Consider the following 131,109-nt stretch of genomic DNA (forward strand, 5'->3'; position numbering starts at 1 on the left):
GAAAATCCAACGTTACAGAAGTACCAAGGATTTTCGGCAGGACAAGTAGAAAGAGTCTTAGGCAACCTAGGACTTAGACAAAGAAGACATCATTTGATTTACAAAGTATCCAGAAGGGAAATGACAATCCCTATGGAGTTAACAAGTAATCAAATAGAGATGCAGTTAATTCCTTTTGAAGAAATAAGAGAGGAATTGCAAAAGATGAAAAGTGAGGTAGCAAGGACGATGTCTTGGATTCATATTGGAGCAATCCAAATAATGATTAAGGCAACTTTTAAGGAAATAATAGATTCACCCATAGATATCATAGTATGTGATAAAATAATGGGGAATATTCAAGATGCTGTACTGGGTACTATCTCAGGAAATCTTTGTGCAGGAAAAATTATAGGAGTTATTTATCCAAGAATAGCCTACAATTTAGCTGACAGGGACTTTAGTCGAGCCTTGATGTTGCATCAAAACTTCAAGGAAAAAAGACTAATGAAGGAAGATAATAGACCATATTCTATTACATATCAAATTTCATATGCTCTTTCTAATACTCATCATTCTGAATTATTTATTAGAAATGAGTTCATTGAAATTCCAGAGATCTTTGGGAAAGTTGCTCAAACAATATACCCGGAAAGAATCGAGTTTCCTTTAACTCAGGAAACAGACATCCAAATTCAAGACATGTTAGTTCTATATAGAGACCTTAAAATAGAACCCCGAAGATTATCTTTCCAAGAAAACCGAATGACAAGTAGGAGATGGGACAAATCTCCTATTCAATAAATTCCGCCAGAAGAAAAAGAGTTTTCTATAATAGAAAAAATTAGATCTCCAGAAGGATGGAAAGAAGTGAAAATAGTATTCGAAATTACAAATCATCGGAACCAGTTCCCTTGTAACTCGATTTACTATTTGGAACAACATGAAAAAGGAACTTACCAAGGAGTGATAAATATTGGAGAATTGGAAGTTCAAATCTGGAGAATTCCAGGAAAAGAAGTGGATCAGCTCATTCTTGGTCTAGAGTTCTTGGAGGATCACAAACCATGAAAACGCCTTTAAAAGGGAATAGAGTTCATGGCAAAAGAAAAGACTTTGAGGATTCAATAAGAATTCTACAAGATGAAAAACCAAGAGAATCGGATAAGGGAAAATCTCTTAATCAAATTCGAGAACTCTGTTCACAAACAGAGAAAGAATCAACTTTTGAGATTAGTAAATCATGAGCATGATTTACTAGAATGCATTGAAGAAGTAGAAAAGAGTTACAATACTCTACCTACTGAGGCCTTAGAAGTATTAAGGCAAAATAGTCTTAATCGGATTACTGAGTTACAATGCAGTTTACTAAAAATGGCAGGACCATTTAGTAATCCCTTTAAGTAAAATGACAACAAGTCCTTTCTCCATCTATATTTCAATTGGGATGTTATACGAACAATATAAGGCTGAATACTTTGCAGCTTATATTGACTCGGGAGCAGGAATTTGTACAGCAAAAAGAGGAGTCTTTCCTGAAGAATGTGAAGAGGACTTGCCAAAAATTGTTGGACGAGATTTCTCTCGAATAATTTTAATTTTTTGCAAAGGAATAAAACAAGCAGAAATCCTTGTCAGAGGAGCAGGTCAAACACCTTGGTACAAGGTAAAGACACCACCAATCTATTTCCATGATACATGAGCTGATATCCTGTTAGGAAATAACTTCTTACAAATGTTTAAGAAGTACACACAAGACAATGAGTCAAGAAGACTTATGTTCACTACAATTTGTGATCATAAAATTATCGTTCAAAGACTCAAGGTTGCTTTTTATCGACAATTGCCGATAATATTTTGCAGCCAGCGTGGTGATAAAGGACAACTTTTTCACCCAAAAATGAAAGATCCAAGAAGGTTTGGAGAAATCATGTTGAAAATAACAACAGAACAAAAACTCCAAACATAGGATATGGAGCTTCTCAAGGTAACTCTAAATCACAGAGATATAGAATTAGAAAATAAGGTATCCCTTGAGATGTCAAAAAGAGACTCAAAGAAAGTTATAATGAGCATCCTTTGACATGGTGAGATAAAAATCAACTCAAAGTCAGCCTTAGTCTAAAGGAAGGCAAAGAGTATGAATTCGTCAGATATAAGCCTATCCCGATGAACATAACAGATCAAAGGGATATGAGAATGATTATCAAGGAACATTTGGACCTTGATCTAATCAAAGAAGGAGTTTTATCATATAGCAGCCCAGGTTTTCTGGTCAAAAATCATGGTGAAATAAAAAGAGGGAAACCCAGGTTAGTTATTAACTACCAAGGTATTAATAAAATCCTGGAGTTTGATGAGTACTTCATACCTAGTAGAGAACACCTAATTAGCTGTGTACGAAATGCTAGAGTGTTCTCAAAATTTGATTGTAAGTCTGGATTTTACCAGATTCGAATGAAAGAAGGCAGTAAGAAATTCACAGCCTTCTCTACTCCACAAGGACACTATATTTGGAAAGTTATGTCTATGGGATTGGCCAATGCACCCCAAATATTTCAAAGAAATATGGATAATTTTTTTAAAGATTATTTTAACTTTATGTTTGTTTATATTGATGATATTCTTATAGCATCAAAAAACATAGACGAACATGTTAAACACTTAAAGATTTTCTCTAAAATTTGTAAACAAGAATTACTGGTTTTATCTGAAAAGAAAGCAGTCATAGCAACAAGGAAAATTGAATTCCTTGGTATTGAGATTGATGAAACTGAAATAATTCTACAACCCTATATTGTGGAAAAGGTAAAGAATTTTTCAGATAAACTCAAAGATGTAAAACAACTCCAGAGTTTTCTAAGAGTAGTTAATTTTGCAGGGATGTTCATAAACAACCTAGCAATGTACAGAAAGGTATTCAGTCCTTTGTTAAAAAAGGATGCCAGGTTTATATGGACCGATGACCATACTAAAAGGGTAAACCAATTAAAGGAGATATGTAAGAATCTCTCCAAAATGACTATACCCGTAGATGAAGATGATCTGGTATTATTCACGGATGCCAGTGACGAATGGTGGGCTGCAGTCCTTACCAAGATTACCCCGGATGGAGAAATACCATGCAGATACTGTAGTGGTCTTTTTTCAGAATCTGAGATCATCAGATGGCATATCAACGAGAAGGAATTTTATGCAGTTAAAAGGGCTTTTGAAAAATGGCCATTATTTTTACTTGCTAAAAAATTCACGCTGAAGGTTGATAACACCCAGGTAAAAGTTTTCTTAAGAAATAAGACTGAATCCAAACCTGAGAAAGCTAGGTTATTAAGATGGCAAGCATTATGTCAAAATTATATTTTTGATATTGTTATTATTAAATCTCATGAAAATATTCTTGCTGATTTCTTAACAAGAGATGGAAGGCAGTGACGTGGATTCCATCATGAAAATGCAGAGGCATCTCAGGGAACACCTTTGGTTGCTTCAAACTGAGTTCAATCAGTTAGTCATTAATGCTGAAATGGTTGTCAGGTTACAGCAAGCTGATCGGATCAAATTATCTAATCGTATTACTGGATGTATGCAGGAAATGATAAAATCATTGGTTTTACAAGAAGAAAAAATACAGCCACTGGTTGTAGAACAAAAGGTTGAGGATTTCAAAACCCAAGAAACAAGTGATAATCTATCATCAGCTTTTGATGAATTGGATGAAGCAACAATTGATGAGAAAAACTCATCAAGTCAACCCTCCGCCTCTGGGGTAAAAGAGGAAGAGATCAATCTTAGGCCCAACACTGACAAGGGTAAATCTAAGATTGATACTAATTCAGCTATTATTTCTCCATTCCAGGTTTATCAACAGAAGTGGGAGAAATTATAGACAAGGAGTGAAATCAATCCGAACACTTGCAGGGTTGATGTTGCAGGAATATATCCAAGGGTTTGGCTAAAAAACAATGTCAATCATAAGGATGTAAAGCTCTGGTATGAATTTGGGGCTTTGGCCTCAGTTTATACAACGTCGCCAAGTCTCCCGGAGATATCACAGTTACCAAAATGGATCCAGGAAGCAGTTCAAGAAACATGGGCAAATAATGATCATTTGTCCAGAGGAGATGTGCTAGAATTATATTTCTTTAGTGCAGCTCCAGAACCAATAGGAAAAGGATTTCGAACCCTTTCATTTCATCAAGCTAAGGAGACCTGATATGACGAGCCATAAATTTATCAAGGATCCTAAAGCTGAAGAAATACCCTTGGTGTCCACTTTTGGAGAAAATGAAATCTCAATCAGAAGGGCATGGGGTATTTGGGTCTGTCTCACCGAGATGGAAAAAGTCAAATTTCCGTTCAAATTCTACCAGAATTCTGTGAATGGATCGTTCCTGTTAAAAACAATAACAGGAAAAACTACGGCTTTCGCGGAAAAACTCTTCGAAAAGAAGAGAAACGTTTTGTGGAAAAACAAGCTGCCGGGGAGTAAAGAAACTCGCCGAAAATTTTGTAACATGGCTCACATAGGAAGATGGTCAGAGGTTATCTGCCCAGAATGTCCTGATCAGAAGGAGCCAGAGTTCGGAAAAACATTCAGACCCCGAACGGATCGAAAAGATTTTTTCGAGACAAGCAAAGGTGGACAGGAACCACCAAAGATGCGTTTTTTCAGGGGACCACTGCAAAAGCAGAAGATGCCCCGACAAGAATAAAGAAGACATGTGAGGAGGATAGATCCAAAAGAAAAAGGACGACATGTGACTCCTCCACCAACAAACGATGTCATCAATAATGACATAACAGGACAAGATGGATAACGAGTGATTCATCCACTAGCTAAATATGCCATTAATAATGGCATAGAAGGACAAGACAAACAACTGTAAGATTCCCTGAAGTTTCTCGGTGAAACGAGTGGAACCTCATCTATAAATACAAGCGTTTAAGGAAGCTGAAGATATAGATCATTCCCTTCAGTTTTCTTACAAATAAATTGTTGTAATATTTCTCTTTCTAAGATTGTAATAAGTTTTCTTTTTATGTATTTCAAGAAAAAAGCTACTATGAGTAGCTAAACAAGTTGTCTTCTCCTCTTCAAAGGAGTTGATTTATGTAATAATATTATGTCTGAATAATTTTTCTAAAGTCTCTTGTTCTTTCATGCTCATATTTTATAATTAAATTCATATATCATACGCCTTAAGGTAGAAAACGAATTAAGGTTGTGCTGGGTGTCGTTGAAGGAGCTTGTGCAGAAACCATCTGTTGCGACTGCGTGATTGGAGTGTTAGGAGCACTTCGTAAAACTCGGTAGGTATGACCCGACGACACTATGGTCAAAGAGATTTTTGAATTTAATTCATCTTACGGAAGCATGTTGGAATCTAATCCAGAGTATATCGGCTGGAAACCTTGCGTAACCGATAGATCTGCTTGGCCTAAACTGGTTCGATAGGTAAAACAATGCCACGTACAAAGGATTAAATGTTAAACACTTTGTTAAGACAAATTTGGGGACCACTAGGGAGTTGAAACAAAAAAATTTGAGTGTAGGGAGTTAAGAGAAAGAAATGTTTGAGTTTGGGGATTTTAAAATAATTTGCCCATTAATTGATCTACTTAACAAAATAAAATAATATCTATATATACATGTATATATTATTATATTACTAATAAAATAATGCACGCAATAACAAAAAACATAGAAATTACATTTTAGATGAGACAAGTTATATTTAATGGGGGAGTGCACAATAACAATCAACGTGATTTTATAAGAAAAGTTATATTTTAGAAGAAATAAGTTATATTTAGTTAGTGGGGAGTGGATAGTTAGCTTACATGTGGAAAAAAAAAAAGAGAAAAGAGGGGTAAAGTGAGAAAGAAAAGATGGTGTCCTCAAGAAACGGTTTTTCTATCATGCTCAAATATTATAAAATAGTAGAGAATAGTAGATATTATATTTATATTTATATTTGTATTATATTTATATTTACTATATACTGTGGTATGTTACTTAGTGAGATTAATTATACATAGATAAATAATACTAAGACTATTAAACTACTTTTATAGGATGTTAAATAATGATAGATAAACAATCGCATGTTTACTTTGACGGATCAATTAGTGATTGATATTATGATTAAGTGACGAGTTAAAATTTTGACTTTTACTTATAATATATAATCTTATTTTTAGTTTGTATTTGTAAAATTGAGATTGTGATTTTTATTGAAAATATACATTATTATTAATTCACATGTAAATTATTTTAATTGACCCAAATTATTTAGTATAAATATTAATTATTTAAAAAAAACTATAAATTGAGTTAAAAAAAAAGTTGTCCATGAATAAGGATAAAATCCAATGAAATGTATTAATCATATCTTAAATTATTATAATTTTTATTCATATTTTATAATTTTTTTAAAAAAAATTCATATATTAAAATAAAATGAAATGTATTAAACATATCTTCAAGTATTTGAAATTTATATTCATGTTTTATAATTTTTTTAAATGGGGTTTTCATATATTTTTTTTTTTGAAGTAAAGAATATTGATGTAATTTTTTTCAATTAAAAACATAATTTGTTAAAAATGATTATTTATCACATCATTTATTTGTGACAAATCAATAAGATTTTAATTTTAAATTAGGTAAATAAGGATGAACTTTATGAGTTAATATTGGCCCTAAAAAAGCAAGTAAACATGAGATTGATAAGATTATTAATATAAGGACATTGATATTTACACTCCACTTTTTGTTAAATGAACTTCATATTTAATTCTTATAACATAAATTGTCAATGATACCCTTGCATGATTATTATATTTCAAGTATATATATTAATGATGGAATCATGGAAGTTCAAGTACAATATATGTTTCTCGTTTAAAAATTAAAAAAATTAAATTACCATAATTTTCTATCATGTAACTTAAAAATATAAATACATTTTTTAATTTTAATATTTCATAATATTTTTATATTTTATCCCAAATCTTTAACAGAGTGTGCAAATTATAGTTAGTTGTTTTTATAAATACTTAAAATTTTAGGAGTAAAAACTGTGGAGTAAAATAAAACTTTAATTAAAATATGAAATTAAAATTTTTTATTTTAATATTAGTTTAATTTTTTTGGCAAAATTTATAGCGATAAACTCTATAATTTTAATAAAATATATTGTGATACTATTCATTTGACATGATCATTTTTTATTGGAAAAAATATTTGCACAAAATATATTAACTATTCAGATAAATTTTTATTTAGTTTTAAAATATAAATTTATTTTATAATATAACCTGTGATTACTTGAAAATTTTATTTTTTTAAAATTTAGAATAAAAATATTATTGTGGATACGATATTAAAGTATGGGAATGAAATATAACTTGATTGGAAAAACTTAAAATAAGAAAAATATTAAAATTAAAAAAGTAACAAATCGGTAAAAAAAAAAAAAACCAAAACAAATTCAAAATTAACAATGGTTTAATGAATTATGTAAATTTTTTTCTAATTTTTTAGATATTTTTATGCAAATTTTTTAAGTAACTTATTTTAAGAATTAAGATAATCAGTAAATTTACTCAAAATAGAATAATAAATGAAAGGGTATCATTGTCATTATATACAATAAAAATTAAAGATGGATTTTATTTAACAAAAATTGGAGTGTAAATATCAATCCCCTTAATATAATCTTATACTTATCATAGCAAGTAAACGCAGCCTATATATAAAACAAGGTCACTTTAGTGGTCTATTGGCATGCTTACTTTTAATTTTTTTCATAAAAAAACCCCACAAAATTATCAAATTGCAAAAAAATATTTAAATAAAATACTTGAAAAAAAAATTTATATTATATATACACAAAACATAATATTTGTATATAATATTACACACGCAATTCGTGTGCGGTGCGCCTAGTATTATATTATGTAATAAAATATATAAGATAATATTTTTTAAAAAAACGACTAACATGTAATTGGGTTTTAAAACGAATCATAACATTGACGGATCTACAAAGTACAAACAGATTTTTTGATGCGATTTTGTTAAGCTTTCAATTTAAAAATTACCATGAGACAATCAGATATTTGTAACGATAAGATTAGTGAGGGGACTTCGAGGATATCCTCTGCAGTTTTCAAGTTTCATGATTGGGCCACGTTCAATTTTCATATGGTCTCACGGAAAAATTGTGGGTCCAATATGAAAATTTATAGTGACCCTGCATTGAATCACATACTACCTGAAAACTATAGCATGCATTAATCTTAATTAAAATATAAACACTTAACAGAGTAAAACGTGCGAAAACATAACCATAATTTACATAACAGACTTAGTACAAAGCCTAATTCAGTAGTGATACAACCATATCGAAATAACTTAAAGTAAACATTATACAGCTATATCGAATCCTGTTGTATAAAAGGCGACATACCCCGTGGAATGGGGTGTTCAAAATAATAACTAGGACGTGAGCGATTAACGCCCAGTACATAAACATGAGTAAATATATGTATATGTTGCATGCAATCGTGATAACTAGTAACGAGTCATCTAACAAGTCATGCTCAGTACATGCATCACATGAGTGTTGTAAACTCGCAGATCAACCTCTGGGTACAACCACACTCGTTTAATACACCGGAGTAATCAGACATACATGTCCCCACCGTCGCGGTACTCCCAGTGACAGACAATATACAAGTATAGAGCTGAGCGGCTCTATAATCAAGATATATCAAGGTAAAGGCTCAACGTGTATGTGCACATAACATATGAATATGAAAAGCGGTAAAACATATATCATGCCACATAATAATGCCAAGAAAATGCAACATATAAACATATATACTCGCTGGCAATCTCATTCAATGTGTACGTACCTCTAGGCTAGTTTCAGTCTTAGTAGGACCTAGGTTCCAAACTAATATTCAAAAGTTCATTGTATCACTACACAAGTTCTATAAGCCTTAACTAAACTAATAAGTACTCCCAAAACTTAATAAGGTTCCCGGACCATACCTTCGTCCGTTGTAAGCCCTTTGGAATCGCTCGTTCTGGAGGACTATAACAACACCTTTGTTATTCCAGAATCTCTCTATTAACTGATAAGGCCCTCAAATGTATACCTCACACTATATATAACTGAAGAAAGAAAACTCGGAATTCTTATTTCAAAATGAATTATGAAGACCCCTATTTATAGGCCAAAGTTCGGCCAAGTTCGGAGCTTTCGAACTCGGGTTCGGAGCGTCCGATCCAACTCAATGCTTGCTTGTGTGACACGTTGGGTTAGGAGCATCCGAAGTCAGGATCGGACCATCTGAACTGCTCTATGTCCGACACTTGTCAAAACTCAAGGCTGTCATTGTGCATTGTTGGCTGAAGGAGTTCGGACCATTCGAACAGGGTTCGGATCGTCCGATCGTGCCTTAACTCCGAAGTAAATACGCTCATCATCGGAGCTTCCGATTCACAGGGTTCGGGTCGTCCGATCCTGACCAAACTTAGGAAGTTCAATTCTTGCTTGTAAAGCCCAATTCAGACTTTGAATTGGATAAATACTAACCCTTAATCATGTTTAACGTATTATTATCTTAAAATGAAATCTGGGTTACTACAAAATTGATCGAACAAGGCCATGGAAATACAGAGTGGGTATTACCTATTCTTTGGGGTAGAAAGACCTCATCGGTAGATGAATGATCAATTACGGTGCGATCTTTCATTTCAAAAAAATGAGGAAATAAAAAATGTATGTAATATGTTCGAGTGTGTTTCTATCCATATATTATATTAACCAGTACTCGGATGCATGTTTTGTGTATTTGTATATTATATTTTTTAACAAACAAAAATGGTGAAATAAAAAAAATACAAAAATAACTTCGTATATAAATATCAATCAAATGACAAAAAAAAATAGATGTGACATTTCCGTAATTAAATATCTATCAAAAGACAAAAAGTAGGTGGACATATCAATGCACCAAAATTTTCCTTCTAGCTTAATATAGTATTAAATTAAATTATAGTAAGTTTGTCAATTGAATGATGGATCATAGACCATGACAGTAAAATATCTCAAATTTAATAATATAATATATATAATAAATAAACTCACAAAATTAAATATTGATTAACAAATATAATATAGGAATATTTCATGCTACGTATGAGGGCACTAACCCATTATAGATCTAAGGGTGATCATTCATCAATACATGCGAAGTCTACTAAAAAATAGTGGACTCCACGTGTATTAATAAATATCAACCGTTAGATGTATGTCAAGGATAAGGTAGCATCTAACTAACCCAAAAATATATATGATATGATTTTTTGACAAATATGTAAATTTTATAATATTCGATCGAACACAATTAAGCTATGTAGTTAACTGGTGGGAATTTATTTACAAGACTAGAAATTAGAGCAAGCGTGTTACCGGACTGGTGAGATTACGGGTGACATCTCATCAATATAAAAAATTAATAGAATAATATATCCTTGAATTTTTAAAATTTTGGCTCACATGCCCCGTATGCAATTAAGAATATATTTGATTATCAAATGATTTTCATACCCTTAATTTAAAAGGTAATATTTTGGAGTTTAGGGTTCACATAATCCAAGGCTAGTTTAGATTGATTCAGGTTTTTTTTGGGGAAAGTTACGATTGGTTCTCGATGTCAATTGATATTTGATACTACGAAGTATGGTTTTATAGATATGTGGTCAGAATACCCAGATCAGAGCTAAATAGTCTATCAAAAAATGTGGAAGTGAAGAGGAGGCGACCGGTTGGGAATGTGTTCAAGATATACTTCGAGCTTCTTTGCAATTTTGTTGTCATTGGAGATCTTAGGTCACAAGGAATCTGATTATATGTTTAATTTAAAGTTTTGAACGAAAACAGAAAGTGAAATCAAACTAAATGGTCGCATTTAAGACTTAGGGTTCATGATTGGGGTTCTGGTTTTGAGATCGATTTACGCATTTTTTTCACAGTACCAGAGCAATTGTTTGGGGAGTTTCGAATATGGATGTGGGACTCACACTTACCGATAGTTGCTCGGTGGTGACATCGCCATAAAATAGTTGGACAAGTTTCGATCGGTTCGGAGTGGATTCGATCTAGATTTCAAAATTCTTTGCAATTTTGGTGTCAGTGGCAAGCTTAGACCACGAAGATTCCAAATAGGTGGTCATTTTAAGGTTTTGAATGCAAAATCGTTGGTCAAATCGAAAGATAAAGTATAACTAGGGTTTTGTGAATTTGAGGGTTCATGTTCGATCTCATTTGCCCATTTTTGTTAGCCAAATCCAAATAAGTTGTTCGAGGGTTAATGAGAGGAATGTTCGACTACTTGTTCCACGATGGAAATCAATGACTAATCTCTAGATGTTTAAGCCTGAGCCTTGACCTTGTGGTGGTAAATAATGAAGAAAAATAAGGAAGGAGGACAACAATTAAGGAAAATCATGTGCAAAACTCACATTGTAGTGGTGTTGAGACTAGTATTTTTCATAAAGAGATTTGCGACAATTAAGATTTTCAAAAAAGTGTCGGATGACATTAGCCATTGAGATTACCTCGGGTCGTCACTGTAATGCCCTTGATTTAAATATTGTCCACGTTGTGCCGACACGGGTCTTTTCCAATGTGCTTATATTCTCACTCGTGTGCATTTTCTTTTCAGAAGCTTATCATATAAGAATTCCAAATTAAAACATGCTTGATTTATAGTAATTCGGGGATGGGTGGTAAAAGACTCATTGGGAAGTTTCTCAATTTGTATATGAATGAAGACATATGTACGTTGGAAAGACTCGTGTTAGTAAAGTGAGGATAGTTGTCGAATATTGGACATTACACTTGGTATCAGAGCGGACCTCTCCTAATATGATGTGGTTCGTGAACTAACCAAGGGGAAGTTTGTGGGCATGCGACGCCTGAATTCGAAGAGGACGGGGAGTGATCGCTTCCCTGGTTCCAAGAGGTTGCACAGAAAAATATTTGCTCCTATTAGGCTTGTAAGCAAAGAGAAACATAAATGAACCGATTTCATATCGAAATCACAGAGATTCCAAGATTGTGATGGTATGAGAATGTACAGTTGAGTAAGACTTTAAAATATTTGATATGTAACACTTATACATATCAACAAGGTGCATATTTATTTCGAAAGCGTGTCACATAAGAACTCCAAAGTTAAGCATATTTTATTCTAAATAATTTTGGGATGGTTAACCGAACAAATCTCATATGGTGCATAATAGTGAGGATACAAGCACATCCGAAAGATCAATTTGGTATAGTGAACATTCCTCAAATGCGAGACATTACCGCCGGAATGATAATTTTAATGAGTTTTGAATTCATCCAAATATCTCCCCAAAGTCAATATTTCTAACCCAATAAAAAGTTTCTTTCATCGGCGTGTAACATTGAATTAATAAATCCAAACAAAGCAAAGAATTTGAACTTCATCATTTCAAATCTATTATCCTAATTTAATATTCCCTCCGTCTCAATTATATAGTCCACGTTTCCTTTTTTGTTTGTCCCAAATATATAGTCATATACAATATTTAATAATATTTTTTTACACTCTTTTACTAACATGCCCCTATTAACTACACATTGAAAATTGTTCAATCATTTTTTAATACATCAAATAGGGATAAAATAGGGAGTTTGTATAAAATTCATTTTTCCAATAATTTTTTCTTAATCTGTGGGAAAAAAATAGGACTATGTATTTGAAACGGGGGGAGTATAAGGTTTTGATCGAACAAAGAAAGCCTAAACAAACTCAAGCCTCATATCTTCATCTAAAACTAATGCCAATGCACGTATTATGTGCTTGTATGGCTTGAATGATTATTTAAATATGATAATTTCGTTATTTAAAATTAATGAAATTTGATGTTATTTTTTTATCTAATAATCATAAACTTAAGCATGTAATTAACTTAATCAGAAAAAATACATCGAAAAATTACTGAAGATTTTAAAAATAAAAAATCATACAATCCGATCAATAAAACATAAAACATAAATATGCATACTCAACTGAATATCTCAATTAATATTTACGTACTTCAAGTCTAGAAGTACAATAACAATATCATTATAACTCATCTAGGAGCCTTATATAGATAAATGGTTACTCACAATAACTGCTAGGAATCCAAATCTATTACAATGTCCTTCGATAGTCCTTTGATGTTGGGAGTCCACAACTCGAGTACAACTTCGCCACGATCTTAGTCAGGGGCGGAGCCAGGATTCAAAACTACCTGAGACTGGCTCCGCCACGTGTCAGTAATAATTAATATGAATATTCGATTAAAACCAAATCAAACTTTTTAACATTGAATTATAAACAAAAAACCAAATATTCTGAACTTTACTGCAAAACAGAACAAACCAAACCGAACATAGAGATTTTTTTTAAAAAAAAATCAAGTTTTAATTTAAAAATGTAATATAAAAGCTGAATTAAATAGATTTAAATTTTTATTTATTAAACAATATTTTTTCAAATGTAGTTCTATTGCCTCCTAATAAACTTTATTATAAAATTTAATATTTTAAATTCTTTTTATACAATTCAGTTTGTCGGTTAATTTAGTTCGCTTGGTTATTTCGATTGAAACAAATAATTCGCTCACCACTAGATTATAATTGATGTATGATATTTTGGTTAAAAATAACTTAATATTTTTTTTATTTTCTTCATTTCCTAAGTTACCGCACCGTAAATCTAATCATCCCAAAAATTTCAACACTGAATTATTTTCTAAATCTCATAATTATTCATTTTTTGGTTCTAATTTTAAATCAAAAATATCAATACAAGCCTAATAATACTCGCAACATTAAAAATTTTCAACTATTTTAACCAATTGATTAATTTTCTCAAAATTTGCATCTATAGATTTTTACGATAAAAATTCAAACTCGAAATTCATATTTCATATACGTCATTAGTCAAAATCATTGCAATTCAAATAATATCGACTAAATATTCAACATAATGTTAGAGCTGTCGAGTTTTACCTCAAAGTCGTATACTTTTTAAACTTACGATAACAAATCAAATAATAGAAGAGAATGAAATGTGATTTGTGAAGTTTTTTTCTATTTTTAAATTTTTTAGATGAGGCTGAATTTTGGGAAAAAAAAAATATGGGGCTGAAAAAAAAAATTAAAAATAATAAATTTTTTTTTCCCAAAAATAGATGGGTTTGGATCCCACCCTAACCCATTGGGTGGCTCCGCCCCTTATCTCAGTAGCACCTTGCTATAGCTCGACTCTCGATAATACGACTAGAAACACTAAAAAATACACTAGAATCAAGAGGAACAGATACCAAAATGTGAAATCCGATGGCATATTTATAAACAATGATCGGACGATTCAATCTGTAGTTCGGAAGATCTGACTCAACATGCAAAGACGTGTCAACAACGTTTTTTGACACCTAAGTTGACATTTGTATTCAGAAGGTCCGAACTCACCTTCGGAAGATCTGATCTTATGCGATTTCATGCACTATTGACACCTCATTGATTTGACTAGTCATGCAATTTCGGAAGGTCCGATATGCCCTTTCAAGGGCGGATCCAGGATCGTAATTTGGGGGGAGGGGGGGGGGCATGTACTAAGTGACGACAATATGCGGCGGTGACGTAGCTACATACTTGTGAGATGTGCTTTAATTTCTTAAAAATTTGTATTTGGTTTATATAATAAAGTTTAAAAAAAATTATGACCACATAGATGTGATATTACTAGCGAAATTAAATTTTAACTTAATAAAAACTTTAATTTTTCGGGTCATTTTGCGCTTTACTTTTAAATTTTTATTTAAATTCCAGAAATATTTTTTTTTTTACTAATTTTATAGATCTTTTTCAATACAAAAAAATAAGTGAAAATAAAATCAATAAAAGTAAGTTTAGATTCATGAAAGATGCTCATGCATAATATCATAATAATACATAAAAAGACAAAAGTTTCGTCAACTGAAAAATTTGATTTAGATTGAAATTTGTCAAATTAAAATAAAGTATAAGATGAGTTTATTAAGCGTAATAAAAACAAACACAAAGACTCATTAATAATAGATATTGAAATTTGTATAAATCAAAAAAGTATTAAAACCTACTCAGTCCAACAAGTAAAAAAATAACAATAAAAACACGTATATGAAAAGAAAAAATAAAAAAAATTGTTAATGAGCTACATAAGCCCAACTAAAATTTTTTAAAACAAGTAAAAAATTTAAAAAAATAAAAAAAATTTGTTAATGGGCTAATTTAACCCAACTAAAAAATTCAATAAACAATTAATTGGGGACTTATAGATTCGAACCGTGCTCCCTTCCTCTACACAAAGGATTGTTTTACTAGCTAGGCCAAGTGTATATTTAATATCATTTTACTAATTTATATATATATATATATACACTAAAAATAAAAAAATTTGGGGGGGCCTGTGGTCGGCGTAACAATAATGACATTTGTCGATATGCCACGGCTTGTTTACATCCGCCCCTGTGCCCTTTGATACGTCCAATCTAGGTTCAGTACGTCCAAATTAAATTATTGGTTTCGAACGTTTAATGACATCGATTAACTTAATTAATGACATCTTAATTATGTTTTAACATTTTAATTACGTAAAACAGTAGTTGGGTCATTGCATTCTGATATACCTCAATAAAATGATCTCCTTGGACGAGCTGAAGAAACTCCTCCAAATAAGAGATGAACTGCTGCTGACCTGAAACCACTAACAAGAATGTTAAGGGGGGCCGGAAGGTGTTCCGGCATATCCCCTCCGACGCTCAAGTCAGATGTTAGGATAGCGAAAATATAGAGAGTGGTGTGTGCCCACGAGTGAAGAATTAGGATGCAAATAATGAAAATGAACCTGGTATTTATAGGAGAGAGCTCCGGATTTAACGCTTACCTTCCTTATCAAGAATCCGCGAATCCCGGGATCACAATCCCGAATATTTAGGCTGAGATCTCGCCCGAATCTTGTCTGACAAAGGAAATAACAAACATTTAATCTGAGCTGAACTGTTATCATGAGGACGCTATACTACCTGGGGTCATATGGAAAAGGGATGAGTGATCTATTGCTGAACCCCTGAACTCAACCCGAGCACTGATCCTAACATCTTAGCTAGCTCATCAAGGTTGTCCAACCCCTCTACCGAGCTAACTCCCTACTGACATCGGGGCTGAGATGAATTCCAGAGCTCCCAACCTAAGATGGAGATGATGGTGGAGGAGTTTGAAGGAGGTCCTGAGCTCCCGAGCTGAGCTCCCGAGCCGAACTGGATGATGTTGTGGAGGAGCTTGACTGAGCTCCCGAGCTCCCGAGCTGGGTGATGGTGGTGGAGGAGTTTGACGGATCTCCCGAGCCGACCTCCTGGACCATCCTGTCTATCTAAGGATTGATCTTTATCTTAGGGTCGTCTTTAAGCTGAGGTGATTTCCTCATCGGGGTATCATATTCCATGCCACCATTTTGAAGAACTTCATGCTAAGTATGTTTATTTATTTATTTTCCTTTTATTTCTCCAATTCTGTTTTAGTGCTCTAATTCAATTTTCAGTGCCCTAATTTCGTGCCTAATTTTCGCGCGACCAACACACATTCACACCCTTAACACTATTTCAAATTTCAGTGCCCTAATTTTTTTTTAATACAAATTATATCGAATCTTGAAATTACATCATATTACAACACTAAATAGTGAAATTTGCTCACACAATTGACGGAACTTGAGTATGGACACGAGACGTGCTTGTCTCGAACAAAAAAAATATCTAAATCTACATAAAAAAATTAGGAAATCTACCCGCAGTCAGCGAAAATCGAACCTGAGACCTCGTGGTCTCAGGGTCTCAGTCTTAACCACTAGGCCAAGATCTCATTGGCAGTGCCCTAATTCTGTTGTTGGGCGTGCCATTTGCATTTCTCGATGTCCGTAATTTTGCTCACTCATTTTTTGACTTATATCATCTTAAGTTGTTCGTTTAGCACTCTTTGACTCGAGTATAAATAATCCATACATAACTTATCATATTCAATCACTCGTTTTCTCATCATATTATTTATCTATATATTAATTATTTATTTTGCATCAATCAAATCATTAATTATTTATCTTATATCAATCAAATCATTAAATTTAAATTACTATATTACCCCTATAAATAATATTATTCATATTTTATTTATTATTTAAAAGGATAAAACAGTAATTTATCATTCTTATATAAAATTTAATCAATCAAATCAAAATCAAATAAACTATAATTTATCAATCAAATTAATTAATTTATTAACTATCATTTTTATTTATTTTTTATTACATTTTATCATTTATCCAGATCTTATTTATCTTATCACACGAACCAAACAGTGCCATAAAAAAAGGGAGTTTGGTCCGTAAATTTTTTTCACTCATTTTTTGACTGAACCCAGTTTATTTTTTTGATAAAAAAGAGTTTTGGTAAAAAAAATAAAAGAAAGAAGGAAAGGGGGTTTGGTTCGTAAATTTTGCTCACTCATTTTTCGACTGAACTCAGTTTATTTATTGATAAAAAGAGTGTGGTAAAAAAAAAAAAAAAAATAGGGAAAGAAAGGGAGTCTGGTTCCATTTTCGTTATTGTTTTGTTCTTTCGATGGAGTACTTTTGTGTAGTTTGATTAGATCAATTATTTTGATTTTAATGAAAGTTTTGAATGAGTCCGTTAATTCCTATACTTTTTTTTTGAGCCAGATTAATTCCTATAATTTAAGGCTCAGTTTGGTACGGATGATGAGATAAATAATATATATACATAAGTAATGTAATGTAATAAAAAATAAATAAGAAAGAATAGTGAATATTTGATTTGATTTGATTGATAGATTATAGTTTATTTGATTTGATTGATTAAATTTTATATAAAAATGGTAAATTACCATATTATCTTTTTAATAATAAAAAAATATAAATAATATTATTTATAAGGGGTAATATAGTAATTCTAATTCAATGATTTGATTGATGTAAGATAAATAATTAATGATTTGATTGATGTAAATTTATAATTAATTAATAAATAAATAATATGACGAAAAGAACGTGTGATTAGACATGATAATTTTATACATAAATTATTAATAATGGTACCAAACGAAGTCTAACATGAGACGATGAGTTTGAAACATGAATAAAAATAGAGTACCAAATCGAGTTAATTGGAAAACGAATCAAATCAGCAACGAATCCTAAAATAAGGCACTAAATTGGTTGGTTTATTATTATTACTAGTGATCCGAAGTACGCGTGCTTTTAGATTATTATTTTTTAAATAAAATTTGTTTTTTTATTTTTGGTTTAGGAGAAAAGAACGTTAGTTTGGAAAACATGTGTCTCTGCAAGAGACGTGAGATGAAATTAAAATTATGGAAGTTATCAAAATGTTATTTTGACTTGCCTTCAGAAAAAATGGAAAGCTGTGCATATAACTGTAGGGTAAAATGAAAAGGAAAATTGGTGTCATCTTGACACACAAAAAATAGTTATTAATGAGTGCCCACCACTTCTGATTTGGGCTTCCCAAGCCTACAGCTATAGTTTTTTGCTTTTAAAAAAGCTCTAATTTTAACTAAAAAAATACTTATTTAAGCACTTTTTTAGTCGACCAAACACCTTGTTAATTATAAGTGTTTTTTTTTTTGCTTGCTTTTGAAACCAAACGCCCCTGCAACTAGGGATGACAATTTCCTTCGAACCCGATGGGGAATCCGATATCCGACCCGAATGGAGGAGGGTATGGAGGCTAGGGATGACAATGAGTCGGGTATGGGTATGATATCGCATCTCCATCCCCATACCCATTTATTAAATTCATCCTCATACCCATACCCATACCCATACCCATCGGGTATTGAATTTCATCCCCATCCCCATATCCGTCGGAGGATCGGATATCCATACCCTACCCATATACTCATTTATCATATCTACTCCATACAAATATATTTTTTCAAATTTGAATTATTTTGATAAAACTATACTTATTTACTATATTTTTATACCAAAATTTTTAAGAGAACAATAGAAAAAATGAAACATAGTAGAAAATATACAACCTAAAAATTATACTCCCTCCATCCCAATTATAGTGTCCACATTTTCTTTTTTGTTTGTTCCAAATATATAGTCATATATCATATTTAGTAATATTTTTTTACACTTCTTTACTAATATACCGCTATTAACTACACTTTGAAAATTGTGCAATCATTTTTAATACATTAAATAGGGATAAAATAGGAAGTTTATATAAAATTTACTTTTCCAATAAATTTTTCTTAATTCGTGTGAAAACTAAAACAAGACAACATATATGGGACGGAGGGAGTATAAAAAATAAAACTCCTACAAATTACATTAGATTTATACGAATAATTTTCATTGTTCCATCCAACTAACATAATTCAACAAAAAAATTAAATTAGCATTTAATTAATATAAATCAATATGCGTATATATATATATATATAAATATAATCGGATATCGGGTCGGGTATGGGTAAGATATTACTACATCCTCCTTCATACCCATATACGAGTTTTCCATACCCATTTATTTAATCGGGTCCAAAACACGCCTCCATACCCTCCTCTATTCGGGTCAGATATCGGATTCTCCATCGGGTTCGGAGGAAATTGTCATCCCTAATGGAGGCGTGTTTTGGACCCGATTAAATAAATGAGTAAATGGGTATGGGGATCTCGTATATGGGTATGGAGGAGGATGTAGTAATATCCTACCCATACCCGACCCGATACTATATTTATATATATATATATATACGCATATTGATTTATATTAATTAAATGCTAATTTAATTTTTTTGTTGAATTATGTTAGTTGGATGGAACAATGAAAATTATTCGTATAAATCTAATGTAATTTGTAGGAGTTTTATTTTTTATACTCCCTCCATCCCATATATGTTGTCTTGTTTTAGTTTTCACACGAATTAAGAAAAATTTATTGGGAAAGTAAATTTTATATAAACTTTCTATTTTATCCCTATTTAATATATTAAAAAATGATTGCACAATTTTTAAAGTGTAGTTAATAGCGGTATATTAGTAAAGAAGTGTAAAAAAGTATTACTAAATATGATATATGACTATATATTTGGGACAAACAAAAAAGAAAATGTGGACACTATAATTGGGACGGAGGGAGTATAATTTTAGGTTGTAGATTTTCTTCTATGTTTAATTTTTTCTATTGTTCTCTTAAAAATTTTGGTATAAAAATCTAGTAAATAAGTATAGTTTTATCAAAATAATTCAAATTTGAAAAAATGTATTTTTATGGAGTAGATATGATAAATGGGTATATGAGTAGAGTATAGATATCCGATCCTTCGAAGAATATGGAGATGGAGATAAAATTCAATACCCGATGGGTATGGGTATGGGTACGGGTACGAGTACGAGTACGAGTACGAGGATGAATTTAATAAATGGGTTCCGACGGATATGAAGATGGGATGAAATTCAATATCCGATGGGTATGAGTATGAAGATAAATTTAATAAATGAATATGGGATGCAGATATGATATCCTTTTCATACCCGACCCATTGCCATCCATACCTGCAACACATTCATCAACCGAAGATTGGGTAAAAGAGCAAGCCTTTAAATTTTCTGTGGCTAAAGCTGAGGATTTGGAGATCGAGACTCTGTTAAATCTGTATAATGATTTTTTTTCTTTCTGTAATTGCTTACGAATTGGCGTCTTCAAATTACTTCTGTGTTTCTGCTCTTTGTTCATGGATTGTTTTAGTAAATAAAAAATAAATACGTCAATTGTTTGATACTTTGATATAATGCTCATGTCGGTAGTCAGTGAACTGGGGTTTGAGGGGTTTTTTTTTTGTGTGTGTGGGTGGTTTTTCCGTTATTTGGCTCAAGTATCACCTGTGTGTTTATGCTCTTTGCTTCGTTTTATCAGTAAGAATTTGAAGATATTCAAATGTTTTTATTGATGCTATATAGTCTATGCGATGGGGATTTTGAGGATCGTGGGGAAATTTCATGGACTTGGTCACACCGAAGCAAGAAGCAATGCCATTGATTCTGTTTCTTACCTTCAAAAGAGAGTTTTCTCAGACGGTTCTAGCAGAATCAACGCCGAAGATCGAATCTTGCCAGTCTTGATCGTGGGTGCCGGCCCTGTGGGCCTTGTTCTCTCAATTCTTCTTACGAAATTAGGTACTCCGAAGTCCCATCTCCATTACACGAATTGTTTGATTTTATCTTCAATTTGTTCTGAGGATTATGAAATTTGAATCTCAGTTGCCTTTTCCAATCAAATTTCCACCCTTTTAAGACAAGTGTTTTGAGTAATTAATGAGCTTTTTCGAATGACTCTCTAGCATGTAAATAATTTCCAACGGGTTGAGAATTATTCTAAACATATTTCTTACCCTTTTACCAGCTCTATGATGTTCGTGGTTCTAAATTGTGGGTACTATGAGTCAATGGTTTTATATATTTCTCTGAAACGGAAAGTTTGTGTTTAATCTGGCATTTATCAATTTTTTTTTTAAAGATGGAAATTGCAGTTTAAATTTTTTTTTGCATAATGGTGTTCTTCAGGAGTAAAATGTGCAGTTCTGGAGAAAAGCAAGGATTTCTCGAGACACCCTCAAGCTCACTTCATCAACAACCGATCCATGGAGGTTTTCTCATATTTCTTTTGTTTGTCTGACCTTGTTGATGTAACGTGGAATTTATTGAAAGATGTTGAGGATTCCGAATGACGAATGTAATGCAAAGCTTTTGTTTTGAGTAGATTGTTTATGACAGGTGTTCCGGAAATTAAACGGTCTGGCTGATGTGATTTCAAGGTCTCAACCTCCTGTGGATTCATGGAGAAAGTTCGTGTACTGCACTTCTTTAACTGGTCGAATACTGGGTTCTGTCGATCATTTGCAACCTCAAGGTACGAGTTGAGTTTTCTTTTCAAGACGAGTGATTGTGAGAACATTTTGTATGCGTGCAACATGTCGTTGATTTTATACATATCATTTTCAAGTTGAAGTTTTACTCTAAGCATTTAGATATCGTGTATTTGTGGGAATCAAAATCTATGTTATAAATCTCAAAGAAATGGGATATCATAAAAATCCATGATTCTAGGGCACAGGATGTAAATTTGACCCCTCACTCAGTTTTCCTTTATTTTCTTTTCTACAACTTGAATTTTCTGTAATTTTGGACCTTGCTATCTTGTTGCGTCATAAAATTCCTTTGGTTACATTGAATATAGCCAAAAACTCCATAAGATATGTTTATCAGTAGTCTTTTGAGTTTGTCTAAATGTTGTTCAATATGAAGATTTTGACAGGACTGTCAGCCCAGTTTCTGTTGCGCACTTTTCCCAGTATAAACTCACAAAGTTGCTAATTGAGCAGCTTGAGGACATTGGTTTTCATATTCGAAGTGAAGGGTCAATGATGCCTGATGAATGCAAGACTGCCGAGCATGAGATATTATTGGGGCATGAGTGCACAGCTATCAACGTCACTGATCACCATGTCATCGTGACAGCATCTTTGATCAGGGAAGGAAAACCTGTAGAGAAAGATTTCCAATGTAATTTCCTTGTTGGCACAGACGGTGCTGGAAGTACGGTGAGAAAACTCATGGGGTTAGGCATGAAGGGTGAGAAGGATTTGCAGAAGCTTGTCAGCGTGCATTTTATGAGCCAGGAACTCGGGCAATTTTTGATAAGCGAGAGACCTGGCATGCTGTTTTTTGTTTTCAATCCTGAAGCCATAGGTGTTATCGTCGCTCATGATTTGCTGAAAGGGGAGTTCGTGCTGCAGGTGGAGTAAGTTCCAACATGAGTTGGGAGCTGTATGTTGATGCTTTTAGTCTACGATGCTGTTTTTCCTGCTTGACACTTAGAATCTGGCATTTTGATGTTGCAGGTACCTTTTTACCCACCTCAGCAGAAATTTGAAGATTTCAGCTCCATGGTACTTTATTTCACAAGCTTGAAACCTCTAACGTGGTTATCTATCATTATGAAATTCCTTAGGTTGACACCACGGTTACTCATTTTTTTTCTCTAGTCACTCATTGTTATTCTTATTTAAAAAATATACTTGTGTCAGATGTGTGAAAGATTAGTATTTAAGTTGGTTGGTCGAGAGCTTGCAGACGTAAGGGTGTTGGATGTAAAGCCATGGGTAATGCATGCTGAAGTTGCAGAGAAATTCTTAGCTTGCAACAACCACGTGATACTTGCAGGTGATGCAGCTCATCGCTTCCCTCCTGCTGGTGGTTTTGGTGAGTATTCTTTTTATATTTTAGGAATGTGCCATTATGTTAAATTGCAACATTATGTTCACCATGAAGAACTAAAAATCGTTAACGGAAATATTCAGGTATGAATACTGGCATACAGGATGCTCATAATCTTGCATGGAAGTTGGCTTCTGTACTCAAGGGAATCACACCACCATCATTTCTTTCCACTTATGAGATGGAACGTAGGCAGGTATGACTTGTGTGATTTGGATTACACTGGCATCTCACTTCAATATTTGCTGTTTAGAACTATGACCACTATATTATGGGAATTTCTAAAATGACAGATTGCTACCTATAATACGGCATTAAGTGTTGAAAACTTTAAAGCAGCAATGGCTGTACCTGCTGCTCTTGGTCTTGATCCAAGTATTGCTAATTCAGGTATATTAATGCAGTTGAAGTGTGAATTTTTGCTTGTATTAACGTGTAACTCAATTATTTTTCATTTATTTGCAGTACATCGAACCATAAATGACACCTTAGGTTCCATCTTGCCTTCTGATCTACAAAGAACAGTTTTGGATGGAATTTTTAGTTTAGGCCGTTTGCAGCTTTCGGATTCTCTTCTGAATGACAATAACCTGCTTGGATCGTCACGGCTTTCTAAACTGAGACAGATATTCGAAGAAGGAAAAAGCCTTCAACTTCAGTTCCCATCCGAGGATATCGGTTTCAGGTCAACTTATTTCTGGTTTCGTATGCTAAGAATTCTGAATTTGCCTCTGATTTTATGAATATTTCCCCTAGAATATTCATTTTCTCGTACCTTTCATCTGGCGGTTCTCGACGTCCAGTCTAACTTGAAATTATTAATTTTAGGTATACTAAAGGTGCACTGAAGTCCGACAATGATAATCTAACAAGCGCACCAGAACCACCATCGGGACGTAGGAGGGACTATATTCCGTCTACTGATCCTGGATCAAGACTGCCTCATATGAAGATTAAGCTACTTTCGGAACCGCTATCTAAGGATGTTTTCTCTTCCCTTGACCTTGTATCTGTCGACAACCTTGAGTTTCTTCTTATTATAGCGCCAACCAAGGAGTCCTATGATCTTGCGAAAGCTGCTTTTAAGGTAGCTGAGGAGCTCAAGGTTCCACTTAAAGTATGCATTGTGTGGCAAGAACAAGACAAGGGTGAAAATGGCAGTAGTGAAGCAGCACTTTTACCTTGGACAAATTTTATTGACGTGATTGAAGTTAAGAGTTCCCAAACATCGGAATCGTGGTGGGATTTCTGTCAAATGACCAAAAGTGGAGCCATTTTAGTGAGGCCAGATGAACACATCGCTTGGCGGACAAAGTCGAGAATCAAGAATGATCCTTTTTTGGTGATCAAAACAGTTTTTTGTTCTGTACTCGGATTAGATTCCAACAGCATTTAATACCGTTTACATTCCAAGATTTATAGGTGTTATTACAACAACGTAGTAACGTGTTCACAATTCACTCACAAAATCACACCCTTTCACTCACAACTTTCTTTTTCTTTCTTTTTTAACATGAAACAACTACAAATGTTGATATTCACAATTCACAGATCAACAAATTTAGTCATTAAACTGATTCTTCTTCAAGTATAACAGTGGAGGATGTGTTACAAAAAATGACATCTATTGACTAAGCCACCGTCTTCGAAATTTGGAATTGAAATCTGTGCTCTGATCTGTGGAGTATTCATCAATGAAACTGGTAATCGGTAAAATGCGGGTGCCTAGCAAATTGAGCCAAAGATCAAATGGATTATGGTTGCTGTAACAACTCCCAACAGTGCACCAGCAGCAACCTGAGGTAAGAAAAAAATCCCATACGCTCAGACACAAAGGCATTAAATCCGGGGAACAACAGTAGACGCTTATCCAGAAATTTTACTGGAAAAAGTTGATTAAATATATTTATTAATGGAAATTTAATTCTGGAAGCATAATAGCATAAAATTGAACCTGAAAAGGAGTATGGCCAAGAAGTTCACGCAGAGGTCTGCTCTCAGCAAGAGGATGCTCATCTGGAAGTTCACATACTATCTGATTCAGAACCTGAAATTTCAAGTCATACCATTATAAGAACTAAGGAACAGCATATGTGTCACTCATTCAATTCCCAGTTCTATATATTTACTCCGACCGATTTCTAGAAATACACACAGACCTCAGCTTGACGTCCAGCATGTAATCTGACACCGGTTGCATCATACATTACCTGTCAAGTTGAAGAAGGAGTAGATTTTTTATATCAGTAGATTCGATGGAGGCGCACAAGCACTAGTCCTCCCTCGTCTTAAATCTAACAAGGAAAGAATTGAAAGAGAACATACCACACAAGCCAAGGTCAATGCAATTGCAAACGGTGATCCCAGAAAGCCATCTTGCAAACCAACAGCCATTGCAAGAGCAGTCACTGTGGCTGAATGGGAAGATGGCATACCACCAGATCCCACGAGTTGCCTTATGTCCCAACGGTTTTCCTTATACCTGCAGGATTATCATGTTTAACGACTTCCAAGAATCACATTAACAGATTTCAAAAAAAAAAAAAAAAGAATCACATTAACATATCCCATCATAAATCTGTATTTATTTGATCTTTGCAGCATTGAATATTCACGGGATTCTGTCATTTTTCTCAAATGTTCTTGTGCATGAGTGAGTGAAGATATCAATGAGTAATAAATCATCAAATTTTGAATTTATTCGACTCCTTTTTCTTCACCACATGATCTGCTTCACGCGAAACCAGATCACCACCAAGTGAAGAAAGATAATGATTTCAAGATTTCTTGAATCAAACAAAAACCAATTGAGTGAAAAATCAGAGAGCTAGTCTACAGAAGGATTAACAACTACAGAAACAGTTCCAAGATTTCTTGAATTAAACAGAACACTGACACCCAGAGACCTAATATGCTATCTAAAACGAACGAAAGCTTTACCATAGTAACACGAACTTCAATCCCTGGGCAATGACAAATGCAAGAAAGGCAGAAATTATCGCGTAGTTGGTGAAAAAGGCGGCCGGATCATTCGACGTTGGCGCCGCTGTCACCGACGATGCCCCCGTTGAACCTTGCATCAACCCCACGGTTGATCCTCCCATTTCATCCACAACCAATTTTTCCCTTCCTTTTTCTTCTCGCGATCTGTAAAATCCACTAGTTTATATCATATTTTTTCTGGGTTCCAACTATATTCTCTTTGTTATCACTCTTCAATTCAAACCAAGATTCTGGTCTCATGCACGTACTTGGTTTTCCTGCACAGAGAGAGCAGAAATGAGAAGCAAACAGTGAGCGTACGTGATTCAACTAACAAATGGTCAGCGAAATGTTTTCGTTATTATAAAATTTTTTGAAGTGAATATGCCATTTATAGTTGATCATGGTGCCTGGAATATACTCTCCCTCTCCGTATGGTCATTTTCCAAATTAATAATTAACATTGATGCTTGTTTCGACTCTTGGATTATCTACTAGAATTCTGTGGAACCCATGTGTAAATAAATAATAATCAAAATTTTATATTCATTGCGTACAAGAAAACTTTGAAGGACTGGGGTATTTTGGGCCAAAAAAAGGGTAAAACAGCTCCTTAATCTCATCTTTTTTTTCTTTGGTTGATCAGTTCAGATAATGTATTCATCTCATGCGCATAGCTTTGAATTAAATTAAATCTAAGCAACTTGCAACCAAAGATCTCGACTAGGGATATAAATGTACCAAACTGAGTTGAATATCGGCAAAAATTTAAGTCTAGAATTATGCTCCAATTAAGTATATTTGAATTTGAGCTCAATTGGAAGATCGAAAATTTACTTTGCTCGAGTTTGATCAAGTCGAAATGATGTTCAAGTTCGAATTCGGCTCTAAATGTCCAAACCTATCCATAAGCTATTCGAACTATTGTTTGAACATTAAAGCATGATAATGAAGGTTTGGAAATCGAAATGTTCAAAAGACTCCAAAAACTCGCTGAGTAGCTTACAAACGATTGAACAAAATACTTTTTGCTCGAAATAAAGTTTTCGAGTTCGAATTTGATAACTTTGGATACAAATAACCAACTTGAAAAGCGTGAACGTCCCTACTCGTGACCCATTATTACAATTATGTAAATAAAACTCTTGATCCAACGCATGATCATAATTCTATATTCTTAGATCATAGGGTCTTGTACCTACTAGAAAAGGCATTCACCAGCCACTCCAATTATCAGATGGAACAAGAACATAAAATTAAGAGCTACTTACAGTCAAAACGAGTGACAGAGCTAAAGAGTACTCTTGTTTCCTGGGATAAATTTTCTGTTTTTTTTTTAAAAAAAAACCAAAGAAAAAACCGTCGTCGCCATGGGGTTCACGATCTCATTGTTTGAGTTCATTCAAGCTCTATCCAAAATGGACAGTGGTTTCTCAAAACGACCGGTTTGCTATCGCTTTGACATTCTTCCTAAGTTTCTCATACTGCACTGTGCAGTTACTCCAAAAATTGTATATGGAGGGCAATACTACAGAGTAATTTATCAGCTTGAACACAGATCTGAGACTAAACTAGGTCTAAAGGCTCTCCCAAGATATCCATGACATTACAGCAGGCTGCTTTTCATAAGGTCTCTAAGATGTACTGAATTCATGATGGCATCTTGTCCCTCATCGGGTTAAAGGAAAAGCATAGAGTCCTTTGCAAGTATACACAATCAAGTGATCAACCCCTTCAGCATCTTGATTTTATCATTTTCGTACACTGAAAACAGATACGCGGTTGTTACAAGCTGGGCTCAATGCGTAGTATCTCACTTGTGAGGACCTGTGTGGAAAGAATGATGTATACTAATGTGAATCAACCAGACATCCCAAAACTGCATAGATCTGCTCGGTTCTAGGATGAGATTTATCGGCACAATAAAATTGATGAACTTGGTTTTTAACCACTATCCAACTGCAACCACGCGCCTTGTAAGCATAGTCCTGAGGTATATTTTTCCCTTCCTGCATCTCATCCCATTCTTCCATTCCCTGATACAAATTAGCCAAGATTGCACTATGACCGAAATTCTTGGGATTGATCTCAACCAGTTTCTTCACTGCATAGTCAGCCAAGTCCACACGTCTATGAATCTTAGAACCATTAAGCAACGCACCCCAGACAACCTCATCAGGTGGAATCCTCATCCCCTCCACCACTTGCATAGCTTCCTCTAACCGACCTACTCGACATAGAAGATCAATCAAGCACCCGTAATGCTCAATTTGAGGCTCAATTCCATATTCATGAACCATCATATCATAATAATATCGCCCCTCAACAACCAACCCACCGTGACTACAAGCATTTAACAACCCAATAAATGTTACTCCATCCGGTTTTACATCATCTGTCCTTCGCAGCATCTCTTGAAAAATGCTAACCGATTCCTCACTTTGCCCATGTAGCCCACAACAATTAATCAAAGAATTCCAAGACATCAAATTTGTTTCTTTGGTATTATCAAAAACCATTCTAGCCTTCCCATAAGTCCCACATTTTCCATACATATCAATCAAACCATTTGTGACAAATAAATCCAAACTCAGTCCATTCCGACATACATATCCATGAATGCACTTCCCCAAATGCAGCAACCCGGCATGCCCAGAAGCTGACAGCACAGACACTACTGTAATTTCATTAGGCCTGTTTCTTCCAAATCTCTCCTCAACAATCATCCTCCTGAAAAATCCAATAGCCTCCGAAAACAACCCGTTCTGCACGCAACCTGCAATTATACTATTCCAAAAGGGCGTATCTCTAATACCCTCAGGCACCTCATCAAACAACAAAACCGCATTCCCCACCAGTCCCACTCTCGTGTACCCCGAAATCATTGCAGTCCACGACAACACACTCCTATTCGACATTTCATCGAACACCTTCCTCGCCGCACCAACATCAACGCAATACCTCGAGTAGGCATCCAAAACCGCCGTCTGCACAGCTGGGTTTCCACCATAACCGGATTTCACCACCTGGGCTTGCACCAAATCCGTCCCATACCTCTTCAAAACACCTGGATACGACTTCAAGATAATGGAGAACACGAAATCGTTGGGCTTTGACCTGTTTTCACGCAGCATGTGACGGTAAAGGAGCACTGCGGACGCATGATCCGAAGACGTTGCATAGGCGGTGATCATGGCGGCATACATGTAAATATTAGGGGAGTTGAATTTATCGAACAGCAGGCGAGCATACCCAAGATTGGAGAGATGAAGTGTGCAGAAGCGGATGAGTTTGAACGCGTAGAAATGCGTCTGGCCATGACCGAGAACGATGAGATGAGCTTGGAGCTGTTTGAGGTGATTGAGGTTACTGCACTTGTCGAGGATTGATAATACATGCTTGTTTGTTGAGGGAGAAAAGGAAAGCATGTGAAGAAGAACATATGAATATGAATATGATTCATATGAACACCACCACAAAGTAACTGTGTATCAAGCAAACCATTTACAGTAAAAAAATTTAGATTTACTTTCTCCTTTTTTTTTAAAATTAAAAATAAAAATAATATAATTTATCGATTATATAAGGTTTTTTTTAGCAAATCGAATATATTAGTTATAAAATATTTATAGTTATTTCCTCTTCAATTATATATAACTATTATAATTTTATAAATTTATTATTAATTTTGTATTAACATTTATTAGAATGATTTTTATTAAAATTGATTAAGTTACTCACTGAAGTAACCGTACACACTCAAATAAATATTTTAATTTTGCTTTTTATTTACATTTTTTGATAAATAACAGATAAAATAGAATTTGAAAAAGATCAAATAGATGTGAATGATCCAAATCAGACATCGAAATATCTTGCACCTAATTATGCCTTTAATTTATTAGTTTTCATACAAAATGTCCAAGACTATTTTGTCATGCCTCTAGAATTTTGTCTCCTCCACTTGAACTATTTGTCTATATTAGGATTTATCATTTTTTTGTTACTTTCTCAAAATTGACGACAAAAATCCTTAAAATATTTATTAGCCATTTGATAATGCAAAATCCCTTTATTTAAATATTTATTTTATGTTAGTTTATATTACTATTTAATTAAATTTTACATATTTTTAATTAATCTGATGAAATTCATAATAAAATAACAATAATAGCCATTAATTTTTTTAAAAAAAAATGCTATAAGAAAATTTACTTTTATTATCCTAAAATAATTTTATTTTTAAATATATGTTAAAATTAGTTTGAAATAACAAAAATTATCAAGTTGAGATAAATATTTCATCTATGACCCGTGTGAAAAGAAACTGGTTTTTTTGACAGTGACAAGACCCCAGAAATCCAATTGAAATATCGAAGGTATATTTTAATTGCAACATCATCAATTACCACCAACAATTAAAAATAAACATCTGAATGCAATTTCCTTAAGGCATCAGAAGAAATTTTTTTACCACAAAACCAAATACTAACAAACAAGAATATTGCAATTCCCCCTATTATGATCAGCCTAATAATAGAATCAGAACTTTACAAGAATAATCAAATCTCTAAGTGGGAAGTGTGTATATTTTTCTTACAAAACAATTGGAACCAACAAAAAAGCCTGAAAATGATAGTGGAAACACACAGCAATGCCACACACTGCTGGAGAATCCTACATGATTGTGCAATTACACTTGGACTCCAGCTTTGGAGGCTTCGTGCTGTCGCACTTATATGGAGATTTAACTACGTGTGGACTGAACTTCTCTTCGGTTTCAGCAGCATCTACGGAAGCAGGTTTTGAGTCGGTTTCCAACTTCTTCTGTCGAGTTTTCTGGGATCTGGAATTACGTTTCCCTGTGTTTCTTGACCGGATTTCCGGTCTGTCTGAATTGGATTTGGCAACAAATGGGACCGTCGGTTGTAGAACTGGTTCCACTCGTGGTGTTTCTTTATCTATTGCTATGTTCACAGCTTCATACGCGAGATTGTGGACAATGGAGCTGCAGAAGAGGATTGCATCTGTTGCTTCTTCTAGAGTCAGGCTTCGGGACTTTGTTCCGCCGGAGTCTTCCACCATGATAGTTGATTCTTCTACAATTAGTAAATGAAAGTTTCAAGAATTAGAGGAGAATAAGCTTAGGACATAATAACAAGACAAGATCATCAAGTACGGGGAAGGAAGAACAAAGAATAAGAAGCTCGAGCATAGGAAAGGGTAAAATTAAGAGAACCAGAAACACAAACGTTCGGATCCTGCTGCACATACCAGGGGCACCACGGGCTGAATCTGAAATATCAAATTCTTCAAAAGTTGTAACACCATTTTGCGCCGCCGAATCAGGGGGCTCCAGTAATTCATCTGTGTGGGAATCAATGGAATCTACATCAGAATGAGAATCAGCAGAAACAGTATCAGCATTCTCCGTTTCCATTTCTGATTTAGTATCCAACGAGCTTGGATTGTGAGCTTCTTCAACATCCACTACTACAGGACACGAACTTTGCATCTCATCTTCCCCATGACCAAAGGGCTGCGAATGTGCAGATAGCGTATCTGCATCCATTGAATTATTAGAATCAGAAGTTGAAACTGGCAAAGCTGAAACATCTTCAGAGTGGACATTCATGAGATGGTCAGTTAATTCAGCAGCAGACTTAAAGATATTGCTTTCAGAATCCATATATTCAGAAGCCAGAGATTGTTCACTTGGATCTACACATTTCGCGGCCCCGATACTATCTTCGTGGCAACTTGGTGCTGCACTTTGGACCTGGAAGCAATGACTTGAAGCACCAGACAAAGATGAGGCGGATCGTTTGTGCATTGTAGGCATGTCAAGCATCCAATTTTCTGCATCTGATTTTCGACCACTTGATTGCCTTTGAACCCGAGTTTCTATTTTTCTAGAATAGCCCAGATCAACAGAAGATGATACAGATGCACTGCTGTGCCCAATGGAGCTTCTTATGCTATTCATAGAGTCCCTCGTATAGGAGAAATCATCATAGCAGGTGGTACTTGCCGTAAAACTCCTGCTTTGGACAATGGGTCCCCTGCTGCTACTTGATTTCTTCAGCAGCAAAGAAATGCCCGCACCTTCGGAAACTTCCACCCTTGAATTTAAATTGGCCACGCCATGCTGCAACTGCTGGTGCCCAAAGTCACCATACAGCTGATGAATAATCTCTTGATCGGTGGCAGAAGTCAGTATCCCTTCCTCAATGAGAAGTTCTGCAGGATTCTGACTCGGCTCGCTGTATGAATCTTGACACTCGACAGCAACCTCATCAAGATAATCTATCACCATGTCACCAGAACAGGTAGTTTTCAATGGTTCTGGAGTAGACTGGTCCAAAATCTCAAGCGAATTATGCCTTGTATTTATTTCCAAATTCGCACACTTAGCACAAAATTGTAAGTATTCTTCCATCACAACTTCATCTGAAGGAAACTTGAGGCCACATTTCGAGCATGTTACCATATCTGCTGGGTCATCACCATTTGAATAATCATTCATAGCTGCAGCCTCGTCAAGTTGGCTATTTCTGTCAGTAACACCCGATTGAGAATTTACAACGGAGGGGCCATCAATTTCGCGATGCTTACTAAGAGTGGTTTCTTTCATGATCTTGCTCTCAAAATCTTCATTCAAAGCATCAGCTTGATCCATTGAAAATATTTCACCCTGCAAATTAAGATATTGTACTTTCACACTTGACTGTGTCAAATCTTCCTGGTTCAGCTCAATTTCTCTTGTATCAAGTGCTCCACTCGTTCCTTGGTCAGAACTGGCATTGCTGCTAGTTGTGATTGAAGAATTTCGGGATGTCAGAGATCGATGATGCACACTTGCAAAAGTTGAACTGGGGACACTGGACAAGAGGGGTCTAAACATATTTTGAGGGCCCTTCTTCTCCTGCATACAATTACATGAAAAAAATGTCACCATGCGAAATCACTTAAAAGATACAGTAACAAATCAAGCTTCAGGAAATGACGTGGCTGTATCATATTTGATCTGTTGGGAAACCATAATAGAGACCAAGACGTGGTCCACAGTCCAGAATAGGCAATATTTAATAATCTCAAGTCACTCCACTTTTTATTACAATCTTTCTACTCTACTCATCCCGAAATTAGTTTAAGTATTCTTCAAATTGTAATTTCATCATGCACAAACTATCACCACTACTCTCTCTGTGTACAAACGCGAAGATGTATTTCCTTGTTTGATGATGATTATGAAGAAACTCATCGACCGTGTTTTGAACTTCGATGGTTACAATCATTTTCTGTAAGGTGAAGGCCAGAAATAGACACCATCCAGAAAATCTGAGAAATCTGGTAAATAGCGCCAAAAAACATCAGCATTCTAGGATTAACCACAATGTTGCACTTCCGCTATGCATGGTATAGATGGATACAACTGCATAACCTAAAGCTTGTGCACATGAAAAATAGACACACGCATACAAGATATATCGAGGGGAAAAAAAGTAATTAAATTTTCAATTAAGAGACATGGTTGGTCACTTAACATAGCAAAAGTCATTGTTGGACTGCATTTTGAACTAAGCAGAAGTAAACAAATATCAGACAACTGAAACGGTAAGACATTATGATCCATGCCCAAGAAAACAAAGGGAAAATTAATACAGAAGTTGCCTAACCATTTGTCGGAGCGCCAAGTCGAAGGATCTTTTGGGAGCAGAGCTTGACAAAATTTTAGATGGTTTCTTGGAATATCCAGCAGTCTTCATATTTGGGGGAGTCCCTATGCTTCTTGGAGCTGAACGGTCTGAGCTGCTGATTAGAAAGGATTGTGGCGAGTCAGCGTCATCATCACCAGATGATGCAATCGAAGCTTTGCATTGGACACTAAATGGATCCCTATCATGACTGTGTGAGGAACTGACACTTCTAGAAGCGGTTGGAGACATGGACTGTCTTCCAGATCTGGAGCTGTTCCTTGATGCCGGAGAAGACCCTCGAACATATGATGCAGGTCTATCAGCCAGCGAGGTACGAAGATTAGGTGGGGCCTCTAAAGAAAATCCAGGGATGTTAGATTGCCATGCGTGTATTTTTGGGGAAGCAGAGTTCCCCCGACTCGTCTTGATGGGGGAGGCACCTCTAACTCCTGATGGGACGACGGCGCTGACTGAACCGGTGCTCATCCTCCTTGGGGTAGGTGTACTAGACCGCAGAGCAGGTTTTGGTTTACTCGGTGGGGGCGACAGCCTTCTTGAAGCAGAAGGCTGTCGCAAAGTAGGCGGTGGGCTTGAGTGTGTAGCCGAAAGCGGCCTACTTCTTGATTGCAGTGAATTATTACTCGACCGAGGAGATGGGCTCAAGCGTTGAGGACTTGCACTACCTCTACTATTCCTGTAACCCTTCTCTGTCTGCAGTTAAACACATATATAAACAATTTCAGATGACCATAAAAAATGAGACAACAAGTCATATCTTAATCAAGTCTTCTTGTAAGATCTTACCGGGGATGATAGCGGGACTGGAATAGGTTGACTCCTTGACCTTCCCCTAGGTGCAAGATTAATTGGTGGTGCATCATCATCCAAAGAAGTAAAAAGAGGAGTTTCAGGAGGCGTTATCAACCTGCAACATGTTACGAATGACACGGTAAGGAACACAAGAAAAATGAAATACTGCCAGTTACCATTTTATGCAATAAAGCAATAAGAAACAAAGTAAATAAATCTGCAAGGAAGCAATCACTGATGGGTTTTATTTTTGCCCGAAGTTCAATATAACTTGGATAGAATCATCAGAAAAATGTTAATGCATAAACTAGTTCTTTTTATACCAACAAAATTCAAACAAATGAAAGAAAAGAAAATCATGAACGAAATAACAAAAAGGAAAGAACCAAACCAATCATAGTCGTTTTTATCTCCCTCTGCGTTGAGCAGGTCACTACTCTCACCCCTTGCAGGAATCGAGATTCCAAGCTTGTAATCCGGGAAGTGCCTAAACTTTGTAGCTGCCAAATGCCATAGCCAAAAAAACAAAACAAAAAAAAAACAAAACAAAAAAAAAACAAAAGACAAAAAAAAATAGAGCAACATTTGTCAATTGCCAGCAAGACTAAGCAAGTAAATAAAAAAAAAAACACAAGGCACAATATTCGCTAAATACCAAAGCCATAAATGCAGATAATCTGAAAGCAGATCAAGGGCGTATGAACTCACAGAATATGTCATCAAAGTCGTCATTCGACTGAAGCAAGAAATTTTCCTTTTCTTTGCTCCTCAATTCGTTGAACAGAGCAAGATCATCGTCATCTCGATAGTGAATCCCGCTCTCGAGACTACGCCCTCTCTTGTGATTCTCTACCCTCATTTCCCTTCGAGGGAAAACCCTCACAGCAGGCGATGGAGGCATTAATTCGAAACCCTCACCTTAAATTCAGCCTATAGTTTACCAGTCAAAACCTTTCAGAAAAAACAAGAATCCTAACTCAAACAGCAAATCATTGAAATCACGCAATTCGATCCAGCATCTCCGTGAAGAAAATCCAACCCAACACTTATCCTCTACAACACCTGATAAGAATTAAATCCCACTTCACATTCGATATATCGAAGAAAAATGTCATCTTTTTACCCATTTGCACCAATAGCATGTAACTCTGTATTTCTTCTGCAGCTCAACGACACCCACTTCAAATAACACCTAAACTACCAAAATCTATTAAAAAAATCCCAGACCAAATTCAGAATCCACTTCGGAATCAGCACTCCAAACCCACTATAACTTACAACCACAGCAAACACTTTTAACGCAGGCAGCAAAATTCAGCAGCTCCAAAGAGTAAAGCAAGCTCAAGAACAAGCACAAAAATGTCATTCCACAACACCCACTTCAAGACTCACAGCTTTACTCAAAAACCCTCGAGTCCTTTTAACATTACACGCCCCACAGGTGATCTGGATCTGAACGGAGGCGAGCAGATCAAGAGAAATCCAGGATCAGGTAAAACTGTAGAAAGAAAACCTAGAAAAGACGGATGAAAAGATGAATAAAGGGCCTAATTATTGTTCACGTGAGAGGTAGATTGCAAGGAGAGAAAGCGAAATGTGCAGCAGGCAGTAGCACCACCACCACAGCAGCGGCAAAGCTAAAAAGAAAGGAAAAAAAGAAATGGCAAATGAAATTCGTAAACAATAAAAAAAAATGAAGTGATTAACGATAATAATTGTGGAAAACAAGGTGTAAACAGTGTTATCTGGCATTGTTTTTCGCTTTATTTTACTACCTTCTATAGTCTTGTTACTCTCTCTCTCTCTGGGTCAGCTTTGATTCTCCATTTTCTTTTGTTTCTTTTTCTGCAGTCACCACATTTTCCTTCTCTTTATTCCTTCCTCTCTTTTACTTCTTGTTGTTATTATTATTATTGTTATTATTATTATTACACTTTATTTTTTGTTTTCCACTTCTCTTTAGTTTTACTCTTAAATTAAATGAAAAATAAAAGGAGGGTAGTGTAATAATTATAATGGTGACATAAATGAGTGGTTTGGGACATAATTCATGGTTTTGTGGGTGGCATATGCTTGGTGTTCAGAGTAGGGGTCGGAAAATCAATGTTCTAAAAAGCGTGAAAAACGTTGTTTAAGCGCGATTAAGCGTGAAACATGAGTAAAAAGTTTCGCTTTGAGCAAAAGCGTGAAAAAATGGTCAACCATATTAAGTGAAAAAAAACGTGAAAACGCGAAAAAAAACGTAAAAAACATATTTTTTGTAAAAAAAAAATATTTAAGTTCAATTTTTAGTTTTTAATATTTTAAATGATAAATATTTAATGATATAAGTTTTTTTTCATAAATGCATCAAAATTAAATTTGCTACGATATTTCCTTTGCACCAAACCTAGCCTAACACAAATATTTTATTCCAGATAATTTGTTATTTTGAGACTTAAGTTTTTTATAATTTTAAAATTTATGTATTTATACTTAAAATTTTTAAGTTTTTATGTTATTTATTCTATTAATTAAATTATATAATTAAAATTATACAAAAAATCAAAAACATTTTTTCACGCTTAAGTTTGTTCTAAACTCGCTTAAGTTTGTGAAGTGAAGCATGATCGTGACGTTTCGCGCTTTTTAAAACCTTGCGAAAAACTAGGTTGTCATTCAAGGGGCAGCTATTTGTCTTAAAAACACTATGAAGTTTATATATTTATTTGGATCACTTATGAAAAATATTTATCTTAATTTTAAAAATAATTTTTATAAAAATACGTGAGACCAAACTGCACTGTTAATCGAGTTTGTGTCCGCCGTTCTGTGTTAGACTTCCCAGATGGGGCACTCTACTTGTTCATTCATTGGTGTAAAAGGGTGTGTTAGATGTCTCACGTCAACTCGTTTAAACCATTGAAATAAACAATATCTATTTTTTTGGTGGATTTAAGCTCAAATCCATAAACTTGATCGTATCCGAAATAAATGTCCGACTTAATCGACTCAAAATTCGAATTTTCAGTAATGAGAAAATCTAGACGAACAAAATACTGAATATGACATGTAAGTTATTTTTTCAAACAAATATTTTGTAATATAACATCCTTCCTCCATAATTCAAGTAAATGAAATCGATTTTAATTTAAATCTTTTTTTTAATGTGGGCATTTATCCACATGATTGATCTCATCGTTGATCGGAGTATTTAATAATTTGATCAATTAATATGCCAAGAGAGAATGAATAACATAAAAAGAAACTATTGAAAATGTGTTTAGTTTTGGTATAGATGGTAAATCTTTCACGTTTGCTTCTGTTTGTGGCAATGTTTTCATAACCGAACCGGTAATCGAACCGATTTACCTTAAAAAAACGGTCCAACCGGTCGGACCGTTTTAACCGGACGGTCGAACCGGAAAACCGTTTATATAATATAATATAATTAATAATATATTTTAAATTTTTAAAACCTAAAAGATGTATATAAATAGAAAAATATATAGATTTATCATAGTTTGAAAACTAAATAATCATGTATATATTAAAAATATTAATTTTTTTTAGTTATATATTTTTTAAAAATTAATTAATTAATTAAAAAATCTAATATTACTAAAATAATATTTTTAATGAAATACAAATTCCAAATAATGTTGTATATATATATTAAAATATTAATTTAAGGTTTTAAAATTAAAAATATATTTTTTCAAAAAAAATAAAAAAAAATCGAAAAACCGGTTGAACCGGTTCTTGGCCGGTTCTAGGCCGGTTTTTTGACCGGTTCGAAGCCGGTTCAACCGATTCTTGGCCGGTTCTGACCGTAAAAACGGTTTTTATGAGCAATCCGGACCGGACCAGTGACCGGTTCCCGGTCGAACCGGTTGAACCGGCCGGTCCAGTTTGGTTTTGAAAACATGGGTTTGTGGTAAACAACATTGTCAAAAAATTTCGATGTATTCTTGCCTTGAGAATATGTTGCAAATTTCCCTTCATGTTAGGAAATTCCGTGGGGGTGTTGCCATTCTTGCTTGATATATATTAATAAAATTTTAATCACAAATACATATTCACTTTATTTCCAAATATATGAAATAAATAATTAAACTATTTGTTTGACCTCGCGTATGGCTATATTTATATTCATATTATAAGATCGAGATTCTTGAAATAACTACCTCAATCTTCGATATCATACCAATTTTTTCTTCTAATAATTTTCTCACTTAATAAATAATATTGGTATGTACATACAGACACGTTGTGTGTGTAAACCTAATAAATGAATATCATATATTGTTGTAGAAATTATCAATGAGAGATCAATCAAATAAAACTGACATGTATTGAAAAAAATTGTGTTGAACATGCATTTAGCAATTAAATTTGATAGAGTAGTTGAGGAAGACAATACTGGAATTGTGGAAATGAGGTTAGCGGCAAATGTTTTTGGAATCGGACCGAACCGGCCGGTTCTTCGGTCCGGAACAACTCCAAGAACCGGAAAACCGGTCCAACTGGTCAGAACCGATCAAGAACCGGTTGGATTGACCAAGAATCGGAAAACCGGTTCAATCGGTTTTTCGAATTTTTTATTTTTTAAAAAAAATTTAAAATTTTTTATTTTTAAAACTTTAAATTTAATATTTATATATATATACATTATTATTTAGAATTTTTACTTCATTAAAAAAATTATTTTAATAATTATTGATTTTTTAAATTAAATAATTTATTATTTAAATAATTTATAAATATAATTGATATTTTGAATATATTTACATATTTATTTAGCTTTTAAACTATGTTAAATATTTTTTTTTGTCTATTTATATAATTTTGGAGTTTTTAAAATTCAAAATATATTATTCATTATATTAAATTATATAAACGATTTTTCGGTTCGACCGCTCGGTTAAAACGGTCCGACCGATTGGACCGTTTTTTTTAGGTAAACCGGTCCGGTTATGAAAACACTGGTTAGCGGGAACCTAGATTAACTTGTTGAGAATTAGATAACAAAATTATAGTACAACATCGAATAGTATTTCACCGTATTATTTATATGAGGATTATATTTGTAAGTTCACATCAAAATACCAAATTATTTTTCTAACATACTCTTATATTATTAAAAATTAATAGTTATTAAAATATAGTCCATGTATATACATAGTATACCAAAATTTACTAATACTAATATGTTAATCACGACATTAAAAGCTTCAGCCCTTTTTATTTTTGGTGAAACTTTATTCTTATCAAACTACATAAGCAACGATCCTTCAAACAAAAGGTCGAAAACATTAAAGAAAATAAAGAAAGAACCAAATTCATACAAAAATGCACTATATAGAATACGAGCATGCTTTTGCTTCAAGGATAATAACTTTGTCTTATACACAGACCTAATTCAACTATTTGAATTAATTTCTACATACACCAACCAATACCATGCATTTGAATTTAATATTTTATTATCATGGAACCATAAAAAAAAAAAAAAAAAAAACCAATGTCAAATTTGGTGATAATTATTTTAATTGCCTTATCAAGATTTTTGTTTTCCCAAGTGGTTGCAGCAATTATTATATTTGATTGAAGGGAGAGAAAGCTCTTTCATACTTTTAAAACTTTTCAATTTTATTCATAAACAAATAAAGATTTCGAATTTTTTTTTTATATATAAAAAGAATATGATTCCTTAACTTATTGGTGTAATGGACCACATAGCCAACAACTAGAGAACGTTTTATAATTATACCGCTGTGACAGCACACTCAATTCCTCCCTATTATATATATATATATATATATATATATATATATAATATCTATAGTAAAAAATATTTTTTTATATATAAAATATAATATTTTTTATGAGTCGAATCAAATTAGAAATCTATCTCCACAAGCTGACTCGTGAAACTGCTTGTTGTATACACATGTGTGTGTGTGTTTATGTATATAGGTGTGTGTGTGTGAGTTAGGCAAAACACACATACTATAAATTTTAATCTCTTAATTTAAAAAGATAATTATCATTACATATCTTTGTCACATATGCGAAACTATCAATCATGTCGTTTTAATTGGTTGGTGTGTGGATGAAAGCTAGGTCATAATAATGATCAGATCAGTAGGCTTTCTCCTTCAAGTTAAATTTAACAAAATTAATCATTGCTTGTCGTTGAAAATTTCAATTAAGAACTCTAATCGGTATTGATAATGATTAAGACTATATAATAGCGAGTGAAAAATGTATTATATTATACAAAACGTTAGATTCAGTGATATAATTGATAATATGATATTTACTCTGAAATATATATGATTCAACGATATGATATACATATACGTAATATATTTTATTTTGCACGTATACCATAAGTTATAACTATTAGTCATTGTATATGATTTTTATACTCTCATATAATTTAATTATTTGATTAAATAATAATTATTTTTTTTAAAAAAAAACATCCATAGAAAATGGGAAAAACGTTTAAACTTTGATTACTTAAAGATAAAACTGAAAATTTTAATAAACTTTGAAATCATATCGACCCAATAAAGTGATTATTCTGATGTGTTTGGCTATCATATAATAGTGAGATAATGATGCTACTTTGATTATACTTTGATACGATTTTGATATGTTGTCCATCCATCGGAAAAATGATTATCTATTGTGGAAAGAGAAATAACAGTAGTATTGTGCATTGAAATAGACATGATTTGCAATATTTCATGTGTGTAATTAATTAATAAATTATTATTTAATCATGTAATATGTAATGACCCAACCCGAAATCACTAACTAATCAGACATTAAACATGCAATTAAGTCTTAAATCGAAATTAACAAATCCAACGGAAACTTAAACCATAACTACATCATGCACCGGCAGAACAACCCGGTTAAATAAAATATTATACATCCCCATCGAACGAAAAGTACTAAAGTCCAATCTAACAATCTGAACAGAAATAAGACCACCAAGCAACCATTGCAGCTCAACGACCGCTGCCACCGAGTCCGTCCAACCTAAATCATGCCCCATTGAATAGGGTGTCCAACACAAAACACTTGGACGTGAACATAAAACGCTCAGTACAGAAGTACGAATATACATATACCATGCATGCATATGCAATATGTCGGGTCGCATCAGGAGGTGGCTCCCATACCATAAAACTTGTGGATATAACCGGATCCAAATCCATGGAAATCCATCAACTAAATTACGGGGCTAAGCGACCCCTACTACAGACTATGCAAATCAAGACATAAAACTCAACGTGTACATACACACAACATAATATCAATGCACATAATAACGTCACACAAAACATGCAAACATAATACATGTATATTCAACCTGGTATCTAGGATAATACGTCTGTACCTCTGTTGAGAAAACTCAAGCATCCTAGCAATTCTAGCACTCCAGGTACTCAAAGTTATATCTGCGTCCGTTGTCAGCCCGCTGATGGCGACTGCCTCAAAACTTAGGCACAACTCCGATGTTATCCCCCGAAGCGCTCCGCCACTCCCGACTTTCTAATATGACGCCTAAAAACCCCAAAAGACTAACTAAAAAGAAGAGAGCAAAGTTTGGAAGGTGCAATTGGAAATAAATTGGGCACCCCTATATATAGATAACGATCGGAACTTCTGATCCCTCCTTCCGAACTCCCTCCGCCAACCACATGTCTAACTTCTAGAGGACGCTTGCCGACAGTAAATCGGAGCCTCCGATCTGAGTTCTGAGCTTTTATGATTTATATGAAAATTCTAGCATATTTTAATTTGAGACGAAGATAATAAAAACATATAAAAAAAGAAAAACACACGTAAAGTTGATTTGTGAAACAAAACTCCACGAAAAATATTATTTATGTTCAAAATAGAATTTACAATGATTTATAAGAAAATATAATTTATATATATATATATATATATATATTAATTTGTGTTAAATATATTATTTTTATTACAAAAATATTATTCTGCATTGTACCGATCAATTATCATTGAAAAATAAATAAGAAAAGCCCTAATTGGCCCATTGGGACGTAGTATGCCCCCGCCTTCTACGCTAGGCTAGCAAGCGGTGGCGATTCAATGTGGTCGGTGTTCCGCCGCCGCGTTCTGTCATCTGCATCAATTTCTATCACTCATCGGTGTGAAAACCTAGCTTCTTCTTCAATCTTCTCTCGTCAATTCGAATTCTCCACCATTTCACATGACGACGCAGATTTTATTGCAAAGAGGAAGGAATTGTTAAGCTTGGAAGAGGTTGAAAAAATCCTCAATGACGTCGGAGCCGACGATGTTAGGGTTATTCCAGCTCCCAAACGCTGTGAGTTTACAGATTACATGGTGATCGCCACTGGTCGGTCTCCTTGGCACGTTCGCAACATCTCTCAGGCCCTCATTTACAAGGCGGGTTTTTGTTCCCCATTCCTATAGGAATATGTTTTATTAGTTCATCGACTTTCACCATATTTATTCACAGACTGTACTCTGTCTGTGTGTCTGTGTGTGTGGATATTGCGTGTCCGTTGGTAAAGGATTAGCTTCTTATGCTCTCAGATGGCGTGAGGATGGATTCATAGTATCAAAATGTGTGCACTGAATTGCAAGGACATACTCAAATCATTTCAATTATTTATAAAACCGCTTTAGATATGTTATTGCCTTAAATGTCAGTGAAATTAGAGTTGTAAGACTGAGTGGCTGTGGATTTATTGATGTACAAAGTACAAACTCAAATCTTTTAAACCATATTATAGCTGACACTCCATGGTTCAATTATTGCTACATAGCCAATTATTGATCCCCAAAAATTTAAATTTTATGCCCAAATTTATTACTCAGGAGTGCCTGCATGTCTCCTCATTCTGTATTATATTAGCTTTGCATAAAAGTAATTGTTGTCATTTTGTTTTGTGAAAGGACTGTTTTTAGAGGTTTATGCATGATATAAGTCGGGACGGTGTTTGAATCTTCCTCGAACCTCGAAAGCAATCCCACGTCAGCTTATCGACTGGATTTAGTTTATCTTAGTCGATAGATGTAGCTTCAGATATTACAGGTTGACATTTGATTTACTCATGTTTATTTTGTTAAATCTTAGTCGATAGATGTAGCTTCAGATATTACAGGTTGACATTCGATTTACTCATACTTATTTTGTTAAAATGAGCAGGTTAAGCAAAAGCAGAGAGGAGCAAGTAGGATGTTGCTGCCTACTGTGGTAGGGCAAGAAGGGGGGAAGTGGATCGCAATTGACTCTGGTACCCATTTTTTGCTTCTTCAGTATGTTCGTTTCTAAACAATTGAATCACTAGTCTAGATGATCTATATTGGTGCAAATGCTGGCAAGTCCTATGAGACTCATGCACTAGTCTACAATGACGTAAATGCTTACAAGATGATTTGGAAAAAAACCTTTGCTAACAATGTTGACAAATAATGCATTCGATTCAATTGAATTGCCTTATCCCTGACTCTCAAGCCCCTTAAAAGCATAACATTTTCTTTCTTATGTATCATCTTAACCACATCCAACTCTATGAAGTTCATAGGACAAACCAATAAAATAAATAGAAGTGTGTTTAGAAGTTGATTAGAAAGGGGATGGCATTTTGGTGCAGTTAATTAGTGATTTACATTTCAACCCCTAGTGATCACATCACTTCTGATAAATGATAGGCAAATTGATCGTGCATGCTGTTGATGAGAAAGCAAGAGCTTATTACAACTTTGAGGGGCTTTGGACCTCAGATAAATCGAATGCAGAACAAATTCAGGTATACTACAAATCTAATATTACCTGAGGCATTAACTCGCTTTCGTACAATGTATCAACAACTTTTGTCACATTTCAAAGTTCAAAACTTCAAAAATAAAAAGAAAAAGGTATAACTCGAGATTGCAGTCATTTCATTTTTCTGCTTGAGGCATGCGTGCTTCAATATTGCAATATTTGAATAATTACAGGATTTGGAGAAGGCTTTTGTCAAAGTTCGCAGAAAGAATAACTCCAAGAAACCGTCACAACCACGACGCATATAGTTGTCTAGGGTGATGCCTTTAACCACCATGCGTATTTCAAGAAATGGAAAATCATGATCCATTTGTGTATCTTGTATGCTTCAAGGATGCTAAATCGCCAATGCATGTCTGAAATTTCATGTTTCTACTGCTGCTTATTGATGTCTGATTATATTCGCAACAACTTCGTATATCCAATTGTTCAACAACAAATTTGAGCCTCTAAGAAATTCTCCCATGTAAAACTGGATTATAATCCAATTAGATTCCAGGCATACTTGAACGTAAAATTTTTATACTTTTGGTAATTGACATACGTAGCTTTCGTGATTGTTATTTAAAGAAAGAGATGTTAATATCTCTATAGGTACTTGATTGGGATTGTCACTTGACTAAACAAGGATTCCTTAAATTACGTGATGTGAATGGTCCATCAATAATTGGTCCCAGATCAGAAATTAAAATATTCAACCCCCATAGACAATCTCTCTATGATCTATCCGAATTCTTTAATTTATGGTTGCCGTAATCATACCCACCACGCAAACTTAGCTAATTCTAGGAATTCAAATTTCAAACCGAAGCCTCTTCTTTCTTTCTTTCCGGAGAAGTTAATGAAGAAACTATAAAAAATTGAAACGTAGGAGATTATTATCTGAGATGGGTTTTCTTAAGAGGACTCCGTCTTATATTTGATTAAGCCGTCAAGAATAATAAAATCGATCCAAATCTCTACTTTCTGATTTTGTATCGAGTCAGCAAAACTATCCCATCAGTTATGAAATGGTCATTATCTTGTTAAAGATTTGCATTTGGCCCTAAATCTATGATACCATGTTAATGATAATGGACTTGAACCTAATTCAACCCTAAAAGCTATATATAGAACTTCCAATAACTCTTTTTAAGTTTCAACCGATATGAGACATCTTAACATACATACACATATTTAATTGATTAAAAATCTATCCATTTACTAATTTTCAATCAATTTAGTGAAATCTTGATTGATTTATTTTTTTAAAAAAATACTCTCAAATCATAATTTTCTTTTAATCTCATCTCAAACTTATCTCCAACAATATTTCATCACTTATATATTATTGTTTATCATATTTTATCTATTTTTTTAGAATTTTTAAATTACTTTTTTTTAACCTTAATAAAAAAATATCTATGCATATGTACTTGTCGTGAAAAGGGTTTTAAAATTAAAATTCCAAGTATATTATCCACCGACAAAAGTCTTCAATCTACAAGCAAATTGGTCGAAACATTATTGTTCGACGACGATGTACTACTTATTTGAGAGCTGAAACTAGAAAACTATAGATTTTTTGTTAAATAAAAAAATTTTCTAAATTTTTTTATTATTATTACGATCTTCAAGGTTGCTTCAAAGACCTTAATAAAGTAGGTGTAAAACCAGAATATTCCACCAGCACAAAGGTTTTCGTGAAATAATGGATGTGACACGTGCATGTGTTTTGCCTTTTGACGTCATTAATTAAAGAAAGAAAGGCCTTAAACTCGTTAATCCCCTCACATCCAAAATAGAATAATATCCCAAATATTACCATCAATTCACACAACATTGGTGGGGAATTCAATCCCTAATTCTCCTTCCAAAAAAAAAGAAAAAGAAAAAGAAGCGAGATTTCTTGTGATTTGCATCTTTCGCAAGAAATATTCGAAAAACCTTTCGTTTTTCTGCAATGGAAATCCCGAAATTCTTTACTTCATCTCTTCCCGTATTCGTTTCATGGTTCATACTGGCCTATTTGTTTGGATATTTCATCATCTTCAAGAAGTGGGGCAAACTGTACAGGGCCGAAGCTTCAAGCTGTCTCATGTCTCTTGCTCATGGCAACCTTGCATTTGTTTTCTCCATATTCTCCATCTTACAATCTCCAAACAGCTCAACCCGACTCGATTTCGCCTCCCGAAACACCGCCTTTCAAAACTTGGTACTCGAATACAGCATATCTTATTTCTTACTGGACCTTTTGCACTACATGGTTTTGGTCCCTGGTGATGTCCTATTCATCGCACACCATGTAGCAACACTATATGTCTTGATGACATGTCGGTACGTGTTCGGAGTTGGGGCGGTGGCGATTCTTGGGATGTTGGTTCTTGCTGAGGCTACAACTACGTGCCAGAACACATGGAGCCTAGCTAGATATCGCAAGGACGATTCGACCAAGGCTGCTGCTGTGCTTGAGTTCTTGTCGCCGATTTTTTATGCGTACTACAGTGTGGTGAGGGGGATTCTTGGACCACTGCTGGCGTACAAGATAGGATTGTTTTTCACCAGTGGTTTAGGTGATGGTGTGTTACCTGCTTGGGCTTGGATTTCTTGGATTTTCGTCATAGGAACAGCAATTGGGGTCAGCGTTTTGTGGGTTCTGAATCTGTGGATTGACTTCTATAGGGAGAGAGTCCATGAAAACACAAAGAAATTGAGTTGAGACATTCCATAAAAATGTGTAAGTTAATTAGTTGCTAGCTAACTAGTGCTATACTTTGTTTCTAGGTATCTTTTACTCCATTATTCTGAATCGTTCTTGAACATTGGCTGCTGAGAATGTGGTTGTCAAAAGTATATCATGCTCTTTACATTAGCTCACTTGCATTTAATCAATGTTCTAAAACCATTGCCTAGGGCTTATTTGACATATTTGTCTACCAATTCGTATCGAATGAAGAGGGATAATATGACATTGATTGAGTTTGAATGAAAAATTATTGGAAAAATATAGAGAACAAAAAGAATTAGTTATCTAGGCTAAAGAACACCTCGTTTAATTAGGTCAGCAATTGATTTACAAAGTAACAATCACTCTATATTACACTTTAAAAACATGACAATAAAGATATTTTACCGTACTAGTCACATCTCCTCATATTACAGAGTATTGAAAGAGCACATTCCAATCCAAGATTTTCCAGCAAATCATCATATGGCAAGATTTTGATGCAAGGTGCCAAGAGCATCAGCTTCAATCCCTCAGAAAGAAGTTTCAGATTTGTTTTGAGGTTGTATTCAGTATGCAATTATGGTATGAAAGCTTAGATATTCTGTAAGATAGCTATCCATGGTTCTGCTACCGGTCAAGGGACTAAATGCGAAAAATTGAAGCACTTGATGAATCAGGGTTCCCTTTATAGTTAATTTCTGCAAAGAAACCTCCTCCTTCGCCTCTGGCCAATCTCCCTGGATTAACACAAATACACTTGATTTGGCTTTCTCCTTCAATTCTTTCCTCAAGGGAGAGCACCTGTGCTCAAGAAAAATGGATTTCATTTTAGGTTGGAAACTCACCTACAATAATCCAGTGACTCCTGTCTGGAGAAGTTGTGAAACTATTTTTATTCCCTGTGATTAATAAAATTGTATGGAGAAGATGGTTCTTAACCTTCACAAAATGAGCCAAATCCGAAGGTAAAATGAGTATATCAGGGACTGATGATAAATGGAGAGCTTCATTTGCGAGGGAATAATCCAATGGTACATCTTCTGCCGGTGGATATAGAGGATAGAAGCTGCTTCCGATAACATATAGAAATGAATCACACGGCAATTTATAAAGGAGAAAACAAAGGAAACAATCATAAGCATTGATAATTAAATCACCTGCATTGGTTGATAACATGCTTTGCTAAATTAGTCATGCGATGCTTGGACCCACTTGGATTTCGATAGATTTCCTCAGCACTAAGGTGCTTTAGTATGTCAACATTGCAGCAAGCAACTTTCACCTGTAGAACAAAACAATTAATGAAAGAAAATCTTTGGCAGGCAGATCACTTCCTCTTGTTCAAAAATTCTGTTTGGCAGTTGGAATCACTTCCTCTAGCACAAAAAATTCTTATTTTATGTTGGTGAAAAAAGGAGGCTAAAGAAAATTTGCTAGTATTCAGAAAATCGAACGTGAAATTGAATGGTTGGTGGTAAAGTTTACCGAATGCCAAACTAGGTGCTTCTCAAAGCTTTGGTAATTTTTTTTCTCTGGAGGAAGCACTTTTTTGGGAATTTTTTTTCCTTATTAAGCATGTTTTTTCATCTATTGTTTCATTCCCCGAACTTCAGGAAATATGTGTTTCTAAGAAATAGTAACAAAAACATCAATCACGTCCCCTTAATTAAGATTGTCATTGTCACCTCATTTGCAGAGAAAGTCCCTGGGTTAGGCATGCTGTGTATCTGTTTCACCAAAAATGTCAAGTCTATCAGTCATTTGATGTTATAAAATAGAATCATTTCTCGCAGAGCGTATTTTTCACCTGATGATTGAAATCAGTTGGGTGAATATCAAAAGCAGGCTGTCAAAACAACATAGATCATATTTTATGTTATAGTGAGAACTATCTGAATAAAAGAAAAATCAACATGCTGAGAAGAAACCACAACTTACCTGTGGGAAAACAAAGTCATGATTAGCATCCCGGATGGATGGTATGAGAATCACACGTACCGCAGAACCCATGTATTCAACATAGTCTTGTAGCTTCAAAAGATAAAGAAAACAATGGTATCAGAAAGATGAATTAACCAATTCATTAGAGCTTTCCCCTTCCAACTACCTTTCCAAGGATTTCAACCCGAAACATTTCATCAAATGTGCAATTCACATATCCTTTCTTAAGCTCTGGATGATCAGAATCGACAAAAGGCCCTAGCTGTCAAAGACAAACACAGGGCTGAAGATTTTCATCCCTCGTCACCAAGGACAAAAATCGAAAGCAAATGCTACATGCGGAAGGGAGGTCCTCACCAGGATAAGCAATTGAGGCTGCTTCCGGCGTGCATACGCTAGCAGCTCAACTAAGGGCTCAAATAATAAATTATCACTTGTTGTAAAAGGACCTGCTGCAACAATCTGTTTCGAGATTCAAGTGATTAACGAACTGCATTTAGGATCTCAAGGTTTTAAAAACTAGAAATCACAACCAAAAAGAGAGGCCCCATAATATAATATCCTAAACAAGAAGTTCAATTTCATACCTAGTTCTGTAATTTATACGTGCAATACAGCATGATGATCCATTCCCAGGAAGCCATTTCAATTTTATAATTTATAAAAAAGAAAAGCAATCACATCCGTCAAAGGGCCAAAATATTCTCTACTACCTTATAATGCTATTTTTATAACATTCAAAAGAGAGAACAATCTCAGTTCCTTGAGGATTCTGTGATTTAACTTATTTAGTCCACTTACATTAAACATGAAGAGAACATAATATAAGCAAATCACGAGTGCATTTTTATAAACTAAGAAATTGGAAGTTCTGAATATTGTGCCAGACCTAAAAAATACAAGCTAATCGAAGTTCTAGATGATAATCAGTTCCATACCAACTGAACATACTGATTCTTCCTCATTATATAACGAAGAAACATTCACATACCAATGACAGCTCGGGCACATCTAGAGAGCAATTTGTCGTCTGAAGATTCTGATCTATGGCTTGTCTTTTAGAAGGATGGTCCTCACTAGAATCAACAGACAAGGGGACATAATCAATAATCTTTGACGCAATAAGGCAATGTCCACTAGGATTGAGGCCTTCAACACCCACAACCTGTATTTGTCAGTTTAAAAAAGTGACTCTTATCCTGCACAACTAATTGCAGATTAAAAAAGGATTTTCTCAAGAAAAGTAACCTAACCTGTCCTGGGAAAACAGAGAACTGGTTTAACTTTTGCAAATCAAGACGAACACGCTGTCCTCCGGAATGCTCAACACTGTTAATAACACAAACCAGGAATAATGGTATGAATAACTGCCTAGACTTTTGTTAATGGATGGTAATAGATGCATTACTAAAAATATTGAGGCATTATCAAAACTTGATGGAGCAGTGTCACTCTCAAGTGTGGAAAAGCGTGATAAGCATCTTGGAACTAATAAATTTGTAACCAACAGTCAGTCAAACACCATGACCTAGTCATACAGATAAACTAATCATGTTATCCACCCAGTGAACGCAGTGAAACTGGTACTGGAAATGCATTGTTGAATTTTGAAACACAAGAGTTCTTTCTGCCAGCTGAAATGCCAATGCAATCTATTTATGCGACAAAAAATTGGCAGAGAACTTAAATGAATTATATCAAGGACAACAACATATAACCTGCTTTGCAGCAAAACAGGCTTCTCCTTCAGGCGGCCTTCTTCCTCACAACAGATCATGCCGACAGCAAATATACTTTTCTGAAATAGCACGACTCATTGGATGTTAGGATAGAATATTTTTGTGAAGATAATGCGATTGTCATTGTATAATAGCTGCAGGAGATCATTTCTTAAGTTTAATAGCTTCTTGATTCCTTAAAACTTTGCATATGTTAACAATAGGATGAGAACACAGTCCTCAGCAATACGGAACTGAATTACCTGGGAAGCAATGGAAGGGTCAACTGTTTCATCACATATTCCACCAGAGACATACGATGTTGCTTGCTTTTTAATGCGATTTTCCAGAAAATTGAACTGAATCACCAAAAACAAGTTTGGGAGCTTTTCTGGCATAGAAAGGTTGGCATACTGCAGTTCTAGGAAAAAAATTACCTTGTCATCAATTCTATCATACATGAACCTGCAACCTGGCTTGGGTTGAGAACTAATAATGTGCATGGTACACTTTTGGTTTGGCTGAACTCTCTTGATAATGTCATCCTCAGTATTTGTATGATCTTCTTCAATCGTAACAATTTGCTTACTGTGATTCTCATTAAGTGAGGATTGGATTGCAAACTTGCTCTTTCTTTGCCCAAAAGGTGTCACTGAATCTGGAGGTTTTCCAGAAGCAAATTTGCTTCCATTTGTTTTTTCTGTCGAATCAGATGGTTTCTTACTCGCAGACGTGGGTTTACTGGTGGGGGTATCCAATATGTCTTCTTTTACTTCTTGATATTCATCATCCAATATCCTATTTCATATGAAACTTTTATTCAATAATTTTATATACGACACAGAAATTTGTGACAAACGAATATCATTGTCAAATTACCAGTTGTGGTAAGGGTTTGTCTCACATCTATTAAGTACAGAATCACTCACAGGGGAAGATGAACCGGAAATGATTTTGGGTGGTGAAATATCCAAAATGGGATGGAAGATTCTATTAAATGAATTCCTAGCCAAAGCATGAAAGGGAAATGCATCGGAGCAAGCAATACCTCTATAGTCTTTAAAGCTCAGAAGTTTACATCAAATAAGTTAAATGCATATTAACAAATGACAAACAAGTGTTTGTGACAACAAATAGGTAATAATGACCCTTGAGAATGTAAAAGCACTCACATGGCAACGTCATCGGAGTAGAAATGCAATCCAGACTCTTTTTCTGTGACTTTATTCAGCTGTTCACTTTGCAGTTGCTCTAAAAATGCACCCATATGAGAGCTTCGAACTGTTAATTCCAATCCCCTGAGTAGACAGTAAGCAAAAAAACGAACTCATACCCCTTTGCTATTAATTTTAGGCAAAAATTTACACCCTCCACCGCAAAAGAAGTGATTGAAACTTTCCTCGGGTTCATAATTTCAACCTATCCCGATTGCTTCATGGTAATTGCAACACTTCAGATACTTCATGACTTGACTAAATAAACACATATAATCTACTCAAATTGCAGATGGAACTTGTGTCACTTCCAGATTGCAAAACCAAATTAAAAATGAAAGGAAGCATACATTCAACCACCTCAGAAGTTATTCCAATCCTGTATTTTGCGTGAGATAGAATACAAAAGAACTATTTTTTCTCCAAACTCTAACCTGTTGAGAGAATAAACATCCCAGCTGGAGACGATATCTGAAGCACTGAGTTTGTAATTGATGCAAAACGACAGACCTGAAAGTTCAACGAAATTATACTCCCCCACAATAATTGGGCGATTACAAATTGCACAAAAGAAAAAAAAAAAAACATCTTACATTTCCGAAGAATCTCTTCCTCTTCGTCAAAATCGAACCCATTCTTCGTGAATTCCGCTTTGATCTCCTCGTCCATTTTCGTAATCCAGAGCTTGGATGAGGGTTTAGCCGTCCCCTTTCAGGTGATGTGGGGGAACGTAAAGTTGGCGGGAAATATTGGCGGGTTTCATCGTCAGCCCACGTTTTTGTGGGCTGCTTCTTAGGTCGGCCCAACTTGTCAAGGAATTGATCCATTTTTTTAAGAAGGGTTCCGTTCCCAAAATATTGTCCGGTTGCCTATCTAACATAATAACGTTATTTGATTTTTTTAATAAAAAAAACATTTGGTTTTTAAATATATATAAATTAATTAAAATATATTTCGAGGGTTTGAAAATTTCTTTTTCGGTGCAATTAGCCGCGAAAACGACCTTGTATTTGAAACAAGAATTAAACTTACGTGTTATTTATACGACCATTGGTTGAGATAATATTCATTTATTGGATGAATAAGGCATCATTTCAACCATATTCACATAGTCACATAGGTGTCTACAATCAAGGGCCGAGCTAGCTCATGTCAACATATATATACATATATGTATATATAATTATAAATTTTTAGTTCTAAATTTTACTTATTATTATTGCCCTAGTTTATTAAATTGGACTAAAAAATAAGAATTTTTTTTTTTACTTTTTATAATTTTTACATCCAAGTTTAGGTTCAAATTTTAAATTTTTATATGTTATTATTATCAAAATATACAGTTTATAATGTTTGTATAGTGCTTTCTTCTCACGAGTCACAAAATGACATATGCTTTGATTAACACATTCCAATTCGCGTTACATATTTTTTGATCATCATATTCTTTACAAAACCCATAATTTCACCAAATTTTATGTTTTTTTTTTCAATGTTCATCGACCATTCAATTATTTTTAAAATTTTGTGCCCTTTTGGTGACCGAGAATCAATCCATGTTTTTTTTTTGGAATGTAGAGTATATAATTTTTTTTCAAAGTTTATTTTGATTGTGGGTTTTCTATGTGTTGTTCTTCTTCAATATTTCAGTGTTATTACAAAAACTAACCGTTGCTTCTGATCGTGTGTATCTTGTGTTCAAACCTCGTGACACATTATTTTGGTTGTCGATTAACCAGTGATTTTTTTTACTTTATTAATTATATTATATCGTCGCTTACACTGAACCAAGATCCTAGCTCCGCCCTGTCTACAATAGGTGTTTATTCATATCAAACTTGAGATATGTCCTATTGTTAAGAAATGGACTTTGATCTAACTCAAACCCCAAAAGTTAGCTCAACGGGGAAGGTTTCTCAAGTGTATATATTAAATTCTCAGTATATTTATCCAACCGTTATAAGCCACAACTAACACACAAACAACACAATTAACACACTCAGAAATGAAACGATAGCACACCAACACACCCCTCTTCATTCCTGGAGCATAGAGACATTAATGGATGCACACCAACAACACTTTAAGAGCCCGTTTGAGAACGGTAGATAATTTAGAAAAATTATTATTTTTTTAAAAAAGCACTTTTGTGATTATTTTAGTGTTTGGATGAGCTTCTAAGTGCTTTAAAAGCACTTAATTAAGCTATAATTGGAGCTTTTTTAGAAACCCAAAAATGTGGATTTTTTTAAGTGCTTTTATAATTTTTATTTCTACTATTAACCTAAACATCCAAATATTTCAGCCGGCACAAAAAATTTCTTCTACTAATCTCCCGATCAAAAGCGCCAAGGAAAAAACAAGGTAAATTATATACTTCAATTTTTTTTTTATATTCATTCATTCGAATTGTTGTTTTCGTTTTGATGTTTCTTGGATTTTGTGAGTTTTTTAAATCACTATTGTATTGCTTCCATGGTATCTGTTTGCCCAATTTTGAAGAATTATGCGCCAACTCTTTCGATTTGTTGGATTTTTGTAGCTCATATTGGTGGAAATATAAATGCATGAGAAATTTATGTTTCGTTTTGTTTTTCTTTAATATTCAATGGATGTCGACTTGTTACTCCTCGGATATCAATGACAATGCTGCTCAGGCTTGGATACTGAATTCAAAATATGTCCACAAAATATGCCCACATTTTCTCTGGGTACTCAATTCAAAATTATAGTGACATGTTTTGCTTTGCACAATTTCATAAGGCGATACGATGTAACTGTAGATATCCTTGAACAACTCGAAAACATTGATGATTTACAAGAAATTGAGCAAGATGGTGAAAATGATTATGTTGATGATGGAGGTACAAGATGACAAGAGCCCACGCAGAAAAACATTAGGCAGATGAAAGAAGTTAGAGATGAAATAAGAAATTCTTTATAATCAATGAAATATTGACATATATCATTGTTGTTATGTTTTTCAAGATTTTCAATCTTTATGAATAATTGTTATGATTTATCGATTTATTTTGTGATTCTTAATTTTCTTATATGAATTTAATATAAATATATATATTAGTAAAAAAGCTCTACAAATAGTATTCATACAAATACATTCATGAATTAAATAAGTGCTTTTCATTTATTTATTTAAACACAAAAAGTCAAAAATACTACAAATTTTATTTAAAAAAACATTTTTAAAAGTCAACTTTAAATTTTTTTTTTAAAAATAAAAATCTACTGTTCTCAAACGGGCTCTCACACCAACACACTCAGGAATGAAACGATAACACACCAACACACCCCTCTTCATTATTGGAGCATTGAGACATTAACGGGTGGTCCATAGCGTTGAGACATTAACGAGTGACCCAACTATAGGCAATCCAACATGGGCTTTGATACCATGATAATAAAGGACTTGAACCTAACTCAACCCCTAAAAGCTAGCTCATGAAGGGAAGATGATTGTCCAAGTCTATATGTTAAAATCTCAAGATATTTACCCAACTGATATGAGACACAATTAACACACCAACAGAGAAGAACTTAAAAAAGTTTTGATAATATTTAATTTATGATTTTGTTTACCACAATTTGCTAAATTGGGTTCACCGTGGATCAATTCATGTTTTATGGTAGCTCAAACTTAATGAGGTTAAAATAGACAGGAAAATCAAGATTTAATTAAACAAATGAAGGGAATAAGTACAAGTTAAACACTTAAACATCACAATTTATTCTAAAATAAAAAAATCTATGTTCCATGACTACAAACTACTAAGGCTGTGTTTACTCAGTGATATTAATTATATATAGATAAATAATACTAAGACTATTAAACTAATTTTATAGGATGTTGAATAATGATGGATAAGCAATCACATGTTTAATTTGATGGATCAATTTTGTGATTGATATTATGATTAAGTGACGAGTTACGATTCATTTGCTTATAATATATAATCTTATTTTTAGTTTTTACTTGTAAAATTGAGATTGTGATTTTTATTAAAGAATGTAAGTTATTATTAATTCACATGTAAATTATTTTAATTGACCAAAATTATTGAGTATAAATATTATTTATTTTTTAAAACAAAAATTAATAAATTTAGTTAAATAATTTTTTCCATGAATAAGAATAAAATCCAATGAAATGTATTTATTAACCATATCTTAAATTATTTGAATTTTTATTCATGTTTTATAATTTTTAAATGGATCTTTCATATATTAAAATAAAAATAAAATGAAATGTATTAATATATCTTAAAGTAGTGGGGTTTTCCATATATTATTTTTTGGGAAGTAAAGGATATTACTGTAATTTTTTTTGATTGAAAACATAATTGATAATTAGTTAAAAATGATTATTTATCATACGATTTATTTTTGATAAATCATCAAGGTTTAAAGTTTAAATTAGATAAATATGGATGAGTTTTATTAGTTAATACGGACCCTAAAAAATCAAGTAAACATGAGATTGATAAGATATAATCTTATCTTATCATAACAAGTAAACACACCCTAAACATAAAACTAACATTAATATCCAGGATCCAAAAACCAACAAAATTTTAAAAAAAACTAACATTATTCATTAATATTCAACGTACTACATATGGTTTATAAATTAAATCCCAAATGTCTATAAAAATACCAAATCCCATCAACGATATGAAATATTTACAAGAATGACTTCGAATCCTTCATGTCGAAATAAAATATTTATTGGTAGAATTTATAGTTCTTGGCCGATAAAATGATGTTCCTCATTCCTCCAATGGGTGCTACTATCATCAATGCAACCCCGAGAATGATGCATATCTGAAAAAAAAAAAAAGAATTATAAAAAATTAAGCATTTATTCCTTAAATAATAACATTAAAAATGACAATGTGTTGGAAATGAATGATTTTTATGAGATTTGGAATTACAAATAACATTTTAATGTTTGATAAAAAAATAATAGTAAAGGTACAACACACTCTAAATATTTTATAAACTTACCCAATTAGTACACCACGACAAGCTGAAGATTCTGGGTTTTCGGATAGCGAGCCAGATAATGCAAGGCAACTAAAAAAAAGACGAAAAAAAATTAATAATTAATAACAAGGAAAAAGTAAGAAAATATGTATTCAGATTATGGAATTAAAGTTGTTTTTCCTTTCGGGGAAATCAAGAATTGTAGGTGAACTCACGAAGTACGTTGTTGGTGCCAAAGCAAATCCACCAAAGAATCCAAGAAGGCCACCGAAGAAGGGGAATGTCATGCCAATGAACATGGTGAAGACTACAATATTGGAAACAAAAACGGTGATAAATATCTTTTTGATCAGGCTCGTCTAAAAAGGCGTTCACAAGAAATCAAACTATTGATCATTAGATAAAAGAACTTAAATTATTCTTACCAACATATAAAGTACGAGTGGTGAAACGGAGCTTAAATGAAGGAGCAAATTTCAATTTCTTGACCAAGAAAGTCTCCATCATGTCAAAAACAGGCATGGCGTAAATCTACAACCAAATGCAACTCACCAAAAGTTAGATTTAGGAACCATATGAATTCGAAAATCTTTCAATGAACGATTTTCGACGAAATATGTAATTATTTTCATCCGACCTGATAACTTCCAATAACGTGTATCAAGACGAACATGTTGGCCATAGCGACGAGCCAATTTGGTTTCTCTAGTGTAATCAAAATGTTGTCATCGACAGAGTTACCGAACACGTAGTAACCAACAAAGGAAACGGGGAAATAGCACAACGCGACGATGATGTACGCGAAAATGACACCCTTCCACATTGGTTTCTTGGATGGTTTATCTGGTGTTGAAGGGATCGTCGCCTGAATTTCCAACACGACATTGTGGCCAGCATATGCGAAGGCAACATCTCCCAATGCATTGAAGAAGTTAAACGTGGTATCGGTCGGGGTCGTGCCCGAAGGGTTGTAGCTTACATCCTTCTGCACACCCTTAGAAAGTGAGGCTGTCCACGCAATGGTCGAGTAACTGTCCAAGAAACAAGTAAGCTTTTAACAATCTTATAAACTGAATCCATGCACATTAATACGCTAACAACGGAAACAGCTGACGTGACATCTTATGCATTCAATAGTTGAATCTCACATCATCAGCCGATACTCTCTCTCTATATATATATATATTGACGTTTTGTTACCTGAGAGACATTACAGCAGCAGCAAGGGAGACAACAGAAATGGAGTTGAAGTTGGGGAGATGAGACAGCACAAAATGAATGGATGCAAACATCATTATGAAATAAGTGAGCTTGATATCCGTGGCGTTGGGCCAGACGGTGTGGTGGAACTTTTTAAGCGACTTCCCTCCCGTCACCATGTAAATGATACATGTACTAACCTCGACCACAAGCTGCTGAGGCACCACAATGTATAGCCCGAGTTTCTCGCCGAATGCGTGCTGTCCCAACTCGTGGTACCTGTCGAACCTCTTCCCGGGCACCATCTCGTGCATTTCCACCATCTGCCACAACGTGTATAAGGTAATGATCCATGATAACACCATCACTGTTATTCCAGGTCCCCTGAGAAAAACAACACGAAAAAAAAAATCATGAACAATATGACATGTCGAGCTAGGCATCTGGGGACATACGTTACGATTGTCCACATTGAATAATAAAACTAACAAAAAGTGAGTTATAAATCCTTAAGATAAAGCCCGTTTGGAAACAGTAGACATTTTAAGAAAAACACTTATTTTTTTAAAAAAATGTTTTTTTAAAAAAGTTATGTATTTGATTACGATAGACATTTTTAAAAAAATAAAGTATTTTAGCTTTTTGCGAAGAACGACACGACATGTCGAGCTAGACCTCTCTAGCTTTGGGGACATTGTTACAATTGTCCCACATTGAATAATAAAACTAACAAATAGTGAGTTATAAATACTTGAGGTAACCCCGTCCAAGATTACCTCTAAGTGTTTATAACTAACATTGGTGCACTCGTTGGGAGTCGGCGTAGATCTAGGAAAAGGCTATCATCGGAACATGCTTACCATCCCATGTGTGACATAGCATACGGAAGGCTGAGCACACCGGCGCCGACCATGGCCGTGACATTGTGGAAAGTGGAGTACCACCATTTGGCGTTACGCGAAGAAGTGATGGGGAGCCAGTCGTCGATGGCCTTCTCCCGCTCCGTCTTGGCATCGTCCCGTGGTTCTACAGAAGGTGCCATTGTCTCTCCCTCTCTTTTTCTTGATTGATTTGTTTTTTCAAAATGAAAAAACAGTAAAGAGTTTTTTCAAAAGAGGGGATGGGAATGATCTTCCTTTCTCTTGTTTGTTCAGACCACAGAACGATGGAGAATCTTGTTTCTTTTGCATCAAAGGATTTATAGTGTAGGTTTCTTGGGATGTGATGGATGTCCTATGGTTTCTCTGTGGGGATTAAATGGAGACCTGTGGGAGTGTGGGTGGAATGCCAACTTTGGTGGAGACCAATTTGAGGACGATATCATTTGTTTGGTTAGCAGAAATTAAGGATTCCTTCTATAGTGTGCAAGGAATGTGTGTGAATCTTGGTGGAGATTCCAATTGTGATTTGACCAAATCAATGAAGGGGAAAAAATACTTGGAATTAATTGCTCCAATTATGTGTGTTTATTAAATACGGAAACGGAATTAATTTCTGTTTACGTTGCAACAAACTGTGAGACAAAACTGTAATAGTGTGTAAAATCAAGATCACAGTTCCATTTTATGTCGGATCCGGATCCTCTGTGGAGAAATAAACATCACAAGATACTGTGCATTAAATAGTACTAGTATTTCACCTGTGCGATGCACAGAGTGTTATTTTAATGTATTTTTTTTGAAAAATTTAATAAATATGATTGTTTGAATAAATAATTAAAATACAAATAAATTAAGGTTGAATTGGATTAGATGATTTAAAATCTATCTATCAATATAAATGTGTCTTCATTGTTGAGATAACTTTATAAAAATAAAATAAAATTTATCTTCATATTTATTACACTACAATTGAGGTGATCACAACGAATTTCAAATTCTTAGAGTATTGGAATCAATTTAAATTCATTATGGTTGGAGGGGTGTTTGACGGAGTATATAAGTTTTATAAATTTCTTTGAAAAACTATTAGAAAACAATTTTAAACAGTTGAATCCTTGAGATAAGCTATTTAACATCCTTTAAGATGTTTATATATAAAAAAGTTTTTACACCCCTATTTTTTAAAAAAATGCCTTATTTTAATATTTTACTTCTTCATATTAACTTTGTATATTTAAAATTTTATTATTTCCTAAATAATTTATTTATCGAATAATTATAAATTTGATGTATGCAATATTTGTATTCTATACAAAAACAAAATATAAATTTTTTAAATTTTAAAAATTTTAAATTTGAAATAGCAAAATAGAAAAAAATAAAATATAAAAATAAATAAAATAAAATATAGATACATAATATTTGGATAAGATAAGTTACATTAAAATCTGTAAAATTAGTATAAAATGTTCTTTATATCAATAAAAATTAATATATAAATTATATAAAATTAAATAAACAAAAACAATTATAAGTATGATAATAAAAAAATTTTAAAACTAAATTTTATATTTATCTATATTTTAAAAAATTTTAGATCAACAATTATATTACTTAAATCATATATTATATTTTCTTGAATATCCTATGTTATCTCTGTCTATATTTTTGAATTCAATAATATCTTATTTGAATTTTTAATTTGATCATAATAATATCTTCACTATTTTCAAAAATTATTTTTCGGTTAAAATATATATATATATATATATATAATTTTTTAGATAAAATAATATTATCTTTTTTTTAATATTCAATGTTATGTTTATTTATAATTTAAATTCGATCACATATTATTGTATTTTTAAATTTAATGATAATTGTTTACTATTTTTCGAAAACATTTTTGAACGGAAAAGTTTCATGTTTCTATTCTTAGTACATTTTTATGCATATATATATATATATATGTATAGTTTAACTTCAATCGTATTTTTATCTACATTCTAAAATTTTATATTAAATAATATATCGCTCGTAACATCATCGTTTTTTGAATATTTGTTGCGTATATCTATATATGCATATAGAAAATCAATCATCCTATTAAAAGTAAATTTAAATTTTACTTGATAAAAAAAGACTATTTAAATTTTTACAATCTTATTTTTATGTATATTTAAAATTTTTGAATTAAATAGCATATCACTAATAATATTATTATTTTTTTGAATATTTGTTTACCGTTATATATATATATAAAATAAACAAAACACCTTTAAATTAAATTTTGTTTCATAATGAAAAATATTTTAAAAAAACTCTATCGTATTTTTATAAAAAAAATTAAATGTTGTAAAAAGATTATTTTGCTTTGTGTTTTTAATTCAATCATATTTTTTTATTTATATTTTCAAAACTTTATTTTAACTATTTGTAGCTGAGTTTTATGTTTTTATATATAAAAATGTTAAAGGTATTGCAAATATCATGTACAATGATATTTATAACAATAATATCCTGATATTTTGATATTTTATCGCGATATTTTGTATTTAATTTATCATGATATTTTGATATATTAAACTCTTTTATTTATTTTTTGGCTTTTAAAATTTGATCTATAAATTTTGTTGTATTAGGAAAAACAACCAAAGATAAAAGCAAAAATTAAATAGTATTTTTATCAATATTTTAAAATTTTAGATCAAATATTTTATCGTTTATAATATCATCTTATTTTTTGAATATTCAATATTATCTCTATCTATAATTCTGAATAAAATAATATATTATTTGTATTTTTTAATTTTATGATATTTTTTTATTTTTGAAAATGTCTTTCGGGCGAGAAAATTTGTTTTATTTCTATTTATGAGACTTTTTGTTTATATATATATAGATATAGATATAGATATATAGATATGTAGATATAGATTTTTATCTATATTCTAAAATTTTTAGATTCTATAAGTCTATTATGCCTAATATCATTTTTTAAATATGTGACACGTATATGTATATATGCAAAACAATCACCCTATTAACCAAAAACTAAAATTTTTTTTTATCATGAGAATATTATTTTAATTTTTGTTTAAATTCAACCCATATTTTTATATATATTTTAAATAAAAATTATGTTTTCATCATAAAAAATTTATTTTAAATTTTTATAAATTTAATCGCATTTTTACATGTGTTTTAAAATATTTAGATAAAAATCTCTATCATTTATTCATAATATAATCTTTTTTTTGAATCTATCTTTATCTGTGTATTTAAATTAAATATTATTTTTATTTGTATTTTTTAATACATTTACTACTTTTGAAATGAAACTTTAGGCGGGAAAAGCTCACTTTTCTTATTTTAGTATACTTTTCTGTTTTTTATATATATTAGTATTAGTATTCCACTTGTGCGATGCACAGAGTATTATAATTATTGGTAATAATTAGTAAATATGAATGCTTGAATAAATAATTCAAATATAAATAAATTAAGGTTGTGTTCAGATAAAAATATTTGAAATCTATGGATTTTAATGTATTTTCAATATTATTTAGATAACTACAAATAAATCAAATTCATCTTGATATTTATTTACACTACTACACTTGAGCTAATTAAAACAGATTTCAAATCCATAGAATCTTGGAATCAATTTAAATTCATTGTGGCTAGAGGATATGTAGGCAAGCTTATAAGATCTTTAAATTTGGTTCACAATTGAGCTAATCTCAAATAATTTCAAATATTTAGACTATTGCAATCGATTTCATCGTGTCTAGAGGGTGCTTATAAACTGTCGAAATAAACTGTTTGACATCTATTAAAATGTTTTTTTAAAAGTTGTTTCATCCTTAATTTTTTAGAAATATCTTATTTTATATATTTGACTTTCTCATGTTATCCTTACATATTTTGTTAAATAACCTCCACCCATTTTTCACATCAATCAAAATTTTCACATTTTAAAATTCAAAATTTTCAAACTCTTATACTTCGTAACTCTAGATATAGCTATGTAGATTTTTTCATAAATGCTTATAAGTTCTTGTTAGTCGTATTTTTACAATTCTAAAAGTTTTAGATCAAATAGTTCATCTCCATTTGGTTCGAGTATTAATAATCTACATGTAAAATTATCTTGTCTAATCTCACGTTCTTCTTATCATATTATTTATCCATCTATTAATTATAATTTTACTTCAATCAAACCATTAATTATTTATTTTAATCAATAAAATCATTATATTTAAATTAATATATTACCCTTGCTAAATAATATTATTCATATTTTATTTATTGTTATAAGAACCTAATGGTAATTTATCATTTTTACATAAAATTTAATCAATTAAATCAAATAAACTATAATCTATCAATCAAATCAAATATTATATTCACTATCATTTTTTATTTATTTTTCATTGCATTACATTATATTACTTATCTATATATTATTTATCTTATCACTCGTACCAAATAAAGCCTTATAATATTATCTTATTATTTTAAATATTCAATATTATCTTTATCTATAATTTTAAATTGAATAACGTATTATTTGTATTTTTTAAATTTATGATATCTTTACTATTTTTAGAAATGTCTTTTGGGCGGGAAAATTTTTTTACTTCTATTTTAGGTGACTTTCTTGTTTTTATATATATATATATATATAAATATATATAGAATATAGATATCGCAATATAATCTATGAAAAGATTAAACAATTTAAAAAATCTAAGTTCGACATGATCTTGAAAAAGATTTCTACTGTATTTTGTTAAAATTTTCAAATTTTAAATTATCTTGTCAAAGGGATTTTTTATTTTTTTTAAATATTGATATTTTTTGGGCCTTATCGTGTAATTTTTTATTTATATCTGTCAATAATGGATGAATCTAATTTTATCTAATAATACAGTAATAATATGAATCTGCTGCTTTTTTAAATCCATAATTTAAATATTTTGTTTTTTCGGAACTTCTTTTCTTTTAAATATTTTTTCATATGTGCCATTGGATGTTTAACATCATCTAGATGTAATGAATCTACTGTTTTTCTTCTTTTTAAATCCATAATTTAAATATATTGTTTTTTTGGAACTTCTTTTCTTTTAAATATTTTTCTATATCTACCGTTAGATATTTAACATTAATATAATATTTAATGAATATGCTTTACCGGGATGAATTCAACATTATCCGTTAATATAATATTTAAATGAATCTATTGTTTTTTTTAAATTCATTAATTAAATTTATTGTTATCTACGAATGACTTATCTTATTTTTAACGGCAAAAATTTTGATTCATTGTTATTTCATAATATTTTATGCATTAAGGGTTAAGATATTTACAATACAAAGATTATGCAATTTTCTATATTTAGTAATGGGCTTTGGGCGGGAAAATGCTGAAATCACAGGATTAAATAAATAAATAAATAATTAATTACACATGAAATATTGAAATCATGCCTATTTCAATGCACAATATCCTATGATGTTTTTCTCTCCACAGTAGAGGATCTTTTTCCTTTTATGTCATTAAGATGATTTTTCCTCCATACAAGATGCTTAGGCACCGTTTGGTTTAAAGTACGGTATAAGTAATATATAGATAAGTAGTATAATATAATAAAAAATAAAATAGAAATGATAGTTAAAATTGTATTGGATTTGATTGATAGATTATGGTTTATTTGATTTGATTGATTAAATTTTATATAAAAATGTTAAATGACTATTTTGTTCTTTTAACAATAAATAAAATAAAAATTATATTATTTATAAGAGGTAATATAGTAATTTGAATTCAATGATTTGATTGATGTGAGATAAATAATTAATGATTTGATTGATGTAAAATAAATAGTTAATATATAGATAAATAATATGATGAAAAGACGTGAAATGAGATGAGTTATACATATATTAGTAATACCGGAACAGAACGGTGCCTTATAATATGACGAAAACGTCTCCAAATTAAAAATAGAACGATTTTTGTTTTGTAATAAAAGTACTTCAAATTACAAATACCGAAGAACAAAACATGCCTTGGAATTTTCTGAAATTGAAGAACGAAATGGTATTCACCAATAAGAATAATTGATGAAAATGTATGTATTTTTTTCGAGTTTATTTATATTTATAACATTACAAGGGTTAGATGGGACTTTCTGCAAATTGTTGTGTTTCTTTGGATGAAATTCAATATGATCCGTCAGATTTCATTTCATCTGATGTGTCACAATAATTGGATCATGTCATTTTGGCGAAATTAAATATAGCTATATTCAGATCAACGATCCAAAGCGCGTCCCTATTAGATGATCGCATCCACTCGACGCACCCCTCAGATTAGATCCGTTGAATTTGATCTAGCAGCTCAAATTACATCCCTTGTGATGGAGCACAACTGTTCCATGCACCCGATCACCATCCAATGGTCATGATAGCAACCATAATGCACCCCTTTCGATCTCACGCATCCAATCACTGAGGATTGGAGGCACAAATACATCTAGGAAAATTTCAACTTACCCCATGGGACATGTGTATGTATTTTATTTGTTCAAATCATGTGGACCTCATATAATTCAATGAAACCCACATGATTTGAATCAACCAGTTATTGCCACCTACCCCATGAGATAATACCCATAGGGTAGGATCTAACCTACCCACAAATACTATGTTTTTATGGGTTTTGTTCATGCCACCCGCAGGGTAGTATCCTGCGGATGACGTGGGTTGAGTAGATGCTACCCGCAGGACACTACCCTGCGGGTGACGTGCAACTCCATGATTGATCAAAATCAATGAGTCTCATGTGGGGACCACTAATTTTGACCAATCATGATCCGCCACGCTACCCCCAAAACACTACCCTGAGGGTAGCATCGAACTAACCGTTTTTATGACATTTCTACGTTTAAAGAAAAAACAAAACAAAACAAAATAAAATGGACATTCCATTAGATAACAATATATTCCATGTGATGCGAAAAAGTGGACACTTAGAAATTGGTCCGAACCTTAGAAAGTAATGAATCTGTGTCTTTGATAGGGACCAATCTCCTCTAGCTTTAATTCACAGGATACGGTCTCCAAATATATGCACAACAAAAGAGAAACACGAAATATACATTCAGGGTCATGTATAGTCCAGGTTCCTAGCAGAACTATCGAAAAATTCACACACACTCGCGCGAAATCTAACTCACTGCACAACTAAGGTTTCTTGGTTCTGACTTTTCCTCGGCGGAGAGCTCATCAACTTCTCTGCAGCCAGGCCTTGAGCGCCGAAACACAGGTAATTGTTCAGCAGTCTGGAGTTTAAAGACTTGTGTTTACGCCTCATTTTCGCTTTTTCTATGTTTGGGGATTGGTTTGAGCTCGATGGACCTGCACTTGCGCTGTCAACATTTACAACCTTCCTTGCATCAGCAATTGACCAAGACGACTCAGAGTAGGTGCTCGAGGGGGACCCCAAGTTCGACTTTGGCAGCATTTGCAGCACGCCGTGTGACAGCCCTGCGGCATATTTGTTCTTTGTGGACGGGCTGGGAAGATTACCTTGTACAGACATTATCCTTTTGTTGTTCGGAAAAGAGGAAAACCGTGAAAATTGATTCCTTAGTGGGATAGGGCTATTGCTGAAACTGGAATGCCTTCTGTCTGATACGACGGAATCGGTGTCTCCCAAGTGGGAAGTATCTGTATTTGAGGTTCTTTCTCTCTTTGTAGGCCAACGGAGCAGCATCTTGAAACGATTTGCCGCGTTGCTTAGAGAAGAACCAGACCTCCTATGTTTACCAGATTGCTCTATTTCACCTGAGTAACCGTGCTCCGTGCCTGTCAAATCGCCACTCAGGAGACAAGCGTCTTCAACACCAGAGTGTAAGAATATTTCTGCATCAGGGATTTTGAAAACTGTCCCTGGACTACCTCCAATACCATGCAATCTCAAATGGGAAACAATGGCTTTTCTTGTGATTCTATCTTGACAATTCGAAATCCCTCCGGCTGATATCAACCGTTTGATCAGAATCTCAGAAGACGCTGATCTTGGCCGTTGCTTGAGGATATCCAAAGGTGTGTTCCCATCAGCATCGCGAAGATTAAGGTTTATGTAAGGAACCGCCATGAGAAGCTCGACTATATCATACTGGATGTTCTCGATGACAGCCATGTGAAGAACCGTTCTGCCATCTTTGTTCTTAACATTGATTGTGTCCTCAAGATCCACAAGTTTTCCAGACACCAACTGCTTCATCAGTTCAATTTGCCGGTCAAGTCTCCGAAAAGTCGGGGTTCTAAAACCAGCAACAGCCATGTGAAGAAAAGTATCTCCATAATTGTTTGTTATTGAGGTAGAAGAAGGGGATGCGGATACAAGAATCTCGATGACAGCTAGGTGACCTAGGTACGCAGCCACGTTTAAAGCTGTGTTACCTCGATTGTCAACCGAGTTAATGATGTCGTATGAGGATGTTAAAAACTTAACCACCTGCATATTGGCGAGAAAAAGAGTTGAAATCCAGTGCCACAATTGAATGTCCCACAAAAGAAATGGATCGAAATAGAACTCAACATGAGAGCATACACTACTCTATGTGATGCAGTCCATTCACTAAAGCAAACCTGATTATAATAACTGGGAATGAAACTCAAGCACCATCTTCCCACATTATCAATTGGCAAACACCGCCAACAATTTTAAACATGCATATGCCTCAAACAACCAGAGGCTTCATATTTCTTAATTCTTAGCATATTTATGCAAGTGGATTCAAGAACTTGGCTCCATAATATATACCATTAAACACCAAAAAATGAAAACTAAGAGAGTTGCTGCATCTTTATGATAGAATGAACTAAAGACAGCAATTCACTAAGAAGTTCAAGAAAGTGCGTGAACAAAAGCAACTCACCTCAACCTGCCCTCTACCGGAGGCCGAATGCAAAACAGTAGATCCCTGAGCATCCCTATAACTCAAAATATCACATCCATCCGTCAAAAGATCCCTCAACATCTCAACATTGCCACCTCTTGCAGCGGCATGAACCGCTCTATTCACCATTTCGGAACGAAAAACCAGAGAAATTTCCCTTTTTTGCCCCTTCGGGGAGAGTAGCGCATACTCAAACAACATCCTGAAAACCTCGGAGCTCTTGCTCCTCGCCGCAGCGTAGAGGATATCAGTAACCCCATATTCCCCTTCTCCAAACACCAAAATGGGGTCCCTATCCAACAATTCCTTCACAAAAATCACATCCCCCGCTGAAGCAGCAGTGTACAAAAGCCAACCACCATACCCAGCCCTGATCAACGAATTGTGCCCTTTGTCTATTTCACATTCTTCAAGAAGTTTTTGGGCAACTTGGGACCTACATTTGGCTACATCATTAAACTTTTCCTCATCGTCCCACACGGTTTCGAGCCTCCGGATTCTTGGGAGAGAGGTTAATTTAATGAGAAGGTTTGGGTCAATGTAGAGAAGCTCTCTAACTAGATCATAATGTCCATTTGCAGCTGCCCAATCAATAGGGGAAGCAAACCACCATTGGTCTCCAGTGCTTTCCCATCTTAAAGGAAAGAAATTAGAAGACATTGGCCAAGAGAAATTGGCACAAAATTCTCGAATTCCAACACAAATTACACAAAAGAAAAAAATATATATAGCCACGAAATCACTAGCATACAAAAAATGATACTTTTGGAGAATAAAAAGAGAATTGAGAAAATTTATATTAGTAAAGTGGAATCAGCCAAAAACAGCTCCAAAAGCGAGCATAAACCAAAAAAAAAATAGCACAGAAAGTAAGGGTTTGTGGGATCGAGATTTTTCTAAGTCCAAAGAAGGTTCTTTTATGTAAGGGAACTGATCAATAGAAGCACAAACAACCATAAGAACCCAAATCAAGAAAAGGGATTTCTCAAAATTTACAGAGCAGAGGAAGGAACAGAGAAGAGAGACTAAACACCGCTAATTATGGGAAACATGACAGAATTTGGAAGAATTCTATAGAATTGTGACTGTTTGAAGATGATAATACGAGGAAAAGAAAAGACCACACGTTTATATAAAAGTATAATATAGCTGGCTATTTTTGTGTGGACACCATAATTACTGCTCAAAATTCCAATCAAGAAATCTTACAGACTTTCTTGGATTTCGCTACTCACGACAGGACAATAACTGGGTTTTTCGTGTGGTGACCAAAAATAGTACCCCAAATTCCAAAGTAGAAATCTTGATACCGCTCTTGGATTCTCCAGATTGCCAGTGAAAGGCTGTACAAAAAAAAATGGATAGAATTCAGCAGTACGACGTAAGTGGTGGACTCTGTAAATATAAACTTTGCCAGGTTCAGACCATCTGTCATTCGATTCACATGGGAAAAAGTTTGAAACTTAGCATAACCGATGTGATCTTGGAATTATTACTGATATTTTTTCACTAAATAAATTGGCGAATAGGAAAATTATGTTCAAAGGCCCTTTTTCCCTGCTTTTGTATTTTTTTAAATATGTAATATACTGTTAATAATAGTGGTATACAGTATACTAACCACATGGTTAATTTACTATATTATGATAAAATGTTTATTTATATTTTATTTTTCACTCTAGCCACTTCAATTTTTTTAAGGAAAAATTATTTATTTATTTTTTTAAAAAAATTGTCCACTCTTTAATTTTTTTACAGAACGGTGTATAACGATCCTCTGATATAGATTAATTGTTTGACTTTTGACTTTGTTTAAACTTTATACGTTGAAAATATGAGATTTGATTCATAACATTTTTATGTTCTCTGTATCATGGATGTTTCATAATTTGCAATCAAATGAGAGAAATCTGTCATAAATGAAATGCTATTTACTTCTACCTCTTGGGAAATTTTCTTTAATATTGGTACTGTTTCCATTTTGAATCGAGGATTTTAATATTGATGTAATGAACTTCTTGATGGGGTCAATAAGAAGTGATATCGGATTCTGTTTTTTTTTAAAAAAATAATGATAATTTAGAACTATTTTTGAAAAAAAAAAAACCTTGTGTTGTGATATTTAATTTTATTTATTTTTTAAATAATAAGAACGAAATATTTGGGAAAGACGCGGAAACCCAGGTTTGCACCAAGTCCACTGTAGAATAAAAATCACATTAAAATTTTTTTTAGTAGGTTGACTCCATATTTTAGAGAGGATTTAAATAAAATAATATAATGATGCTAATGATTTTGTATCCAATCCTTTTTTATTCTAGATATTAGTATACTTAATTGTGAATATCACCTATATTTATTGCATTAAATAATTTGTCAAATTGATTATTCAGGTTTCGTTTGGACATCTATTTCAAAAATATTTTTAGTGTTTTATAAATGAAAAAAAACTTAAATTATGTGTTTAGATAAAATTTTTGTAAAATATTTTTAAAAAGTGTTATCCAAGTATAGTTTTTAAAAAATGTTTGATAGATATTTTTAGAATTGAACTATGGAAGATATAGATAAACAACATTAATTTTGAATGTTAAAATATTTTTATAGAATAGTTGTTCAAACACATTATTTTTAAAACAACTTTTAAAATATTTTATAATTTTTTTTAAAAAAAACAATTTTATAAAAATATTTTATAAGTACATGTACAAACGAAAAATGTGTACGTATATTAGAGTGAAACCATCGCAATATTTTTTTTTTGTGACGTGGGAACCCGCGGCCGAAAATGAACTCCAAACCTCAGGCCAAAAGTTCACATACTCCACCAACTTCGACACCCCCTTATGGGCGAAACCATAGCAATATTTTCCTCTTTATTTGGTGCACGTTATATAGCAAACTAATAATATATACACACACGTATGTTGCTCTAAATATATAGATTTATCTACTTTTCATACAGATTAAAAATAAAAAAAATTGTATGAAAATTGGGACAGAAGGATTATATAAATTCAATCATTTAATTTATTAATTTTGGGTTTTTAAAGTGACAACTAAAAGTGCGAAAGTGTTAGCCTAATTATTGATGCTCTTTAATAATCTCACGAGATGATTGTTCCCTACGGCAGAGGATAAATAGGAAAAGGACAATTGGGCAGTAAAAACCAAAAGAAAAATCAAGGAAAAGTGATATGGGTTCCCCAAAGTATTTTTCATTAAAAATTGGTGGCTTGGTAAAATCATATTCTTTAAATGGTGGCTTAATATATTTATAGTTAAGAAAACCATATTCATTTTTCTAAAAATTCCCATAAAAGTAAAATATTTTTACTTAAATATAGATAACTTGTCTGTATTTAACTCGAACCAAAAAACCTTCAACTTTAACCCGATTGTTGGGTTGAGTTCATTTTTGATACCGCTATCTATCAACACATGTGCACCAACTGAAAAAATAATAAATCACACGTATATTAATAAATATCCACACTCAGATGCACTTTAGAACCGTGACTATAAAAATATCATTCACTTACCAAGTACTAGTCATCGTAATAAAAAACATGTTATTTTGCGGGTCACGAAGCCGATAATAATGACTTAACTAATAAAGAAAGGATTTAGTGCTCGCCATGGGCAAACGATGCACACATTGATTGTAACAAGATGTTACAAGAAATTATGGCAATGATGTGATCCAACAAACTGGGCCAACCAAAGTTGTTGTCTATTTATTTTGTACAAATATGTGATGTTTGGAAGGTAATGAATTGGCTCAAGAATCCCATGAATTATTCATAAATCTCCACATCAAGGATGCCTAGGCTAAGACCTTATCCAAAAACATTTTATCCAAGAAAAATCGGGTTTTTACATTCGCACATGTATCTAATGTATTTGACAATTATCTTCCTTTTATTATATACAGGGGAAGCAATTAGCTAGTTAGCCAGCGTCACATCGCTACAGACCTAAGGTCATCTCCAATCCATTGCACTATTTTAGCGTAAGTTTTGCATCAAAATAGTGTAATTTTTGCATCAAACACAAAACTAATCTCCAATCCATCTACTTCAAATTTTATTCTAAAAAAAATATTCCCATAATATTCTCTACTTTTTTTTAATTTATCTACAATATTTAATTTCACAAAAATACAAATACAAATCAATATATTAATATAATGTTTAATTAGTTGACTATTATTTAAATTATTTTAAATAAATAATATAAAATAAAATAAATATATTTTAATAATAATATTTAGCATAATTACCGAGCATTTGCTTTGTTTTTAAAAAAATTTGGAAAATAATAATAATAAATATATTGGGCAATTTGCTAAAAAATCCCCAAATGCAAACATGTTTTGCTTTGGAGTCCCTAGTCATAAAATGTGGTACAAAAAAATACAAGATATGATACAAAATCATACAAGATGTGGTACAAATTAACAAAAAATGTGGTACAAAAAAATGGCTAGGGAGTGTTGAGCAAAACATGTTTGGATTGGGGATTTTTGAGCAATTTGCACATATATTAAACGTATTTAAAAATATAAATTAATTTCTGAAGTTAATATCCGTATTTAAAAACATATTAAACTGCTTATTTTAATGTTAATTATTAATTAATTGTTTAAAAGATATAAATGGGAAAATTTTGGGAAAATACCCACTCAGAAACATTTATATGTGTTCCCTCCCCATGTCAGAGTTTTTTTATTTAAAGTCCCTGATAGTACAAAATTGTTTTTTTTACTCCCTGTCCATGATATTTAACATATTTTTAATTGTTTTAATTAATTAAATATAATCATCCTCTCACTCCATCCACACGCTCAACCCTTACTCACTTTCTCCCCCAATTCACACGCATCAAACCCCAATCCCTAATGAAGAAACCCTCCCTGCAATTCTGATTCAACCATAGGCGAGAAGAATCATCAAGAACTTTTCGAATTCGAATCGGTAGCACAAATGAGGGAAAAGACAGTGAAGGATAAACTGACAAAAGCTCCAGCGAAGAATAAATCTATTGCAGCGGCAACGAAGAAGAGAAACAACAAAGGTATGAGCAAATAACCTTTTTAGGTTTTAAAATGTTCTTATAAAATCGAAATTTATTTTTAGGAATGATTTTCTTGTTCTCTTAAACTTCGCCTGTTTTGAAATTCTCGTCCCCTAAATCCTCTACCATCTCGTTATTTCCTTCCCTGATTTCGTAGGTTGTGTGCATTATGACAAAATAATGTTTTATTAATTTATCAATTTTTTTTCATAATTATTGAACGCAAGCACTCTCATGATTTTGAAGTCATTTATCATATTTTTAGGATTTTTTCTTTGCTGTTATTTCAATATAACTATAAATGTTGATGAAATTTAGAATTTAGTTATAGTGCAATATTCTAAGTTGGTTCTTCTAATCTTTGTCTGTTATAATTTGATTCTTGTTTTTTGGTGTTTATCTTGATTTTTTTGTATGACTGTGTTTGGTTTTGATTCTAGACATAATTGTAGAAGATGAAGCAGAGCAAAAAAATGGGAAGAGATTTTTTTCAAGATGCTCTCCCTCTTATTTTAAAAGTGTGATGAGGAAGTTGAAGTCGATCCTAGGCGAGCAGCAAAAGAGTCGTATAGATGATACTCTTTTTGGTAAATGGATTGATATGCCTGTCCTTGCAATCAGTAGTGGCAGGATTGATTATCTACTCGACAAATTTCAGGTGGATTCATGTTGTTTTATTGTTGGTGATGATATAAGGATCCCTTTCCGTTCAGCAGAGTTCTCTATTGTGCTTGGTCTGCAGCATAGTGGCCAACCCGTGGACTTGGACCTAAAAATGGATTCCAGATTTTTAGAACGTCATTTTGCCGAAAAAGTCATCAATGCCAATCGGGCAGCCATTAAGAAAAAACTTCTTTTACTTGCAAGAAGTAACAATGAGAGTGCAATTGAAGATTTTGTTAGATTTTTTATTTTGTTGATCTTTAACTGCATAATATTTCCCACCGGTAATTATATCACGCCTAGCTTTATATTTCCTTATCTCGATGATCTTACCACCTTTTTTAAACATGCTTGGGGAGATGCTGCATTCCGATTTTTGCACCGAGAAATGCGTCATCTCGGAAGCAAACTTTATGTTGATGGATGCATGGTTGGATTAATGGTCAGTATATAGTTTTAGTAATAATGATATTATTATATTGTCAATAATTTTAATTTTTTTGGGGGTTCAGGCTTGGATGTATGAGACCGTCTCAACTTTAGGAGTACGTCACAGTTTAAATATTTACCCTCGGTTGTTTCGGTGGGGTAAAAGCAAGATCCCATTGACGGCTGCTGGTGCTGAATCATCATTGAGATGCATAGATACAACCCAAGTAGTTCCTATTTGCTTTTGATTTATATTAAAGTATTTGCGTAAAATTTATCGTTGGTTTGATTGAAATTTTTTTTATTTTGATTTTTATAATAATATTTTTGGGCTCAAATAAGACTCATAAAATAATTTGGATAGAAAGTTGTCATCTCGTCCGTCCACGGTCCCGTCTACGCGATCAAATAATTAAAATGCCATAAATCATAAAAATCACTAATTATGGGTTAAGTGCTTGAAAATAAATTAAATCATGCACAAATAATTCACATAATTATTTAACCCATAAATCACAAATTTAAATTATTTAAATATCCTAATTATGCATGCGGATTTACGTATTTAAAATACCGGGTGTTACAGTATTAATGTATATTCTTGAGTAACAAGTTCACAAGACTTATATTAGGTTTTTTTTGCGCTTAGCTTGAACTTCCAGATATTTTGTTTCATTGAAATTATGGTTTCATCGTCATTCAATCCGTGGAAATTACTCAAAAAAATACCATTTTATTTAATCTTACTTTGTCAACGTAAATTAAAATTTTCAAATATTTATTGCAGAATATTCGAATTATCATATAAGATTATAAAGATCTTAGGTTGTGTTTGAATGGAAGAATTTAATTTGAGGTAGACGGATTTGATCTGTGGACAGATTTGAAATTATACTCATCTTCGATAAATCTCAAATACATCATATCATTATTGCATTTACATAAGTTAATAGATGATTGAATTTGAAATGTATCCAACAAAAATTCATCAAAGCAACCAAATGACTTTGAAATACATAGCTTCAAGTTCTTCCGTAGAAGCTAAATATGAGGTTGTGTTTGAATCGATGCATTTGAAAACCATGTATTTCGATTATAATTTATTGTTTACAATAATATTATAGATCAAATTTTAAATTTTCATCTTAATCATTTATACATCAATAATTTAAAAGTAGAATGTATTTCAAATGACACTCTTAGGTCATCTACAACTCAAAATAGAGATCCGTAATCTCTATTTTCAAAAAAACTTTACAATCCATATCCTCTAAATATTACCAAATACTCAATTTTTTCATTTTTTTTTTTACAAAAACACACATAATATTGTCTATTTTTTGTGTAAAAAAATATCACATATTTATCAAGTTAAATTAAGTCGATAATAATGGAGAGTGCATATAGAATAGGGCTGGAGAGGGAAATCCTTCATTATAATTGAGAAATCCTTCATTATAGAGGAGGGTTAGAGATGCTCTTATCAAGTGATCTTGAAAATAGTTGAAATACATTCTACATAGCATGAAATTGTATATAAACATGTAAGAGATAAATTTGAAGTTTATGGTTTTACTCTCTAAATAACAAAAATACATTTGTAATCAATGTTTGGATTTAACTTAAATTATAAAAAAATTTGGTAAAAATTAGTGTTTTCAAGTATCACACGAACGCCCAAGTCAAATATGATAACCAAAAAATAAAAAATAAAAAACTAAGACCCAACTTTGACAAGTTAAAAAACAAAAATAGAAAATAAAACAACTTATAAGAAAAATTTGACAATTTACCCATTTATATAAGCGTGAAACTAAATTATATTAGACTGAAAAAAATGTTTATCAACAAAATTCAAAAACGATAGTGTGAAAAATTAATCCCTCACGCCACTTTGAATATTCTTCAAATATAAAGTTTACGCTGTCCTTTTCCTCCATTGCCACCAACTATTTTGTAACTTATATAATACCGGTAACATTTTATATAGCTATAAATTTTCAGCGTGCAAGCCAATTCCAATTATTTGCGGTCATCTGATACCAAGATCCCAAATTTATGATCATGTGTTCGAGACCAAGTGTAACACAACTATTTAGAACATCAATATGACAATCAATTGCATGTAGAGAGGGAAAAGGGACACAACAACAACAAAGTCCATCGGAGTTCAAAGAAATCATGCATCAATGGCATAGAGTCTACATGAAGAACAATGCATAAATAAAAAAGCTTTGTTTATTTCTCTACAAATCTAAGTAAACCTCCTCTTACCAGACCAGACTCTATATACATTTGAAGGTCGGCCTATATATGTCACACCATTCGTCTTATTGATGTCATATCAAGAACTCATAGTACGTTACAAACAAAGCATCCGGGGAATCTTTGGGGAGGTTTCGAATGTAAAGGTAGAAACGTCTCAAGTCTTCCATGGAAACCGATTCAGGGTCGATGACATCATCCTCGCAGGTTAGAACCCATAAGTCGCGTGACTCGACTCTTCTGAGACTGCCACGGCAAAATGGGCAGGATTCAGATCTTGTGTTCCTAACCATATTCAGAATGACACAAGAATATTGAGACGAATCAGCAGACTTCATCACAAGAAATGGGAACATATTTTTTGTAATGAGAGAGTTACCAGTCACGATAGCAGTTAATGCACATAGTGTGGCAGCAATTAGGCAAGACGATTTTGGTGCAAGGCTCTAAGCATATCCCACACTCATCGTCTCTCTCCGCATCAAAGTCAAGGAATCCACCATCTCCTATCATTCTTTTCTTTCCAGTGTTTTTTAGAGCCAATATGTTCTCATTGTCAATACCAGCCAGCTCAACCAAGTCGTGATGGAGCCGCTGAAGTGATGGCAATATAATAGCTGAAAATTTGCAATATTTCAGCACCAATACAATTATTTTAAGGTATGAGATTGAGGAGAAGTTCTTGTGTTTGGAAGTGAAAAAACACAAATATCAACAGACCATAAAAGTCTTTGACGGATGCTTTCCTTCCCTGTGTCGATATTGGTCTCCCATCTGTATACACCTGCAAAAAACAAGAAGAATGTGGAAAACTGGCATACCATTATTGTTAAGAATAGTCAACCAAAGTCCCACATTGGATGACCAAAAAAGTCCCACATTGAAAGTTTAAGTAAAAAGATCATGGATTAAAATATGGAATGATATCTCCATTGGTATGAGGCCTTTTGGGTGGGTTCCCAAAATCAAAATCATGAGGGCTTGTGCCCAAAGTGGACAATATCATACCATTTCGGAGATATCCGGATTCCATGGACTTAACAAATGGCGCCGTTTGTGAGAACCAAGTCATGGTCTAATAAAAACAAATGTTGGGTGGAATCCTCGAAAACTTAAGGAGAAGAAGTTTGAGGCCCCGATTAAAGATCCGTGAAAAAGCTCTCGAGGAACGCTCCCGGAAATTCATGTAAGGCGTGTGCTGCAACGCATTGAAGAGGGGCCTGGTGGAACTTCGTTTGAGGGGAGGATTGTTAAGAATAGTCAACCAAAGTCCCACATTGGATGACAAAAAAAGTCCCACATTGAAAGTTTAAGTAAAAAGATCATGGATTAAAATATGGAATGATATCTCCATTGGTATGAACCCTTTTAAGTGGGTTCCCAAAATCAAAACCATGAGGGCTTGTGCCCAAAGTGGACAATATCATACGATTCCGGAGATATCCGGATTCCATGGACTTAACAATTATGATTCAGTGTTTTATTTACAGTTAAAATAAAACAGCCGACCCACAAGATGTACCTTGTAAACAAGAACCTGAAACAGGTTCAAGTATGAGGTCAAGAAACAAGTACAAGAACAGTCCATCCATTGGAAAAAATAGAGGAGGGGAGCCAGGTCATTGTAGACCAATTTCATCTGAAGTCGCGCACCTCCCTTAGCTTTTGGAATCGCTGCAGCCCTAGAACCATAAGGAAAAAAGTCATGTAAATTCATCAACTCCGGAAATGGAATTTATTATTATACCTAATGTCAGCCTACTGAAAAACAAAAGTAGAATCGACAAGAATAGATAAATCAATGTCTCTACATCACACCAATAATAGTATTAATTGGACCAAACACAATTCAAGTGAGCTAAATTTGCTTCAGATGCCCCATCTCATCCCTCCACATTTCTAGTCACTCGTCGGACTCGAACTGCCACTCTTTCTGAGGCACTTTCCAAAGTACATTCTACTATCAAATTCAAGATAACGAAGATGCCAATACTTGGTGTACGAAGCCAGTTTTAGCCCCGACAAAATGGACAGAGATGAAAATATTCTGATCTCAGGATCATCATTATTAAGATTCCTTGCATTTTCTTTTCCAAGTCGATTGGAATCCCTTGGCCCGATCATTACTTGAATTTTAAGATCATTACTCACCACACCCATGCGGTTTTGATGAATTATCTGTGATATCTTTCTTGTGTCAAAATATTAGAACCATCCCAAAAATGACCATACTGCCCATCAAAAAACAAGAAACAGAGGACACATACTGGTGACTTCAACAAAAAAATGTCATACTATGCATCACACAACGGATTACACCAAACAAAATTAGTCATCGCTTCTTATTTTTTTTAATCCCTCTACATCAACATTTTCCATGACTCCAACAAACTATCACCCTACTGTTCCATTGGACTAAACAAGAGCAGCATTAGTGTATTAGTATAAGACCATGGCATTAACTGCATAATTAGGCAACAAACCAAGGGGACAAGAAGATCACTCTCGACTAAACCATCATCAAGTCACAACCCGTAAGCAACTCGTGGTACCATAACTCTTGTGTTGCTCGAACTGCTACGATAATCTGTTAGGTAGATTCTCGTGTGCGCTCCATTGCTAAGGGGTGTCAATAGGCAGGCAGGGTGGGTCTACTTCTGCCTGATATACTTATATACCAATGGATAGGATAATACCTAAACCATTTAAAACCAACAACAAACAGATACCGAAAATTTCATGTAAAAACTCAGGAATCTCTTTACAAACCATCCTATCAACCAGCAACCAGAGGAATTTATACAACCTAATAAGCAGAAATCATTGATTGTACCAAGAAATAAAAAAAAATCAAAAAATTGCCATAAAAAGAGGCACCAAACACAAAGTCGCATTAGAATTTGCAGGCCTATAATTTTCTCCTCAGGTTTATTTCATCCACTAATTCAGAATACAATTATTTTTACCACAAACCACACCATAAAGAGAAAACACGGGTGCACATAAATTTAAAGTGGATACACAAAAAACCCAGATGAAAAAGAAGCTTACAGAGCATTTGCATGCTGAATATCAGCTTCCAAAACCTTCAAAGAGTCTTTATATGTTCCAGTCCTCAGCTGATGATAATACATCATCTCCATACCTCTTCTACCTCTCAAACTTCTACTACTTCTTCTTCTTCTTTCCTGGTTTTCGCTCGGTTTATAGAAGAAAAAAGCTTTCTTTTTTACAGGAATAGCCTAAAAGACAGAAAAGGAGCTATTTTTAGACAAGTAAAGATGAACCCTCCAAGGTGCCAGAAACAAACAGCCTAATCTTCTGTGAGAGAGCCAAATTTCATTACAGGACAACAAATTGCTTAGGGGAGAAAGTCCCTTTCTTTGGTTATTCTTCTTGTGCTTTTATTTCAAGACTCATTAATTTATCTGCTCCATTTTTTAATGAAGAAAAAGTGGTGGGTTTTGAGCCTGATAGTCTAGGTTCTTGTTGGTTCAGAACACAAAAATTAATGATGCCAGAGGAATTCATGTTTTTTTTATATAACAATCATTAAAGTTAGGTTTGGTATCCCGAAAAGAAATGGGCAAGAAAGAAAGAGAGTTGGGTTTTGTTTGTTACAAAAGAAAAAAAAAATGATGCCAGGCTTTTATCATTTCTTGCCCTTTCTACTTGCTTTTCAACCTCAACATGAATAAAGAAATGTATACGTGTGTATATATATATATATATATACATATATAAATGAGGCTAAATTTATTTTAGATCGTGTTTGAGAGATCTTCTAAAAACATTTCTCAGTTTTTCTACAACAAAATTTTGAAATTTTGTAAAATTTTATTAAAAAAAACTAAAAAGTACTTTCTAGAAGCTTTTCTAAACACTACCTTATATTGAATGATAAAAATTGCTAAAAATATGTGTTCCAAAAATAAGTTAAACATCACATAAATAAAAAACTTTTATGAGATATGAGACGATCTCGCTAGTCAATTTTATGAGACTGGTATTCTATTCGATCCGATTTATGAAAAAATATTGCGCATTATATCTAAAGTAGTGATTTTCATCGTAAATATGAGGAACGTCGACTCGTCTTATGGATAAATCACATGATAGTTGTTCATTTATAAATGGATATTTGTATTATATATATTTATGACAATTGTTTAATGATATTTTGAGAAATGTCAATGGATTGTTTGAGAAATAAGGAACAAAAATAATGTAAATGGATTCTTTATCTTCATTATTAATCTTTGTTCAAAACGAGATTCTACTCATAAGATTAACAAAAGCATTCATCCTCATTATTTAATTTAATGTTTATATGATTAGATTTAGTATTCTAATGCTAACAGCTGTTGTCGACTGCCTTATTTGACAACAACTATTTTATTTAAAATAACATATTGAAAGTTGAAATACGAAAATTAATTGTTAGGATTACGCAGTATTTGTTCAACTAATTAGGTGTTTTTTTGATTGATTATGTAGATCATATATATTTATCTTGTAATAATCATGTAAACGTTTATATTTTGAAATATTAAATAAATTTTGCTTCATATAGCAATGGAAAACAATATATTTATAGTGTTTTGGGGGTGTACACGGTATAATATAATCATCTATAATAATCGAAGTTAGTCAATGGACCTAAATGTGTTTGTTTTGAGGGGGGAAAAAAAAAAGCTCAACCTCGTGTATTTGAAATATATTGCGAGGGCTATTATTATTATTATTATTATTATTATTATTATTATTATTATTATTATTATCATTTAATAAAGTGAGAGGGTGTTATAGTAATTATCTTTTGTTATTTTTATGTGAACTTTCAAAAATAACCCTATCTAATAAATAAATAAATAAACTATTTTGCAATTTCAATTTATTTTCATACAATTTTCTCACAATTTCATACTTCATGTTTGACATATTTTAATTTAAAAATTCAAAAATTAACTCTCACATATATTACATACTTGAGATTGGTTTGTTAATTTTTTAAAAAAAAATTAACAACTTTTATCATAAGTTATTTTTTAATATGATAATTTGATAAACACGCAATGCAAGACATTAGTTATTATTTAAATGGTAGATCCTCTTTTAAAAATTTCTCTAAACGAGCGAGTTGAAACCTAGTCACAATTTAACAAACTCGAACTTTAATTTCATTCAAGTTCTGCCTAAAACTCTTAAATGAAATTAAAAGTTTGGTATTATGAACTGGTGGACATATTGCAAAACTTACGTGGCTTTGTAAATTAGGTGATAATGATAGTTAAATGTCTCACGTTACTTGGATAAAATTTGTGACAGTTGTATATAGATTTGGACAATAATCTTTTTTTTTAACTAAATTTTTGGATTGAGTTAAATTTAAATTAATATTGTTTTAATAAAAATAAATATGTGAGAAATTTATTGATTTTTATAAATAATTAATCGTATGGAGTTAATGGATGAAATTTGTTTTTATTTTATGATAAAATTATTATTTTTTATGGTGGCGAATCATATCTGATAGGCGCATTAACGCATGCGAGGAAAGCAACAATCCTTTAATATTGTCCACAAATTCCAAGTTTGGGTTTTGCAAACGAGTCCTTTCTCTAGTTTTATTTTCGATTGAGAGTACCAAGGGTTCAAATTGATATATTTCTTTTTGAAAGCATGCAATTATTTAGTGTTAGTATATTGTCAAGCATGGAGGAGGAATTGTGAAAGCAACAACAAATTTGAAATAAAAATATTAATATCTTACTTCAATAATGTATTGGGGGAAGACTCGTATTTGAATGAAGAGAGAAACAAAAAATTGTAATGAAATTCATTCGCATGTGTCATGTGCGTAAATTCGAAAAATCATGGGATGAAAGTGATATTAATGAGAAATTAGGTGGGGCACACCATTATATGATGGAGCCCACAAAGCATTACGAGTGGCCAAGATTCGATTATCTTGGAGGATGCTGGATATCGCTTCAGTTCCATAAATTTTTCGGCTTCTTTTTCGTACTCATGACAAGTGATTTTGGACAAGCAGATTCCTTTCTCTTGTACACCGATGAATTCATGTTAGTATAAGAACAATGTCATGATATTAAATTCAATGATTTAAAATTAATTTAGATACGAGATGTTCATATAAGGATTCAAGATTAATTTGGACATGTAGAATCAATAAAAATTTATGGGCACACATAACCAAAATAAATTTTAACATTTGGATGTAATACGACGGTGATATCATTATCTTATTATTTCATCATTCGGTCCGCACAATCTTTATTTCAACATAAACATGAGCCTCATATGATTTTACGTAGAGTTCACTGATTCAAGTTTACACCTGATGATGAAATATAGTATTTGTCTTTTAGGACATACTAACTATTAAGAAAGGACAATGAGTCAAGTTAAACTCTGACACCGTGTAAAACCTATCCTATTTGAGATAGGTTAAACTCGATCAATGCGGTGCAAGACGGGACTGATCCGAATCAACAGTTTCAATGGCGGTCTAGGACACGTGGATTTGGGTGGAGGCGCCTCGGATCCTCCCTGTACATATATGTATTTTATATATGTATATATATATATATAAATTTTCAAATAATATAAACATGTATGCATGTATATATTATTAATTTATTTAAGTTTTTTTAATTATATGTATATCGAGTCATGTGTCTAATCCGAAATGATCCCGTCGGATTTTAAGACGAGGCAGGTGTAGGTCTTAATTTTTTTTCATGGGGCAGATCTCGGGTTTGATTGAATCCATATCGAACTTATCTCGTTGTCATCTCTATACATACTTATAGTTCATAGTTATATTATCAAATACAAGTTTTAGGCTTTTAGCACTTGATATATACCACCTATATACAAGTTAAGCAATTTTGCGTTAAATAATTTGATGTGAAAAATCTAAAAATTATATTATAGTAAAAAAAATAACATCGATTTTTTAATATATGATCATTTAAAAACATTATATATATATATATATATATATATATATATATATATAAGGTAACGAAATATTTTATTGTAATATAGTCAATGTTCTAAAAAGTGGTAGGCAGACGATCATCCATCGCGTAGCGCCTAGACACTTAGGCGGCCGCTTAAGAGGGGTCTAGACGGTTTTTTTAGCCTAAATATCTAATTATTCTAGTTCGATCCATCTTAATATTTCTTCAATAATTCTTCTTTATCTAATTTAATTACCTGCCTAAGAGGTATTTTTTCAAGTCTAAATATCTAATTATTCTTGTTCATCTTAATATTTTTCTAATAATTCATCGTTATCGAATTCAACTCGAAATACATGACATATTTCTCGTTTTCATCCGATACAAATTGATGGAAAAATATGTCAAATAATTTTTTTTTAAAAAAAATTTAAATTAAAAAATATATAAAATATTATATGTTAATCTAGGCCGGCGTCTAGGCAGCGATTAGACGGTCTAGGCGGCCAATTAATATAATAACTCTCAGAAATTTCAACTGTCGAAAATTGAGGCGGTGGACAACCGCCTAATGCCTAGGCGACCACCGTCTTTAAGAACACTGAATATATAGTAGTTATAGATGAGATAAAATTGTTAAAATACTTTCTGGATTTATTTATACCTTATATATACTTTTTTTTTTGTACCTTATACTTTTATTTATACCTTGTACTTTTCTAACACCATAATATAATGGAAACAAGTCAATAACAATAATGATGATGATGATAATTAATCATATGATTATGAAGAAGCCAATTCTGAATTCTATTGGTGGAGCTAAGTCTCACTCGAGATACGCAAAGACTATTAATTTAAGGCTCACTACCGTAAGATTGTTGAAAATTATTAATATTAAAGCAATTGGAGGAGTCCATAAAAAATTATAGACCAATCAATTTCTCGGTTATCCTCTCCCAAACCTGTGATCTGTATTTTCCGCCTCGAAATCAGATATGTTTTTTTTTTTTGAGAGTGAAATCAGATATGTTAAAATGGATTAAATCCTCCTTTCATATAAAATAAGGGTTATGTTGTATGTACACTAAAAATTATACGTTGAATTACACAGATTAATTCATGTTGTCATTCGAGTGCTTACCCGAAGAGCAATCGAACGGTGGCAGATTAATTACAGATCAATTGATTTGATCTGCAAATTGATCTGCCACCATTGATGTTGGCAGACGGACAACATCGACACATCCGAATTACAAATCATGTCTTTTTACGGTTTGTTATACAAACAAGTTGTGTGATGTCTTTTTACAGATTTTTTTTATTATTGAAATAAAATTAAAAACAACGCAAAAAATTTACCGTTTTCATACACAAACATCAAAGAGCACTCCTATTTTGACAAATAAGAAGTTCAATTTTTTTTTTTGTCAATTAATCAAAACTAAAATATTCCTTAATTCGATGACTTTCTCTCATTACAAATACAAAAACGGTATCATCAGTTGACATTAATATCAAAAACTTGTGCAACATTAGTCGCCTTGGGTACGCTAATATACAGCACGCCATCCTTAACCTCCGCCTTAATTTTCTCGAACAGGACATTGTCCGGCAAAGCAATTCTGCTACTGTACCTTCCGAAGCTCTTCGCGGCCCACTCCTCGCCGTCTCCGGCCCGTTTCTCGGCTTGAACAACCAGCATTTTGTCCTCCACCCAAACCTTAACATCCTGTTTGGTCATGCCGGGCATGTCGAATCTCATCTTGTACTCCGTCTCCGCTTCCTTGATATCCCACGGAGTCCTCCCCCGGCCGCCGGTGCTTTCCGGCCATTTACGACCGCCGTAGCCGAAAGGGTACTCTTCCATCATTATGTCCATCGTATCCATCATCTGCTGCATTGTTCTTGCTGACGGGAACCTGTCCCACAAACCTGGAAGATATATACAAAGAAAAAACGAAACATGGGAAATGAATTCAGGTTGTGCTTTGATGAAAGTATTTCAAATCAATGGATTTCGATTATCATTTCAGTGTTAACAATTAAACATACATGAATTTTAAATTCATAACTTAGTTATTTATATGTTAGTTAGATGGATTAAAATAGTTTTCACGTGACCATTTTATTGAATGAACTTTATTCAAATTATCATCAATTCCTATGTAAACATAAAAGAATTGGATTTGATGTTTACAATGTTCCTTCACAAAAATACATTTGAATTTCATGGCTTTGAAATACTTTCATTCAAGCGTAACCTCAAACATTTGGATGCATGGAGATTTCTATCTTTATATATAATAATATCTTACCAATGGGAGCTGCAACAGGAGCTGATCTTTTGTTGGGCTGTTGCCTTTGTTGCTTGTTGACTCTTTCCAAGTGACCGAGATCGTCGATTCCTTGGGACGCCATGGATTTGATGATGATAGCTTTTCTTCCGCAAGAAACTGAGGCAATATTATTCATCGATCTGGGATTTGAGTTTAATGAAAAGCGGAAGCTTTGTGTGGACATAATGGGAGTGGAGACTGAAGTGCTTGTTAAGCAGCGAGACATGTTTGATTTATGTATCTGGATATGCTGATTGTACGAGGAATGAAAGGGTACTGAAGTTGAGAGGATTTAAAGGGAAAGAAGAGACAATTCTGGAAGAATCAAATACAGCGTTTGCTTGTGAGTTTCTAGATTTCCCCAGAAGCTTTGGGTTCTCACCAGTATTGTCTAGTGGTAGCGTCGGGTTCAAAGAAATCATTACATTAATCAAAACTTTTATTACAAATAGGCTTTGATTTTTTTAAACTGTTATTATTATTATTATTATTTTTTAGAAATTTGTGTGTGTGAGTGATAGAGGTATCAAAACGAAATAACCGGTTAACGGAACCCATCCCACCTATTTTATACGGCAGAACGGGCCAACTTGATGGATCTAACTCATTTTGTTACTTATAGTGGGGAATATATAATTCTTCAATCTAATATTTTTAGTATATAGGGAAAAAGATATCAATTTTCGCAATACAAGTTTCAAGGGTGACACGAACATTTAAATACATCGGGAGTTTTCCTTTCAGCACATTGTTTTGCGAACATCTTTTACAAAAAAAACCGAAAATTCTACTCTCAGTGTGCACCATCACATTTCAATATGTTGCATTTTAAAAAAATATTTCACATATTCCAGTAGACCCCAAAAATTCTAGATGGATTCTCTTAAAATCGATAGCACCTTAAATTAAATAATTTATTTATGCGTATATAAATTTAACATAAAGTTCAAATAGATAATAATGTTTTGTTTGGATATGTATTTTAATTTTAATTTTTTAGTGTTTTATGAGCACGAAAGCATATGTTTTAAACAAGTTTTTTGTAAAATATTTTTGAAAATATATTTTAAAAAATGTTCTCCACGTGTATATTTTAAAGAACCATTAAGAAGTTTTTATATTGGACAATCATCATGATAATCAAAACAACAATATTTTTAAATGTAATTTTTTTTATAGAATAGTTGTCTAAACATGTATTTATTCTTGAAACAACTTTTAAAACATTTTTTAATTTTTTTAAAAAAAATACTTTTATAAAAACGTTTTATAAGTCATTGTCCAAATAAAGTTATTTATTTATTTTTTTTATGTAAAATATAATTTTGTGGTAATAGTCTTTTAGGCACCGTTTAGTTTGATTGATAGGATAAGTAATCCATAGATAAGTAATATTATGTAAATTAAAAAAAATAGTTAATACATTATTTGATTTAGTGGATAGATTATAATTTATTTGATTTAATTGATGTAAAATTATTAATTAATAAATAGATAAATAATATGACGAAAATAAGACGAAATTAATTGAGATAAGTTATACATAGATTAATAATACATCAAACCAAACAATGTCTTACATTCTAATTCTAAATATAACGTGCAAGATTAAGGGAGGAACACGGGGAGAAATTTCTGTGACTTGAAAATTTTCATGTTGTGAGTCTCACATGTATTGATAACTATCACATCTCATATTAAATTCCTACAAAATTTACATTTTATTTTAGCCGTGATTATTAAAATAAAACTTGAATATATTGAATCCAACATCATACTTTTCTGCTACAAAACCACTGAAAATTTCACAATTTTCTGAGATAGAGAAATCTATGAACAGATAAAGATTGCTTACAAAAATGAATGCTGGTAAATATTCTCGTATTCATCAGCGGGTTAGCTTCAGCTTTTCACCCTGATCATAAATCTTTGACGTAGGAGCATTAGAAGACAACAGAATCAAATCGAATACGTCACTGGAAATCGATGTAAAACTTGTTTTATCCCAAAAAACATCAGGTTCACCTCGATTTTTCTTTATTATCTTCCTCTGCTGATTCAGTACCCGAGTTCAAGAATGTCATCTTCCCGAAAGATTCCCTAGCATCGCCAAACAAGTCCTTCACTTTATCGAAAACTGTTTTGAGTTCAGCCTGAGATGGGAGCTGAGAAAATTGAACGAAAAGGCCCCAAAAGTTATTGGAACTCAGCAAAGAAAAATGGAAAGAAAAAGTCAAGTGCAATTCCAAAGCAAGGAAATATTAAATGTCAACCTCTTAAGAGCACATAACTTAGATTATTCAATATCCAAAGTATTACCTCAATCACATCGTTTGCAGCAAGTGCAGCACTCAAATTGTTATTTTCCTGCATGATAGATATAGGGAACAACATTAGAAAATGAAAAGGAGATGGTGATGAGTGTACTTCCGTATTTTCTGTGTTATCGGCAAGAAACTAAAATGCAAAAGAAAGTGAAGGGTAAAAGGCATTACGACGAGCTTGTAGCCATATTTAAAGTCAGTAGCAGATCGCAACACGCGAAACTGTTTCACAGCCATCTTCTGCATCTCCTTCTCATCCTGTTTCAATATGTGAACGTTTAAGATTCAATAAAGATGTATGGTGTGGTTTCCACTGCTAAGAGGTAAACTATAGAAAAAGTTGAACAAATTCGGCATATAAGCTGCTTCTTCCCACCTTTATAGATACCATCCTTAGGTGACTCACCATCTTTTTCACAAACAGGTGAAATGATTTCAGAAATAAGGTAGATTCATATTCTAAGATTGTCATGGTGCCAAATAAAACAAAGACAGAAAAGTCTGCCATTTAATTTTCATTACCATATTCTGAGAAATCTATCAGACTGGAAAACACTGTCATACAGTTCTTACCGGCCCCCTCGTACCTTAGATGCTGGTATCTCCCAAAAGTAGTGGGAAACAGAAAAAAAAAACATTTAGAAAAGGAAGACAATAGATCGTCGAGCTGGTTGAAGCACTTAACAATTAAAACCATCACAATTTTACACCACCAAATTTTCACGAAAGAAAATAATACTTGCTCGAAATTAACTAAAATTTCAAAAGAAGATAGAACCAACTTTCCTCATCCTGGAGGATCATCAATATGTCAAGTGGAGTCTAGATCAAATATATGAAAGCCATAACAGCAGTAGGAAACTCACTTTATAAATGACTGCTGCAAGGTTCCTGGCTAGAGTATCTTTGTATATATATTTCCCCACAAAGGTGTCCTTTGCAGCAACAATAACTTTTGCAGTTGTGCCTCCTGATACAATATTGAGCGGATACCAAAGGTAAACCTGACCAGAAGAAAGCTCCCAACAGTAAAAATCTTTGCAACCCATGAACCAAAAGCGCGTAGCAATCGAGCTGCTTTGTTAGATACAATACAAAAGGATATCAAGAACTCTACCTTTGCGCGCTTCATTTTCATAAAATGCTACCGGCTACATAAGTCAAACTAACTGTGTCTTCAAGACGTAAAAGTAACTATTGCAAAGAAAGAGGTAATCAGAAGGCACCTAGAAAGAAATATCTCATTGTTTTTGCATACAATATTCGGGATTACTTGATTTCAGAAAGTGATAATGGACAGTGGACTAATTGGTTAGCCACACCAATGATTCAATGCTACAAGCCAATGCAAGATAATGCAGAGCCACAACTCATCAATAACCAAAGTTTAAACACTAATTCCTCGTAAGACCAGCAAAGCAATTATTCAAGAAAAATCGTGTGATCAAATTTCAAAGAGAAAATAAAGACAAGTTGGTTGAAAAAGAAAAAAAAAACACCATTACCCAAATCAAAGGATTAGGAGGAAAAAAATAAAAATCCCAACTTCGGAAAAACTGATTGAAGCAAAAGATCCAAAATTTACCAAATACGATAGCCCAGAAACAGGTAAAAACAAAGAATTTAAAGAACCTTGAATCGCAACACTTGAGTGTAAAAGAAAGATATGCGGAACAGAACTAACATTGGCCATACGAATGAAAATAACAAATTTCGGGTTTCCATCATCTTCAAGCTTTGGCAAAGGGGGAGGAGGTTTCCTCTGGTACTGTCTCCCAGCCATTCCTTTCTTGCCTTTAGCTCGTATCAGCAATGACAGTTGCTTTTGCTGGAAGGGTTTCTGGGCGGTATTTCTTTTCGTAGAAAACACAGTGTGTTTGATGAGTGATTCGTCGTGTGTTCTTCCTCCATTTGATGTTAAGGGTAGTTTCACAAGTTGATTCAAAGACATGCCCGCCTCCATTGTTAATCTGCTGACAGCTTAGAGGAAGTGAATTGATTCTTGATTTGGTGGGTGGGGACGTGCGTATGGGATCGTTTTGGCTCCATCTTATCCACGAAACTACGACTATTCTGTATGATATTTTATTTTCTTTGTTTATTTCTTGGGCTACTTATCGTTTCTCGGTATTCTTATTCTCCTTGCTGAAATAAATGGAACTTTGCAGTTATATATAGTACTAATACTAAAACCTTGTGCAATTTTATCACTTCTTGGGCTCGGGCTATGCTACACCGGTTGATCTTCACCCGGTGCAGCATCTGCCCTTGATTGGGCACCCGGGCCCACCCAATCAAGGGCAGATGCTGCACCGGGTGAAGATCACTCAGTGCATCATAGTATATCCTCACTTTTTGGGCATGGCAGGAAGACGTAATACTGAGTATCTACTTGGTTTGAGGTGAGTTATGTTACACAAAGATTTCTACTACTTGGTTTGGGGTGAGTTATGTTACGCAAAGATTTTTACTTTTGATATGTTTGTATAAAATGTTTGCACGAACATCTCATTATAAAATAAAAAAAATACTAATAGACAACATATTTTTTTGTTTTCAAATAGGATATCCATATAACATCTTATAATAAAACAAAATCGAGGGTAATACTCTCAGTGTAACATAAACTCACTTTCGATTTCAGTTTGATGTTACTTGAGAAGTTCTCACACTACAATGGAAGGTGATAGCTGTCCTTAGGACCGTGATAGCTGAATTCATATCACAAAACTGGCAGTAACCGTGAGTTTCGAAATTTATTCAACTATTTTGCAAGCTGCCAAGCCATATGTTGCCCAAATCCAACTTATGTTTTATCCGAGCGGAATCAATGTATTTCATTGTCCAACTCATTTAAGCTTGTGTTTTTTCAGCACTTCAATCCCTCGAAACTGCTGAATTCAGTATCGACAATAACCACATAGAAAAGATAAAATATATGACTATTTCCCTTGTTTATGTACAAATGAATAAATCTCGATGTTCAAAAGAATAAAAACAATGTTGTTCATCTTTAACCAGCGGTAATGTATTTCTTGCAATCTCGAAATGAAGAAACTTTGCACAAAAAATTCTGACATCCATATCCTCTAGCCACTGCACCAGAATTTGAGTTCATGCGACGCTCTTGAGACTTCGGCTCCCTGGTGTTTGTTTTCTCTCGAAATTGCAAGAGAAAATAGTTAAGGTGGCTTGTTGTATGTTCATGGCGGCATTTTTACAATCCATTGCAACCGTATCCCCTTTTAGTTTACTCAGTATGAAAACTCGTAGCCTCTCAGAGAGATGTACTTCTTGGCCCATATAGCGATGTCCTCAGAGCAGGCCTGTGATTGGGGGGTTTTGAGGAGTACCTCAAGGGTTGCAAATTCATGAATGGCGTCTTTGTAATCAAGAAGAGGGGCATCCACATTGACCTTCCGCAGTGCCTCCGAGTATGCAATGGCTCGATCACGCATCAAATCGTGTTCAGCAACCACAGTGAGCGTTGGGGGCATGTACTTCAGAGGCACCCCTCCTGCAGGCACGAGAGGGTTGGCAGCAGGGTGGTCCAAATTAAACTCTTCCTCTGGCAGGAAGAGTTTCCATGCAAGAAGTGACATAAATTTGTCGTACAGATAGGAATTACTTAGTTTGATCTCGGAACGAGTCGGACTGCTTCCAATGAAGAAAGGGTACATGAGGACTTGAGCTACCACTCTTACAGGATCTAAAAGCTTGCCTGCCTTGACTGAATATTGTGAAACATAATTAGCAATATTGGCACCGCAGCTGACTCCAAGAAGAACACATCTGTTTCAAGGTCGCAAAGAATTACTTCACAAGATCAATACTCACAACAAAAGACAAAGGCTTTCATGATACAAGAGGATAAAATTTATGATTTAGCGAAGGTAAAGAACCGTAAAGAACAGATGCTGCTACAGGAAAACAGATGATGAAACTCTAAGGACAGAAGAGTAAAAGCACATGCAACGGACCTACAGAATCTAATCATATCGATTTCAATGCAACGTTTCTACAAAGGACTCGCTCAGTTTTTTCACCATTGCTCATCATCATGCCTTTTCTCATGCAAGTATTTTTTTCTTTCAGAAAAGACAGGTCAGATAAAAAGGAGCAGGGAAAATAAAAATAAAAAAACACTTTGCAAAAAGAAATAACATTAAACGTGTAGAACTGAAAGATGATTCTTAAGTCGTGAACTTCGACTGCTTCTGTGGTTCTAAAGCCAAACTACACTAAGCATTCAAATCAATCAACATGAACAGGACGTCACAGTTCAGTTCTAACTTGTAAATCAAAATTTCCAAGATCTAAAACTCCATCTCCATAAACCAAAAACAACTGTTTACAAATTCAGCATTCATAAAGGCAGCTCGATACAATAATCAAATAACATACCTAGACAGATCTCCATGAGCAGCCAGCCAGGGCTCAACCATAGATGTCCCGAACCCATCAACAATCTGCCTCCTAGCATCTGCGCCCCCGAAACTTAAACCATGGCCACCAACCCTTCCAACCACAATGGAACGATTGTACTCTGCCAAATTCGCCTGCTTCCCCAACCAATTCAAGACCTTCACTCCATCCTCAAATGCAGCAGGGTACCTACTTTCTGGCGCCAACCTATACCCGACGGCCACCACCACCGCATCACACAATTTCGCCAGTCTCCTACAAAAGACATCATTAGCTAACGTATCATTCCCCCCACTCACCCATCCCCCTCCATGAAACTGCAGTATAACAGGCAGTTTCCGACAGTTCCTACCATTTTTCTCCGGCAAATACCCCCCATAAACCCCATCAACTGTAACTTTCTTCGAACCCCTGCCGGAAGGAACTCTGACTCTAAGATCTGGAAGTGATTTAGGGGCAACAATAGCTGAATCAGGGAGGAAAATTCTAATGGAAACGGACGTCAAGGGGTCAATATGGAGATCTTTAGTGGCCACCCCATCTTCAGAAAAGCTGGGATTTGCGGAGGTAATGGTTTCATCTGGTCTTGAAACAACCCCATATGGTTTCGGGTTCGGAGATTCGATCAGCGTTTGCAATTTGCGTTTGAGGAAGAATTTGAACAACACACTGTACAATTTCACAGTAACACTCGGCATTTTCAACCTACCCAAGCAAAAATATACGCATATGTTCACAAAGCCTGTGAATATATGCGTATATGCGTGGTGAATTAATGGAGACGAGGTTGAAATTCAGGCACAGAAAGGAGACTGATTCAATTGGGATGGGTGAACTTCTGGAAGGGGAGAAATTTCTAGGGTTTGAATTACTGATTTTCAAATAAACGACGTCGTTACAGAGAGGCACCAACCTGGACTTTTGGTGCCATCTAATCTCATCTAATCTTCTTGTGCGGTCGTCCAATTAGTATAGGCATTATTTGATTTGATGTATTATTAATTTATGTATAACTTATTTCAATTAATTTTGCCTTATTTTTGTCATATTATTTATCTATTTATTAATTAATAATTTTAAATCAATTAAATCAAATAAATTATAATCTATCTATTAAATCAAATAATGTATTAACTATTTTTTCTTATTTTTTTAATTTACATAATATTACTTATCTATGAATTACTTATCCTATCAATCAAACCAAACGGTGCCTAATAATCATCGTTACATGTTATTATATTTAAAGTCAACTTCTAATTAAGTGATGGTTTAATAAAATTTTAATTTTTTTTTGAAAAAAAGTACATAGATTTTAAATAAAATTATCATTAGATAAATAAAATTATCATGATAATTATCTAATTCCATTATTTATAATCTGATGCTACAGGTACAATGAAATTTGTGCACCAAATCTTACAATACAAAAAATTCAATACAAAAATTTAATTTATAAAAAAAAATCAAATAATTCAATACAAGAATTTAATTTATAAAAAAGAAATATCGTACATCTATTTGATGTGAGATATTGTTTGCAGCTAAATACATATTATTTATTGATATTTTGGTTTTAAAGAATACAGTATTTATGTTTCTTGAACCTGAATTATGTGTATGTTTATTTTTAATTCATCTGAAATCCAAAAATTTGGTAGGTCGATGATCCTCCTTCTACAAAAGTGATTATGCTAAAGTTAATATTAAAATTACTTATTTATTGAACATTACCTACTTTTGAATTTAAATTTTTCATTCTGGTTCAAGAAAATTTAAAAATATTTGGAGGATTGTGAGAATATTTGTGATTTTTTTAGATATACTGATGAAAATATTTGAAGATATTATTTTTAATATATGAGATATCTGATATTTCGAAAAATATGATGAATATGTTATTTTGAAGATATGAGAAAATATGATATTTGAAAATATTTGCTCTATCTTAGTATTGATCTATATGTATGAGTTTTCGATGATTTTGAAGATTGTCGAGTGTGGTCAATAGGCAGAGGCGAACTCAGAAATTTTGTTCAGGAGAGTGCAATTAAAGCTGTCAAATGGGCCAACCCATGGCGGGACGGGCCGGCCCACCAAAAACCCACCATTTGGCGGGTCGATGGTGGGCTAAAAAACCTCAACCCAACCCAACCCAACCCAACCCAAGGTGGGTTGTGGGTTAGGCGGGCTGACCCGCGGGTTGGCTCACAATAAATAAAAATAAATAAATAATATTATAATTAATTATAAATATCATTTTATAAATAAATATTAATAGACAGATATTAATAAAATTTTAATTATTGATTTAATGTGTGTAAATTTTATATAAAGTAATTAATACAAAAAAAATTCATAACTTTTATTAAAAAAATACATATATCACAATAAAAATAAAAATAAATTATTAATTCTCCAGGTCCGCGGGCCAACCCAGACCCACGGCGGACCAACCCGCGCGGGTCGCGGGCCTAGGCGGGTTGGCCCATCTAGGTCCACTTTTTGTTGGGTTAAAAAAATTTCAACCCAAACCACTTAAAATGTGTGGCGGGCCGAGCCGACTCGACGGGCCTAACCCGAATTGACGGCTCTAGGTGCAATTAAAGACAGAGATATGTGTTGTTCCATCCAAGTGGTCGCTTGGGTGATCTAATTTTTTTTTTATACATTAAATTTAATCCACTTTGTCAATATCCCCGTGAACAATTTTAAAAATAAAAAGATAAAAACTCAACACATAAAAATCTTACTCCATTATTGAATATAATTCATAAAACAATCATGAATGTGAATTAAAACATTATCATCGATTCATAATAATTCATTATACAATTATTTGATGAGTTGCTAAACATATTTTTTTTAGAATATAATACATCAATATTACTTAAAATTGACATGTATAATATTTTATTTTATTTAAAAAATAATATAAATATACACTAATAATTTATATAAAAATTTGAGGGGTCTATGCACCTGAACCCTACATGGGTTCGCCTCTGGTCGTAGGGCCTAGAGGCCGACCATAACACCCAAAATACTACACAAGTAATTTTTAAATAAATAAACATTATCTATATTATATTATAAAATATTAGACTCTTAGGGTAACTACTTTTGGTGTTTTAGAGTAATATATTATTCACTTTTCAAATTTTTAAAACTTTTCAAATATTTTTTTAAGTCTATATATATACTTCTAAATTTTAAATGGTTATATCACACTTGATTGAAAAAAAAAAGTTTAAAATTAATTAATTTGAAAATAACAAAAAATATAATGTTTAAATATTTATTCCATCTATAAAAGAATGCACTTAGGAACTAGTATATAAGTAAGATTGTGTTGGATTCCCTATTTGAAAGATTTAAGTAATTAACCTTCATTTGAGCTTCAATTTGAAACATAACCCTCTATTTTTAATTCATTTATTTTTAATTTTTTACCCTTATAATACAATTTTACTTAACCTCATGTCTTCAAATTCGTCTAAATTACTAAAGTTGTCTACAAATTTCATTTTTCATAATAAAATTTTCCATCTTCTCCTAAAACTACCTGCAACCTCCCAGATCAAAATCATATTCTCAATTTGCATACATCAATGTCTTTTAATATAATTTACACATTTGAGATAAAGATTAATACATTAAATAAATAAATTATCCGCTTAATCTAAATTAACATCTTTTTTCAATCTCGTTAGTCGAGTTTCGCTCCTCGAAGGAGAATACTTAAACTACATATTATACTTGTAAATAATCTTGATAGTACCGATATATAAAAAAAATAGTGATAAGTTTTAACAGTTGGGTACCATACAAAATTAATATCAAAAATTTTAAATTAACATAAATTTTTCCTTAAAAATAAGATCTTTGATGCGTTCCCAATAATTAATTAAGCAATAAAATAATCCAACTAATAGAAAAGAGATACCCAAGGTTTAAAATTGAAATGGTTGAGAATTCGAGAGTGTGTTTTGAATATTTTGCAAAATAAATAAAAAAACTCCATTAATCATCGAACTCCCTTAATAATACATGAACTCAAAACTCTACATCGCAGTAATAGTAATGCATAAAAATATATAAACAACTGCCTCGCAAGAACCAAGTTCTAACTTCTATGTATATGGACTTGCCAAATGTTCAAATCTTAAGAAATCAATTTTTGGTTTAGATATCAATATTCAAAATAAATAAATCAATAAAAACATACACAAACGAAAATGGTGAAATATCAAAGGAGGATGGAAGAATCGAAGGGAGGTATTAGGAACGGGCGGCGGAGAAAAAAAAAATTAAGATTTTGGTAGTGCAATTAACCTTTTTAATTTTAAATTATGGAATACATGTATTTTTGTGTAATAACATTTAATTAATAATAATGAGATTTGTAGATAGCTACCACTAGTATTAAATTAATTAATCTGATTCTTAATTTAAATTTCTTGGGCTTGGGTTGGTGAAGTTGTCGCTTGATTGAATCATCCCTTAATTAAGGTTAGTTAGTTTTCTAAATTGCAGTGTAGCTAATTGTGCGTTAATTCATAGATAATAATTGAGGTGAACGTGATTGCAATTAAAGGGGTTTTTATCTTCAGATTAACTTGGCACATTCGTATGGTGTTGGTGAAACCTTACAATTATTATTTGATATTAAAAATTGTAAGCACAATTTCCACCACACGATCAAAGCGAGCCAAGAGTTGAACTCTTTTTCTTTAAGACAAATTTTGCCCCGCCTAGGTGCTAACGGGATTGTGCAAAGTATCTCCCAAGATAGAACGCTTCCCAACTTTGAGTAGCAGCACTGCAGACTCAAAGAACTTCGAACAGAAGTGCTTTAAGAAAACTCAGACTCGATATGAGTATGCAAGAGAGAAGAAAGGAAATCTGAATGAGCGAGTTGGAATGAATGCAGGGGCCATCTATTTATAGATGTTGGACGGCTGCCTCGGACGGTTGCATCCTGTTTTGACATGCAAAATAAATATTTAATTTATTTGTCTAAAAATTTAAACATGTGCCAAGCCAAGACCGTGCCGAGCCGAGCCGCGCCGGCGCGCGCGCGTGTGGCTAATGGTTCGAACCTAGCCTAGACTAGGTCCGCTCCCTTTAACAAACATGGGTATCCCTTGGGACCCCAACCCATTGTCCAAACTTGGGCATTATATATTGTCATCCTTTCCCTTATTTTACCAATGTGGGACAATGAGCATTTATCTCATTCACCACTTTCCAACACATTTTCCAACAATCCCCCACATGAATGTGATTTATGCGAATATGTATGCAGATGCTAAAACAGAGTTTCTTACGAAAAATTATTGCATGGGGAGAGGTAGCTTGCGGCTTTGAACCTTCCTTAGTGAAATACTATCGGATTTGCTAGGCTGCCTAGTGAACGTGATGTCTTGAACTATTCAGCCGTTGATGTAAACCTAGACAACAGTATTCACACAATAATTTTTCTCACACTTTATTTGTTCTCATGGTTTTGTCCGTTTTGGCCCTGGACAATATCTTGGATTCTTAAGTGTTTCGTTGAAGCGACCCGTCTTCACACTTAAATAGGTGACCTCCTAGTATACGAGTATCCTGTCATACCCTATTTCATAAAGAAATATAGGAATCATTAAAAGTTTTGTTAAAACTTAACCTCACTACTTGCACAGGTTGCACTTTTATCCTAGGAATGAGAATAGAACAAAGTTCTGAGTGCACGTGAACGTTCATAAATTGATTGTCCCATTGAACCAAGATCTTGGGATCTCCAATCTACAAGGTTGGGTTTTCGCTATGAATATTCTTTAATTTTGTAGGTTTTAATCTCATTCCTCTTGATAAGCAGTTAACTTGATCTCGTCCTAAACCTTTTGTCAACGTATCGGCTAAGTTATCTTTTGATTTTACATAATCAACTGCGACAACTCCATTTGAGATCAACTGCCTAATGGTATTATGTCTTCGACGTATGTGTCTTGACTTACCATTATACATACTACTTTGTGCCCTACCAATAGCCGTTTGACTATCGCAATGTATCATAATTGTTGGCACTGGTTTCATCCAACGCGGAATATCCTCTAGGAAATTACGAAGCCATTCCGCTTCTTCTCCCGCTTTGTCTAGAGCTATGAATTCCGATTCCATAGTTGAACGAGCTATACACGTTTGTTTAGAGGATTTCCATGACACAGCTCCTCCACCGATGGTGAACACATATCCACTTGTGGACTTAGAGTCTTTTGTGTCGGATATCCAATTTGCATCACAGTATCCTTCTAGTACGGAAGGATATGTGCTATAATGTAATCCATAGTCCATTGAGTACTTTAAGTATTTAAACACTCTTTCTAATGCTTTCCAATGATCATGACTAGGATTACTTATAAATCTACTCAATTTATTTATTGAGTATGCAATATCAGGACGAGTACAATTTGTAATATACATTAGACTCCCAATTATCCTTGCATATTGCTGTTGAGATACGGGTTCACCTCGATTTTTGGATAAATGTAAACTTAAATCCACGGGTGATCTTAACGGTGTGACGTCATATGCGTTGAATTTCCTAAGTACTTTCTCAATATAATGAGATTGTGTTAGGACAATTCCTTCAGGCGCTTTTACAATCTTAATTCCTAAGATAACGTCTGCTTCTCCCATATCTTTCATATCAAAATGTTTTGTCAACATTTTCTTAGTTTTCATGATTATATCATGATTACTACCCATTATGAGCATGTCGTCTACATATAGACAAACAATTACATATGAGTCATGTGTGCCTTTTATATAAACACATTTATCACACTCATTAATCTTGAATCCATTTGACATCATTGTTTTGTCAAATTTTTCATGCCATTGTTTAGGAGCTTGTTTTAGCCCATACAACGATTTAATGAGTCGACACACTTTTCTTTCTTGACCGGGAGCAATGAATCCTTCAGGTTGTGCCATATATATTTCTTCCTCTAACTCACCATTTAAAAAGGCCGTTTTAACATCCATTTGATGTATTTCGAGATTATTTAAAGCAGCAATTGCTATAAGTACTCGAATAGACGTTATTCTTGTAACAGGTGAATATGTGTCGAAGAAATCCAACCCTTCTTTTTGTCTAAATCCTTTGGCCACTAACCTTGCTTTGTATTTTTCAACAGATCCATCAGCTTTGTATTTTCTTTTTAGGATCCATTTGCATCCTAAAGGTTTGCTTCCCGGTGGGAGATCTACTAACTCCCAAGTATGATTTTGCATGGAATCTATTTCACTTTTTATGGCCTCTTTCCAAAGTGGAGCATCAGGACTGGATAGCGCTTCACTTAAAGTACTTGGATCATTTTCTATAGCATAACTTAGAAAATCAGGACCAAAAGTTTTAGCTATCTTAGCTCTCTTACTACGCCTTGGTTCTTCGTTTTCATGAGTTTCCTCATTTGTAGATTCATGAGCTCGTTTAATAGAACTCGTTTCTTTCTCTTCCTTAGAAGGAAAGATGTTCTCAAAAAATGCAGCATTCCTTGATTCAATAATTGTATTTTCATGTATATCAGGAATCACTGACTTGTGCACTAGGAATCTATATGCACTACTGTTGTTTGCATATCCAATGAAGATGCAATCTACAGTTTTAGGTCCAATCTTCACTTGTTTTGGCTTTGGTATTTCTACTTTCGCCAAACACCCCCACACTTTCAAGTATTTGTATGAGGGCTTATGTCCTTTCCACAATTCGTAAGGAGTTTCATCCTTCTTTTTATGTGGAATTTTGTTAAGTATATGATTTGCCGAAAGTATTGCTTCCCCCCACAAGTTTTGGGGAAGTCCAGAACTTATTAGCATGGCATTCATCATTTTTTTCAGAGTACGGTTTTTCCTTTCCGCAATGCCATTAGATTGTGGTGAATAAGGAGCAGTTGTTTGATGAATAATGCCAGATTCATTGCAAAATTCTTCAAACGGAGCAACATATTCACCTCCTCTATCACTACGAATTTTCTTGATTTTTTTGCCTAATTGATTTTCGACTTCAGTCTTATAGGTCTTAAATGCTTCAAGAGCTTCATCTTTGCTTCTTAAAAGAAACACATAGCAGAATCTTGTGCAATCATCTATGAATGTAATAAAGTACTTTTTCCCACCTCTAGTTTGTACAAACTTTAAATCACAAACATCGGTGTGAATTAGTTTTAGAGGTATTGTACTTCTTTCCACTGTGTGAAAAGGTACTTTAGTTAATTTAGCTTCAACACATACTTCACATTTATAGTTTGAATCAATCTTAGTCCTTGGAATAAGATTTAGTTTTCCAAGTTTTCGCAAAGTGTTGAAGTTAACATGTCCTAATCTAGTTTGCCATAAATTAGAACATTCAATCAAGTAATTCAAAACATTAACTTTATTACTTTCAAGATCACGAAGTACAGTCATTACATTCATTTTGAACAGTCCCTTTTCTATATATCCTTTTCCTAGGAACTGTCCATTTTTCATGATTACAACTTTGCCGGCTTCAAACACTATTCTAAATCCGGCCTTGACCAGTCTAGACCCCGATACAAGATTCTTTCTTATGTCCGGAACATGGAGGACATCGATGAGAGTAAGCTCTTTTCCCGAAGTCATCTTGATTACCACTTTGCCTAGTCCAACGATCTTAGAAGTAGCATTGTTACCCATATAGAGCTCTCGTCCACTTATAAGAGTATACTTCGAGAATAGATCCTTGTCAGCACAGACATGTCGTGTAGCTCCGGTGTCGATAAACCATTCTTTGGGATGATCAACCATGTTAGCCTCAAAGATTACTGCTGACAAATCTATCTCGGACAAATCAATAGGCACAGATTTGTGTAGAACCACATTTGCCCGGTATTGATAGTACGAGCCGGCCGGTCGGACGGACGGCGGCGGCGGCGGCTAATGGTTCGAACCTAGCCTAGACTAGGTCCGCTCCCTTTAACAAACATGGGTATCCCTTGGGACCCCAACCCATTGTCCAAACTTGGGCATTATATATTGTCATCCTTTCCCTTATTTTACCAATGTGGGACAATGAGCATTTATCTCATTCACCACTTTCCAACACATTTTCCAACAAAAATTACTTGAAAGTTGAAAGTATAGTTTGAAAGATGTGTCGTGTTTTAATTTAACCAATTAGTTCATATAAACTGAAACAATTTGGTAATTTAGTATATGTTTCAGTTTCTCATGACATAAATTGATCATTAGACTAAATGCTAATCATATATTCATATCTTGATCACTTATTTTAAAGGGTTTCGTCGGTTTCAAAGCCAATCACCTAATTACTTTTGTATTTTATTTTAGCTATGAAATTTCTACAGCTTATTAATTTTACATGCATACACGTCACTTTGTGCCCCTTAAAAACCATAATTTCAGTATGGTAGTTATGCTTCAAATAGGATTACTAAAGGGTGGTCTTACCAATTCGTTGGTATGTTAATTGTAGAGGAAGTTTATTATTTAGAAAATAGAACTAATTCATTCTAAGCATATTGTTTATGCTTTGGAAAAATAAAGGGCTTAGAAGTATCATTTTGGGAATATTTAAGTGATTATCCGATAGATTAAGGGAGTGTTTTGGAGAGCTTTTACTTATTTAAAAGTGATTTTAGTAGAGATTATTTTGAAGTTGATGTGAAGCTAAAGTAGGGAGTGTTTGGAAATAGAAGTTGAAAGCTAATACAAGTTAAAGTTTAGTGTTTGGAGAATAATTGCTTCCAAGCTTAATTTTTTAACTAAATGACATCCATACCCTTATTTGATTATTTAATTTTTGATACTCACATTATAAAAAATGAGTTTATATATTATTTTACATTATGAATTTTGTATCAAAATTTTTTTTTTATATAAGATGAATACTTGAAAAAATATATAAGATTAATAAAAATAAAAATATTAAAAATAAAAAAATTGTACAAATATACAAGATATGTACAAAAATGTATGAAAATGCAATATAAATAAATAAATAAATAAATGCTTGTAATAATAATGTAAAATTTTAAAAAAAATTTAAAAAAATGATTGTAATAATAATGTAAAATTAAAAAAATATTTTAAAAAAATAATAAAAACATATGTAATATGATAAGTTTATTAAGAGTATATATGTCAACTTGTAATTTTATACCTTAAACAAAAAAGCAGAAGCTAAAAAAAGCATCAAATTTTAGCTTCTTGCTTTTGGATAAAAATTGTAGAAGTTAAAGTAGAATTTAACATTCACAAACACTCAAAAACACTTCTATGCAGCTAGAAGCTAAAAAGCACTTTATAGAAGCTCTACCAAACACTTCCTAAATTTGGTTTATAGATTTCGGCAATCCTCGATATTCAGATTAAGTTATTGCAATTAAAGTAAAGATATCAGGTGCGTACACTCCTCATTCCTCATTCTCACATTATTTTCGCAAAAGCTCCTTAATTATGGATTTGTATGCACAGTGTTGTCATTGGTGCTTTATTGATTCTAATTATTTGTTGGAATTCTTCGGTTATGTTCTTGTTGATATTCGTGTTATGTGAGCCACATGTTGCACTAGAAGAAAAAATGTCTTTAGTGACACACATAAATGTCCTTATATGAAACTTTTGGTGACATTAAAGTTTTGGTGACATTAAAGATAAATGTCCTCTATTCTAATGTCGTCTTAGCCTTTGTGACATTTTTAATGTCAAGATAACATATTTATACCGACTTTATAAATGTCACAAATTAAAGTTTTCAAGACAACATAAAATGTCGAGAAATATTATCTATAATGACACATATTTTTGTCTTGTATATTTATTTATAATGACAATAAAAAATGTCACTATAAGTAATTTATTATGTCAGTTTAAAATGTCATTTTAACCATACTATTGTGACATATATAAATGTTCTTATACTAATTTTTATGAACATTTAAAATCATCACTATTTGCTTTTTTATATAGACATTTTGAAATGTCATTTATTAGCTTTAGAATCACACCACAATTCTCGTAAATAGTAAATTAACTTAACTTGACACATAAATAAAAATTTTCATAGAATCCAAAATATTGATACATGATTGTCATATCTGTCTTCCTAACTTACAACCGTTTTACATCTAAGTGACTATCCACCAAAGAAATACACCAAAAAAGATTTAGCAGTTGAACGGTCCTTGGGAACAAAAGCAAGCAACTTCTCCAAAAGTCGAACGGCCAAAGGATCTAACACTTGGAAATTTTTGTCTAAAGGGAACATGTTGCTCCTTCCTCATGCTTGATGTCTCCTGGTCTTTTCATTGCGAAGCTTAACAAGGAAACAAGATTTCAAAAAAATTAAAAAGTAGGATCGAAAATACTTACACTAAACACTTGTAAATTGCAAACTATTAATACTACTGAATAGGTTTCAAAACAAGACATGATTAAAATATTTTCTGAAGTTCCTCATCAACCATAGCCTAGAAATAGCAGAACTTTCTACCTATTCACATAAGAAACGTACTTCTTTATAAAGACACAAGGTTCTTTCTTTCTTAACCAGGAGAATTGATTAATGGTGCTCTCATTAAGACCCTAGATGAGGCCAAGAGTGAACGAATAACCATTTACCTTCCATAATTTTTCGTTGAAACATGTATTCCTGATATAAATGAGCTAATCGAATATTGTCTGTTCGGCCTAAACACGATAAATTCAAAAAATCATACACAGTGGGACAAATCCAAGGGCGAACTCTTAAAATTCATGAAAAGATTCAAGTTTTGCTCAACGAAGCATATTAAAACTGGAATGTAACGTCCATCTGTTCATGAATATCACCATTCACAAGCAGGCATACATTAACATAACTAGAGCGAGGGGCAGAAAGAAACCGTGCTGAATAGTTTGGCGAGTCCCTTCTCGGAGGCGGGAACGAAATCAGCATAAGCATTATTTTCTCTTTGTGGTTGTGTCCCTACATGAGAAAAAATGACAACACTTAAATACAATATTTGAAGAAGAAATAAAACCAAATCCTACTACAAAATAAAGATTACGAATTTATGAAGTTTTGATGAAACCTGAAGTTATATTTCCATGTTCATAGACTTGACAAATAAAGCATCAACACTCGACAGTACAACTAATCCACTATTACAATAAAATTGAGCAGTTCTTAAACCTGAAATAAAATTGATGCTATTGAATGTACCTCAAAGCTCAATGTTTCATTTTCCTATGCAACAAGTGCTCAAAGTTTTTGTTCCTGCAATGAAGCATGCATGTTCATGATTAAAAATTGATTACATGTAATTTCACGAAGTCCTCAAATGTTTTATTTCTTCAACATTTCATTTTCCCTGTACTAGTCATGTTCATCCTTAAGTTTATTTGATTAAATTAAAGTGTAGCAAGTCCTGTCCACAGACCACAAACTTAAGAGCTAAAAAATTAGCATAATTTCATTTGCTACTTAAGAATTGGTGCAGATTTAATAAACCTTAATAATGGAATGCTAATTAAACAAAACTTCTGAGGCACTTTATTGGCAAATGACAATCACATAGTCGATCGTACCATAGATTTTTTATATCAATTTCTCAAATGAATCAATACCCTCACTCACAATTATATACATGCAGTCACCAAGATACACCAATATGTCAAGAGTCTAAGTAATATTATATTATCAACAAAATTCAAATTTGTGCAACTAATCTACATCTCAACCTTCAAATTTTTGCATTTCAATTTCAAAATAAAACAATATTCACGAAAAAAAATATGGCACTACATGTTTGTGTAACAATAAAAAAAAAAGCCCAAAGCTAAAATGAATTTGATATAACGATTTTTAAAGTGTACTAACTCAAAATTTCAGAAAAGAATTTCAGAAACACAATCATGATTATGCGCTTTTAGCTATTTCAACTTGTGAATTGATCATCCTTTTTCCTTCAAAACTAGAAATAAAATATAGGCAGAAGAAGATTAATACTTAGCTTATTTAAAAAATAAACCTTCCGGCGACTCCGATAGATTTCCTATTTCTATTGAAGGGAAGTGTGATTCTTCAGTTGGTTTGGAAGAAATTTGAGTGAGAAAGTGACGACTAGAGAAAGTGAGTTTCTTTTTTTTTTTAAAGCAAAGTGAGAGTTTTAGGAAAATGAAAAATAAACTTGTTTTAATTGTGTTCTAATAGGAAGCAAAAAATCTTGGTACTCAGTCTAAATACTATGCTTGAAATTCAAATCATTGATAAATCATAGAATATCACTTATAATCAAACATTGTACAGCAGGACCAATTGCGAAAGTGAGGATCAAAATATGGAGAATTATTGTAAGTAAATGGTACAGTTTCTGCACCAAGAACTGCAATAGTTATTTTATGTTCCTCCACAAGAATATATCAGCATATATACAGATCAATGATAGTGAAAAATAATCAAATTATCTTCAATTCCATTTTGAAGTTATAGCATTATATTGCTCTCAACATCTTAAAACTAATTTAAATTTAAAAAGAGAACATAAACGCTATAAACTTTTACCTTACAAACTGATCCTTAGAACCTCTAAATTTGGTCTTATTAACTCATTATCCTATCAATAATCCCCATGTATTGTGTATATCCACTAAGAAAAATACATCGTAGTAAACATGTTATAATTTATAAAAGATTTATTGAATTACAATGATGAACTATCCACAGAAATATTGAAAGTAGCCACTTGTGATGAAAGGAATGAGTTAAATGAAATTCTAAGAAAGTTTCTACTTACATACCTTCATATTTGTTAATCGAGATAATTGCAAGACACAAATACCTTGAAATCAAGAAAACATTGAGAGAAATTGTCACATGGCTACATATCGTCATAAACCAAAAAAAATAACAATATAGAGAGTCAAATAGAAAAAATTACAACCAAAAGATTAAATAAATATATTATTGCATATTATCCAGACATCATCTATAAATATCATAAACCATATAAGATACTATAGTTAATGAGAAATCTATTATGTGTATACAAGTGAAATGAAAAAAAAAATCTTTATTCAAATAACATCTTATTATAGCTCATCAACCCTAATTAATTTTGGTAACAGGGAAACAAGATAAAAATTATTGAAACAAAATAAATATAGCACTGCTACTGAAAACCAAGAAAGGATTCCACTGCTCAAGCAATTCATTAACCGTCCATTAACATCAGGAAGAAGGTTGGATGCAAAGCCTTTGAAGTGTTGCTCTCGTGTGAGGCTATGTTGTTGTCCTTTGAGTCAATTGCATCGCACTTAATACATTTTCCCAGCGCACAAATCACCAGCTTCAAGTAATTTACAAGGAATAAAAAGGTAAAACAGAAAATGAAAAAAATTACCTAGCAGTCACTTAATGTTCTGTTGCATGGTATCGGGAACTCAAATGGATAACCTATATTATATGCGAGTCAATTCAGATCTACAATGTAATTCTGAGATTGAATCAACAAAACTCAACATAATACAATCCAGAAAGTTGATACATTTAATCTTACACACGTGCATAGATAAACAAACCAACAAATTTTGGAAAACAAAGGCTCTAGGCTCAAAAAAATAACTTAAACCCATTGATCTTTGTTCTCCTCATCCTCATCACCTTTGTAAAGTCCAAATTAACCAAACACAAAAATTAAAAAAATAAACTGTCGGTAAGAAAAATGTGAAATTAAACAGATAATCATGACCTTCCAAAGTGCCCTCGTGCCGCCACGAATTGAGAGAATTCCGAGAGAGAACGGATTTACAATGAGTAATGAAAACATTATTAAGAACGAGAGTAACAGAGTGAAGAAATTCTCGTATTACGCGTCGTACCTTGACCATAGTGTTGTCGCCGCCCCTTCACCGCCATGAATAGTGAAATCAAACGCCCGAAATTTGAGTATCTAAGAATGAATTTGGATTCTGAGATATCACTGATCGACCGAAGCAGAATCGAGATTCGAGAATATTAAAGAGTAAATTGGGGAGAAGAAAGGGTTTATAAGTTTAGACTAATTGGGGAAAAAGAAGAGGCCGGGAAATTTTATAGGATTGGGGGGAAACAATTTAGCTTTCCCTCCAATGAAAACAAGGATGACATTTTTAAAAAATGTCCGGATAGGTAGTCTAATGTGATATTTTGTTTTATAATTTCACAATTTTTTACAAATGTCACTATTGAGTATATATAACTACATTTAATAAAAAGTGTCCACAAGAATGTGTCAGCATAAGTGTTTTTTCTAGTAGTGTTGGTTCTTGCGGGTCAAAGTGCTTCATGTGGGAATGCATGTGAGCCACCTTTTGTTTCTCTGCGATCAAAGTGCTACATGATGGGGTTATGCTGTGGATGTTGTTCTGTTCTGTTTATCATGTGAGCCAACTCTTGGTTCATGTGTGTTAAAATGCTGCATATGGGAGAGCACGTGAACCAGTGGCGGAGCCAGGATTTTTGGTCTGCCCGAGCTAAAACTTTGAGCTCCCGAATCCTTTAATATTTTCAATTGAGCTACCCGGGCTAATACCAAATTAATCCAAAATTTTTCAAAATTTATATATACAAAAATTTGAAAAAATTTCGGGCCATTTGTTTCCATATGTTCAAAGTGTTGCATGATTGAATTTTTCTTTGTGTTGTTCTATTCTGTTCTGTTTATCGCATGAGTCACCCCTTATTTTCTATGGTCAAAGTGATGCATGATAGATATTCTGATCTGGATTATGTTGTTTTGTTCTTCATGGATTCTGGCATCGGTTGTCATCCTTGAGATCGAATTAATGGTTGGAATTTGAAGTCATGTACTGAATAATTTGGTTTTAGGCAATTGTCCAATGAAGAAGATGAATACATGGAGTGCACGGTGTAAGATTTCATAGTACAAGCCAAAATCCATGAAGAATAAAAAAGAACAAGTATAGAGGCAGACAAGGGTTTCATGAGAATACAGAGTAAGTCAACTATAATTGTTCAACTAACTATTATAATGACCAAGAATGAATATAATTATTTAGGATAAAAAAGAAAAGACTAAAATAACCTTACTAGATAAAATAAGATAAATACATTCTAACACCCCCCAACAACAAACTCACGATGCGGTCGCAAGAAGCATCAAGAGTTTGCCAACAAGAAAATGAAAGCGCGGAAGCGGGTGTGATTTAGTAAACAAATCAGCAATATGTGAGGTTGAAGGAACAAATGCCAAACTAAGTGTGCCAATTTGAAGATGATAACGAGTAACATGACAATCAATCTCGATTTGCTTAGTCCTTTCATGAAACACTGAATTGTGAGCAATTTGGATAGAACTTTTGTTGTCACAATACGTAGGAGTAGGATGAGAAAGAGTAACCCCCATGTCGGCAAGAAACCATCACAACCAAACAATTTCATTAGCAGTAGAAGCCATGGCTCTATACCCAGCCTCTGTCGAAGATCGAGAGACAACACACTGCTTCTTACTTTTCCAAGAAATGAGAGAATCACCGATGAAAATACAAAATATAGTGATAGATTTACGATCCATTGGATCACTAGCCCAATCAGCATCTGTGTAGGCATACAACTCTAATGATGAGATAGAAGAAAGTAAGAGACTTTGGAAAGTAGTACCTCGAAGATAGCGTAAAATACAAAGCACAACTGCCCAATGAAATTTAGTAGAAGAAGAGACAAACTGACTGACAATATGAACAACATGGACAATATTTGGGCGTGTATTTGTTAAATAAACCAAGCTACCTACAATAGTGCGATATAAGGTAGGATCGGGCAGAGGTATGCCATCTGAAGAAGAATATTTGACATTAATTTCAAGAGGTGTAGAAACTATTTTTGTATAAGTGAGGCGAGAACGCTCAAGAATATCAGCAACATACTTGGACTGTGAAAGAAGATAACCTTTAGGAGAATAAGCTACTTCAATACCCAAAAAATACCGTAAAGTACCCAAATCATTCATTTCAAAACGAGTAGCTAATTTAGACTTCAATTCTGTAATCCCATCAACATCATCTCCAGTAATAATCATATTATCAACATATAAAGATAAAACAATACATCCAAAAGTAGTGCATTTAATGAAAAAGACAGGATCATGATTACTAGGTTGATATCCTAGTGAAACAATCACAACAGAGAATTTTTCAAACCACGCTCATGGAGCTTGTTTAAGTCCATATAATGATTTCATAAGCAAACAAACTTCACCAGGGTTATGAGAAACACCAGGAGAAGGAACCATGTATACTTCCTCTTGAAGATCACCATTCAAGAAGACATTTTTAACATTCATTTGAGAGATATGCCACTAGCGAATTCATGCAACAACAATTAGTGTAAGAACAGTTGTCATTTTTGCAACAGGAGCAGTCTCCTCATAATCCAAACCATATTTTTGAGAAAAACCTTTTGCCACCAATCTGGCTTTATACCGCTCGACCGAGCCATCAGATTTAGTTTTGATATTGTATACCCAACGAGAGACAATAGCATTTTTACCTGGTGGCAGAGGTACTAAGTCTCAAGTATAAGTTTTGGATAAAGCAGATAGTTCCTCAGTCATAGCTTGTTTCCAGAGTGGATCAAGAACTGCTTCTTTGTAAGAAAGAGGCTCAGAAAGATTGTGAATAGCTGTTAAGAAGATGCAAAAGAGGTTGAGTACGAAGAATAAATAAAATCTGGTGATTAAATGGACTTACGAGTACGTTGAGAATAACGAGGAGCATAATCCATTGTCTCAAAAGGTGTTAGGATGGCCTGAGGTAAGGTTGACGTAATAACATCAAGGATAAGAGTGTCAGTACCTTTAGAAACATTATCTGGATCATTGGAAAAAAGGTCAATATGAATAATATCAGACTTTGACACATTGTGAGAATTGGTAGGAATAGAAAAAGAAAGGAATATGCTCAAGGAAGACACCATGAAGAGATACCTATAATTTTCGAGTTTCGGGATCAAAACAACGATGTACTTTCTGACCATCACCATAACCTAATAAAACTCAAATAGCAAAACTAGAAGATAACTTGCTATGTTCTCCATGAGGACGAAGAACTAAGTAAGTGCAACCAAAAACTCTGGGTGAGGAATAGGCAGGAGCAGAGCCATAAACTTTTTCAAAAGGAGACAGACCTGAGGTAATGGATGATGGTATTTTATTGATTATGTGGACAGTAGTAAGAACAACCTCTCCCCAAAAATCACGTGGAACATAAGCAGACAACAAAAGAGAACGAGCAGTTTCAATAATATGCTATGTTTTCTTTCTCCAAGACCATTTTGCTCTGGTGTATCTGTACAAGAAGTTTTATGTATTGTTCCATCATAAGCAAATAATTCATTGAGATTTTTTGAAGTGTATTCTTCTCCCAAGTCACATCTAAAACATTTTATGACAGCTGAATGTTGAGTTTTGACAAGGGCTCTAAAATCATTATAAATGTTTAGAAATTCAGAACGATGTTTCATAAGATATACCCAACAATAACGAGTATAATCATCAATAAATAAAACATAATATTGAGATATCCCTTTGGTAACAATAGGAGATGGTCCCCAAACATCGGAGTGGACTAAATCAAATGATGCAGCAGTATAGAAAACACTTCTATTAAAGGGTAAATAAAAGAATTTTGCCAATTTGCATACACTACAATCAGAAATATCATGAGTTTTCAAGTCTTCTAACGCTCCTTTAGAGACCAGATATTTTAAACGAGGAAATGAGACATGACCTAGGCGAGAATGCCACGCATAAAATTTAGATGAAGAAGGACGTAAATGAAAAAAAGGACAAATCAACATTAGGAGCTGCAATTTCTGGCACTTTTAATGTAGTGACCATGCATTGAATCAGCTACTAACTGACAACTATGACATGCATTAATCTTAATTAAAACATAAATACTTAACAGAGTAAAACGTGCGGAAACATAACCTATAATTTACTTAATCAACTTAGTACAACTTGTTCAAAAGCTTAATTCAGTAGTGATACAACCATATCGAAATGACTTAAAATAAACTGTCATAAAACATTATACAGCTATATCGAATCATGTTGTATAAGATGTCATGCTCCCTAGTCCTGCCTCAAACTCCCTGCTCCGTCCATCCTGCGACCTACCCCATGGAATGGGGTGTCCAAGATAATAACTAGGACGTGAGCGACTAACGCCCAGTAAAAAAAATAAGTAGACATAAAAATATTATGCATGCAATCGTGATGACTGATAATAGGTCATCTGAAAGTCATGCTAATAACTGCCGTCAATTAGTCCTGTGATCGGTCGGATCAAACCTCTGGGTACAACCACACTCGTCTAGAACCCTCCCACTATAACGGTATATCCGGTTCTAGAATATCTCCTAGAACCCTCGCTATAATGGTACATCCGACTCTAGACTAAATACATGTATAACAAATGAATAGGCTCAACGTGTATGCGCACATGACATATGAATATGGAAAACGGTAAATCATGCATCATGCCACATAGTATTGTCACATAAATGCAACATATAAACATGTATACTCGCTGATAATATCAGTCAATGTGTACGTACCTCTAAGATAGTTCGAGTCTTAGTAGGAACTAAGTTTCAAGTCTATAATCAAAAGTTCACTGTATCACTACACATGTTTTAAAAGCCTTAAATAAGCTAATAGATACTCCTATAACTTAATAGGATTCCTGGACCATACATTCTTCCTTAGTTAGCCCTTTGATGTCGCTAGTTTTGGAGGACTATAACAACACCTTGTTATTCCAAAACCTCTCTAAAAACCGATAGGGCCCTCAAGTGTATATCTCACACTTATGTATAATTGAATAAGGAAACTCGAGAATTTGTAATTCAAAATGAACTCTGAAGACCCCTATTTATAGGGCCAAGGTCGCCGGCGATCGGAATCTCTGTTCCCGGGATCGGAGCTTCCGATCTCTGCATGTGCAACACGTGGCGATCGGAGCTTCCGATCTGGTGAATGCTCGAAACTTGTCAAAACTCGTGGCTTAGTCATCGAGCATTGATGGCTGAAGGAGATCGGAACTTTCGGTCATGCCTTACTTCCAAAGTAAACTGGCTCCATTTCGGTGCATCCGAGCTGAAGGGTTCAGAGCTTCCGATCTGGGTTCGGAGTTTCCGATCCTGTCCATGCTTGGAAGTCTAATTCTTTCTTATGAAGTCCAATTAAGCCTTTTATTTGGTTAAATACAAACCCTTAACAATGTTTATCATATTATTATCTTAAAATGGTATCTGGGTTACTATATTTAACTCATCCAAAACAAACAATCCACCCTGCCTACGGCCTATCCCAATCTACCTCCGAGAGTGTGGATCCTGCACATAACAAGATGTAGAAGAAAACACAAATAAGTAGCCAGAATCACACAATTGACCAACAGATACAAGATTTAATGTAAGTTGAGGGATATGATAAACATTAGATAGAGAAATTTTTGATGTGACAATCGAACCTACACCTGTTGAGGACATAGGAGTGCCATCATCAGTTATGACAGATACACAATTTGTTGGTGACACATAAATGAAAATGGATGGGTTAGGAGACATATGATGAGATGCTCCCGAGTCTAAGATCCAAACTGAAGGAGATATACCCGAGGAACCTGATGTTGACAAACCTGAGGCAGACATGGCTCTTGGTTGTGTGGCAAGAGACTTCTGAAATTGTTCAGCAAGAGAATCCATCATGGGACTTGTAGGTGGTGATGTAACTGCTGCTGCACTAGACTGTGATGCCTTATAGGCCTGATTTTGAGATTGATGGAACTGCGATGACTTGGATTTTGGAGGCAGAGATTGCCGTTGTTGTGATGCTGATTTGTTCAACAACTTAGGACATTGATCCTTCCAATGACCTTTTTCTTTGCAATAACTGCATTCATCATTTGTAACTTTTGTATTGGACTTATTCTGATAGAAGAAAGATGTGTTGTTGGGAATAACCAATACATAAGGATCAGGTGACGAAAGAATTCCTTTTCCCATTTGTGATTTTTGACGTATCTCTTCAGTTAGTAATTCATTAACTACATAATCAACAGAGGGAAGCGGTGTACGATGTAAAATATTCCACGCAATATTTCAAATTCATCATGAAGGGCCATCAAGAACTGAACCAGACGTTGTTGCTCCCTACGATCAACATAAGGAGAGAAAGCTTGAAGTTCTGATGATTCTGTGAGTGCCAATTGATCCCAGAGATTAGTCATAGCAGAATAAAATTCCTGGATACTCATATCTTTTTGTTGAAGTGATAGAATATTAATTTCTAACTGTTATTGTTTCGCAAAGTTGGAATGAGTATACAGCCGCTGCAAATGATCCCAAACTTCCTTCGTTGTTTCGTACTTTGCCAATTGTATGCCTATCGAATTTTCCACCAAATTGTTGATCCAAGTAATAATCTTTGAATTATTTACTTCCCAAAAATCTAATTATTCCTCAAATTTGCCATCATTTTGATCCTCGGGATTCTTCTTTGTTCCAGCAATATAACCCCACATTTTTTTCCTTTCAAGAAATTTCTTATCATATAACTACAATATGCATAATTTTTGGCTTCTAATTTAAGAGTAATTGACTGCAATGAATCATCCCTTTCAGTTGCCATAACAAAAAAAACCAACAAATATCAAGAACTTAAATAAGAAGCCCGCGAAAGAGTGAGTTACCAACTGGATGAAACAGCCAACCAAATAAGGGCCTTTTCCTCAAAGCCCAGGCAGTGTCGTGCACAATAGAGATGGACGAACAGAAAATATAAACACCAAGAAACTCCTCTCTTATACAATGTTAGATTTCATAGTACAAGCCAAAATCCATGAAGAATAAAAAAGAACAAGTATGAAGGCAGACAAGGGTTTCGTGAGAATACAGAGTAAGTCAACTAGAATTGTTCAACTAACTATTACAATGACTAAGAATGAATACAAGTATTTAGGATTAAAAAAAAAGACTGAAATAACCTTACTAGAAAAAATAAGATAAATACATTCTAACACGCGAAAGAGATTTTCAAGGAATAAGACGATTTGAGATGTCAATACTTAGAGCTTAGAAATATGATTATTCTTTTTTTGTAAGCTTGAATTGATGATATTGGGTATTTACTGTTTCATAGTAAATTTATTTCGAAATAGGATAGAATCGTATAGAAATATCACAAGTACATTTTCTAACAATTAGATTGATTTTAATAAATTATGCATGAACTTTAATGGGGTAAATTAAACCGGCCTTACACCAATGAGATTTCATTGTCAACTCTTTCGGAGTGTATTAAGTTATCGTTTGGTGGCTGATTCTTATTGTTTTTATACACCACATTCACTTAGACATTCTTAAGGAGAAGAAAGTGTGTTATATATCGAGAAATAGTGATATTTTCGTGCATAAGACATATATTATGTTAATTTTTCAGATTGATTATAAACAACTCTCGTGGAAAAAAATGCATATAGTTTATTATGTGTTAAATTTTATTCATTTAGTCCTAAATTTATGGTAATTTGACATTTTTTATTCTTTAAATGAAAATAATTAAAATCACAGTTAAATTGAAAATGTTTATTTATTTTTTAACGTTAAAGCTCATAGTAATCTCGCTTAAGTTTAAAAATTTTAAAGCTTGACATCAACGTTTTGGTAAGTTTCGCTTTTTTAGAACCTTAAAAATACATGTTATATCAAAAAATATATTTGAAAAGACATATGATAGGTGCTGGGTCGGATCCAAAAATATTGTTCATATATGGGGCAAAATTCATATAAAACAAAAGGTATAATTTATATAAAATAAAAACAAGTCTAGAAGTTAAAATATTATTATTATTATTATTATTATTATTATTATTATCAATATAAATGTGCCTTGCAATTGATGTTTTCAATCGTTTATATTTTAATTTAATAATTTATGATACAATCATTTGATAAGTTATTAAATATATATTTCTCAATATATAAAATTCAGTCTATTTTTAGAGTATGATCTCATTAATTTAACCAATAATCACTCATCATGTTGCGAAATCGATTATTCACAATCATCGTAGCGCAAAATGATATATTTTACCATGGCAGTTATAATGGATAAAATTAAATTCAATGTTAAATCTTGTAACCATTGAAAATTCTACGTGCCTTCCAAATCCCATTTTTATTACGTGTGCAGAATTGATGAGAAGAGCTGAATGTAATTTATTTTACTAATTAAATAATAAGAGTATTATCGTAATTCCACGTTAAAAAAATCGAGGGGCCAACTACAAAGGTGTGCTTGGGGGCCAAGACAGCACCTGTGCACCTACCACTTAACCTTGTCATGTAAGTTGTTAAAATGATTTAATTAATTTTTGAAAAAGTTTTTAGGAAGCATTTCTCAACTTAGGATTATAAGCTTTTTCAAACACTATCTTAGACTTGTTAGATTGATCCGTAGTTTGCATGGTCTAATCATTGATCCGAAAATTTCTACAATAAATTGGGTAGGTCGTTGAGTCGGGATATTCAAGAAGAACAGAAATGAGTTTTAAAAGAGAAGGAGAACGTCTTGAAAGAGGACGATTTGACTTTGAAAGGAAGAATTGTTTAGATCATCAGTAAAACACATAAGAAAAAGATCTTTATTGCCCAAACTTTGGACTTTGGCGTAGAAGTCCTACTTAGCTAATGATGATGTTTGATAAAAAACGAGTGCCCGGGCTATCAGGGGTAGTGAAGTGGGCCTGATGAGAATGACCGGGCTGATGGGGATGGTATGTGTTACGCCTTAAACGCATACAAATCTCGTGTTATGAGATAAATGTTTTTAATGCATTAACAAGTCTCGTAATATTATGTTTTGATGATTACAAAACTCGATTAATTGTTACTAACCATTTAAAGTGAGATTTTACAGATTAAATTTATTGATGATTAAATTCTTGGAATCTATTTTGAAGCTATACATGTATTTATAAAGTCTTGTATTGCTCATTGAATGGATGAAACATTGTTAAGAGATATGAAGAAAAAGACAAGAAGAAGCCAAAGTATGGAGCAGCAACTTCCGAAAATTACTGGGAATTTTATAGACATTGAAATCCAATCTTCACCGGTCATAATATTTATGAGGAAGTTTTACATGTACTGTCCAAATTTTAGAGCAATCCAACGGCTAGATATGAAGTTATAATTTTTCCACAAAAGTTGTGCAGTACCTATTTCTGCAGAACTTGAAGCGAAAGATGAAGAATCAATTTATGAAAATTACTGGACGTTCTTGAGACATCCAAATCAAATCTCCACCAATCAACATCAAGATACGGATGTTTTCAAACTTATATCAAAATTTCATATCAATCAAACGGCTAGATATGGAGTTATGATTTTTTCACAAAGGTTGCACAGTACCTCTTTCTGCAGAACATGAAGCAAATGATGAAGAATCAAATTCAAAAAGTAACTGGGAATGATTGAGACATCCAAATAAAATCTCCACCAATCCAATTCAAATTTAGGATGTTTTACAACCTCTGTCCAAATTTCAGATCAATCCAACGGATGGATTAGGAGATATGAATTTTTCAAATTTGTTGCACAGAACAAGTTCGAAAACATGATGAAGCAACTTCCGAAACATACTGGGCATGATTGATTCTTCAAATCTAATCTCTACCGTTCAGAATGAAGATCCAGATGTTTTAAAGCTTCGTTTTAAATTTCAAATCACTCCAACGGTTAGATTGTGAGATATGATTTTTCCACAAAATCCGCTCAGTGCTGGGAAAAAGTAGGCAGCGGCGCCGAACACTTTTTGTCACTCCTTGACTTCTCAACACATGCTCCATGCACTCAAATCAGATTCAAATATTTGCCAACTATAAATAGTGGTCATCCAAGGTCATTTGGAGATATCCCAACTCATCTCTTCTCTCCTTTGCAAGCAATTTCTCACTATCAAAGTGTTTGTGTGATATATTTGAGAGTGTTTGTAAAAATAGTTTGTGAGTTGGTTGTGCTATTGTTGTAAACACTTGAGTGTGAAGCCAAGTGTGTTGTGCTATCGTTGTAAGCACTTGAGTGTGAAGCCAAGTGTTTGTGTTGAGGCTATCCTTGGAGCCCTTAAGGCCAAGAGTATCGAGTTGTATCGGCGCGGTGATCGTGTCAAGTTTTACGGCTATCCTTGGAGCCATCAAGGCCAAGAAGTTGAAGTGCTAGTGAATCCTTGGTTAATCGATCTTAACCAAGAAGGGGACACGTAGACGATTTATCGTCGAACTTCCATAAACATATCCTATCTCATTTATCGTTTTATTTCTTTTACGCATTTATTTACCGCATTTATTTTTGATTGCTTTAAGTCTTCCGCTTGCGTATTTGCATAATCGCTTTAAATTGCTAAAGTTCCCAATAGAACCTAAATCCCCGCCCCCCCCCCATTAGGTTCTAACAAGTGGTATCAGAACCATCTTTTTCAAAATATTTTCAAAAAAGGCTCTATGGCAAATCTAGCTAGCGATTGTGCTCAAGGGCAATCTATCAATCATCATCCTCTTTTCAACGGCATAAATTACGAATATTGGAAAAATCGAATGTCCCTATATATTCAATCTGTAGATTATGATCTTTGGAAAGTTACGGTAAAAGGTCCCTACAAACTTATGAAAGAGGTTGAAGAGATTAAAATTCCTAAGGGAATGGATGACTTTACCAAGGAGGACATGCAATTAATTTCTCAAAATGCTAAAGCTATGAATATTTTGCATTGTTCTTTAGATATGAACGAGTACAACCAAATATCAATGTTCTCCTCCGCTAAAGAAATATGGGATAAATTGAAGATATGCCACGAGGGAACCAACCAGGTCAAGGAAACAAAGATTGACCTCCTAGAGCTCAAACATGAGACATTTGAGATAGAAGCCTATGAAGATAGCGATGAGGAGGAAGCCAACATTTGTCTCATGGCCAAGGATGATGACAACGCCTCCGACGACGATGATGAGGTACCATCTTACGATGAATTACTACAAGCTTATAAGCTTATGTTTGACATGGCAAAATCACTTAGAAAAGAAAATAGAAACCTCAAAAATGAATTAGAATCTAAGGAGCATGAAAACCTAAGATTAAAGGATGACATAGCTCACTTAGAAAAATTTTTTGATAAGTTCAATGTTAGTCGTAATAAATTGAATAATCTACTTAGGATGCAGAAATGTAGTTTTGATAAGGGTGGAATAGAGTATGAAAAGAAATTAATAGACTTTACTAGTCTCATTGTTAAAACTAAAATGAGATCACCCCTTACATGCTCTTATTGTTGTAAAATTGGTCATGTTAGACATAAATGTAGATCTTTAAGATTTCAATATGATCAAAAGAGCTATATGAAATGGAAGCCTAAGAGTACTTAACAACTCATCAGTTGGCATTATGAGATCATGATCTAAGGGAGTTCATCATAGACCGATTTAAACTGCCTTGACTTGCAACTGGTCTTCCTGATGAACGCTGCTCTGTCCAAGGAAATAGGTTTTTAAAGAGACCATAACCCTACCTACTACTGGGAGCACTCTTAGAAAGTGGCGATGATGTTGCTATGAGAGACTGAACTCTTAGAAGTTTATTTTGTATCTCTCTTTTCTAACACTGTGGACCCAAAAGAACTAAAGGGTACCAAAATCAAATTCTTGTAGGGAAATAGGAAAACTGTTCTTCCTAGCATATGGTATCTAGATAGTGGATGTTCTAGACATATGATGGGGAACAAAGAGCTACTCCAATCGATCAAACCAAAGGAGAAGGGATCTGTCACCTTTGGAGACAACAACAAAGGAGTTATCGAAGGAATCGGCTCAATAGATATTTCTAAATCCTGCTTAATTGATGATGTACTTCTAGTGAAAGGACTTAAGTATAATCTACTAAGCATAAGTCAATTGTGCGATAGAGGTTATGAAGTCAAATTCACTCCCCAACACTGCACTATATCACTCACATCTGACAAATCTATAAATTTCAAAGGATATAGAAGTGAAAATGTATACAAGGTTTCTTTAAATAATTTATCTTTATCAAACATCAAAAGCCTTGTATCCTTGAATGTTGATGACAACATTCTTTGGCATAAACGACTAGGTCATGTTGGTCCTAGTACCATAGAAAAACTTTTTAAACTTGACTTAGTTGTTGGTATGCCAAAACTCAATTTAAAATTAGATTCTATTTGTGATGTGTGTCAACTTGGCAAACACACAAGGGAATCTTTTAAAAGCAAAAATTTTGTATAAACTTCTATGCCCCTTGAACTTTTTCACCTAGATCTATGTGGTCCCTCGAGGAACGCTAGCCTAGAAGGGAAGCTTTATGCATTTGTCATTGTGGATGATTTATCACGTTACACGTGGACATTGTTTTTAGCCCACAAAAATGATGTCTTTGATTATTTTAAAACTTTTGTCAAACGTGTTGAGAATGAGAAAAATCTTTCTATCAAACAGATCCGTAGTGACCACGGAACTGAATTTCAAAATGAGAGTTTTACAAATTTTTGTGAAGAGAAAGGTATCGGTCACAATTTTTCTTGTCCTAGGACTCCTCAACAAAACGGGGTCGTTGAGAGGAAAAATAGGACACTTGTGGAGATTGCAAGGACCATGATATGTGAGCATTCTCTACCAAAATATTTTTGGGCTGAAGCAATGAACACTGCCTATTACATTATCAATCGTGTATCAATAAGGCCAATTCTCAAGAAAACTCCATATGAATTATGGAGAGGGAGAAAGCCTAACATTTCATACTTTCGAGCTTTCGGTTCCAAATGCTACATACATAATAACGGTAAGGACAACCTTGGAAAATTTGATGCCAAATCCAACAAAGGTATTTTTTTCGGATATTCTACCACAAGTAAGGCTTTTAGAGTATTTAATAAACGCACCTTACTTGTTGAAGAATCAATGCATGTTATATTTGATGAATCTATGTCTATAGTTCCTCGTAATACTAATGATGATGTAGAATTACTCGAAGAAGAAATGGTCTCCTCAAGTTTAAATAAAATAGATGTTTCTGTTGAGGAAACACCACTTCCGAAGGATTGAACGCTTCACAAAGATCATCCTATAGATCTTATCATTGGAAGTTCTTCGAAGGGAGTAACCACTCGCTCTTCACTTAATAATATCTGCAATCATCTTGCTTTTGTTTCGCATGTTGAACCTAAGTGCATTTATGATGCTTTATTAGATGATTCATGGATTATTGCTATGCAAGATGAATTGAATGAATTCAAGCGTAATGATGTTTGGTATCTTGTTCCTAGGCCGCATGATAGATCTATTATTGGTACTAAATGGGTCTTTAGGAATAAACTTGATGAGCATGATACTATCACTAGAAATAAAGCTAGACTTGTAGCAAAAGGATATATTCAAGAAGAAGACATAGATTATGATAAAACTTATGTGCCTGTTGCTAGACTAGAATCTATTCGCATGCTACTTGCTTTTGTTTGCTCTAGAAATTTTAAGTTATTTCAAATGGATGTCAAAAGTGCATTTCTTAATGGTGAATTAAAAGAGGAAGTGTACATTGAACAACTTGATGGCTTTGTTGATGCATTATTGTCTGATCATGTGTATAGACTAAACAAAGCATTGTATGGTTTGAAACAAGCTCCTCGAGCTTGGTATTAAAAATTATCAACTTTTCTTCTTTCAAATGGTTTTTCAAGAGGAAAAATTGATATTACGTTGTTTACCAAACATGCTAAAGATGACTTATTGATTGTGCAAATTTATTTTGATGACATAATATGTAATGACCTAACCCGGATCCACTATCTAATCAGAGTTATAGTAAAAGCGCACGCAATAAAAGCTTAAAGCGTAAAGTGCGGATAATTAAAATACAACAAATCCAATCGGCAGAATACAACCGACGCTATCACAAGTGTATAAATACTGTTTATACAACCAAATCGAAGGTTCAGAGTAATTAAATCCCTACCCTCTACAACCTTGGACTCTCCCTAACTCTCAATTCTGCTGGGAGCCGCCTGAACCGTCCAGCCTCAAACCTGCCCCGCCACAAGGTACACAACGAATACCCAAACACAGGGGCGTGAACTAGAACGCTCAATACGAAGCAATGATATAAATACAAATATGCGCACACAGATGATTTAAAACTCAAGTGAAAACACTTGCTCATGGTGCCAAGAATATACAGTACCGGCTAGAGAGCTACTCCGCGGGGTACTCGTATATTCCATATCAGGGCTGAGCCAACCCCATCCTGACCCGAATCCAAAACAGGATACAAGCCTCAAATGGAAACTGTCATACCTGACTCGAGTCCAAAATGAGATCATCGTTCCCTATGGAGACTGTCAATGACTCACATCTCTCCGGATGCAGTCACACGTAAAATCATGTATGTGCTAAGGCGGTAAAACATGCTAAAACATGATAAAACATATAGCACATACTCATGCAACATATAAGCAAATATATCATGTCGGCTATCTCGGTCAGTACTTACGTACCTCTAACACTGCTGGTCAAACCTAGCTCCACTGATCTAGACTCCAAGCCTACTAGTCCAGTCTACTGCTACTACAATGCAGATATCCATGCATCAACAATAAAGCTCTAAAAGCCTTAATTAAGCTATTGCATACTCCTAAATATTTTTAGGATGCCAATGATATACTTGCGTCCGTCGTTAGCCCTTTGCTGACGATAGCCTCAAAACTAGGCCAAAGCTCCGTGATTACCCCTAGATCACTAAGCCACTTCCGGATTCCCCGTAGGACGCCTAGATCTCCCTAGATCTGAGTTAGAAGGCTTAGGAATCAAAGAGAAGAGAGGAAAAAGGTGCGAGAAAATGAATTCTCGGACCCTCTATTTATAGGCAACGTTCGGAGCCTCCGAACCCGGTTTGGAACGTCCGATCACGATCGAAACTTCCGATCGCCCCTTCGGAGCTTCTGATCGCCCGATATTACGTCAGCCATGACGTCACCTTGCTGACATAACCGATGACGTGTACTCTAAGTTCGATCGGAGCTTTCGATCTCGCCGACGGAGCTTCCGATCTCGATCGGAGCTTCCGATCCACTTCGGATCCTCCGAACTCCTCTTCGGGCCGTCCGATCTATCTTGGACTATTTAGGCATAATTTAGTAATCAATTACCTTAATTACCTTGATTAATTGCGGGTTACTACATTCTCCCCCACTTAAAAAATTTCATCCTCGAAATTATAGTCAGAGGAGAATTCCACACGAATGCTCTTTATTACAACTGAACAAGTACAAACTTGATACAAGAAAGTACAAAATCTCAAAACAACTCGGGATGCTCGGCTAACATTTGACTCTCCAATTCCCAAGTAGCTTCCTCTGTACCTCTGCGCTGCCACTGTACCATTACCAACGGTATGCGCTTGTTACGAAGCACCTTGTCCTTCCTGTCGAGAATCCTGAGAGGTTTCTCCACATATGACAAATCGTGGTCTAGTTGCACCTCAATCGGACGCAAGATGTGGGACTGATCCGCCACGTACTGTCTCAACAAAGACACGTGAAACACATCATGAATCTTCGAAAGATTCGGTGGCAAGGCTAGACGATAAGCCACGTCTCCAACTTTCTCGAGAATCTCGAAAGGACCAATAAATCTAGGTATCAGCTTACCCTTGCGACCAAACCTCATCACCTTCCGGAAAGGTGACACACGCAAGAAAACATACTCTCCTACCTCAAAATGAAGTGGTCTGCGGTGAGTGTTCGCGTAGCTAGCCTGTCGATCCTGGGCTGCCTTAACCCTACGTCGGATCAATTCTACTGCATCAATCATCTGTTGAATCATCTGAGGACCCTCAACCTACGCTCGCCAACCTCGTCCCAAAACAAAGGTGTACAACAACGGCGTTCATAAAGAGCCTCAAATGGTGCCATGCCAATGCTGCGATGAAAACTATTGTTGTAGGCGAACTCCACCAAGGGTAAATGATCATGCCACGCTGGACCAAAATCCATTACTGCCGTGCGAAGCATATCCTCTAGAGTGCGAATAGTACGCTCCGACTGTCCGTCCGTCTCTGGATGATAAGTCGTACTCAAGCTCAAAGTAGTACCAAGGGCTCGCTGGAAACTACCCCAAAATCTCGAGGTGAATCTCGGATCTCTATCGCTGACAATGCTCAACGGAATCCCATGCAATCGAACAATCTCTCGCACATACAATTGCGCCATCCTATCAAAGGTGTAATCGCGGTTATAGGGAAGAAAATGCGCTGACTTTGACAACCGATCCACGACAACCCAAATAGCATCACAATTCTTGGAAGACATAGGCAAGTGGGTGACAAAGTCCATCGTCACATGCTCCCACTTCCATTCAGGAATCTCTAAGCTGTGAAGTAACCCTCCGGGTCGTCTAAACTCTACCTTGACTTGTTGACACACAAGGCATCGAGATACAAACTGATAAACGCTGCGCTTCATTCCTTTCCACCAAAATCGAGTGCGAAGATCCTTATACATCTTCATGCTGCCTGGGTGTACAGAGAATCGACTGCGGTGAGCTTGCGATAAGATCTCCTCCCTCAAAGTAGAATCCTCGGGTAAGACACAACAGACCGTCTCCTTGCAGATGAAAACCAGAAGTATTACTACCCTCAGCCAAACGGGCCAACTTCTGAGTCTTTAGATCAGAATTCTGAGCTTCCCGGATTCGTCTGTATAGCGCTGGCTCTGCAAGCACAGAAGAAACACGAATCCCTTGCTGTTCTTTCTTATGATGGAATGTGAATCCTAAAGAACAACACTCCTCCACTGCCTTCGAAACTGAATTGGTATGAAGGGAACTCACATAAATCTTGCGACTAGGCGCATCAGCAACGGGATTAGAAGAACCTGGATGGTACTTGATCTCACAATCATAATCCTTCAACAGATCCATCCAACGACGCTGCCGCATGTTCAACTCAGCCTGAGTGAACAGATATTTCAAACTCTTATGATCGGTGAAGATCTCAAATCGTTCTCCGTACAAATAATGACGCCATATCTTAAGAGCAAAGACAATGGCTGCAAGTTCTAAATCATGTACGGGATAGTTCTCCTCGTGAGTCTTCAGCTGTCTGGAAGCATAAGCGATCACATGGCCATTCTGAGTCAACACACACCCCAAACCCTGGAGAGAAGTATCAGTGAAGACTACAAAACCACCTGATCCAGAAGGTAAAGCAAGAACTGGAGCTGTCGTCAGACGACGTCTCAACTCACAAAAATTGTCTTCACAAGTATCAGACCAAACAAAAGAAACGTCTTTCTTCGTCAACTGAGTCAATGGCTTAGCTATTTGAGAGAAATTCTCCACAAAACGACGATAGTATCCTGCTAAACCAAGGAAACTACGAATCTCAGAAGCTGTAGTCGGACGTGACCAATTCAAAATAGCCTCTGTCTTGCTAGGATCCACAGATACTCCCTCCTGAGAAATGACATGACCAAGGAACACTACTCGGTCAATCCAGAAGTCACACTTACTCAGCTTCGCGTACAACTGTCTCTCCCTCAAGACCTGCAGTACAGTATAGAGATGGTAGGCATGCTCATCCATGCTGCGAGAATACACCAAAATGTCATCGATGAACACCACCACGAACTTATCCAAAAAGTCGCGAAAAACTCGGTTCATCAGATCCATAAAAACAGCTGGAGCATTCGTCAAACCAAACGGCATCACTAGAAACTCATAGTGTCCATACCGCGTACGAAATGCTATCTTAGGAACATCCTCCTGTCGAACTCGCAACTGATGATACCCAGACCGAAGATCAATCTTCGAGTAGATAGAAGTACCCTGCAACTGATCAAAGAGATCATCTATCCGCGGAAGAGGATACTTATTCTTCACCGTCGCTTGATTCAATTGACGGTAGTCGATACGCAACCGCATTGAACCATCCTTCTTCTTGACAAACAGTACTGGGGCTCCCCATGGCGAAACACTAGGTCGAATATAACCCTTATCAAGAAGATCTTGCAATTGCTTCTGCAGCTCTTTCATTTCTGACGGTGCCAATCCGTAAGGAGTTCTGGAAATCGGTGCAGTCCCTGGCACTAACTCAATGCCAAACTCAATCTCCCTAACTGGTGGCAAACCTAGAATTTCCTTCGAAAACACATCTGAAAAGTCACGAACCACTGGTATCTCTTGGATATCTGGCTCTCCTAAGGATGCGTCAATGGCGTAGATAAGGTAGCCTTCCCCGCCAGACTCTAATGCACGCCGGGTCTTCAGAGCTGAAACCACTGGCATCGGGGGTCGCGCTCCCTCACCATAGAAATACCACGACTCGTCATCCTCTGGACGAAACTGAACAAACCTCTGATAGCAATCCACTATCGCTCGGTAGGTAGTCAATAGATCTATCCGAATGATGCAATCAAAATCCTCCATCGCTAGTATCATTAGGTTCGCACTAAGCTCATGTCCCTCGAAATCCAAAACACAACCCACAACTAGACGCTTGGCTAAAACCTCGCTACCCATAGGAGTAGAAACCACTAGCAACGTGTCTAAAGGAATAAATGGCAACTTATACTTCTTAGCAAAACGTGCTGAGACAAAATAATGTGATGCACTGGTATCAATTAAAACATATGCAGGAAAACCACATAAACTACAGATACCTGTAATCATCCGATCGCTGTCAGCCTCTGCCTGCTCCTGGTTAAGCGCAAAGACCTGACCCTGGGCACATGGCCTCAACGAAGAATGACCCCGAAAAGGAGTCTGAGTAGGCTATCTCTGAGACTGCTGGCGCTGCTGCGAATATTGTTGCTGAAAAGGTGGCTGCTGGTACAGAGGTGGCTGAACAGATGCCTGAGAACCTCCAGAACCACTCGCTGCCCCAATCAGCATAGGACAATCTCTCTTCACGTGACCCTCCTGGCCACACTGGAAGCATGAAGTGGCCGATTGACCACACTTCCCTGGAGGATGTCTGCGTCGACACTGAATACACCGGTTCGGTCTCTGTCCACCAAAATGATGCACTCCACCAGATCCAGAGGAAGAAGAAGAAGTACCTCCTGGCTTCTTGAAGGACTGTCCTCTCGGACCCAAAGGACTAGAGCTCGCTGGCCTGGAAGAAGAAGAATAAAGTCCCTTGTTCCTCCGAATACTGTCCTCGGCCTGGCGACAACGGTCCACCAAATCCTCGTAAGTCCCATCGCCGCCCACAGCAACCATCCGATGAATTTCAGGATTCAAACCCTGAAGGAAATGATCAAACTTCGCCATAGAACTATCAGCAATATGAGGACAAAAGGGTAGCAGATCAAAGAACTTCTGCTGGTACTCCTCGATCGTCATCGTCCCCTGTCGCAAACTCAACAACTCACTGGCTTTTGCCTGACGAAGAGCTGGAGGAAAATAAAATCTCTGATAAGCAGTACGAAACTCCACCCAAGTAGCTGCAACTCTAGCTGCTATGAACGGTGCGGAAGTAGATCTCCACCACTTCCTCGCTCTGCCCTCAAGCATAAAGGCAAGAATCTCCATCCTATCCTCAGCCGTGCAACGGAACTCCTGGAAGCACTGCTCCATCCTCTCCATCCAATCCTCCGCCTCTTCAGCTGTCTCACCACCCGTCAAAGGCTTCGGGCTAACTTCTTTGAATCTACGCATGCTCACTCGCCTGCGCTCCTCGGGCTGTCCCCAACGTCTACGATCGTCCGGATTGCCCCAACGACCGCCGTCTACGCTACCGTGACTCTCGTCGTAATCTGCCATCTGTTACATAAGAACAGATAATTATTTAATCCGCTTTACAATATTCCCAGTGGAATGCGTCGCTCTGATACCAAAAATGTAGTGACCCAACCCGGATCCACTATCTAATCAGAGTTATAGTAAAAGCGCACGCAATAAAAGCTTAAAGCGTAAAGTGCGGATAATTAAAATACAACAAATCCAATCGGCAGAATACAACCGACGCTATCACAAGTGTATAAATACTGTTTATACAACCAAATCGAAGGTTCAGGGTAATTAAATCCCTACCCTCTACAACCTTGGACTCTCCCTAACTCTCAATCCTGCTGGGAGCCACCTGAACCGTCCAGCCTCAAACCTGCCCCGCCACAAGGTACACAACGAATATCCAAACATAGGGGCGTGAGCTAGAACACTCAATACGAAGCAATGATATAAATACAAATATGCGCACACAGATGATTTAAAACTCAAGTGAAAACACTTGCTCATGGCGCCGAGAATATACAGTACCGGCTAGAGAGCTACTCCGTGGGGTACTCGTATATTCCATATCAGGGCTGAGCCAACCCCATCCTGACCCGAATCCAAAATAGGATACAAGCCTCATATGGAAACTGTCATACCTGACTCGAGTCCAAAATGAGATCATCGTTCCCTATGGAGACTGTCAATGACTCACATCTCTCCGGATGCAGTCATACGTAAAATCATGTATGTGCTAAGGCGATAAAACATGCTAAAACATGATAAAACATATAGCACATACTCATGCAACATATAAGCAAATATATCATGCCGGCTATCTCGGTCAGTACTTACATACCTCTAACACTGCTGGTCAAACCTAGCTCCACTGATCTAGACTCCAAGCCTACTAGTCCAGTCTACTGCTACTACAATGCAGATATCCATGCATCAACAATAAAGCTCTAAAAGCCTTAATTAAGCTATTGCATACTCCTAAATATTTTTAGGATGCCAATGCTATACCTGCGTCCGTCGTTAGCCCTTTGCTGACGATAGCCTCAAAACTAGGCCAAAGCTCCGCGATGACGCCTAGATCACTAAGCCACTTCCGGATTCCCCGTAGGACGCCTAAATCTCCCTAGATCTGAGTTAGAAGGCTTAGGAATCAGAGAGAAGAGAGGAAAAAGGTGCGAGAAAATGAATTCTCGGACCCTCTATTTATAGGCAACGTTCGGAGCCTCCGAACCCGGTTCGGAACGTCCGATCACGATCGGAACTTCCGATCGCCCCTTCGAAGCTTCCGATCGCCCGATATTACGTCAGCCATGACGTCACCTTGCTGACGTAACCGATGACGTGTACTCTGAGTCCGATCGGAGCTTTCGATCTCGCCGACGGAGCTTCCGATCCACTTCGGATCCTCCGAACTCCTCTTCGGGCCGTCCGATCTATCTTGGACTATTTAGGCATAATTTAGTAATCAAATACCTTAATTACCTTGATTAATTACGGGTTACTACATAATATTTGGTTCTACTAACGAAACTCTTTGTCAAGATTTCTCCAAGCTTATGCAGGAACACTTTGAGATGAGAATGATGGAGGAACTTAACTATTTCCTCGGATTACAAATCAAACAGTGCAAGGATGAGTTCTTTGTGAACCAAATCAAATACATCAAGGAGATTCTAAAGAATTTTGGGATGGAGAACACAAAATCATCATCCACACCGATGAGCATAGCAATCAGACTCGACAAGGATGAAAATGGTAAATCTGTAGATCAATCTTTCTTTCATAGTATGATTGGCTCCTTACTTTATGCTACTGCTAGTAGACCGGACATTATGTTTAGTGTTTGCTTGTGTGCACGATTTCAATCATGTCCAAAGAAATCACATTTGTTCGCCTTAAAACGCATTTTCAAATATCTTTCAAATACTCCAAATCTAGGCTTGTGGTATTCGAAAAATTCTTTCTTTGATTTAAAAGCTTACTGTGATGCCGAATTTGGTGGATATAAGGTGGACAGGAAAAGCACTATTGGAACCTGTTTCTTTTTAGGAAACTGTTTAGTTTCTTGGTTTTCCAAAAAACAAAATTGTGTTGCGTTGTCAACGATCGAAGCCGAATATATGGCTGCCGTTAGTTGTTGTGCGCAAATTCTTTGGATGAAGCATCAATTGCTTGACTATGGTGTATTTTTTCAAAAATTCCTATTTTTTGTGACAATACTAGCGCCATATGTCTTACAAAAAATCCAATTCAACATTCGCGCACCAAACATATTGACATTCGTCATCATTTTATTTGTGACTACATCGAACGAAATGAAGTTGAACTTCAATATGTTGACACGACAAATCAAATTGCCGATATTTTTACAAAACTACTAGATAAAAATACTTTTATTCGTTTGCGTGGTGAACTTGACATGATTGAGTTGTAATCGCTTGTAGACATATTTTAAATGTAATGTCATATTAAGGGGGAGCTTAATATTAAATTCAAGCAATTTAATGTTGGATAATACAAATTAATTAATTGTATTTATTCAATGTTATAAAGCTCACATTTTATGTGAAATTTATGTGTTGCTTTTTAGAAATCATATTTCAATTCTCTTGTTTTGCATTTACTTTTCCAGTCTTTTTGATTATCACAAAAAGGGGGAGAATTAGTTTGGTTAAATATTTTAACTAAGAGGGAGAGTTAGTTCAGTTAAATGCATGGAGAATAAAATTGGTTATTTGATAAAAAAAAATTTAATTCTCTTCTCAGCTAATTGTTTAATTTAGGGGGAGTTTTATTCATGCAATTATATTGTGCAAATTTAAATTGTTTATTTAATATTGTAAATTTATTTCTCCTATTTAACCAAGTTTTGTGATCATCAAAAATGGGGAGATTGTTACGCCTTAAACGCATACAAATCTCGTGTTATGAGATAAATGTTTTTAATGTATTAACAATTCTCGTAATATTATGTTTTGATGATTACAAAACTCGGTTAATTGTTACTAACCATTTAAAGTGAGATTTTACATATTAGATTTATTGATGATTAAATTCTTGGAAGCTATTTAGAAGCTATACATGTATTTATAAAGTCTTGTATTGCTCATTGAATGGATGAAACATTGTTAAGAGATATGAAGAAAAAGACAAGAAGAAGCCAAAGTATGGAACAACAACTTCCAAAAATTACTGGGCATTTTTTTGTCATTGAAATCCAATCTTCACCAGTCATAATATTTATGAAGAAGTTTTACATGTACTGTCCAAATTTTAGAGCAATCCAACGGCTAGATATGGATTTATGATTTTTCCACAAAAGTTGTGCAGTACCTATTTCTG

At 34.0% G+C, this 131,109-nt stretch overlaps 14 protein-coding genes and 1 long non-coding RNA gene across 21 annotated transcripts; 3 read left to right on the top strand and 12 right to left on the bottom strand.

Moving 5' to 3' along the window:
- The first annotated feature begins 20,709 nt into the window (after positions 1-20,709).
- LOC140871308 (uncharacterized) lies at positions 20,710-24,909 on the top strand. Of its 3 annotated transcripts, XM_073273759.1 has the most exons (11): positions 20,710-20,821; positions 21,127-21,342; positions 21,730-21,812; positions 21,940-22,075; positions 22,471-22,961; positions 23,067-23,114; positions 23,253-23,427; positions 23,526-23,638; positions 23,736-23,832; positions 23,908-24,127; positions 24,271-24,909. In XM_073273759.1, exons 2-11 carry the CDS (start codon positions 21,135-21,137, stop codon positions 24,836-24,838), a joined length of 2,139 nt encoding a protein of 712 aa, XP_073129860.1. In that variant the 5' UTR covers positions 20,710-20,821; positions 21,127-21,134; the 3' UTR covers positions 24,839-24,909. The 3 variants fall into 3 exon arrangements, with proteins under 3 accessions (XP_073129860.1, XP_073129862.1, XP_073129861.1); XM_073273761.1 differs by lacking the exon at positions 20,710-20,821 and having other exon boundaries at positions 21,302-21,342; positions 21,926-22,075; positions 22,481-22,961; XM_073273760.1 differs by lacking the exons at positions 20,710-20,821; positions 21,127-21,342 and having other exon boundaries at positions 21,732-21,812; positions 22,481-22,961.
- Positions 24,910-24,947: 38 nt separating this feature from the next.
- Positions 24,948-26,557, bottom strand: LOC140871310 (uncharacterized). Its single transcript, XM_073273763.1, has 5 exons — positions 26,383-26,557; positions 25,768-25,924; positions 25,602-25,652; positions 25,397-25,489; positions 24,948-25,239 (listed from the first exon to the last, which is right to left on the bottom strand). Exons 1-5 carry the CDS (start codon positions 26,544-26,546, stop codon positions 25,168-25,170), a joined length of 537 nt encoding a protein of 178 aa, XP_073129864.1. The 5' UTR covers positions 26,547-26,557; the 3' UTR covers positions 24,948-25,167.
- A 22-nt stretch (positions 26,558-26,579) lies between these two features.
- On the bottom strand, positions 26,580-29,872 carry LOC140871309 (pentatricopeptide repeat-containing protein At1g33350). Its single transcript, XM_073273762.1, has 2 exons — positions 27,696-29,872; positions 26,580-26,702 (listed from the first exon to the last, which is right to left on the bottom strand). Exon 1 carries the CDS (start codon positions 29,850-29,852, stop codon positions 28,275-28,277), a length of 1,578 nt encoding a protein of 525 aa, XP_073129863.1. The 5' UTR covers positions 29,853-29,872; the 3' UTR covers positions 26,580-26,702; positions 27,696-28,274.
- A 980-nt stretch (positions 29,873-30,852) lies between these two features.
- On the bottom strand, positions 30,853-36,788 carry LOC140871368 (uncharacterized). 2 transcript variants are annotated; one of them, XM_073273851.1, is made up of 7 exons: positions 36,710-36,788; positions 35,643-36,571; positions 35,326-35,434; positions 34,929-35,049; positions 34,104-34,835; positions 31,699-33,349; positions 30,853-31,523 (listed from the first exon to the last, which is right to left on the bottom strand). In XM_073273851.1, the coding sequence occupies exons 2-7, from the start codon at positions 35,833-35,835 to the stop codon at positions 31,102-31,104; spliced, it is 3,228 nt and encodes a 1,075-aa protein (XP_073129952.1). In that variant the 5' UTR covers positions 35,836-36,571; positions 36,710-36,788; the 3' UTR covers positions 30,853-31,101. The 2 variants fall into 2 exon arrangements, with proteins under 2 accessions (XP_073129952.1, XP_073129951.1); XM_073273850.1 differs by having other exon boundaries at positions 35,643-36,749.
- Positions 36,789-42,976: 6,188 nt separating this feature from the next.
- On the top strand, positions 42,977-45,132 carry LOC140871897 (protein Iojap-related, mitochondrial). Its single transcript, XM_073274642.1, has 4 exons — positions 42,977-43,370; positions 44,137-44,224; positions 44,643-44,740; positions 44,931-45,132. The coding sequence occupies exons 1-4, from the start codon at positions 43,050-43,052 to the stop codon at positions 45,003-45,005; spliced, it is 582 nt and encodes a 193-aa protein (XP_073130743.1). The 5' UTR covers positions 42,977-43,049; the 3' UTR covers positions 45,006-45,132.
- A 1,391-nt stretch (positions 45,133-46,523) lies between these two features.
- LOC140871411 (TLC domain-containing protein At5g14285-like) lies at positions 46,524-48,034 on the top strand. The gene is made up of 2 exons (XM_073273911.1): positions 46,524-47,473; positions 47,899-48,034. The coding sequence occupies exon 1, from the start codon at positions 46,700-46,702 to the stop codon at positions 47,453-47,455; it is 756 nt and encodes a 251-aa protein (XP_073130012.1). The 5' UTR covers positions 46,524-46,699; the 3' UTR covers positions 47,456-47,473; positions 47,899-48,034.
- A 56-nt stretch (positions 48,035-48,090) lies between these two features.
- Positions 48,091-53,035, bottom strand: LOC140871410 (uncharacterized). The gene is made up of 16 exons (XM_073273910.1): positions 52,931-53,035; positions 52,772-52,847; positions 52,296-52,421; positions 51,561-51,921; positions 51,387-51,482; positions 51,124-51,203; positions 50,659-50,734; positions 50,397-50,570; positions 49,763-49,867; positions 49,572-49,667; positions 49,403-49,495; positions 49,272-49,310; positions 49,150-49,191; positions 48,622-48,746; positions 48,404-48,530; positions 48,091-48,265 (listed from the first exon to the last, which is right to left on the bottom strand). The coding sequence occupies exons 1-16, from the start codon at positions 53,004-53,006 to the stop codon at positions 48,107-48,109; spliced, it is 1,851 nt and encodes a 616-aa protein (XP_073130011.1). The 5' UTR covers positions 53,007-53,035; the 3' UTR covers positions 48,091-48,106.
- A 3,805-nt stretch (positions 53,036-56,840) lies between these two features.
- Positions 56,841-59,708, bottom strand: LOC140871274 (lysine histidine transporter 1). Its single transcript, XM_073273704.1, has 7 exons — positions 59,399-59,708; positions 58,539-58,922; positions 57,976-58,369; positions 57,764-57,869; positions 57,554-57,645; positions 57,360-57,428; positions 56,841-57,176 (listed from the first exon to the last, which is right to left on the bottom strand). The coding sequence occupies exons 1-7, from the start codon at positions 59,578-59,580 to the stop codon at positions 57,078-57,080; spliced, it is 1,326 nt and encodes a 441-aa protein (XP_073129805.1). The 5' UTR covers positions 59,581-59,708; the 3' UTR covers positions 56,841-57,077.
- Positions 59,709-66,395: 6,687 nt separating this feature from the next.
- LOC140871273 (uncharacterized) lies at positions 66,396-69,831 on the bottom strand. The gene is made up of 2 exons (XM_073273703.1): positions 68,374-69,831; positions 66,396-67,949 (listed from the first exon to the last, which is right to left on the bottom strand). The coding sequence occupies exons 1-2, from the start codon at positions 69,052-69,054 to the stop codon at positions 66,660-66,662; spliced, it is 1,971 nt and encodes a 656-aa protein (XP_073129804.1). The 5' UTR covers positions 69,055-69,831; the 3' UTR covers positions 66,396-66,659.
- Positions 69,832-76,707: 6,876 nt separating this feature from the next.
- Positions 76,708-80,491, bottom strand: LOC140871839 (E3 ubiquitin-protein ligase AIRP2-like). Its single transcript, XM_073274578.1, has 5 exons — positions 79,879-80,491; positions 78,350-78,509; positions 77,548-77,611; positions 77,207-77,444; positions 76,708-77,112 (listed from the first exon to the last, which is right to left on the bottom strand). The coding sequence occupies exons 1-5, from the start codon at positions 79,968-79,970 to the stop codon at positions 76,902-76,904; spliced, it is 765 nt and encodes a 254-aa protein (XP_073130679.1). The 5' UTR covers positions 79,971-80,491; the 3' UTR covers positions 76,708-76,901.
- Positions 80,492-85,225: 4,734 nt separating this feature from the next.
- On the bottom strand, positions 85,226-86,435 carry LOC140872202 (small heat shock protein, chloroplastic-like). The gene is made up of 2 exons (XM_073274995.1): positions 86,135-86,435; positions 85,226-85,751 (listed from the first exon to the last, which is right to left on the bottom strand). Exons 1-2 carry the CDS (start codon positions 86,379-86,381, stop codon positions 85,318-85,320), a joined length of 681 nt encoding a protein of 226 aa, XP_073131096.1. The 5' UTR covers positions 86,382-86,435; the 3' UTR covers positions 85,226-85,317.
- Positions 86,436-87,833: 1,398 nt separating this feature from the next.
- LOC140872153 (protein HHL1, chloroplastic-like) lies at positions 87,834-90,594 on the bottom strand. Of its 2 annotated transcripts, XM_073274932.1 has the most exons (6): positions 90,164-90,594; positions 89,346-89,483; positions 88,651-88,737; positions 88,475-88,522; positions 88,181-88,320; positions 87,834-88,082 (listed from the first exon to the last, which is right to left on the bottom strand). In XM_073274932.1, exons 1-6 carry the CDS (start codon positions 90,440-90,442, stop codon positions 88,058-88,060), a joined length of 717 nt encoding a protein of 238 aa, XP_073131033.1. In that variant the 5' UTR covers positions 90,443-90,594; the 3' UTR covers positions 87,834-88,057. The 2 variants fall into 2 exon arrangements, with proteins under 2 accessions (XP_073131033.1, XP_073131034.1); XM_073274933.1 differs by having other exon boundaries at positions 87,834-88,320; positions 90,164-90,593.
- A 793-nt stretch (positions 90,595-91,387) lies between these two features.
- On the bottom strand, positions 91,388-93,786 carry LOC140871697 (probable carboxylesterase 11). The gene is made up of 2 exons (XM_073274348.1): positions 92,884-93,786; positions 91,388-92,271 (listed from the first exon to the last, which is right to left on the bottom strand). The coding sequence occupies exons 1-2, from the start codon at positions 93,600-93,602 to the stop codon at positions 91,734-91,736; spliced, it is 1,257 nt and encodes a 418-aa protein (XP_073130449.1). The 5' UTR covers positions 93,603-93,786; the 3' UTR covers positions 91,388-91,733.
- A 3,872-nt stretch (positions 93,787-97,658) lies between these two features.
- Positions 97,659-101,718, bottom strand: LOC140871959 (uncharacterized). Its single transcript, XM_073274699.1, has 4 exons — positions 101,334-101,718; positions 100,200-100,595; positions 98,907-99,671; positions 97,659-97,726 (listed from the first exon to the last, which is right to left on the bottom strand). Exons 1-4 carry the CDS (start codon positions 101,716-101,718, stop codon positions 97,659-97,661), a joined length of 1,614 nt encoding a protein of 537 aa, XP_073130800.1.
- A 2,273-nt stretch (positions 101,719-103,991) lies between these two features.
- LOC140871770 (uncharacterized) lies at positions 103,992-107,993 on the bottom strand. Of its 3 annotated transcripts, XR_012147748.1 has the most exons (5): positions 107,794-107,993; positions 105,137-107,368; positions 104,817-104,899; positions 104,554-104,622; positions 103,992-104,248 (listed from the first exon to the last, which is right to left on the bottom strand). It is a non-coding gene; the product is annotated as an uncharacterized lncRNA (long non-coding RNA). The 3 variants fall into 3 exon arrangements; XR_012147746.1 differs by lacking the exon at positions 104,554-104,622 and having other exon boundaries at positions 107,794-107,992; XR_012147747.1 differs by lacking the exon at positions 103,992-104,248 and having other exon boundaries at positions 104,270-104,622.
- Positions 107,994-131,109: the final 23,116 nt, after the last annotated feature.

Source organism: Henckelia pumila, unplaced genomic scaffold (assembly GCF_033568475.1).
Source record: "Henckelia pumila isolate YLH828 unplaced genomic scaffold, ASM3356847v2 CTG_461:::fragment_3, whole genome shotgun sequence".
Lineage (NCBI taxonomy): Eukaryota > Viridiplantae > Streptophyta > Magnoliopsida > Lamiales > Gesneriaceae > Henckelia > Henckelia pumila.

Bases quoted from the DNA above. Each gene is read 5' to 3' on its own strand.
- LOC140871697 (XM_073274348.1), bottom strand. From the start codon at position 93,602: ATGCCGAGTGTTACTGTGAAATTGTACAGTGTGTTGTTCAAATTCTTC. The intron at 92,272-92,883 runs GTATGTTATTTG...ACCTTGAAACAG, and splicing joins GCTCATGGAGATCTGTCTAG to ATGTGTTCTTCTTGGAGTCA.
- LOC140871310 (XM_073273763.1), bottom strand. From the start codon at position 26,546: ATGGGAGGATCAACCGTGGGGTTGATGCAAGGTTCAACGGGGGCATCG. The intron at 25,925-26,382 runs GTAAAGCTTTCG...ATAATCCTGCAG, and splicing joins TTGAAGTTCGTGTTACTATG to GTATAAGGAAAACCGTTGGG. The intron at 25,490-25,601 runs GTCTGTGTGTAT...TTGAAATTTCAG, and splicing joins ATGCTGGACGTCAAGCTGAG to GTTCTGAATCAGATAGTATG.
- LOC140871411 (XM_073273911.1), top strand. From the start codon at position 46,700: ATGGAAATCCCGAAATTCTTTACTTCATCTCTTCCCGTATTCGTTTCA.
- LOC140871309 (XM_073273762.1), bottom strand. From the start codon at position 29,852: ATGCTTTCCTTTTCTCCCTCAACAAACAAGCATGTATTATCAATCCTC.
- LOC140871410 (XM_073273910.1), bottom strand. From the start codon at position 53,006: ATGGACGAGGAGATCAAAGCGGAATTCACGAAGAATGGGTTCGATTTT. The intron at 51,922-52,295 runs GTGAGTGCTTTT...CATATGAAATAG, and splicing joins TACTCCGATGACGTTGCCAT to GATATTGGATGATGAATATC. The intron at 48,266-48,403 runs GTTAAGAACCAT...TCTTGAGCACAG, and splicing joins ATTTGGCTCATTTTGTGAAG to GTGCTCTCCCTTGAGGAAAG.
- LOC140871959 (XM_073274699.1), bottom strand. From the start codon at position 101,718: ATGGTTGATCATCCCAAAGAATGGTTTATCGACACCGGAGCTACACGA. The intron at 99,672-100,199 runs GTGAAATAGATT...GTCTATATGTAG, and splicing joins TTGGAAAGAGGCCATAAAAA to ACGACATGCTCATAATGGGT. The intron at 97,727-98,906 runs GTAAGTCAAGAC...TTGAGTCTGCAG, and splicing joins ACAAAGTAGTATGTATAATG to TGCTGCTACTCAAAGTTGGG.
- LOC140871273 (XM_073273703.1), bottom strand. From the start codon at position 69,054: ATGTCTTCTAATTTCTTTCCTTTAAGATGGGAAAGCACTGGAGACCAA. The intron at 67,950-68,373 runs GTGAGTTGCTTT...GCCAATATGCAG, and splicing joins CCGGTAGAGGGCAGGTTGAG to GTGGTTAAGTTTTTAACATC.
- LOC140871308 (XM_073273759.1), top strand. From the start codon at position 21,135: ATGGGGATTTTGAGGATCGTGGGGAAATTTCATGGACTTGGTCACACC. The intron at 21,343-21,729 runs GTACTCCGAAGT...GGTGTTCTTCAG, and splicing joins AATTCTTCTTACGAAATTAG to GAGTAAAATGTGCAGTTCTG. The intron at 22,962-23,066 runs GTGGAGTAAGTT...TTGATGTTGCAG, and splicing joins AAGGGGAGTTCGTGCTGCAG to GTACCTTTTTACCCACCTCA.
- LOC140871897 (XM_073274642.1), top strand. From the start codon at position 43,050: ATGTGGTCGGTGTTCCGCCGCCGCGTTCTGTCATCTGCATCAATTTCT. The intron at 44,225-44,642 runs GTACCCATTTTT...GATAAATGATAG, and splicing joins GTGGATCGCAATTGACTCTG to GCAAATTGATCGTGCATGCT. The intron at 44,741-44,930 runs GTATACTACAAA...GAATAATTACAG, and splicing joins CGAATGCAGAACAAATTCAG to GATTTGGAGAAGGCTTTTGT.
- LOC140872202 (XM_073274995.1), bottom strand. From the start codon at position 86,381: ATGTCTCGCTGCTTAACAAGCACTTCAGTCTCCACTCCCATTATGTCC. The intron at 85,752-86,134 runs GTAAGATATTAT...TATATCTTCCAG, and splicing joins TCCTGTTGCAGCTCCCATTG to GTTTGTGGGACAGGTTCCCG.
- LOC140871368 (XM_073273851.1), bottom strand. From the start codon at position 35,835: ATGCCTCCATCGCCTGCTGTGAGGGTTTTCCCTCGAAGGGAAATGAGG. The intron at 35,435-35,642 runs GTGAGTTCATAC...GGCATTTGGCAG, and splicing joins CGACTTTGATGACATATTCT to CTACAAAGTTTAGGCACTTC. The intron at 31,524-31,698 runs GTATGTGCAGCA...TACTAATTGTAG, and splicing joins TTCAGCCCGTGGTGCCCCTG to AAGAATCAACTATCATGGTG.
- LOC140872153 (XM_073274932.1), bottom strand. From the start codon at position 90,442: ATGGAGGCGGGCATGTCTTTGAATCAACTTGTGAAACTACCCTTAACA. The intron at 89,484-90,163 runs GTTAGTTCTGTT...TCTTCTGGTCAG, and splicing joins TTTTCATTCGTATGGCCAAT to GTTTACCTTTGGTATCCGCT. The intron at 88,738-89,345 runs GTGAGTTTCCTA...ATATTGAAACAG, and splicing joins TTGCAGCAGTCATTTATAAA to GATGAGAAGGAGATGCAGAA.
- LOC140871274 (XM_073273704.1), bottom strand. From the start codon at position 59,580: ATGGCACCTTCTGTAGAACCACGGGACGATGCCAAGACGGAGCGGGAG. The intron at 58,370-58,538 runs GTAACAAAACGT...TTTCTTGGACAG, and splicing joins GCTGCTGTAATGTCTCTCAG to TTACTCGACCATTGCGTGGA. The intron at 57,646-57,763 runs GTAAGAATAATT...CCAATATTGTAG, and splicing joins CACTCGTACTTTATATGTTG to TCTTCACCATGTTCATTGGC.
- LOC140871839 (XM_073274578.1), bottom strand. From the start codon at position 79,970: ATGGAGATGATGTATTATCATCAGCTGAGGACTGGAACATATAAAGAC. The intron at 78,510-79,878 runs GTAAGCTTCTTT...TTATGGTTCTAG, and splicing joins ATTCAGCATGCAAATGCTCT to GGCTGCAGCGATTCCAAAAG. The intron at 77,612-78,349 runs GTACATCTTGTG...TGTTTTTTGCAG, and splicing joins TTCAGGTTCTTGTTTACAAG to GTGTATACAGATGGGAGACC.